Source organism: Nothoprocta perdicaria, unplaced genomic scaffold (assembly GCF_003342845.1).
Source record: "Nothoprocta perdicaria isolate Ctin4 unplaced genomic scaffold, notPer1 scaffold_116, whole genome shotgun sequence".
NCBI classification, from domain to species: Eukaryota; Metazoa; Chordata; class Aves; order Tinamiformes; family Tinamidae; genus Nothoprocta; species Nothoprocta perdicaria.
Genome location: NW_020454272.1, coordinates 1,645,184 through 1,789,362, shown reverse-complemented (window position 1 = coordinate 1,789,362; position 144,179 = coordinate 1,645,184). Strand labels below are relative to the sequence as shown.

General features: G+C 39.4%; 3 protein-coding genes and 1 long non-coding RNA gene across 6 annotated transcripts in view; all 4 read right to left on the bottom strand.

Moving 5' to 3' along the window:
• Positions 1 to 46,527, bottom strand: part of ANO4 (anoctamin 4) — a 160,850-nt gene extending 114,323 nt beyond the window's left edge. The window contains exon 1 of the mRNA XM_026053523.1: positions 46,511 to 46,527. The gene's annotated coding sequence lies outside the window, so the exon portion shown is untranslated. The remainder of the gene's footprint in view (positions 1 to 46,510) is intronic.
• A 7,324-nt stretch (positions 46,528 to 53,851) lies between these two features.
• LOC112959502 lies at positions 53,852 to 77,978 on the bottom strand. 2 transcript variants are annotated; one of them, XR_003251625.1, is made up of 3 exons: positions 77,928 to 77,978; positions 67,300 to 67,536; positions 53,852 to 54,046 (listed from the first exon to the last, which is right to left on the bottom strand). It is a non-coding gene; the product is annotated as an uncharacterized LOC112959502 (long non-coding RNA). The 2 variants fall into 2 exon arrangements; XR_003251626.1 differs by lacking the exon at positions 77,928 to 77,978 and adding an exon at positions 77,705 to 77,866.
• A 6,840-nt stretch (positions 77,979 to 84,818) lies between these two features.
• Positions 84,819 to 100,162, bottom strand: GAS2L3 (growth arrest specific 2 like 3). Its single transcript, XM_026053545.1, has 10 exons — positions 100,004 to 100,162; positions 96,423 to 96,465; positions 96,240 to 96,282; positions 95,092 to 95,260; positions 94,390 to 94,508; positions 92,819 to 92,960; positions 89,194 to 89,257; positions 88,293 to 88,428; positions 86,961 to 87,068; positions 84,819 to 86,234 (listed from the first exon to the last, which is right to left on the bottom strand). The coding sequence occupies exons 3-10, from the start codon at positions 96,255 to 96,257 to the stop codon at positions 84,828 to 84,830; spliced, it is 2,163 nt and encodes a 720-aa protein (XP_025909330.1). The 5' UTR covers positions 96,258 to 96,282; positions 96,423 to 96,465; positions 100,004 to 100,162; the 3' UTR covers positions 84,819 to 84,827.
• A 1,904-nt stretch (positions 100,163 to 102,066) lies between these two features.
• Positions 102,067 to 136,238, bottom strand: NR1H4 (nuclear receptor subfamily 1 group H member 4). 2 transcript variants are annotated; one of them, XM_026053473.1, is made up of 10 exons: positions 136,082 to 136,238; positions 130,991 to 131,128; positions 124,645 to 125,010; positions 120,145 to 120,297; positions 115,987 to 116,120; positions 115,391 to 115,489; positions 114,384 to 114,483; positions 112,828 to 112,974; positions 103,697 to 103,810; positions 102,067 to 102,557 (listed from the first exon to the last, which is right to left on the bottom strand). In XM_026053473.1, exons 2-10 carry the CDS (start codon positions 131,073 to 131,075, stop codon positions 102,319 to 102,321), a joined length of 1,437 nt encoding a protein of 478 aa, XP_025909258.1. In that variant the 5' UTR covers positions 131,076 to 131,128; positions 136,082 to 136,238; the 3' UTR covers positions 102,067 to 102,318. The 2 variants fall into 2 exon arrangements, with proteins under 2 accessions (XP_025909258.1, XP_025909259.1); XM_026053474.1 differs by having other exon boundaries at positions 120,157 to 120,297.
• Positions 136,239 to 144,179: the final 7,941 nt, after the last annotated feature.

The following is a 144,179-nucleotide window of genomic DNA, read 5'->3' as shown; positions in this document are numbered from 1 at the left end:
ATAAGGTAACGTGATTTAAAAATTCCCACCGTGCTTACATTGATGCAGAAAAACAACCTGAGGTCATGAAGATGTCTTYGAGAGGAGCCATAATAGCCCTTTAATGATCTTTGTGTCAAGCAGAAGAAATACTTGTCTTCCTCAGGCACAAGTGGAGAGGAAAGCTTAGCTCAGTGACTATAAATGTCTTCTAGTTTGCTGTTTAATTGTTGGTGAATTGAAGGAAGGACCTTCAGAGTGATCGATTGTGGGGCTCCTTGTTAGTGGATGTGAACGTAGACAAGTGCCCACAGTGCCTGGAGCCACCGTGCTGAGTAGCTCCACATCTCTCAACTAAACTGCTTCCAGCAGCTGAACTGCCTCGGGGCTGTGGAGCCAGACACAAAGTTCTGCCTAGGCAAGTTTCAGGTGCCTGGCTGAATAAGGTGCCCAGCTTGATGGATTTGTAAGTCCCGTATTTGTATTTCTGCCTAATGCTTCACTACTTAGTTCCCAACCACCAAAAGAAACCCGCCTGGATGCCACCCCGTGCCACATGCTCTAGGTGTGCCTGCTTGAGCAGGAAGGTTGGACTAGATGATCTGTAGAGGTCCCTTCCAACCTTAAATATTCTGAAATATTCTGAAATATTCTGAAAACACATCATCCGGTGTACATAGACCACTACCTTTAGCAGGTAAGCTGATAAGACAAATGCCAAGCAATTTGTGTGGAAAATATGCTCTGCTACAGTTCTCTCAGGGTGCTGCAATCAGGGTCATTTTTCACCATTCTGAGTGACTGAAATCTTACTGGGGTTGTCCACATTTCTGGTGTTGTCTTTGCTATTCTACTCTGGATCTATTTTGTGGGGTTTTTTTTYAGTAGCTGCTTCAATTTACTTCTGTGTTGCAACAAGATTTTTAATCATATCAAAACTGCATTCATTCTGAATGGTCATTTTTATAAATGAGGGGAAAGAAAAAAGAGAGAGARAAAAAACATTTCCTTTGCTCCCAAATYCAGACTGTCAACAAAATGTTGTTTAGCAAATAAATCTGACCTTATCTAGATTGGAAAATTCTGTTTTTTCATTTTGGAACATCTTGTCACATTTACAAAATTTAATAAATCAAATAGAATACAAATTATCAATTAGAATACCAATTGCCTCTGAGCAAGCCAAGAAACAATTATCATATCAATTACTGAAATGCCATCTGGAATACCAATCATCAATTAATGTTATTGTGATATACAAATGGTAAGGAATAATTTCAAAACATAAAATTAAAACCAGAAAGCAAAGCACATAAGGATAATAAAATGAAATACAGTGAAAGCAAGAAGTACAACCAAAATTAAAATTTCCACTGTTTGGACCAAAAAAACCAAAATATGGTCAAAAGAGATTCAGAGCTTTGGATGTTCTATCTTGTATTATATCCTGTCTACAAACAAGTGGAATAGCCTTGCATTATAATGGATACAGTAGGTTAATGCAAAAACAAGCGGTTTGTATCTCTATTTCTGTCACAATAAATCGCATTTTATGTCAACACTTTTTTCTTTGAGGCATTATCTGCTTTCTTAAAAAAAAAAAAGAAAGATTAGCTATTTATTCTTAAGTGGCACTTAATGATTTGGAAACTATGCTGTAACTCGTCTTACTCATTTTATTACACACATAGAGCATTTACTTGCCCAAAATATTCAAAACAATGAGACCATTTGAAACTTAAGTTTACTTGTGTTGCATTCAAAATTGTCTTCTTTCCTAATGAAAAAAACAGTTATTGCTTGGATTTTCCCAAATCAAGGACATTATTGAGACTACATTCTTCATAGTACAGTTAGTACAGTTAGTATAAACATCAGGGTAAACTGCAATGCCCAATGAAACAAAGTTAAGTCACAGRTGCTTTTTTATCCATGCAAAATATATTTTGAGATATATATTTTTAAAGTATTTATTTTTCTGACAATGCATTGGCTGAATGTCATTTGCTATACTTCAAATATCCTAGTTCTCATTTTATCGTAACTAATAGGCTATTCCCTATAATGCAGAGCTGTGAATCAAGATACTGCAAGTAAATACTTAAAATATCATCTGTGAAATGGCGGGGGGGGAAGGGGAAAAAAAAAGAAATAAAAAGGAGACTTCACAGGTAGGGGAAGGATAGCAAGATAGCTCAGGATACATCTGGGTCTGCCTCTACAAGATGGGCTGTCCCAGGACCGCCTCAGCTCTCATGGGCACCTTATCTACCTGTGGGTGCCCCAGAGTGACTCAGGTGCTGGTCCTGCCTGTGCCATGCTGCACGGGGACTGGTGGGGAGTCCACGGACAGCACATCCACCAGCATTCCTGCCCTTGCTCTGCCCTTGCCCCGGGCTTCAAAATACTCTCTGCCCAAAGCTGAGATTCATCAACTCTAAGTTATCTTTTACTTTCATGATAGTTTTAATTACATCTTAACACAATTTCAGGAGCAAGCTCTAAGACAGCAAAACTTACTTCCTTTATTTTATTTTGTTTTATTGATGGGAAATAACATATCTCAGACTGTAGTAAAGTATATTTATTTGARTAAATTTATTTGAGAAGTGTAGAGGAGAGTCTACACTGGAGCCAGYCCCAAAGGCTCCCAGTCCTCCTGAGGAACAGGCTGCAGGACACAGRGGTGGGAAGACATACTCTGCTGTGCTCTGAACAGCTCCAAAGCCAGGAAAAGCATTGATCCCAGTGAAGTCTCCAATGCCAAGACTTCTAAGTGGTCATAAGTGAGGGCCATCCCCAGAGGAGACGGGGACAACAGCTGCCAGTGAAAACCTGTGTTCATCTGCCACCTAACCTTTCTGGAAACACTCCAGACAATTAACCACAGCATGATGCTACTGGAAAGTGTATGTATACCTGCCATGTTCGTAGAGACGTTCTCATAGGGATCAAACCAATTGCTCTGAACCTACACCTATGGATGGAGCTTCTGCTCATTTCAGTTCAGAAACGGAACAAGTTTCTGGCAGAAGACTAAAAACCTTACAAAGACAATAGCAGTCCTATAATGATTATCTAAATTCATTTGAGATATGGAAAGAAGCCCTCTACTCCTCTACGGATGGTTAATGTTTGAATTACTTTTTTCCTTTATAGCAGAATTGGAAAATACTATTGGAGGCTATAAAACTCCAGTAACTGCATACTAGGCTCTCTAATTAGAAGTCTCTAATATACAGTCCATGCTGTAATTCATCTACTGAATAACTGTTCTAGGCTAGGGCAATGCCATTAATTCAAGTGTGAACAATTCTCTGAGACAGCAGCAATTCAGAAAAACACATCAAGTATCTAAGACAGRCTTTGAGCTGTATGTTATGAACTACACATATTTGATTGGTACTAATTGGGTACTCGTAACAATTAAGAGGAGGCATACGAGAGACACAGATTTTCTGAAGCCCCCTAGAAGAAACTGTTTATAGAAAGAAACAGGGGCCTAAAGCTGATTCTTGTGACTGTCTTCTCAGTAAAAGGATATTTACTACTACTCTTTCAATAAAACTGCCTTTTCTACATTTATACCTCTTACGCTGATTTTCCAGCTACTCCTATTTGTTTTTCAAAATTTCTTATGGAAAGGAAAACACACAAACATATATAGTAAATAACCTATCTATGCAATCATGAAACTTATTAGTATTCAGAGAAGGACTTAACATGTCATTAACCAGTAGTGTCTTCCAGCAGGACATTGGCATCTGAACAGTTAAAGATAGTTGTGTTCTCTGCTGCTTTAATAGTACTGGTCACAAAGGGAAAAGTAGTACACAGAAGCAGCAGAGTATTCAGAAATCAAGAAAACAGTAAAGTCCATAAAGTCCATTAGTCCACTTAAAGGAAAAAATACTGATGAAGGCTCTTAGTTAAAAAATAAAATAAAACAAAAGCCTTCTAAATGGAAAATCTTTTAAAAATCAAAACAAAATCCCACAGCACAGCAGACCTCAGACAGCTGCCCTATATACTCCCTGAAGGAAAGAGCAATGTGTGTCTGCTCTTTCCTGGATAAGTCCCAGAAGATAAAAGGCACCTAAAATCCTGGATCCCACTGGATTCTTCTCTTTCTTGTAATGTATTTGTGAATGTAAACCTAAACCTAGAACAGACTGGATTTAGAAATATTATTCTTATTAAATTGGCATGAGGAGCTGATAACCAACMAGAAATATTTTTCTTCTTTTACATAGGAAAACAAGCTTGCTTAGAGAATGGATCACGACAGTCAATTATAATTCACTAACAGCAATCTAGAAATACATGTCAAAAGAAGATTTTCATGCTTCAGTCAGTAAAGTACATTATATGCCTAAAAGTGTAGACTAAATGCCTATGCCTAAATAATGTAGATGAGTTAGGACTAAAAGGAATGAAGGTCTTTGAGAAAATGAGYGCTGGTAAGGACATAACTGTTATGCTCTCTCTTATTTTCTCATACTACTACTACTATTTTCRAGCTACTGTTTTTTGATTTTACTCCTACCTGTGCAACTCACAAACTCACTCCTCACAAGATGCTTTTTCAGCGACGCGTCTTGGTCTTCAGCTGGCCTTTTTAAAAATAAATCTAAGCCAATCAAGTTGAAAGAAATTCCATCACCTACAGTCCTCAACCTTCTTACGCTTTCCTAATTAGCAATCCTTTTTATAGTTAAATACAACAGAAGCTAAATATTGCACCAAATAAATAACAGTTCATAAGTATTTCAAATTACTACAAATTGTAGAATTCCACAAAGTTCTACAAAAACACTCAAGACACTTGGTAGTCTTTTCTATTCCCTCACTACTTTTTCTTTTTTTCCATTTAATTGTATATGTCAAAATCTTTTACACCTTATAAAAAATAAAAAAGATCAAAGCAGTTACTTTAATCCAATCTCTCTGAATATCCATAATTGAAAAAGCAGCGATTATTCTCTTTAACACTAAATTCAAATGTTTTATATRAAGATCATGAATGTTCTTGAATTATGCAAAGTGATAATTCTCTGATGGCTTTCTGTCTGATTTATGCAAGTGCAGGAGTCTACAAGCRTAAGGAACAACGTTATTTTCTATCTTTTTATTAGATTGTGCACCAGTTCATCTCCTCTACTTAATTTTACGACTACACCTACCATTAATGAAGTGTGAAGGCTAGTTTGCCCTTTCTATAGAAATGAACATGTACTCCCTGCTGTAAACATGTTAAGTATCAACATGTACCTTTGAAGGGTGCAAATCCCAATTCTAACTATATATGTAAAAAGCAAATGGAGTCGGTTTTCCTATATTCTGATGGAAGTCATGAGAAATATTTGGACCTAGCTATAACTTCTTCKATGAGGAGTGCTGGGAAGGAGAGCATATGACAACTCGCATAAGGCTAATCCTTCAGCCCATTTTTCTGAAACTTTATTGCAGTGAATCACAGGCTAGTTCCACTTTTTCCCCTCTTTTTTGAAAGATTCCTGTTCAACCTGCAATCACTTGGTATGACCAGCTATCAGCTTTCTTACAGATACAATACTCTGTGTCCACGATGTAAGCATCAACTCTGTAAAATGTACCACTTGCCGAACTGCTAACTGGCCAAACTGCCTGTCAAGCCTTTAGCCGACTTCCAAATTTACAATGAAGTTCTCAACAGCACACTTCACAAAGCAGAAAAAAACCTAAAAAACCTTTCAGATTACATTGATTCTATTACTTTCATTGCAATTTGCAAAAGGAGAGCTTTTACTTACCCACAACTCTAGCAAGCAAAAATATCACTGCAGAGGTATCTTAAAAGAACATGCACATCAGGTAACAGTTACTAACTTTACAGCTTAAGTTTGTTCCCAAAGTTAAACTTTTCTAGAGATGTTACATAATATGAATAATTCAATTGAGCTTATTTTTAACTACGTTTACTTTTAATTGTACTACTGAAGTATTGAACTTAAGGTTGTCACTTCTAAATGGCTTGTTACATTAATAGAAAAAAAAGTCTTCCACAAACTTTCCTGTAATCGGAGGTGCTTTACAACCTGTTTCTTCTAGATGAGCACAGCACAGATGCTTGCACCATCAGCTGCTCCTAATTGCAGCCAAAACGGCTTGCTTTCCCCAAGCTGAAGACTAGTGAAATACAGATTATTGTRAAATAGAGAGAAACAAAGCGTGAAGCAAAGCTCACGGGTGAAGCCYGCTGTCTTTAGCAGACACCAAGGGTTCGAGGCAACTCCTCATCACATCTTTGGGAAGTTCAGGCAGCCTAGACTGCGTTTACACTCAGAGGCAGCACTAATAAGATAGTATGGAAGATGAAAAGGAAACTTGTCTACTGACCTGCCCTAACGCTCTTTACACTCCCATGCAAGAACATTCTCCCATACTCAARCACTCTTTGAATCATCATGGTCACATTAAGCAGAGCAGATTGGGTTTTTTTTTTTTTTCAGAACTATTTCCATTGTATTTGCAATTTGCAAATTTGATTATATTTGCAATTTGATGGGAACTATCTCCTGCTAGTCCATCACCCTCCTTGCCACCATGTGAAGTCTTCCATTGGAAGCAAAGCTTCTAAAAGAAGTCTTTAAGCTTCTTTTCACAGAATAAGAAGCTGCACACACTTGGACACTACAAACTGCATTCTACAGAGCTATCTATCCAGATGATGATGGTTTCATAATGAAACACTCAAGTTCCCACTGCAAGGAAGATATCAGGATTTCATCTGATGCTGCGGAATTTCCAGTGGAAAAGAAATTCCACATTCCTTCAATCTATTGCATACAGATAAGAGGATATTAAGCAATTCAGTTGAGGACTGAGAAAAATCAGAGGAACACAGAGACAAGTACTGAAGTCATATTTCTCTGAACGGCAATGCATGAAGTTTTTTTTTCCTTTAATAAAAAAGGGACCCATTCTTTTTCTTCCTCTCTTTCTCTTTCTTTCTTTCCCTTTCTCTCTCTCTCTCTCTTTCTCTCTTTCTTCCTGATTAAAAAAAAGAAAACAAGAAAATAAGTCCTGTCATGATTTTGGAAATGCATGAAAAAGCAGCCCAAAACCAAGAAATAGAAAAAATATATTTTAAGTATATTCACATATAATTAACTCAGATGATATCTAGGGATATCTTATCACAAGTATTACCACCAAGCTCTATCTAGTTCTCCRAGTCTATTTTAAGCAAACATTGTGATGAGATTAGTTAGCAGGTAGCATCTTTAAAAATGACATCAGGATAATACAACTTTTTCCTTTCCACATATAAAATCTCTTTTCTAGTTCTTGTAAATCTTAAATTCTCTGGGAACATTTTTAGATGCTGTAAAAACTCACCTTTCTCTTAGAGGAGAGTGCTTCTTAAAGGCAACTTTCTATGTTTGGAAATTCACTGTAGAGGTTGCTATGGTGATTAATTTTAAAAGTGAAATTCTCCCATTTTAAAGTTTTTTCTTTAAAGAAGAAATGCTCCATATTAGGTCCCAGTCCCCAGCAAGGCAAATATAAATGAAAATTTGTCTATGTTATAGGATTGAGTACATAGTGTATCTTCAGTGTAACTCAATCTTCAGGACCTGAGACATTTTGAGGAAAAAATACCTGGAAATGGCTACTTTTGCCTAAAAGTGAAAGTAAAAAAAAAATAGAAGAATTAGGGGACAAAATCAGCATCTTCAGGAGTCAAACTGTAGACAACAGGCCAAGTGATACCAATGAAAGCAGGGAGAAAGGTAAGGAAGAAATGGTGGTGATGATACTTGGAGCACAGTACTAACACAGCAAAGGAGAACCACCTTGGTGTTAGCTGAGATATTGTCATCAAGTGGCAAGACAGAGAAGAGCATTGCATCCCCAAAGAAAGAATCTTGAAGCCAAAGACTTTTCATGAATGGACTTAAAGTGCCTTCAGTTTTCTTTTTGTGCCTCAAGATGCACTTTCAAGTGGACACCTCTTGTACTGGCTTCTCCCCTGCACATTGCTCTTCAGGGCTGCATTAAACCTTGGGTTTCCACAAAAGAGTATGATCTTCAGAAAGCAAACAAATGCATCCCTGTTCCTGCAGCAGGAGACCAGCAAGTGCCATTTGTCCTCCAAAAAACACGCCATAGTGTTCCACATTACGTCACGCAACTTGTCACTGCATAAACTGTCACTGCAGAAATCATCGCAAGTGCGGTGCCTGTTCAATATATGGGCAATTTATGGCTTCCTTATTCACATAAAGATCACAGTATTGTGACACAGATGCATTATTCATTATGTGCTTAATATTTTATCTCTGCAGACAGAAGTATCTGTAGAAGCACAATTAAAATGTCTGATGTAGACAGAGTTGATTTTAACACGATTAGTCAAATTTATTTTGGAATCTCGCTTGACCTTAAAGCTTCAAAAAAGCAATGCTCTGTGGTTTAAATGGAAAGAAGATGTTGAGATTCATGCTGAGATTCATGTGGTACAGTGTCTGAATACCATTCTTGTTACCTTGAACAACTATCTGGGAAAGACTTTTCATTTGACCTCCATACCATATCTGTCACGGTAATGGCAAAATATAGTAAGTTACATCAAAATATTTGAAGGTAACCAGAAAAGGTCAAGAGGAAAATGAAAGAGATTGGAAATTTTAAAATGACAGAGCATGCAAATAGTAGTGCTGCTSTATCTTTGTCAAAGTTTAATGAATTCACATGCTTTGTATTTAGTTATAGGACTTCTGGGACTCTTTTCTTCAAGACATCAGAATGACAGGTATGCATTAAGAGGAAAGCTGGATAGAAATTAGTCCTTATTTATGATCCCAGCCCTCAAAGCAACAATACTTCTCCTAAATTACTGATCTAAGAATCCAATGAGTTCCAAAGAGTTCCAGTGTACAAGAAGTCCAGGAGAAATGTATTTGCTGAAAAGGGAGGTAAGTGGGATCCAGTGCACAAACATCTAAGCTAGTGCAAATATGGTTCTAAAGTGAGTTTTACCTCCAGTGTTTCAATGGGTAATTTTGTTCTTTTATTCAGTAATTTTTGTAGCAGAAATCCGTGGATGAAAATGTTAACTATTCTGCACATTCACTCTTGAATAAAGGTCTTTTTAAGAACTGTACACAAATTACACTCCAGAATATCCAGCCTGAGACTTCCCTTAGAGATTGATAGCTTCCAGTGTGACAGTTTTCTGTTTAAAGAAATAAGCCCAGAAGTGTTCAAGGTTGTTTAAGACAGATAAGAAAAACAAAGGAATGAAGATGGCAAGGTTAAAAAAAAAAAAAAAAATAAGAACCAGACCAACTTTATCCCCAGTGCTATATTCCTACTTGGATTTTAATCACAGAAATTCAATTCCTAGCACTGAAACAATGTACCAGCTTTCAGATCAGTGGAAAAAAAATATACATGAGCATGTTGTCAAAAGGCTACTTCAGGAGTTCATATCTATGCAGCAGAAGTGAAATGGCAGATTTTTTAAGAGGACAGAGGACAAGGTATTTAAATTCTACAGAGCTTCAGGCACAAAGAGGTTAGGATTTATGAAAAATAAGCAGGGATTTAAAAGATCAGTTCCTTCACATTGCAAGAGGCAGATGGTTCTCAGAAGCTATTGTCTGACAATGCACATTGCTCAGGTTGGGTCTATCTTGATGACAATTATATTTGTCTCAGGAAGCTCCAGAAAAGTCTCCCAAAGAGATCATCAGCCACTGAYAGCTCTACCACCATGCAACAGTCACTGCAGCAGTGCATCATATATTTTTAAACTCTAGACCCATCCTTTAACTTTACCATACACAGAACTTACAGAAATGGGGAAGAAACACCAAAGGAGAGATAAAGGGCCACTCTTTTTCATTCAGCTTTACTACTCTAACTTTTATGTTCTTGATTCATTTTCACCTTACAGTTGGGAGGATAAATACTAAACTTGAAAAGCATCACGTGTCACTGGAAGAGATTGCTGCAAGAGTGAGGAGCAAGAGGCATTGCCTATAACCATTTTCAGTGGTCTATAAACCCACTCAACCGTTGCCTCCTGACTGCAAAAACAGAGGAAAGGTTTTTAGGCACCAGGAAGACCATTTCCTTTGAAAAGCAATGGAAATGCTTTTCATTTCCTTTCATCATCCAGAYGGGATGCTCATCACCTCTGCAACAGGCATGAGATGACACAAACTCAATATCATGACTTGTAAACAAAGCACTCTGAAGGTAGAAAATCAGAACAAGGCTGGTGATTCAGTAGTTAAGCAGAAAAAAATGCTGGGACTGAAGGAGAGTGAAGGAAAATCAGATCGAGCCTTACGTTCTGCCTTGGCACTCCTGTCAGACCTACAGCTTAACCACCAAAAACAGTCAKGAGAAGTGGGAGGTTTGTCACTGTTTCTCACACACTGCTGTGAACCTGTTGTACTCCGGAAGGCTGAGCTGTCTGCGCCTTGGCATGCAATGGAGTCAGTACATTAATATAAAACAATTATACAGAATGTCTTAATTCATTTTTAATGAATGTACAAGAGAATCAAGAGATCATGGCACATAAGGGAAGAGGGAATGGTCCCCTGGGGAAGGTGGCATGGGAGTCAGGTGGAGAGAGCCTTGGGCCACCCTGAGCAGACCTATATATATTCAGTCAGTTCAGAATGGTGTTATGATCTCCTTCCTCTCCTTAAAACACATCCGAGTTCCTTCCAAGGGCTTATATATTCAGAGATGAAGGAAAGAAGCAAATAAAAACACACAACTCTGTGTACCATACAAAATATCTGAACACAATTTTTGGCCTTGCACAGAATGAGAATAAAAAGACACACTGGATTTTTCACCCCTCAGAAAAGAAAAAAAAAAATTCAGTGTAAGGAATAGACATTTTTATTATAAACTTGGAAACTCCACAGTACAGATAACCATAGAAACATAAGGAATCATTTAATTAGAGATAACAGCTTTTATGGATAGCAAATTTCTAGTTTACAAGACAGAACAGAGAAACACAGATCTAAAGTTAATTAAGTAGTATTTAAAGAAAAACACAGATCTACTTAAATAAGCAACTGGCCTTCCAAGTAGCAAGGCCGGCTGAGTTATTCTGAGACTGGATCAAAATGGTGAGTGCTAGTAGCACAGCACAAGGAGATCAGGTTAAACTGTGAGGGAAAATTTGGTTTCTTTGCTTCCTCCAAGTGCCTTTCCTGTCAGCACTGGCCAGTCCCTCACAGTAACAGCAACACCATCATTTCCAAATGAGAGAGATGTGCTGTGTAAGTAATGGAGCAAATCCAATGACTCAGTATCCTGCATTACAGAGCAAGCTGCCAGCAATTCAACTGCTAAATTTGAAACCTTGATATTAGATCAATGACCGATTCAGTTCCAGTTGGATGAAGGACCTTCTGCAATGAAATCTCCTGCAACACTGCTAAATGGCACCATTAGCCTGAAAAAAGTGTGGCCAAGTGCCATTAATATGCCATAAAATTAATCTGTGGCTGCTATGCCATCCATGAATGGTGTTCAGAGGCAATAGAGGTGGACACGAAGGACATCCATTCCTCTCATTGCTGRGCAGATGTGCTGAAGTGTCTCCGAACAGTATGAGGAGAGGATGGCAACATGGTGCTCCCAAGGTGCTGGATTCTCAGAGCTCAAGCAAGAAATCCTCTGATTTCCCATTGTGACACCTCAGGATTCTTGGAACACCTTAACTACGTTACCCATAGAGGAGTTACTAACCAAGACACTGGCTGAGTGCAAAAATAACCTGCCTACTGAAACAGTCAGCAGCCTCATGGTAGGGAGGAAACCCTCTTGCAAACAGAGGACCTCCATAGGTCTAAAACCATTGCTCAGACCATTAACTATAAGTATGTATTTAGTACTGCCAGTGAAGTTTGCATGATCCCATTTACCCAAGGGCAAAATGATCCACTTGCTGTGGCATTGAGAAATCCTGATATAATGGAGAAGGTTATCAGTTACTTCAGCGTACTTGACAGACAGATCAAGGGCACTGTTGACTCTGCTCAGCTATACACATCAGCTGGGGTTTCGGTGTGGTGAAGTGTAACCTGAACTAGGCAACACAACCTCAAGCAAAAGACAGTTTTGTTTTAAGAGAAAGGGAGCTGAGATAGAAGAAATCCAGGAACATGATATTAAGTAACATCTAATTCTTAACGTGTATTTGAAACAGAATACCAAAGAAGGCTCTGGAAGACTCTTTCTGCACACATCAAATAACCATGGACATCTGAGATATTCTAGCTGAGTTAGCCTGGAAATACTCAGACCCAGGAGGCAAAAGGATTCAAGCAATGATCAAATACYCCTCCAGATCCTTCAGACATCTTACTGAATCCTCAGCGTGCACAAGGCAGCTAGCGCACAACAGTGCACAGTGGAAAAGGTTGAAGTGGGGGTGGTTGAAGATCTAGGAACAGGCATTTGACTGGAAAAATGAAGAAATGAGGAAAGCAGTAATCCTAACACATTCCTAGAGGATTATTAGTGAAGAACTTGCCCACGAACGAGACAGAGCCTCACTGCTGTGCCTGCAAGGTCACCACAGCAGGCTTGGGGCAGCGCCAGTAGTGCAGATCATTTGACAGTGACCCTGACAATATAGGAGAAGTTATATACAGACTGAAAACAAGTTGGTCGCTACTGTCAGCAGAAATACCAGACAGCATGTACTTACTAGAGCACCCCAGATAATTCTTTGGCACAGAAAATAAAAATTTCATCTCCCAACAGTAAGTTAACAGCCCTGACTGAAGACTTAGGGAATCCAGAAAAAAAATAGTGAGAAGTGTGAGTTACTACAGGCACTCAAGAATTATTCACATTCAAGGACTAGACAAACTGCAAGTGGCAAAATATATCTCACACAGAATCACAGATTCACAGAATGGTTTGGGTTGGAAGGGACCTYTCGAGGTCATTATTCCAACCCCACTCCTCAAGCAGGGACACCCAGAGCATGTGGCASGGGGTGGCATCCAGGTCAATTTTGAACATCTCCAGAGAAAGAGACTCCACCACCTCTCTGGGCAGCCTGTTCCAGTGATCTGTCATCTCCTGCATATCTTGCTATTATATGAGTGATGAGATGCCAATTCATGACTGGATTGCCACCCTGTGCCACATGCTCTAGGTGTGCCTGCTTGAGCAGGAAGGTTGGACTAGATGATCACTACACGTCCCTTCCAACCTTTAAGATTCTGTGATTCTGTGTACTTTTGCGTCAGGGACCTATATATTATTCCAGCAGAACTAAAAATTAATATTCTTCATGAGATAAATAGCACTTCACATGAGAGACACAGAAAAGCAAAGCAGTTTATCTGGTTATCAGTCCTGAGGCATGAACATAAGCCTGTCTCACACAGTGCAAGTTGTGGAATACAGCAGAMGGAGGGATGCATCCGCCAGGGAGAAAAGGGAATAGGTCTCTTCACTTTCAGTGAGAGGAAGAATACAACCTCAGCTGATGACTTCCTCAAATTCTGAGACACGGGTTAAGTAAAGGGCTTGTTATATTTGGGCTGATGTTATCAGATACGAAACTAAGCTAGGTGTTGTAATGACATGAAGAAGTGGGAGATAATCTTGAGCTTATCCAAAGGAGCCTGAAGCCTAGCAGACAGGCAGACAAAGAAAAGACAAAGGTACAGACAAAGAAAAAGAAGCCCCAAAATGCCAAAAACAAAACCAGAAAGCTGTAGCAACCTGCATAGCTCTTGGAGGGAGACACGGAGCTTGGAGATGAAGTTGCTTGGAGACTCCTTAGCTTACATGTATCTCCATGGCTAGTACTGGGCCTAAATTTACAGGACCTCTGCAAATTGCAAGTTCAGACACATGTTACATGCTTTGTGAGGCACATTTTCCTCTTCTTGTTGAAAAAAGATTAAAACATTAATTTTCTACATATTTAATGCAAGGAAATTAAATTTATTAAAGATACCAGCAAGTTCAACTTTCTCAAAACAATTTCCTTCATTTTTACTTGTTGAATTATTCTTCTTTTCCATAGTTTAACTTTTTCTCACTAGTTTACTGAGAAAATACTTCCTTGCTTTTATGTTTACTAATACATTACAAAAGACAATAGAAGCACGTAATCTGCCTTAAACTTTAGTTACATGTCTAGCAGTTGTAAGTTATGGTTATGTTATACTAAATTCAACTACTTACAATGTGTAATGTTGCAGAAAATAAGAATAAATTATTCTCATATTAAATATTCACTTTTATAATACTAAACAAAACCAAGAAACTTTAGAACGGACATAAACTGAAGTTACAACAGATTCTCTTAGCATTCTTTCCTGGAACCACAAGAAAGAGAAAACTTCCTGCAAAACTCCCAGAAAACAACATAGCAGCTACAAGAGGTGAATGTCTGATAATGTTTCACTTGCACATTTTCTACAAAAGTCTCCCACCTTCTTAAGCTGGGAGGATGGGATCCCCTCACCACAAATAGRGGGATGCCTCAATCAGAGGCAAGATCGCGTGCAATTACCTTGTATTCTTGGTGAAGGGTATTTGCTGCCAAGCTCGTTAGTCACGTTTCCCTCCTGACGAGTCATTACTCCTCAGCAGAGCTGCGGCATAAGCCATGTCACATTGCAATAAATCACCGAGCACCGCTGACACACTGTAATTTGCTCTAAATGCACACGTTTAGGGTTTTGTGCTGACCCAGTTCATGTTAATGGCATAATAATGGCCAATTGTGGTTTTGACAAGGAGGGGGGGAAAAAAAAAGAGGAAAAAAGAAACCATGGTCAAACGGTCTTGCTGGCAAGTAGCCAGACTTCCCCAAGTGGGACCAGGTCCTGCTGTCAGTAGTGCCACCCTTTAGTAACCAGCTCAGTCTCACGAAATATTGCAAAAAGAGTGAAGACAACAGCATCATCTGGGGACAAACTATCCGGTGGCGACAAAAACCAGCAGTTGTCACTTATTGCCACTTACAGCAAAGCCTTCACGATGCCTTGGCCTGCAGTAACAGCAGCCCAGCTATGTCATGGGCTTGACTCAGCCAGAGCCAAAGCATTCCCAAAACTGGGAGTGCTGGGCAGCTCAGCAGGTGCCCCAGGGATGGTGGCACGGACCAGGATAACCCATCAGATACRTTTGCTTTGCTAAATTTTACCCTGCGCTCTGTCGCTTCTGGGGTTGCCTRTTCTTTTTTTCAGTAGTCTCTCTCCATCCATCCATTCTAGACTCATTCTAGACTCACCTACAGTTCCCATTTTACTTACTCTTTTTTCTTCTTTTTTATTCTCTTAACACATTTTCTTCCATTGCTTCTATCTTCAATCTTTTAATTAATCTATTTTAACTTGTTCAGCTATAGCGCAATGCCTCCACAGCTCTATTTTCTGTTTCGTACACTGCCTTACTTATTTAATTCTCTAAGGCCTTTTAGAGATGGCTTATTTACAAGACATCACATAATTACAGGAAGACTTTAGATTACAATGAAAATGGAGTTGTCATTGTGAAAGTAGCAGTGAAATATGCTGTGGATTTAATCCTTAGTTTAAGTTTCATGCCCACGTACAAACAGAACTCCCAAGTGCCAAAACCATGAATGTAGGTTTCAAAATAAAATCAATCTACCTCAAAACAAAACAAAAACATCCTCATTTAATTGCACCATTAAAATTATCTATTAATTACATTTTAAAATCAGTATTCAGAAAAAAATTGTTCCAGCAGGTAGTAAGCTGTATGCCATTCACAAATATTCCAATATGCCAAGTGATAGTTAGGTGTAATATTTAATGAAATAAAATGCCTGTTTCTGCTCTAACAGCTGGAAAACAGCACTTCTGGGATTAGTGTAACCAGGGCTAAAGTCTGTTCTCCAGTTTGTATGGTACACACTGACAGCACTGTGCCTACTCTCCTGGCACGTGAGAAAATCTCAATGCAGTGAMTCTGTGTAAAACATCTTTCTGTCTCACACTGCAGGAGAAAGCCAAGAAAATTATTTGCTTTCCAGTGTGTTGCTCTGTTCATTATAGTCAAGTAGATTGTTTCCTAGCACCAGAATGCCTTCTCCAAAGTTACAGTCAAAAGGCATAAGATACAAGGATAACTATAATACATAGGGATTCCACCTGCAGGGTTCCAGGACTCCTGTACCAGCTCTGTCAATCTGGCTGCTGCTGTTTCACATTGGTTGAAAGTCATAAATAAGAACTTGAGTATTTTTGTCATTATTTTTAATTGTAGGATTCTACATTAGTTTATTGCTTTAGGCTTGCAGGTTTCTGAATATTGTGTGCTACCTTTCATTTGGTATTGCCTTGTACATCAATTATTCTAGTAAGCCAGGTACCTGGAATTCACTGAATTCTGCATCTGAGGCATTGCAACATTGAAACACTCGCTTCCACGGGGGATTTTAAGGCCAAGGTTCCTCTGGGATCCACATTGTAAAGTTCAGATTATTATTTGAAAAGCAAGGGAATTAATGCCCAGAAAAAATAACTATGCTTTAAAGTACTTTTAAAACAATAATTATAAGTCACTTAATATGTAGTTGTTTGTGAATAATTCAAGTTGTTTCTCTCAATATACCCCTAAYTTGGGGTTTATCAACTTTGCATTTCACCTGCTGCCATGCTGCCTATTAACTTAGCTTTCCTGGGTCCCATTATAGATTTGTAGAAACTTTCCTGGTTTTGCCTTGCCTAAATAGTTCTTTGTAGTCTGTAAATATTGCTGCATTTGGGATCACCTTAAAGGAAGCCCTTGAATCTTCTCCCCCAGCTGCAGTCCCTGCTGCCTTCCCTACTCTCCCCAGTACCTCTGTCTCAGCTGTTACAACTAATCTTCTCCAGGCTCACATGTTTTGCTCTTCAGCCTCCTCTCTCTCCTAGAAAAGCCGTGTTGGAAGGACCAGGCATGAGACAAAGTGGGAACTGTTGTCCCCTTTTTACTCATGCTTCCATCTCTTCTCTGTTGTGGTTCGTTCCTTGGAAAGCCACAGCAGTCTCTGCCTTTGCAGGCCGAAATAATTTAMGTCTCTTACATCCAACTAACATGTTTCATGTTCACTATTTCAATTAGTGACACTAACRATGTTATAATGTTACCAACACTAGCATCAGGCAATTTCCTGACTGTGGTGCTCCATGGAACTGCAACCACATTGGGTCTGACTCAGCACATCTTTCAAACTAAGGGAGGTGTTTGCAAATCAGGCCTCCAGAGAAAACTGGCCCTAATCACGTTTCTTTGAATGAAAGCAATAAATACTAAGACTGAAGAATAATAATCTACTAAAACTCTCTGTTCTGCCCTTAGGAAATTAATCAAAAAAAAAAAGAAAAAATCAAAGCGAATGTGCAGAACAAGGATTTTTCTATCTCTTATATATACTCATTCCTATTACTGTACAGYAATACAGTAATAGTCATACTACAGTGACTACAGTAATAGTCATACTTGCCATCTCTACAAAATACAGTTGTAACTGTACTCTAAACCTTACACCATTAACATTCTTGAATAAGAGATTTCCCTAGGGAGCAGTACAATAAGAAAAGACCTCAGGGACTACTTTTSTATGTGTGCTAAAATGAACAAACTATATCTAAATACCCAAAGGGCAATTTGCTTCCCTCTTTTTAATAYATATATTTGTTTTTATTTTTACATCAGGAATACAGTAACATTCCTGAACAAAACTACATGGGATACAGGAGCTCATGACTGGCCACAAAGCTGTAAATCTTTGCTGTAAACCAGCTGAAACAGCAATAAATTCAAGGCAGAAAAATATGCAGTGTATAACTCACTTAAACTGATCCAATCTAGAAAGACGAAAAGGGACATGGCAGCAAGTGTAGAGGCTAAAACCTGAGTAAATCAAGGTTCAGCTCTACTGTTGAACCTTGTCTACCCCTCAGCAGGGTTAGGAGATATGTAGGACAGGGGTGAAGTGCACACTGAAGGACAGAAAACAGTGACATTACTGATAATGTACATAAACATTTTCCCAATCTGCAAAATGTGTGAAACTGGAAAGTGCAGCCAGGAGCCCCACTGCAAAGGTTCTTGTCAAGATCCCACCACACCACCACCTCATTCACTATCTACTAGAAAAGTACAACAGCAACTTAATAATGAGTATATTCTGKTTTTTCAAAGCCTAGATGAATCTCTATCTTTCACTCCAAAGTAAATCTTTCTCTCTCAATATAGCTGTTATTTTTATGTCCACTTTTAATTCAGTTTTCTGTTTTGCTATTGGTCAGCTGGTTATGGGGTAAAACAAGTTAAGGACCAGYTATATTCTGTGGCCAAGAAAGACAGCACATTGCTCATTTTGAAAATGCCTGTCCTTTGTGGGGAAGATAGGAAAAACGGATCAGCTATTTTGTATCTTCTGTGTGTAGCAAATTTCCAACAAAATACACTGATTTTTGTCATACTGCATCATGAATTTCTTAGTTTTGTATATAAAACAGGAAAATTTTTATATAAATCAGGAAAAGCTTTCCTCTTTTAATATAAACTGAGGGGAATATATCCACATCTGGATTAGGGACTGGTGAATGAAATAAATGGTATTAAGTGCCAAAAAGTGAACTTAATACTAATTTCAGTAAAAAGCGRCTAAGCCTCAGACAGTCTCATGGACTAACTGTCCTACAGACTGTCCAGTTCTTGTCCTGACCAGACACTAAGCATGATTTGTCCACATTACATTTTATTACAGTTTTCACTCAGCGCTTCATTTTACCACATATCAACTRTGGTATAATATGGGCTGTACAGCACTATACCACATCCTCAATGATATYAGTTGCACATTATCGTCTAGCTGAATGCTCACCTACTATTTTTATAAGAACCTAYTGGCAGTAAACGAAGCCCTCAGAGATGCTACTGTATCACACAGAATGTGCTTCATGATTCCCAATGAAGATAAAAGCTTCCCATTTTTCTTTGCTGTTGGTTTTTAAGTTCCAGATTGATCTGAATGCCAAATTGTCATTGCAAAGATCCTATTTTAATAAATCCACAGTTTCCTAGTACAGACCACTGACATTTGCTCTCGTAATATATTTTAGTCTTTGGGGTTTTAATTTGTCTGTTGTCATTGAAAAAAAMCCTTTTTCCTCTCTCGTTTGCTTTGATACATTTGCAAAAGATGTGGAGTGGCAGGTAAAAACGATAAAATAAAAAGCAACTCATTTGGCACCAAAAGAATCTGGGAAAACAGATTATTTTTAAATGACATCTTTTCTCTACTTAATTATGGCTACTGTAAATAGCACAAAAATGAGTATTCCCAAATCCTTTACARCAAAGTTCAAATTATATTGTGAAAAATACTGTCACCTGGAAGCTATGAAACACAATAAATTAATGGAGCCTTCTTCAATCATCAATTGCCTCAGAGAAGAAGATGTCTTTTAATTTGCTTGGAGTGATTTTTGACTACATAACTACCACTTGGATTGCTTCCAGTGTGATTTTTCTATACAGTTCTTAAAAATGTCAGTGCCGTGCTTATCTAATTGTAAGCGTGTTATAAAACTTTCCTTTGGATTCACAATAGCAAGCCAGAGTTAATCACAGATATTGAGCAAGAATTGAAGGCAGGGAAGAGATGGCAAGTGAGCTCATGTTTTTTTCTCAGTGCATACTTGAATTAAAATGTCATCACAAGTTAATTGCACTAGGTTTTATGTCATTTATCACCTTATGTCTTTAGAATCCTTCCCTACCTCCTTTCTTGTTTAGGAGCCCTAGGAAGCACATAACTTGCTAGTAATTTTCTCATTTATGTTTTTTCCTATTTATAGTTTTCCTTATTTATATTTTTACTGAGGCTGTAGTATGGGTCGGTTTTATTGGACCATAAACCTTTAGAAATTGGTCGATTAAAATATGGTCATTCTAAACAGTACATGACCTTCTGAAACACTAAGCAATATTTGCCCAAAAGATAGTGGACTGCTATACAGTGATTTATCAATAAGGCAGTAGTGCCTAGGAGTGTGGTCAAGGTCTCACTCGGACACTCTGCAGAAATAGTTCAGGAAGACACAATTTCTTGGCTCATGGCTATTCTCAGACGTAATAAGAGGCATTTAAGAGGTGAAACCTAAGAAAGATAAACCTCATTATGTGAAATAAGGTTTCTTAGTAAGTGGGGCTCTTTTAATGTATTACCTGGAGACATCCATCCTAAAGAAGTCTTACACGTGCCCTTGCGAACCTGAGATACTACCAGGAATTAGATTCCTAATCCTACCAGAAGCACAAAGCATCTCAGGGACCATAAAAGCACCTCTGTCATGTGCACTTAGCTCAGAGCCTGACAGCTCATCTGGATTCAAAATGTTAGACCGTAACCTGATTCTGCAGCACTGTAAGAGGTGCTCTGAGAAAGAGGTGCAGAAAACTGTTCTGCAGCACTGTAAGAGGTGCTCTGAGACCTTACTTTCTTACTAGAAGCAGGTAATTTCTCTAACGACATTAAAACAGTGCTTGAAGGCAAGTGCTGTGATGTCCCAGATGCACCAGCCCAGTTAATGCCCAGGGCTGATCCAGGCCATCACAGAGCTCAGCTGGGAAGCACGGATCTGGTGACGTTAGGGCATGTGTCACGGTGACAAAGGAAATAAGGTGGAAAGAGTCCTCAGGGTCACCTGGTACCTTCCCTGTCCCAAGATGGGCTTGGGGAGACCAAAGTTGCTGGGGACAAGGGTGTTTAACCCAGCCWAGAAAGCCTCTGGAGGAGATCACCCAGGCCCACACTTGGGACAGGCTTCCCCAGTGTTTCACTCTTCTCACAGTCAGAAAAGTTTTCCTCAGAGTCCAAATCTCCTTTGCTGTATTTCAAGGTCTTTGCTTTTTGATATACTCACTATGGACAGAGAGAACAGATTATTCTTTTCCCTTTTTTATTTGCCAGCACCATTAACCTGACATGACTGAAGACTATAAACACACACTCCRTCAGGATTTTCTCTTCTGGATGGAGCACTCACAGCTTCTTGCAGATTTTGTTTTTCAGGTTTCCAGGAGCTCTTGCTGCTTTCTCTTAAAATCTGTTTCCTCAGGTTTTCCACCTCCTTCTAGAAGGGCATTGCCCCAGGCTGGGCAAAACACTGCAGCTGAGCTCTTACTTATGCCAGCAACAGAAGGAGGATTTCTCCAGGTATCTTCCAGACACCTATGTTCCTCCTACATCCAATATGTTGCCTATTTTGCAATACTACAGCATTACTGGTTTACGCTCAGTTTTTGACTCACCATAAACCCTTGTCCCCGGATGCTCTTCTAGAGACAGGCTATTTTTGTTCCCCATCTTCCACAGACGCAGCAGATTCTTCTCTGGCTAGATGTGGTCCTCCCTATTGAATACTATACTCTTTTTTCAAACCATTTCTAGTTTGTCAAGATCATTCCGAGTTTGAACCATCTGTCCAGAGTAACAGGTTGAATATCTACCTCTGTAACTCTTATTAGATGAGCACAAGATTGTTGTCAYTGAAAACACACTGTTTTTCCAAAACAATCTGGCAGCCATCTAATAAGAGGCACAGAAGTCTCCAATTTCCCTAGCTTGTGGATGAAAACATCAAGAAAATCTTTGTCAAAAAGTATTATGGAAACCCAGAAATATGTCAACTACTGATTTTCCTATATCAACAAAAATATTACTCTATCATAAGAAAAAAAAAACAGATATTTTTCACACAACTTGTTCTTGACAGTCTGTGGGCTGCTGCTCATTTTCTTGTTACCTTCAGTAGCATAGCAAAAGTCTATTTAATTGATATTTTTTCAGGATATTCTTTCCCCAGGGATTAATGCTAAATGGTCTAATAAATAATCTACTAGCTCTCCTTTGTTCTCCCTTCTAAAAATGCTAAATTTCTTTTTTATCAGTAAAACTCTCTTGTACAGTCTGGATTTGACAACAATTCTCCTTTCACACATTGACATCCAATTAACTCTTCTGCTGGCCATGTGAGGCAGGCAAGTTAGGCCAGCATTACTCTTTCTTTCTCATTCACCTTAACAGGTTTTCTTAAGCCAATCCCTCTCCCTTCCAATATTTTGATGAATTTCCTCCTCCTTCAGTTCCATTCTCTTGCAAAGAAGACTCAGGCTCTGTTTYCTTCTCTTTTCAACTATCTGATCTATTATTTTATTTGAAAGGAGACAGGCTGGACAAGGGAAATACGCTACCCTAGTATGTCTTCTCTTCCTTCTCTATTTCTTCATTTAAGTATTTTCCAATGGGAAGTGATTTACAAAGGACAAATGAAAATGGTTGGTGAGACTTGAACATCTAACTGTTCTTTCTCCTCTCGAAAATGCCCCTATTCCACCCACTTCAAATGCATTGCCTTTCCAGTAGAATTACGGAAGCTGTGCTTGGTTTGAAGCAGGACTAGAAGGGATGAGAGGTGGCTCTAAGGCAGCAGTGCCTTCCTGCTAGCAGGACTAGAAGGGATGAGAGGTGGCTCTAAGGCAGCAGTGCCTTCCTGCTGGCTGGGATATGCAAAACGATGGGGTGAGTTTGGCACAATTACTGCAAGACCTGCCCATACCCACAGCTTTGATTACCAGGGCAAGTCAGGCAAGGTCTGGCAGTGTTAGAGGAGTGAGCAAGACTGCTTCACTCTAAGGGGTTTTACCTCACCCCCAGGTCTTGCACAGAGACTCCACTCCCATGACTCACTGACACTGAGACTAGGGAATGGTACAGGACAGGAGTTGGGAAAAGGAGATTTAAGATTGCTCTCGAAAACCCACGGGTTTACCCACCCACCAATGATAGTTTTTATGGTTGAAGACCGAGGCTTTAGAATGGGTAGTGGGGAGGACATGCTTAAAAAAAATCTTTTGGTCCCAGTTCAGAAGAAACAATCATTTCAGAATGATATGCCAAAAATCTGTTGAAATATGATGAAATATTTTGAAACAAAGGACTTTTATTTCCTCAGATATTTCCCACATGATGATCTGTCGAATTTGACTTAGATTTCAAAATCATTTAAAAACAATTGAAAATTACAAATGCAGTAATTTATTTTTATCATATAAACACTCTGAAATGTTTGTTTTGTCTTTCCTTTCTTTTCTGCTTCAAAGTGCAATTTTATCCTTTTCTTTTTCTCTTTGAATTAATTTTGATGTTTCTTCAGYTTTGTATGTTGGCAAAACACAGGTAATTTTTTTGTCACAACAGCAAAGATATACCCCCCTGCCAAAAGTCTTTGCTGCAAAGCAGGGATTTTCTACTGCTAAGCAGAATGATTATTAATATCTTATTAGCATTGAGGAATACAGTGATGTATAAAAATACTAAAACATTTAAAACATTTTAGTTGAAACTTGGCTGAGGCAAACATCGGCATCTTTTTATTTATTTATTTATTTTACTGTAGCTGCCCTCTTCCTTCACTATCCCTCTGCTGCTGCCCCTCAGATGTCACATAACAAGAACCTAATTACTGAGGCTCTGCACAGATGAGTTTTACTCAGAGACAGCTGTTGAGTGTGGGCTCTCATACTTCCTCATCTGAAGCTTCCTCCCGGAGTAATTCAGGGCACCAGGCTTGCACTGTTCTGCCTAAAAGTCAAGCAGAATGGTGAACGGTTTTAAGAAATGCATCTTTTTTTGCGTAACAGAAAAAAAGATGAGGCTTAAGTAACTACAAGAGAGTGAGAAAGATAAGTAGGGAAACATCAAGGTTATCAGTAGAGCACACAAAGCACTAATCCTGGGTTTGTCCTGAATTTTACCAGTAAATGTTGGATTAGCTCAGATACTTTGCATTAATCTTTTTCATGGACATTTTAATTCTGCAGTCTGAAAGCGCCTGGTTTTGCACAGCTTCTCTACCAAGCAATTCCCACCTTCATTACATCATGTTCATTTAAAAGCAGAGAGAACTGATATTCATGAAAGAAAAACAGAAAATACTCCCAGAACACAAGTGTAAGGTTGCACTTCAGCAGTACTCAGTTCTGTTGTTGAAGATCTTCACTAAAAGACCACAGTACCACTGGTTTATTATCAGTCCTATCTGTCTTGTATAGCACAATAAACTAGAATATCATGGATAACTTCTCAGTGTGCCATGGGGCTGGAGGGAGACTAACAGAAATATGCTGTGATGGACTGGAATATAACATTTTATTCCAAAACAAAGAGATAAAACAATAAAAAAGATGAAATTTTAACACCAGAGAAAAATGAAAGAAGCAGCTGGTATAATATTTAACAGAGATACAAACAGCTCCATTTATCCCTTATCCCTTGAGTATCTGTGGGCTTTTCTTGCAAACACTGCTCTGCAGCAGAGCCCTGCCTCGCCAAATTCCTATAAGCCTCAGGAAACCTCAACAGCAGAAAGGCTGAAGTAGCAATTTTAAGACCTTGCTGCTGGAATAAGCAAGAGCAGAGAAACAATATAACAGTTAAACYCTGCCATTTCAGTGGTGTTTGGCTCATTTTGCATCATTAGCATTTGTTTTACTTTGGAATAGAAACAAGATGGAGCTCCCTTGAATTATGGTGCCTCTGCATTACATCCCAAAACATGAATATAKCCACCTCCTAAATAAATGTTTAAAGAGATCTCAGCTTCCACTTTATTCAAATTACCAGTGGTTTTTCTTCAGTCCTGAACTGAATACATGATCCACTCACAGCATATGCTAGAGTCACTTGGGATTCGTAGGGACTGCACTGAAAAGTACGTAAGCAGTATAAACATCCAAAAATTTATATTGCATTAAGAAAAAATTATTTCTGCCAGCAGCTGCTTCTACGTTACTCATAATAACATCTTTTTAAGCACCACCTTGCTTATTATCTAGACACCTTTCACCACTGAACTTCTCACCCAAGCAYATTTTATATTCAATATTACCAACAGCACAAACACTCTAGGTGCTTATTTGTAGCTTGCCTGCAATTTTTTCTTCATCCTTCTCTCCTTCCTCATTCGATTTTTGCCGTTGTTTACAGATATCATAGCCAGCCAAAAGAAATTGTGATAAGAATAGGAATAGACAGGTTAAAAACGAGTTTTGGAGGGGCAGAACAAAAACAGGCAAATGAATACCCAGGAGAAAGTGGTGATCACCAATGCCTCACACCACTAGACTCACACTCTGACTCCARAGGGCAAGAAATCTACACATGAAGCGTGGAGGCTGCTTGCAGACAACCTGGGCATTGCCCTGCAGTTGCAGGGAAGAAGAGCAGCAACCACTGAGCCCGCCCAAAGGTCTGGTCTGCAGTTCCCACAGCCAGGATTGGCCTCTTGGCAGTTTCATGCCAGTGGAGGCAGAAGTGAATAATCACCTAACTAGCAACCCACCGCTGACAACCTCTACCAGACTTGGATCCTCACAATTATTACCTGCCAATAATTCTGATGCTACTGTACAAGAGGCAAGACTTACAGAAAGCAGCCCTTACAACACTTCCAAGAGAGGAGCTAAAGAAATACCCTTTTCTATGATGGCTTTTCTCCCAGTTCTTGTTGCTTGGAAGTGTGAGCAAGGACAAAGTGCAAGGTGAATATTTAGCACAAAAAAAAAGTAATAGGCATTTTTGAACTTGCCTAGGCCTGCAACATCTCACAGCTTGAACAAAGCAAAACCAAACAAAACAAAACCATAAAAAGTGCCCTTTTTAACCTCTAATCTACATCTTTAGGTAGTAAGCTCGGCACTTTCAAATCATGTTACCATAAGTAGATCGTTCAGACCGCCTTGAATGAACAGGAAAATTACAAATTCACCAGAGAATGTTTTTGAAAGGACATCTGGGAAAGGAGGTGACACTGCATGTGCCCTGCATGCCACAAACCAGCTGCCCACCATGTCCACATCACACATGGAGATAAAATCCATTTCCACTAAGGCCCCTCTGACCATCTAGCCCAACGGATCTTCCATACACACATTCATATGCCAAACTACTTCTTCCTTGGAGGCTGAAGCTCGGCTTTACGCTCAGCTTCGTGCATGCCCTGTATCCACAGTTACCCCTACCAGTTTCCCACAACTCATCAGCTCCCAGTTACGTTCCTTCCTGGAGCTCAGCTCATGGACACCCAGGAGCCAGGGCTGGGAGCCAAACCAGGCTGGCTCCGTCCTCTTTAGCTGCTGGAGGGATCGCCCAGGTTGAGGCAACCAGGCAGAGAGGCAGAGAGGGCCTGTGCCACCAGCAAAGAGGCCGCAGTCCTGCTGACTTCTTATGTGGACATAAAGTAACAGGTTTGAGGTCCCACCATGTTCAGTGCACTACCCTGCAGTCTAGTAAAATCATGAGTAATCATGGCTAATACAAAAACGGAGGAAGTATTCACATGAATAGTGATTTGTGAGCTCAGACCTATTATTTACCAGTGCAYATAGCTATAAAAATAGTCATCTTTACATTGATGAGTAAGGCCCTTTGGCACCAGGCTTGTTGTTACTGATTTTTTTTTCATGCACTCAGTTTATTTCTTTGAATCATTTAGCTTTTAAGAGCAATTAAATAATAAAAACTTTCTGTTTGTACAACAGCAGCATGAAGCCTTCACCCAACGCCAAGGACCAGATGGGAATTTGTTTGGCTGCCAAAGGGTTTACGGTTGCAAATAAATCAGCAGATTTGGCCAGCACCTGCCACATTTAGTAGTTTGCTGTTTTGCTGTCACTTAAAAACCAGGTACCTTTGGGGCAGCGGACTGCAGGACTGGGACTTGACTGCGGGACTTGGGAATCAGACCAGTCACTTAAGCTCCAAAGATACAAAGTAAAACTCTACTTTTAAAAAAGGAAAATTTAACCTGTGGAAAAAAAAAAAAAAAAAGCCTATTCTGTTGTTGTAAAGACAGGTATGAACATTTAACCACTTGTTCTTCAGGCAATGTCAAGCAGTCACAGTTCTACAATACCATTGCACTAGCAGAAAAAAAAAGAAAAAGTAATGGTGCGATGCTGCTACTAGTTTTACTATTTTTAAAACTATAAAGGAAAATGAACAAGTCAGTATTTACCATCTGGCATTTGTTGACCAGAGTGTCATACCCATTCACACTCCTGAGATGGGAATACTTCAAAAACAAGAGGATATATGTGCTATATTTATAAAGGAGACCAAGAAATAAAATATATATATTTTTTCTTCTTCTTTCTTCTTTTTATATATATATCTTTTATATATATATATCTTTTTATATATATATCTTCTTTCTTCTTTATATATATATATATATATAAAAAGAAGACTGAGAAAATCCTTATCCTGATGGTACACATAGCCCAAGTGATAGCCCGGTGGTCACACTAGAAGATACAGACACTCAGGAAACAACTCTTTTAAAGACTTAGCCACCCAGTCTTCATTTTAAAAAGATCTTTTTTTTTTTTTTTAATTTGAAAATTTATCATTTTCAGCCTAAAATCTAACAGAGTAAAAATGGAAATATTCAGGCACGTAAAAAGTTTCAAGGCTGAGGGGCTGATCTATCTGCAAGGTCACACACAGGAAGCTCACCGCTATAATTAAAGCAGTCCTGACTCCCAGCGCGTAGCTGCAGTCGTCACATGACCAAAATGCTGATATACCACTACACTAAACTTCTGTAGAAGCAAGGGAATTAACTAAATATTCTTCCATGCTTCTGTTCTTAAGTAATCCACAGGTACACAAATGCATGTGTGTGTGCATATGTACTTGCAGTGCAGGCGTCAGTACTTCAAAATTTCTACTGTAGTTGTCTTTACCTGAAGCCAGCATATCTCCAAAGCCAGGGTTCTTTCAGATAAAGATTCTCATTTCAGTGAATCACACCCCCTATGCTTACAAAATAAAAGCATAAAATGATTTCTAAGTATTTGCCAGTTTTACCTGAGATGAGTCATAACCAACCATGCATGTTGCAGGAACTATGGTATTCAACACAAAACTATGTGGGATTAATTCAACAAGCATCAATTAGAAAAAAAAATCAGTAAGAATACAGTCTACTCCTAGCAAATACCTGCTGCCGATGGACAGTCCTTGGTGACGAGGGTTGCAAATTACTCCAGATGAGTTAGTATAACTGGTTTTGAACTGAAAGGTCAAAAAATGGAAAGCAGAAGAAATTTATGAATGAACCAAAGAGTTTTATGGATAATACTAGTATAAAATTGTAATGTCTTTAGCATCATAGAATGAAAAAGCACAGACAGATTAAAGTTGCATCATTTTTACGGTATTTCCTATTTCTGAAGGGTCAATTTTGAAAGCTTCATAGTAGACTCTTGGCATCCCTTTCATAGTAGGTAATAAGAAAAAAACCATCTTCCGTGCTTGCAGAAGTTCCTTTTGGAAAAAAAAATGCTGGAGACCAAACCTAACTACCTACACTTTATGGAAGGGTGTTTATGAAACCCTGAAAAGCTGGGTGATTGGCTGGAGATTGCACTGCTCCCATGAGGCACGGCTGGGGGTCAGGACTTAAAAGTTTGCAGAAAAGTTCTTCCTCTCCTRTATTATTTGGGCACCATCCCTTCTGTTTCTTCTGACTGGTCACTGCTGGACACAGCTACAGGTAGCACAACCAGTATGAATGTCCAAACTGCCATGAAGATTTTATTGGGTCTTGCTCTAAGATATTTACCTGTTTTAGTTTTATGATCATTATTTCATCAGTCTGTAGCTAACCTCCACTATAGTCACTGTCTCAGTTTTACAGACACAGACAACTGCACATGAAGTAGTCAAAAACTCACAATRTGTTTCAAATGCAGTTCAGATTCATCAACACCACTTCCTAATCCAGGTTCAATTCACTTTGTCTTTTTTTAGTTCAAATTCTTATTTCATAAGACATCCTCAAGAAAAATAAAATCTCAAATTCTCTTTTCTGGGCTCTAGTTCAGAAAATAGGACCACATAAAGGATCTCTACCTTACCCTTCCTTTTTCTAGGGTGTTCCCCCTTTTCCATGGCACATTRGAAATCAATATCTTGAAAGCAGACAAATAGAAAGGAAAGAGACATCTTGCATTTTTCAGTATTTTCTCTCTGTCACGCAGCCTAGTAGCTTGTCAGGACTAGTGAATTAGCCTGAAGCACTGATTTTTCCCCAGACACCTCTATTACTTAGAATTTGCATCCTTATCCTGTGTATTATGTATGCCTGTGCGTCACTGTGCCTGAATTAGACTACAAGTTCCTTGCAGCAGAATACCTTATTCTGCTCACAGCACTACACTCGATTTTGATGTTCAAATAATAAAGTAACATGGAAAACATAATGGCAAGAGAAATCAAATATATATATATATATATATATATATATATATATATATATGTTTAAGACAAGATTGACTGGTCTGCTTAGGTCTAAGTTACTAGACAAAAACTGATAGGCTACCCAGACCAAACTTCCACAGTGGAAGACGTAAAAAAGTAGCCCCACAGACTTCTGAGGATAATTTCTTCTCATAAATGTGCACCGTGGGAGCTTCTCTACCAAGGGAGAACAGCTCTTCCTAAAATAACTCCCTGCATGGAAATGCTTATTCTGAGATCCACAGCACTGACGCCCATCTTTCCTTTTTGCCAGCTCCCTGCAAGGCTGGTGGGATGGCCAGAGCTGGATTCCACCTCAGAAATCTTAGAAAAGCACAAGAAGAAAGCAAAGCTTCAAGAAAAAGAAATCCTGCAAGTTAGGTAAAAATTGAAGTTCATATGAACCATCTCCTATCATCTGTTCCTTTTTTAATTCCCTTTGATTATCTTGATTCTTATGCTTCTGTCAACACGAGGGACTACTTCTAGAAGCCACTAGGATCAATAAAGGGGATTTGTTTCATTGAGGCCGTGAAGCTGGCAGCAGCAGGAACTGCTGAGAAATGATCATCTACAGTGTCAACTGCTCAAAGGGATTTTTATTTCAAGCGGACTGGGAAACCACATTCTGATTTCAGGGAAATTAAGTGGTCACCTGGAATGGTTAAAAAAAAAAAAAAAAAAACTTGCTTTCTCAAGTACCACCATAGTTTGGTATTAACTAGACCCATCATGAGGAGGTTTCAGTGTTCTCCATGGCAAGAAGATAGGCTTGTTGGCAAAAGTGAGATCCTGCAGTAGCTGAAGAAATGGTCTGATACAGCACTTGGTGCTCTCTTCTGCAATCATACACAGACTTACTTAATTTCCTGTACCAGTCTGATAATCTCAGTTTGCCCATCCATATCTTGGGGGTTCTGGGTACGGAGACATTGTCCAAAGAGAAATTACAATGCTGCATATTAATTTGGCAATTGGAATTACTGGAGATGAAGAGGATTAGAGGAGGAAACAATGTTTTCTCTCTAGTCAGCTGTTTTGTTCTTTTCACACGGGGGATCACTCTGTGTATGGCTAGTTTCATGGTAGTGCTGAAAATGCTTTTTCACTTTCCATTCTCCTGCATTCGCCCCATTTTATCATGTTGGGAATCTTGGCTTCCTAAGCAGTACGCCTSCTGCTGCCCTGGACACAGCTGGAAGCAGCCCCCTCATTTAGCAAAACTATTTTTAGAATTTATGACTATGTAAAATATTCATGCATGCCAATTTAAACACAAGACTTGTTATACAGAAATGATTCCTCAAAGCCCTAGGACTCAYAGAGGAGGCAGGAAGGGAGATGGCAGGAGGGATGCATCCCCATCTCCCACCAACATCTTGGAGAACAGGTTTCCAGCTCTTCCTCAAACGGCTGCTCGGAGCTGTGCAGAGAAGAAGGACAGGGCAAAGTGCTATTTTATCTACCCCAAACTATAGGAGTTGCTTCAATGATATCAATCCTTTAAGAATGTAATCAGCAAATGGCTAGTGACCTGGAAAGACTGGTAATTTACTGCTTGGCCACAAGATGAGCACTTAATTGACGCTTTATCAAGTGCTCGCAGAACTTATCCCCAGAGCAGACAAACAGGCCCAAACACCAAATGAAGAGAAAGGGTTTGTTACTATATTACACTATCCAAACCACTTGTCTTGCATTTCAGAGCAGCCAGGGAATCYAGGTGGAGCTGCTTGAAGCTTTACAGCTGCCTACCTCCTGCCTGCAATTTCCAGTGACTCCCAAGCAGCTGCAGAATGAGCCCTATAGCAGAGGCATCACTGCTCAGGTTCATAAGTGCTTACCTATAAGCAGAGCTATGGCCAGGCACATCTGGAGTTCAGCCCATATGGGTGCTAAATGTGACTGGAGCAGAGTGAAAACCACTGGTTCTTCTCTTACCTACAACTAGGAAGATGACCCCAGCCAAGGCCAGGTGACAGTGCACAGCCAAACAGCAAAAAAACTCAAAAAAAATAGTTGTCACCAGCCCACAAACATCAGTTATTCTGCTAGGTTTATTCACTTTCATAAACTGGTTTAGGGACCAGTTTATGGGGGGGTGTTTTTACAGGTAATGTCTCAAACCACAGTTGCCTCCAAGGCAATACTTGAAAACAGCCAATAAAGTAGTGAGAAGGATAACAAACAAACAAACAAACAAACAAAAACCCCACAGCTTCTTTTTCTTGAAGATTTGGAACAATGTTTTGTCATAAATAAATGTGAATAAAAACATTTAAAGAGTAACTCAGTCACTTTCTCCTTATTTTACTGCCTATAATTTGCTTTTCTTGCCTTTGCATCAACACTTGGTACAGGCTGTCTCATTTGCCAGGTGGCTGCCCGTTCCCAAACCCTGCTAGTGTTCCCTTGCTGATCAGCAAGGTTTCACAAATATGAACACAATAACCACCAGTTCCCATCCAAAACCAAAACATAACCTTGTCACGTGTCATACTCAGCTACAGTCTGGAAATTAGCTCTTTTGTTTTATTCACCTTTTTAATAATAAGAAAAGATGTAAAGTGGCAGCCAATTGAACTTTCTTCCAAGCGACAAAACACTTGCTTTTGGTTCACTGGTAAGGACGATTCTTTTTTTTTTTTTTTTGAATTTTAGGTAGCAGCACTTCCCCATGGAAAAAAAATCTCTATCATCAGTGTCATCAATGAACATAAATTCCAGACTTTGAAGTTCTCRTGAGCAGATGAGATATAAATGGTCAGTGTCAGATGACAGTGTCATCTGAAAAGAACAAACAGGGCATAATTTGGAGCTGAGCAGCAGTGGAGGGGATGCTTGGCAGGCAGGGAGGTCGCAGGCTGATTAGAGGCAGTGGGGCACGGCCGGAGAAGGGAGCAATCCTGCCTGCAGCTCCCCGGTGCCCAAGGACAGGCACCTGCTAAGGCAGGTGTCAGGATGAGGGAGTGCAGGAACTGGCGGCTGCTGCTCCTCCTGTCCTGCCTCTTCTTCAAAGCACGGAACTTGCAAAAATCTGGCAATACTGTAAATGATTCTCCCTACGAAAGCAGGAATCTGCTCAAACTTTAGCACTAGGCTTCAGCTCAAAGGGAAATTTTGATTGCTCATGCATGGATATATTTTATGCAGATGCCGAAGAATGCTAAAGACAGCTTTCAATAACTTTCTCAATAGGTATACACATAGTAATGCAGATCCTGCAAAAAGCACTGGGCTTCCAGTGAATTTGTAGAAACAGCTTTGATATTTGTTAACTAAGTTGAAAGTCAAACTAAAATCTGTTTCTCCTGGAGTTCCTGTAATATGTATCGTTGTAGTAATRGATGAGATATTTCAGCTCTTCAGAAACTTTTGCTGCTGATGCAAAATGCACAGTCTATTTAGTCTGCTGCAGTGAGCTACAGATAAACCTGCTGACCTAAAGCAGTGACCTTCAGGGCTTTTTTTTAATCAGAAGCTCAGTAATGTCTTGGTTGTTAGTCTGAAAGTAAGGCAGACTATTTCTTTAATGCATTTGGAAGTATAGGTAAAAATGTCCTGAAAGAGAAATGATGAACTCCACTTTAAAAAAGGATCATTCTACATTGTACTGCACTGACCCTGCACACTGCGTATCACTTCATCACCAGTGTCTCCCTTCTGCCTCCCCCATGTGTCCCCTCTAACAGGGGCTAAAYTGCAGTCATGAAAGCTTAATATAGGCAACCGTGCCTGTAATTAGATTATTAAATAAAGGAAACTTGTGTTATCTTCCTTCAGTTCAGAACCAAAGTAGAAATTAAACAGAAATTTAAGGTGGGCAATAAATATAGTTCTTGTTTATTTTCAAACTGTGTCTAGCCTGTCTTCCAAACCTCTCACAAAACACACTTTATCTCCATTTCACACCCAAGAGAGATGAGAAGACACAGACATAAGGGCTGTCTATGTTTCTGTTCTCAGTGTGGTATATTGGTGGATAGGCAGCAGCACAAGCAGGAAAAGCTCCGTCTCGCCTGCCTGTTGCCCATTCCTGCTATGGGCCTCATGCAGTTTCAGTTATAGCTGAAACAATCAAATTAGTAAAGTAGATGAGGCCCAAGTGATTTGCCCTACAAGCACTACTGAAACTGACTCAAATCCTAGTAATATCTTGCTAGAATTAGGGATGAAATCCTAGACAAGGACAGATTACCTCCTGTACTGCTCCTGGGTCCTGTGGATGGGCCTCCCTGAATGCTGCATGTGCCACAGGCTCGCAGATATTGCTTTATTTTCTTGCCGTTCTATATATCTAGAAACATCTCACATGGATTTTCACTGAGCAATTCAAATGTATGTTTCTCAATGTGAAAAGTGAATCTCAAGGAAAAATGAGAGCATCATGGCAGCGAATGATACAAGTTATACTATATCCTATCCTCACTTATTTCCTTTTTTCTATTTCTAGACTTATATCTAAAATATTATTTCTACCAAAAAAAAATGCTTCTATCCAAAGCATGAGGGAAAAGAACCCATACTACTACTTCTTCTTCTTTTTTTTTTTCCAAAAGCCTGAAGTATAGTAAAGACAAATTAAAAAAAAACCAACAGTTTCCCGACAGCCCATTACAATTTGGCACAGACTGTTCTAGCAAACACCAGCTACTGTGCTACTTTACCAGCTACTTTAGGGCTAGATGGGAGCCCTCAGTGTTCCTTTCCCCAGAAGCAGCTCCTGGAGTCCGCAGGAGGACAGGTGACCTATGGAGAATGCCACAGTCTTCACCACAGGTAAGTGCTAATTCACCCCTATACTTTGTCCTTTCAAAGTGGGTAAGAGAAATGAAAACACGGCCTGTTTCCCACCTACCTGATTTCTTGAACATCCTCAGTAATACCCAGTTTCAGGCTCAATACATCTGTTGACAAATAGCAAGCTGTTTTGGGCAAACTCCTGACCCTGCTACTTCTCCTCCTTCACATTTCCACTTGTCATTGCCATTCCGGCCTACTGCATTAGCAGCATGATTCCTCTTCACATATTGAGAACTATAACTGGACAAAAATTGCCTTAGAAACTAGTAGATATTTTTTCTTCTCAGCTCCACAGTTAAGGCAACAGACCAATGTCCAAACCAAGCTCAGAGGAACTTGATCTCTGTCCCTGCATGGGGACTGCCTTCTAGGTTATTTGGGGGATTCAGTAAGCACTAGATTTTTTTTTCTATTGAAACTTTGAAAAAAAMCAATAAAAGTTAGATAATTTTAAGAGCTTTGAAATCTGTACAGTGCAGGAAAAACTATTTGTTTTCCAACATCATTCAGGGTCTCAGAATCCCAGGTGTTACATATCATATGCTTTTAGAAAACAAAAATATCTTGTATATATCCTGAATGCTTAAAATMTTCATGTAAACCATAAGGAGAAAAAACAAGCGGGAGTGAAATTACTGATGTGCTTAACATAGTAATTAGGAACTAGAACAAACCTAATTTGCTTGTTATACTCACTTATTTCCTGCCACTGTCAACTGAATGGGCCATTGACTAAAATTTTCCAAATAATTAGATGTACTTTATAAAAACTAATAACAATCTATGAAGACTTGGCTACAATCTAAAATATTCTACCAAGCAGGCTTTGGATTATAAACTTATTTGCAAATTTATTCTAAAATCAACCAGATGATAGGTATTGCTTCAGAATGCAATTCTAACTACAGTGATTCTGTTGGCTGCAGCTGAACAGCAGCTTCTGCCTGAGCTGGGCAGGACCCTGGTGTAAGAGCAAGATAAAAACTGAGACTTTTTACTCGTAACTGGTGTCCTGTCAAACTGCAATAGTAGCTTCTATTTCACTCTTTAACCAAACTCTTTCAATTACATCAATTCCGAATCCATATTCTTATATGAAATTAGGAGATCTGCAATGTCTCTTGCATGTCCCCCTTTACCTCTGAATTATTTTCACACTCTCTGGGAGTCTGAGCATGCTCAGCAAAACTGCAGTACTAAGCCCAGAAGGATTAGCTCTGTACCAAACTGTACAGTCAGCATCTGACAGCTACAGGGATGAAGTATGATCGATGTGTCCGAGTTCTGATAGGGGAATAAGCAGACACTTCTCCACACTTTCACAAAATGTGAAAAACAACACTGAAATGATTCTGCATGGGTTCTGAAGACAGCAACCCTGACTTTTCCTAGCTGAGCTGGCAAGTGCCTGTCTATAGGCACTATAGCCTATAGCCACTGTCTATAGCCACTAACTCTTAGTGGGGAAATAAAGGTTTTTTTGTCTATCTTTCAGTAGAAATCGGTGAGTTCTTATTTCTTCAACCCAAGCTTCGGCACTTGCTGCCTTAAAACTGCCATGTACAGGGACCCTCTTGTTCTATGAACGTCTGTCTGCACAACATGGCTATCTCCATTGGATCAGTTTTTAAGCACACAGTCATCTGTGCTTAAAGTTTTAAGCATGATTACATGTTTTACATGTAATACATTACATAAAGTTTTCAGCATGATTACATTTAAGTTATACATTCAAGCTATGCTTCTAGGCGATAAACAACGACTGGGTTTCAAGTTCTCTTCATCTTTAGCACTTCTTCCTGAGCCCTGAAATTCTCTGTCCTTGATCTGTCTGAGATGATACACCTGCTTTGAAGGAACCTAAAGTTACTGGAAGAGGAGAATTTAAACTGTCAACATTTCTGTGGATGTTTTTCTTCCGCTGAAATCAGAGAAAGGTGGATAACGAACCAGAACAGGCAGAGCCAGACCCCAGTCACAAAGCCATGTGTTACAGAGCACGATGTTATCCCGTGAACGGGACTCCAGCAGCACTTAAAAGGCATTTTTGATTTAAAATTTTCATCCCTTCTGGTCTTGGCTTACAAGTCAGGCCCTCTGGCAAAGCTTCTGAAACTCAACAATGTCTGTGCTATTATAAAGGGTGCAAAACAAAAATATTAGCTGCTTTACTCACAGCTAGCCATTAGAACAGGCTTGAAGATTCCTCAAATTCATTTGACCAACTCCAATTACTTACACTATTTATATTGTCTCTTACTAAAATTGAAGTTAATGAGATGGAATAAAAACATTTTCACAAATTAATTGGATTTACTTATTACAGGAAAATTGCAAAGATAGAATTCAGGCTCACATAAAACAAAAATTCATTTTGATTATCTATTAAAACAATAGCTTTAAAGTACTAATCACAATGAATATGCTAAAAAAATGCTCTAACTATATTAACAACCAAACAATTGGTTTGGCTGTTAATATACCAACAAAACAACCAATTAACAATTAACTATATTAACCCTCAAAACTTCAAATACAATTGCTGACTCAAAGCATCTGATTTGACACGTTTAAATGTAGTTTTGCTTGAAATCCAAAAGGAGAATTTTAAATATTTCAACTATTTTTTTAAATTGTAACTTAAACACAAAATCACCAGTCCSTTCTGTAGATTTAAAGAGGTATGTCACCTGTATGTATCCGTATCTTGGTAGTATAATCAAGAAGGTAACATCACCTGAAGTTATAGATTGCCTGTTTTTTCTCTTGACAATAGTTCTGGCAAAATATAGCCATTTAGGCTGAAATACCCAATTCCAGCTTTCATTGTAGTTTATTTGTGTGGCTAGTTGGTTGGTTTATTTCATTCTAATCTTATCATAAACTCAGTTGCTTACATAACAAAGGCAGGATGAAAATGTGCTTTGGTATGACAAAAACATGATAAACATTGTAATTCTAATATTCTATTCTAATATTATAGTTATAATAYTCTCTGCATTTGGTAGATACTCATAATCCCATCAAGGCAGCCTTTTCTCCTCCATAAGAAATTAGAATAAATCTATCCACATTATAAAACTCCTCAAGACCATTTTAACAAGGACAGGATTTTTTTTCCTGCATTTACCCTGTTGGCTGCATGTGGTTACGCCACACTAGAAGAGCAGAAATGTGTGTGCCCATACCACGTCAAGAAGAAGGGSCATCACAGGGGCAGAAAGGTCCATGGCAGTAGACTCCTTCCTTTGAATCACCTTCAACACATCACCCAGGAACTTCTTAACTGAAGATGCATCTCCCCCTGGTAACTGCTCTACCRAGAGAGCAGCTACTCCAACTAGGACTGGTCGTGCAATATGTTCAAGCGCAGGGAGAAAAAAAATGAAGATTTTAAGTATCTGTCCTATATATATTGACCACATTTCCTCTGTATCAGAGTATGAAAATTCTGTATTTTGTATTTTTAATTTAGTAGCTGACATGCAATAAAACTACATTCAAAGAGCTTTGTTTGTAATAYCAAGCTATGAGCTGTAAAGAAGTATAAGAATTAAGCTGCACATAAGAACGAGCATTTGTGTGCTTATGCACATGAGTATGCTTATGATGTGATATATAAAGYTTATGATTCCTGAGCATGCACTCGGGATACACACATCTGAGATCACCTTCAGCTCCACATTACTTCTCTCTCAGATCCTGCATGGAAGGAGGTGCGTATAGAGGGAAATTCAAAACTACGTGAAGAGAAATATTGGCCTCAGGATTAAAGAATTTGTATTTTACCTCGAGGCATTCAGTTCTGTACCCATCTCTTGCTTCAGCACTGCTAAGCAAGTGACATCCATGAGCATATTTCACTATCTTGGTGCTCAGCTTACAACACCTGATTAGTCACAGTTACAGTATTCGTATCTATGGGCAATGTCAATTCAAGCTTTATTCTAACTACAGGGACAGCCACAATCTGTTAAATGCATGGAGAAAATCATGCTCATGATATTTCAGATTCAGCATCCAAAGCCAATGGGTCCTTCTGGCTTTCATTCTGAAACTTGGCTCCATTTCTGCAAAGCAGTAAAATCAAAGGAAATAGTGTCATCTCAATTCATAGAGTTTCTGTGGAGACAAGTTATTTGCTATCTGAAGATAAACATAAGTTAAGGTGATTGCCAAAAAAAAAAATCTATATGAAGAAATATGTTATTTTTATTCAGAGCACAGTATGAATCATATATTCCAACTCTAACTCAGGGCAAATTACTTAAGGAAGATCTAAAGAAATATCGAAGAAAATTCATGTGAACATATACCTAATGCCTGTAATACACACAGGCAGGCCACCAAAATCTTGGCATCTATTATCTCTTTAGTGCTTGAGTCTGCACCCGCTAAAGCTTTTTTGGTATAATAAAAACCTACCTAGATTGTGCAGTGCTAGAAATGCCCAAGAATTCAATGCAGTACTCAAAACCGTATCGGATAGATAAAATATATTCACAGGCTCACAGATGTTTTTAAAAATGCATGTTCAAACGATGCAAGTGCTAACAGTGTGGCCCCAGAACATGCTTTTCCTCTGGTGCCTATAAAGTGAAGAGGACATATGTTTAACAGCAGCGAAGCAGAGGCACCACTTCAATTGCAAGTCAGGCAGCCCAGAGCGCTCTGCAACAGAACACAAGCGAGAGTTTCAGAGCAAATAAAAATCTAATCAGACATCATGATCCACASTAGAAGTAAACAACTGGGAATTTTCAGACAGACAGTGAAAAGCAGGAACAATAGCAAGCTTACAGAGCAAACATGCCAAACAGCACTCCACATTTTGSAGCAGTATGATAATTTGATTGTTAAAAATCTCACTGAGGACTTCTGTCTGTTTTAGAAACTAGAAGCTTTCTTCTGTTTCCCTTGTCTATCTGAATGTACTTYATCTGTTCTGAATTTCCACTTTTCCCTGTACAATTTCTAAGGAAAAAGAGGCAAGCCTGGGGTGAAAAGAACACTGAAATAGGATTTGAGAGTCCAAGGTTCACCTAAGACACAAACTTGCTAATGATCTTCATCAACTCACTTAAATCTTAGAAAATAAAGAAGATCCTTTACAGCAGCTGGGATGYGATAGCTGAAAGTACAGAGCAAACCCCAGGCGTACAAAGGTTCTTTCATCACAAACTGACCTTTAAGCAAAATGTCAACAAGCGGTGAATTTGTGTCACTCTCATCTTCCCTTTCAGTCAATGAAGCTCACATCCCCAGACGTATTTCCCCTTCTTCTCCATTTCCTTTCCCAACATAATCAGTGAGCTGAGGTGCCTGGTTTCATCAAACAATGTCACACAGGACACACCAGGACAAACAAAGATCTATCATTCATCCCCACGATAATATATATTAAACCCTGATAGCTCGCATCAAGTTCAGAAAATGGGATTATCATAGGAAGTTTTACTAAGAACTTCTGCTCTGTTATGTCTCTGTGTAGCAATCTGACCTTTAATGCTGCCCTTGCATYCTATTTCACAAACAATGGACAATCGTTATTTCCCTCTTGCTGTCGCAATGAATGTTAATCTGCTCAACAGTACTGCTGAAGTGTCTTAATTCAGACTTCTGACCAAGGTCATTTTTTTTTCACAGCTCAGAACTTGAAATGGAAGGGGGAAATAAATGTTTGCATGCATAAGGGCCATCGCAAGACAGAGTGTTGAGGAGTAAGCTGGAAAGGAAAAGGAGAAATGCTAGATGGGGAATGGAGCAGAGCCTGGAAGACAATCAAAAAACAGAAGGCCCAGCAAATAATGGAAGAACAAAATGAAGAGTTGGAAGGAAAAGGATTAGAGGCAAAAGCTGACAAAAAAGATGGAGAAATAAATTAAGAGCAAAAGAGGTACGTGAATACTGGTCGGTCTTGATGAATTTTAGCCCCAAAAGAAAGTAAGGGGATAATTAAGGCCTAAAAGTTTCTTTGTCATAAATTATGCTGTGGCATGCTAGGATATAGAGGTCTCCTTGTTAATCTAAAAATGATCAGGTGAATTCACGCGTTAGTTAAAAAGGAAAATAAATTCATGTTGTTATATTCAAGAATGTTTTGATCCTTTGCATAAATATTTTTTGGTGAGAACAGAGCAACMTTAAGCTGCTGTTAAAACTTTACCCTGGGTACAATAAATATCAATGTAAGCTTCATATTAGTTACTTGTAGAGTCAGAATTTTATCATAATATATTCATCAGAATGGCTGATAATCTCTTATAGCACATTTGTACAAGGTAAGCCAATGAAGCTTCAGGAAGCTGGCTGAGGCATGGGGTTATCCAGCCTTTTGCCAGGCCATTCACTAAATTCTGTATCACCCAAGTTCTACATTATTGAGATAAATAAGGAAATTCATTTTGCTGTTCTTCATCACATGGAGCACAAATGCTTCCTCTTGATTTCTACTAAGACCCTCTATGGCTTAACAATAATTTCAGTATGACCAGTTAAAAACCTGTTAAAATACCAGCTGCTTAATGAAACTTATTTAAGCCAACCTGGTGGTCAACCTAAATACACAGAGAGAGAAAAATAGTGGACAATTATTATTAGCACTCAGCATCATTCAGAATAGACAGAATTGTGTGGATGGAAACTTGACTATCTTTGATTTAATTAAATGTGATCATGAATTTCTCCCCTGCTATTTTGAGAAGATTTGTTACCTAAAAGACATAGGTGAGAAAACTAAAACTGCAAGGGTTTCTGCACGCAAATAAGAATCACAAGAAATTAGAAAAAGTGGTTTCCTCCTCCTGAAGGCAGTACGGCCTTCAGCTTCTTCCTTCTTCTTTCTCATTCAAAATAATGAATAGAGTTTTCTTTTTATAGCAGTAACTCAAAAACATCAAGCATAAATCAATGCAATTGTCATCTGCATTAATCTGCCAGGAGTTTGAAACAACAAACTCCTGACTCTGAACAGTCTCATCTGCTGAATTCTCTTCATCACGGTACTTTGACCTCAGATTCCACAGCTACAGGATACTCTGTTTTYCTAGTGCACTCAGGAAATGTGTTTTACTGCTAACAAGGCCACCATTTTAGCTGGCTCTTCTTTCCAGACATTTTGTCCTGCTAGAACCTGCCTGTAGCTGCCTTCTGTTCTGCAGTTTTCTTCCCAAGCTGCATCAGCTTTTGGGACAGCAGCACAGGTTCATCATTTGAGGTCTTCAAAACCCACCTGGATGCCACCCTGTGCCACATGCTCTAGGTGTGCCTGCTTGAGCAGGAAGGTTGAACTAGATGATCTCTAGAGGTCCCTTCCAAACTTGAATATTCTGTGATTCTGTGATTCTGTGATTTAGAAGTCATGACTTGCTACCAAATCAGAGTAGAGTCTGCCTAGAGAAAACATACTGTAATGGGCCACAAGGATTGAAAAAAATCTGTAATAGGACAATAGTCTAAAAGAAAGGCTGACTCACGCAGGTATGATCTTTATGAAGAACAAGGAACTCCTGTTCCTTGGAGAGCTGGAAGTAAGAAAAAATGGTAAGGCAGGTCAATATGTGGAAAAACAGATATGTGTAATTCAATGAAAATCAATGACAGGGAACAAAACAAGGCAAGATTTCTAATTAGCCTGAGGGATATACAAGCAGTACAGAGAGAGTCTGTGGGTTGGCCAGGATACACAGAGACATATGAAGGAACTTTGCAAAGCCCTCGAATTCTGGCTCAGGTGGCTCTGCAAGAAGTTCCCAAGTTCATTTAGAAAAAAAGTCTGCAGGAGTTTAACATGGCATGTGCAGCATTGCTAGCTTTCATGAAAAGCAGTTTTGTCAAGAGATGATCTGAAAGAGGAGCTTATCTCCTGGGGTTTCAAAGCAGATAATCACCAATGTAGCCTTTCCCTACAGCAAACTGGCTCGGCAGAGAGGAGAGGCAGTCTTACTCACCTCAAATTATTTGGTTAATTAACTCCTCCTCCTCAAAAAAAAAAAAAAGGGGGGGGGATGATGATCATTTCTCTATATTTAAATCTGTAAGCACCATATAAAAGATTGAAATAATGTTAAAACTTTGGGAACTACAAAGTGGAGCAAATGGATGGAATTAAAAAAAAAAAAAAAAAAAAAAAAAMCTGTCCTGATAGTGGTGCCTATTTTAATAATCTCTCAGCAGTGGTGTTATAAACTCCACAGATGGCTTCGACAACACAGCATGAATATATCTAATTTGGAGCCTAGTCTTCCTAACCTCCCTGCATAATGAACAGCAATAGGCACCTCCAGGAGATGTGGACAGCTGAACAGATGCATTTCAAACTGCATTCTAGAAGTACTAACTTCTGTTCTACCTCCATAGAGAGCAAGGGTCTGATCTCAAGTGTTTGGACCCCTGCACCTTCATATTCCCAGCATTTTCCTTAGTTTAGGCTGTACAGGAAAATATTCTCTAATACACAGAATACCTATCACCTTACTATCCAGCATTTCCTACACATAAATTGTATGTCTGTAATTCTGCAGATGATTAACCGAAAGGCAAGTGTTTCTAGGAATAATCCCACAGATCTACACAAATGCTCTACAGTTACTTACAGAACATGCTTCCCCCAAAGATATGAAAAGCATAAAGGGCAAGCACTGACTAGCAGGGCAACACACACAGGCAATGAAGATGTATTAGACAAAGCCCAAAAGCCAAACCTTGCACCCACGTGCAGAAAGAACATACCACACAGACACCATGCCCAAAGCTTCCTGGAAGCGTCACGTTTCTTCTCATGCGATATGCAGCACAGCGCACACGCACACAAATAGTGGACACCTATAAACTGCAAATATATGTCAACTAGGCCGAGAATAGCAGACCTGTCACTCTTCACAGACTTACAGAACCAGCTCTCTAATATAAGATTTGTAAAGTCTTTGAAATTAACTTGGAAAAAATCTGCAGACTTAGATAGACAGACAGACAGACAGATAGATAGATAGATAGATAGATAGATAAGGATAGATAAAGATAGATAAAGAGCGTGTCCAGGAAAACAGCTAACAACTCCATGAATAACAGAGAAAGGTTAGAAGCTGTAGTCAACTTCGGATAATCCATGCACACTCATGTTTGTGTCAGCATGCTTGAATAGGAAGCCAGATAAAACCACAATTAATATAATCTACTTTACATGTGCTTTATAAAATATATTTGCAAACACATGTAAACAGATTTCAGGAGCAGCTTTGAAAACCATGGGCCAAAGCACCTCRAGGTACTGAGCATGTGAGCTGTGCATTACATATATCTGATCTGGTCTGGGGCACAGAAGGAGGAAGGGGCACAGTTCATCCATCACCCAGTGACAGTCACCAAATGCCCACACACGTCATGTCAGTACAGGTATGAGTAGATAGCATAAAGCTACTAAAGTAGGACRAATAAGGAGTGTGCCTTCTGCAAGAAAAAGGAACATATACTGCCTTTTATTTGTGACATAAATATAGAACTTTGTGTATTTATGTACTCTAAACCAGGTATAGAGTTTTAAAGAATTCGTTTCTTTGAAAAAAAAATCCATGAAGAATGCCTGCTGAACATATACAGGAAAAAAAAAATAATGCAGTGACTTCATCAGGCCATTGGGTGATTTTGGCTTGCTAAGGAACAAGGCTTTTTTATTTTTTTTCCCCTCCCTGCAGTTGTTTTCTATGCAGTCTTCAGGCACCCTGCAAAGGCATTACCATGACACCACGCTGCGAAGCAGGGAAGTGCCTTGCGTGCACCCCGTCCCCGGGCTCCCCCAGCGCTCCTGCACACTGACAAACGTGCACTCCTGCATTGCACACTGCTGAGGGGACTGCACTCTCCCGTCTTCCTCTTAAGGCTTCTATGAGGGATTAGATCTTTATGGTTTAGGCCCTGGATCTGCAACAGGATATGCTGACACAGATTGATGTGCAGTTTTCTCAGTTGTAACACATAGTTAGCAGTTTCCAAATGCAAACATCTCCTTGCAAGCTTGCATGTATTAAACTGCAGAAAAATACTTCAGGTTCATTGTTTTGTTTTGTTTTGTTTCCCCTCCTTTCCTTTTTCCTCAAGACTTTTTTAGAGAACACATAGTATTTATAGTATTATGCACTTTAGGCACTAAGGTGCGTGATTAGATGTGATTATGCACTTGGATTAAAAGGTAATTTTAACAGGATAATATGTCTTAGACACAAGTCATTTTTGTGAAGGAAAAGATCCTTTTGATCAAAGGCTAGGTAAGGTAGATTGTTCAGAGGCCCTGAAAAGCCTGATTTATGTAATCCTCATCATTTTAAAAATTAATAGGCTGTTCCATATTTAGCCATGATCTTCAGAATTACTTTAGTTGTGCAAGTACTTTGCAAATTCTCATTTTTAAAGCAATCCTGTGCATGCTTGAGCAGCCCTGTAAGCAGATCCACACTGTTGCACACTACAGTTAATCAGCAGAAGCCCAAACCCCCCCTCCCAAAAAGCAGCGTCACAAGGCGCAGTCACCTCAGCCAATTTCTGTGCATGTGGTAACAAGACCCCTGCTGGTTTCCTTGCACAACAAAAAAGTTTATTTGCTGCTCTAGTTGTGACAGCAGCTCCTGAAGCAGGGAGAGAGTGATTTCAGTCGTCTTTACTGAAAAAAATCAAAGTAATGCACAGGCCCAGTGCAGCATCAAAGCAAGCAGTGTGGCAGGCTGCTGTAGTAATAAACATTTTTTAACAATTTATCGCGCGGCACAAGTGCCAGGAGCAGAGGGCAGGTCTGCAGCAAGCCAGATGCACCAGGGACCTCCCTGCACCACCGAGCCCCCCAGCTGTGCTCAGACCTACAGCCCCCAGCACCCCTGTGCATGCAGCACTGGGCAAGTCCTGCGCTGCCCCCTCAGCGCAGACGTCATCGGTGCTGCAGGGCGCTGCTGCCAGGTACTGCAAAGAAAGAAGGCTTTTTAGGCAACTGCACGGTTGCAAAGTTTCACCCGTGTGGCAGAGAGGAGAAGGCCCCCAAACGCTGAAGCTGTTGAATTCTATGGCTCTCCTGAAGCACACCCCTAAATTACAGGCTGTGTTTCACAATGAAAATGATTTTATTTAATCGTGATGTAAGACACATAAAGCAATGGAAACAATTAGGATATCACTTGCTTAAACCCTGGAAAAGTTAATCAGAGATGCAACCAGACCTTTATTCTCATCCTGCCTTGGTTAAGACCGAGGTATCACGACACATGTGCTCACCTCTGCCTTGAGGGCAGATCTGCCTGTGATGAGTTKGAGCCACAGTATTATATCTGTGCCTTCAGTGGAGCTCTGAAGATTTAGCAAAGTCCTGACTATCCCTGCAGTATGCAATGGCTATGCAGAGTGAATCTACACAATGGATTCGCYAAATGAAACATTTCAGTCAAAATAAATGTTTTTGCACTACAGCTGCCTCATACCTAATGTGCATGTATGTTTTCCATAGACATTACTTTAAAGCTCATGCTACCAACAGGAAAGAAGGAAAAGCATGCCCATAGGATGCAGTCTGTTATGAACCACGTAATGACCTTCCTTATTTAACCAAACCAGTTCCAACAGCTTAGAGCATAGAGGAAGCAAGCACAGATTTTTTTCAAGCATTTAACTTCAATCTCCTTTCTACTACAGATTTGTGAAAGCACTGAAAAGGCAAGGAATGTGCAGGTGTGTAGACCAGAAAGGGGCTGGAGCTATGAGGTGGCTGTTCCTTAACTTCTCTCCCTCAGACAGATAAGATGTTAAGATGCCAGAGATGCCAAAGGTGCAGACACCTGGCGAACACTGCCAACACTGCCAACACTGCCAACACTGCACAAGCGTTCCCTACGCCGCCTTCCCTACGCCAGTGTCACCAGGGCGGCACAAGCCACGCGAGTGCCCCACACGGAGCACTCGGAGTAGTGTGGGTGGCCAGCGTGCCCCTGGGCCCAGCGCCGTCGCCGGCGGGCGAGTCGCCTTTCCCCAACCCCGGAGGGCTGCGTGGCCGGCGGCTTCGCGTGGCGCCGCCGCGCGCGATCGCCAGCGCTGCCCGGGCATCCCGGCTCTCAAGGACAAAGAGGCACTTTCCCGGCCGCATCTGCTGCTTCCGAGCRTGGGATCGGAGCGGGGCAAAGCAAAAACTTGTGTTTTAGTTAGGTGACGTCCGACACGAAGCAGAGGAAAATGACATTTCGTGTAGGATATTGAGGGAAGGTCACTAGGCTTAACTAAGAATAGAGGGAGAGAAAAACAGGGAAGACGGGAAGGAGAGGGAGAGCACTGCAGCAGTGAAGCTCTGCTCAGCCAATACATGCCAGCACTTACCATAAAAACAGAAGGATCCAAAGAGAAGCAGACTAAGGATCCTTTCCTCTGTCTCTTCAGCAGCAAGGTTCCCCCACGGCGCTCCGAAGGCGGCTGCCCGGGGAGCAGCAAGGCACCGTGCCGGGGGGCTGAGCGCGGTGTCGCGCGGCGGTAAATCCCCTCGCAGGCTGGCCGGAGCCGCGAGCGGCTGGTGCCGCAGCCCCGCGCGGCGACAGCTCTGCGCGCGGAGCCCGCCGCAGCGGGGCGGCTGCCGCGCCTCTGCCGTCAGCCGGGCCGCGCCGCTCTCGCCCTCATCTCCGCCAGCCGCGAGGTGGGGGAAGGACCCCGCTCCCGCCGCGCCGAGAGGGCAGCCGGGCGAGCGGCATCCGCGGCTTTAATCACCCCCAGGAGCACCCAGTGGGAGGCGGCGCGCGGCGGCGTGGCACTCGGCGTGACACTCGCCCCGCGCACCGCACCGCGGTCTCCTCGTGGCCGCCGCGGCCGTCCGCCACGCGRCAGCGTCTCCTCGGGGAGCACGGCCTGGCCAGCGGCTCCCAAACCGGCGTTTCTCCGGCACTGCTGTCCCAAAATGCTGGTTTTGGTGGCTGTGCAGTGAGGGAAGGGCAAGAAAAGTTTGGAGGTCTTAATACCAGCATTGCTCAATTTGCAATTGATTAGTCTTTCCTATAGCTTTCCTATKGAAAATATACACTAAATACTGTTTCTTCTGCAAAACACCTTTTTTATTACTATTTTGAGAAGTGTCTCAGCAATTTTAAGGCCCAAATCCATTCCTGGGAACTCACCTTGTCAAAAACGAGCAGTTTGATGTGTCCTCRTAGAACTGGGACAGCGCTAAAGCTATAGAAAATACATAGTCAAGGTGTCCCTTCCGCAAAATGACAACTGAATTAAGTGTTTGCGGCGTTATCTATGACATACTGTGGCRTCATTAAAAAAAAAGAAGAAAAAAAGAAAAAAAGCCTCAAGTAAATTTGCAGCAAAGATATCCAGGATTTGGAAATAACTATTTCTACAGCTTGCAAGGCATCACACCTATTAGTATAGGAGAGCAATGTGGGCAACATTAAAGCTGCTCCATCACTGCTGCTTTCATAGAAGAATAAACTTCCAAAGCACTAGTGGTACTTGTCTGTGGGGCAAGGTGTCCCTGCTCCTACAGCACAGTGTAGGCAACAGCAGCGGGGACCTAAATATCGCTGGCAGATTTGCACTTCTGGTAGACACTCAATTATAATGGTCGCCTTTGAAAAATAAGTTGTAAAAGCAGCCAGGCCTGAACTTCTGCCCCATCACAAAATAAACTTGAATATCGTCATTTGACAGTCACATTTCAGAAGATGAAAAGGATGTGTAACATGAAGGGGAAAATGGTGGAGAATAAGGGGGAAAAAGACCTCCAAGTAATCCCAGTACTAATACCCATGGGATTTGATCAGCAGCGAGTATTTGTGGAAGATACTAGACAGCCAGGGGCAGGTAGAAGGGAAGGGCACAGGAAAAATAAAGGCAGAACTTAAACTCCAAGCTAACAACCTAAAATGCAACTTAATGCAAACAATCAGTTCTGAAATGTTTGAAATATAAATTTAAATGCAGGAGCATAGAAATTCCACTAGCAGGCAGCAGTGATTTCCATAGAGTACCAGGTTAGCAGTTGTTTAAAGCAATTTTTTTCTTCCTCTGTAAGATGATGGGACAGGGAAAGTTACRGTGCTTTTGTACATTTCATTTAGGCTTCCTTCATGCCATGAACAGAATAGTCAAGATACCTTTTTTCTCCCTTTTCACAAACACCATTAGTTCACAAAAAGCACAAGTTTTCACATAGGGCCTAGAAGTAGCTGAACGGCTGTTGTCTTGATTGATGTTGATTGAGCACAGAGAGGCTGCACCCCAAAAGCAGTGTTCTCTGCTGCCAGAGATGCATTTTTCAGAGCAGATAACAAGGCACCAGTCAAAGGCAAAAGAAAAGATGCTGCATTAATAGAATTTAGGAAATAACTCCTGCTATGRTAAAAAAAAAAACTTCATGTGTTCYCATATTACAAGGGGACAAGGAAGTCTAGTATGGATGAGAAAAATAGAAAGAGGCAAGTTAGAGAAAGTTGGAAGAATTGCTGGGGAGAGGTAACTGGAAGAAATATAAAGCACTGGTGAAGGACAGCTCAGATAAAAAGAAAAAAAAATAGGAGGACAAATGATCGTATTCAGAGATGCACATGGGAATACACAGAAAAGAGCAAAATTAAGGCTATATCCAATTTGGCAAGGAGTGCCCCAAAATAAATAAAAATAAATAAATTTAAACTCTGCTTTCAAAATACACTGCAGTGCTAGCAGAAAGATTATTACTTGGCCTGCCACATGCTTGGAAAGGTAGGTAAGTTTCTGTACCAGGAAACTTAGTGTGAGAGACCTCCCAAAAGAGTCTCAAGATACGCATTAAGAAAGGTTGGCTTTCCATGCCCATCCCTAAAAACACTCTTTAATATTCATTCCACAAAGACAAAAAATCAGTTTTCTTTCCCATTGTATAGTCAAAGTCCTGAGCTAGGCATATAAATAGAAGAGAAATCAGAGTCAAAGATGCATTTTTTCCCACAAATACTCATGCAAAAAGAAGCACTGAAGGAATGGCTTTTGGCAGACATGAAAGCAGCAYCATGGGCAGACTGGGCAGGACTATGAACACTTTGCTGTGATTTTCATAGCAAACCAATCTAGACTGAGACCTAGTAAAAGGAAGGGACTGCCAGGCCGGTCCCGTTTTCCTACTGGGAGGTGTGRGGAGACATCAAGCTTGCACTAATGGTAGAGCTGCAGTGGTACCAGGTTTGCTTTCTGGTGACAGCTATAATGAACCAAATATGTGCAGAAAGGCTGATACAGCAATTAATTCAAGATTTCAGCTCAGAGCAGAGGGTTAAGCCCTGGAGTAATTTAGGCTTGCTACCCACTGAGGCAAATTTTCGAGAATTTGGAAGAAGTCCCTCACAGATGTTCAGGGTGGATGTAGTGCAGGGTTGATGCTTCCAGGCAACGGAAGACCCCAATTTTTGTAGTGACTTGATCACAGATCACCTAACCTCATGTTAACCATAAGTAAATCAAGTCCTGTGGCTTCTCCCTTGGTAAAGAACTATAGCTGGCTGCAAGTACACAGCTCTGAAGCCAGATTGGCTGTGGGAACGGTGCTAAATTCCCTGGAAACCCTGATTTCCACCACCACCACCCACTTCTTTTGCAGATGCCCTCTCCACAAGCCTGGAGAACTGTGGTCTGTGTGGCCACAGCTACACCCCAGGGATGCTGGCAACTTGCCTAAGTGCTATCTTACAAGTGAAGGGCTGAGGGATTAAGAGTAATGGTGGGAGGGAAAAAGCACACATATGTCCACAGAAAGATGATTAATTCTCCCTTCCATGTCAGTAAGACAACTGCTGTCTAAAAAAAAAAATTATTTGGAACCAGCTGTTCTTCTACATCTAGATGAAAAGAAGAAAAAGCTCATGTGTTTGTTTTTTCTTTTTCTTTCTTTTTTTTTTTTTTTTTTTTTTTTTTTTTTGTGGTGGTAGTGAATTGGTTTGTTTGTTTGTTTTGTTTTAGCCTCCACCTCTACCAGCTGAGGTTTGTTTTATCTTACCTGACTCCCTGTTTTTCCAAAATAATACCCTCCTTCACGCCCCCCAAAATCCCCAAACCTGGAGGCTAGGCAGTTCACAGGTGTTCTCTTTATTCCTCTCCAACAGGTCAGATCAGTGCTCCTGAGCTGCAGCCGGCTTCAGGATACTCAGAATTTAATAAGACTCTGCTCTCACTGCTGGTGTCTCACATGAGCTTTCCACTGCTTGAGAAATTAAAGATTTAGAAAACAACAAGTGTGATGGATTCTGCCAGCATGCAGGTCTCAGCACAGAGTGAAACTGCCCAAATCCACAGGCAAACATGTGAGCAGAGCTTGGGAGAGACAGAGTAGAATAAGTGAATGAAAACAAAATAGAAATTCCAAGGAGGGGTGCTCACATTTTCAAAGGTTAGTTAAGGTTTAAGGATTTGGGGGTTTGTTTGTTTGTTTTGTTTGTTTTCTCAAAGCTCTCAATATCACGGCTGCATGCAGAAGATAATTTCCATCCTCTGGACTAAGTGAAGCTGACAAAAATGAAATAGCAAAACCAAGACGATAATAAATGTGTAATAGTTTCATTCTGCATTTGGAAAGCGTGGTTGTGAGGCTCTGCAAGGTTCTGCACAGCTCTGGTGCCCTCTTGAGCTCCTGTTGAGAGTAAAGAGAAAAATTTACAGTATCACATTTGGTCTTCACCTCAGCATCTCGGAATAAGACTGTCTATTAAAAAAGTTATACATATTTCTTATAGTATAAACGATGGGCTTTACCAGTACATCTTCAAGAATGCTAACCAAAAAAAGAAAAAAAAATAAAGTTGAAGAGCTAAAGCTTAGAACATAAGGAGACACCAAAAATCAGTGCAAATATGTAAGAGAAGCAAACCCATCTTTTATAGTCATGAACATTATTAGTGCATACTTCACCTCATCTTTCTCAGCAAATCAAAGTTCCCAGAGATTTTTCCATAACTTCAGACAGAAGCCTTAAAAATGTATAGGGGTTTTCTACCACAGATGATCCAAAGTACTATGCATATTTCTGGTGTTCAAAAATACAGCTTCATCTTAGGTGACCCTGCATGTGTAGGGAGGTTGGACTAGATGACCTCTGAGGTCCCTTCCAACCTTAAGCGTTCTCTGATCCTAACTTCAGATTTTATTATCAAAATCAAACTGACATCTTGATTTAAAAGGTGTTCTTTTTAAACTGGGAATTCATACTAAATGTTTAATCATCAACTATGTTTGCATCTTTCTAACTCTACTAGGATGTAATACTACATTAATGATGACATTTTTGAACAATAGAAGTTAATGTGAATCATATAGGAAATATCACAGCACAATTGGGCCTGTTTTCTCCGGGGAAGAGAAGGCTGAGAGGGGATATGATTAACATGTATAAGTTCAGGAAGGGAGAATGCAGGGAGGAAGGGGACAAGCTCTTCTCATTGGTGGCCAGTGATAGGACAAGGGGTAATGGTCATAAGCTGGAGCACAGGAAGTTCCATCTCCAGGTGAGGAGGAACTTCTTTACTGTGAGGGTGACAGAGCCCTGGCACAGGCTGCCCAGGGACGTTGTGGAGTCTCCTTCTCTGGAGGTCTTCCAAACCTGCCTGGATGCCACCCTGTGCCACATGCTCTAGGTGTGCCTGCTTGAGCAGGAAGGTTGGACTAGATGATCTCTAGAGGTCCCTTCCAACCTTGAATATTCTGTGATTCTGTCAATTAAGTGGTTATAATCTCTTAAAAGATTGTTCTTTAATAGTACAGGACATTTGATTCATTTCTTTAACAAAATTAAACTGCTGTCAATAACATAGGTCTTATGAGAGGCCCTAAGAATTACACCTTCCTTCTAAACAAAACATTTATCCTCCTGTATATATTAAGCCTTAACAGATGGTCAGGAGATAATCTGATTGACAAGGAATTATTGAAGCTTTCTCTTTACAATATAGTAAGCTGTATTTGTACTTTTACTGTAAGTGCAAGCAGAAAAGTTTGCACTGCATTTGAGTCAAAGACAAAAGGACAAACTTCTCCAGCATGATTTCCTGGAGAGCAATGATTTAGAATATCCAAAGGACATGATCCCATAATCAAAGCCAAATACATAGATAAGGTTCTAGTCCAGATAATTAAAGTGCTGAGACATACTCCATCTGGTAAGAGATTAAACTGAGGTCCATCTATCGTTTACTACCAGAAGCTGGAACATCTGCTTTTTTTCCCTCCACGGCAAAGAAGAATAAGGGATTACTTTACAACCTGTGTCAATAGCAGAAATTTAGGGTTGAGATGGGTGAGGAGAAACCACCACCTAAAAACCAAAGGTCCAGATACCAACAATCGTCTGGGCCCCAGACACTTCTGAGGGCTTTTCAGTCCCTTGCTGAAGCAGGTGGCTCAGAGCAGGGCCAGCTCATAAACTGAGTTCTCAGTTCCATCCATTCTGCATCATCATGAAACCCACTGAGCTGAAGTTGATGCTGGAGCAGRAGGACTATTCAGTCCATATGCATAATCACCTGCTCTGTACATGCACACATACATTTTTATATATATATGTATATATAAAACATATAAGAATATATATATATATATAAAAAAAACTTCAGAGAGAATGTAGAAAATTTTATCCTGGGTTCCACAAACCAGCAAAACTCACATTAAAAGCCTTGTACTGAGAAATTTCAAAAACTTCAGCATTTCAACAAAATTCTTTTAATGGCACTTTATTTTCCCTTGCAAAAGATCTTTTCAAAAGAGCTCAAAAGAACTGGCTCACCACCAAGAAACAAATGATTTGACATGGTACTTAATACCCAATATAAATGATAAATTATAGTAGAATTAATAGTTATTAATGATGAACTCTGTATTTTATATTTGCAGATGTCCACCCTTGCCTACATAAAATGACAAATATGTGTGAATTGAAACACAGTTTAATGGGTTTTAGATCACTGTGTAGATAGTATCAAAAAGGCAAAATGCTAAAGATGCCAGCAAAACTGTTTTGGTTTTTTTTTTTTTTTTTTTTTCCTCAACTTGGCAGGTGGATTGTAGGGACAAAAGATAGATTTGGTTCAAAGCAGAGTCAGCAATACTTCTAAAGGGTTTTTTTGGCTTAAGAAAATATTCTTTATGAGGCAATGCAAGCTACTTTGTCTCAACTAAAAGAAAGTTTTATTTAGCTCTAGGTTTATTAAGCTCACGTGTTTTTTTTTGTTTGTTTTCTCTTAAGCTGTTTCTTAAATATAGAAAAAAATCATTTCAGACAACAATGTTTGACAAAGTCTTTCCACAGTTTCAAAATATGCTTTTGGAGAAGGCTCTGAAAGACCCATGTGAACTGCTGCACCTATCCTGGGAGCCAGATGGAAAAAGAGGAACCTCAGGGCATTAAGCAGCCAAGTGCACAGTGGTGCAAAAGGTCTTGCATATTATCACAGAGCTGCTGCTTAGATGTGTACTGAAAGTCGAGGAAGTTTGAGAGATCTACTACAAGTCTGAAGTTTAATCTAGAAAAAAAATGTCTCAGGTATAAACAACTTGGGAAATATCAATATTCTCAAAACCAAAACATATCAGTATTAAAACATCAAAATCAAAAACACATTGACCTTTAAACTGTTCTRTTTGACTAAGGTTATTTACTAAATCTCACCTATGAATCTCTGGCATTTTTTTTCCTTTGCTGTAACTGCTGTTCTGTTTGTTTGCTTGTTCATTCATTTTTCTTTAAGACGGTCTCACCAAGTCTACAGTTGCTTCTCACTTGTAGTGAGAAGGAAGCAATTCAATCCTAGATATTTGCTGGCAACACAGAAGACAAGGACACRTTGATGCACCACAGGCCAGGAGACAGCGGAAGGATCAAGTCCCGCAGCAATTGAGCTCCTGAGGGTTAGGAAGAAAAAAGAAAATGCAGACTAATGGCCCCACTACTGGCACTGACTACAAAGAAATGACACTGATGCCCACAAGTCCTGCTGCTTTCAAACCTCAGCAAATTTCCTGGTAGACAAGACTTTAACATGCAAGGAAAGACAACTCTAGAGGCATGAGTATTCCTGGTGAGAAAAAAAAAAAAAAGTGTTATTTCCAGATTAACTGCTGCTAATATAAAACAAAGACTGGGCTGAAAGGCTGCGGGTGTGTGTGCTGATTGCTTTGCAAGGACAGAGGTAAAGCAGCATCCAAGCAGCAGCGCCCAGCTGGCACCAACGACCTGCCTCAGTGTTCCTTCCCTACATCCGTGCCCGTACACTGCAGGGGACRCCTTGTGCAAAGTACCTCTGCTACCTGGGCAATACAAATCATATTTTAATGCTTTATGCCTATCTTGATCCACCTCCAGCCTGCCTGATGCCATCTACTTGCTACCGACCACTGCGGACTTGAAATTATTATATGTCATTTGCACTTATGTTTTTTCCTGCCTAACTACTACTACCATCTGATATCCAACAGCACTCAAAAGGTGAGCTGTGAAAGCCAAAAGATTTTCTTCTCAGATGTGCTCTCTGCTGTAGCCTAAGAAAGGCTCCTTAAAACCGAAAAAATCCACAAATTGATGCTTTGATGCCCTATGCACTTACCAAGCCACAGATTCGGATCAAAATTTTTCTGTCATTCCTATTTATCTCATTTTTATATTTAGCAATTGTGTATCTGAAGTGCTAATGTGGCACTGGAATAAGTAATTCTCCTGTTATTCAAATTAATAGCCATTTTCACATTAAACCAAGATCCTCATCAAATCTATGACTTAGGAACAAAATGAAAAAACGATCGACATAAATAGTTGTAAAAATAAAATAATGGCAAACTGTAGGGGAAAAAATGTAACTCTTTATCTAAAAATTCAGTAAACCAAGTATAACTCTGAATTGTAGTCTAAAATCTAAAACATACAGAAAATAAATTGAACAAGTGATTGTTACAACTGTTATAAAGATATGTTTCTCTTTCAGTTTTCTCCCTCACATTGTTTTTCTTTTAGTGCCCAAGGCTAGGGAAGAATTTGTTAGATTTCTATAAAGCAATAGAGCAGTTAGTTTCATACCTTTAAACTCAGAAAAATATGTTGCTAAATTTAAAGATAGGGAGACGTGGTGTATAATTACAGTCAGAAAAGCAAYTTATATTGATACCTACATAGGCAGTTGTTCAAGATGATGTGAGGTTATGTATACCTTTTTGATTGCTRCTTCTACAGAGCAAACTATAGGAGAAGTGATGAGCTTTATTCTCCCAGCATCATTAAGAGACTTAGCTCTGAACTGAAAAGCGGTGATGTTAATTCGCTGCTAATTCCTCATTGGGGGAAAAATAAAATTTCCATTTGCATGTCTGAGGATGCTTTTTGACCACCACCAGATAAATAATTAAATACACTGTTCAGTGGATTGTGCCTTGAGTCGGTTCAGTGRGGAAAAGCGACTGGAAGACCTCTGCCTTGAATCCTGCATTTCCACCACGTGGACGCTGAATAGCCAGCGTGGGGCAAGAGTCTCTATTTCCTTCCTTGTTTACTTCCTTCAGCATCTCATGCTCAGCTCTATGGAGGAATTACAAAAATCACTTCAAGAATCTAAAAGTTAATGTTATTATGTGCGACTTTTCCTACGCTCACGAGTAGCACACRTAGCAATCAGTAAATTGAAACATTTCTGAGCCCAAGTTCCATTTCAATCAACTTGCATAACAGACAAGCTTATTCCCATGGTGGAAAAGAATTAGTTTGCTTTCCTCTTGCACAGCTTCCTTATTTCCTTATTCCTAATAGTTACCTTCTTAGGGGTCCATCATTTGCCACGGGCATTATAGCTAGACTCTTCTGAAGCATGCAAAATTTTCTGTGTATAATGTGACAGATACTTGTCATAAGCTATAATAGATGTACCATATCATAATTCATTAAAGTAGCTATGATGCATTATAGGACATAATTCCTCCAAAATTCCTTCAAATTTAGTCCCAAAGCATAAAATGAGTACTGTGAATTGCAAAAGTGTTTAAAGGATTTCATAAGATTATCAGCTAATGAGTCAGACAAGAAGAGTATAGGAGAGCTTCATTGTGAGGGCTACAAACTCCCCTCCCTCATCGCTGCCTGTTGAGAGGAGACTTTATAGACAATCATCTGCATGTTCAGCTTTCACTAYGTGAACATATGTCATTGAATTCCTTCCTTATTGACAGCACAAATATTACATAGCTTTTTTTTTTTTTTTTTTTGGACACTGTCAGGCATCAGAAGTCATCTAAGATTTTATTTCAGATGTTTATATTTCAATTTGATGCGCACCGTATGCACATGTATTTGTTAGCAACACGACAGTTTGCAGCTCCTGTCCTCCCTTCAGCAAAAAAGTTTGTGTCCTGTAAATGTCCGACATTAAATGTCCGACACTACATTTTTTTGATTCTGGAAAGTCACAGCTGAGAATTATTTTAGATAATTCAGAAACAGAGAAGAAATTTAAAATATTTCATAATTTTGAAGGCACTCTGAGCTGTGTATTCGATAACCATAATGCAGACATTAAACATAGAAGAATATGCAAAGCTGGGCATCCATAGACCTTTACACACTGTCATTCCCCATGAGACAGAGCCAAGCTTTACCAAACGCCCACGCTCTTTCCTTTTGCAGAACACAGCTATTCTGCCCCTTTGATGCACTTGCATGCAACAGGGTATTTTGGGAAGTTCATCTAGGCAGATGTGCAAGTGAGCTGGAGTATGTTGCCATGGATCTATCTGCAGTTTCAATGTCACAGCCAGAACACATTTCTCATCACAAAGCAGTATTCCTCTTCCCATGCAAAATGTTCTTGGATGTGCTCTGATACAAATGTCTTTGTTGAGTCAGCAGGCGTTTTTGGGGAGCAAAAAAAGGCAAAAGTTTTCTAATCCACAAACCCTACTGGAAATGTCACAAGGCCAGTGATTCAATGCTAACATGCATTGCAAAAGGGCCCTCCAAAGTGCTGCATCTGTGGTCTCAGCAGCCAGTACATCAATGGTCCCTGGGATCCAAGTCACAGCCAGCAGAAATTTAAAGACACCCCCATTTACTCTGGGTCTGGAATCCAGTCATATCTGATACAGCACACTTTAGGTTAGCAGGCTTTTTGCTGCCCGATGCTAGCAGATGTAATGGCACTGTACCATTAAACAAAGGAAGACTAAGGGAGGCCGAGAGAGCACAAATGTCCCAGAGCAAAAACCACAACTTCTCAACTGTGCCGTACAGAAACGATACTCTCAGGTTCCACAGCACCTTTTCTCCAACAAACAGTGAGGCGTCCTGGGAAGGATCAAAATGTTTCCTCGGCCCTTGTCCTTATGATAACACACAAACCTGTGCCAGGTTAAATTTCTCCCTATAACTTGGCCTCTCCAGATAGCAGTCCTTAAACTGCCCTTGTAACTTGGCAGAAGGCATCCATCCCCTCCTCTTACGCTCCCAGATGGCTGGATGTTCATATTCTTTGTAATTGGAGGAGTAGTGTAGATTAAGTTTGCCAGCTTCATTGGGATTCATTTTAATAACAAGATTGAAAAGGTGAAAGCTGTACAAATTTGTTCTGTCAGAGCCAAAGGTGTGTTCTTGAAGACAAAGTTGCAGAAGAGAACAAAAGAACCCATTTTGTATGATGACAGATCCTTCCTGGAGACGTCACTCAAAGTYCCTGAAGAACTTTTATGTAGAAGCAAAGGCAAAAGCATGGGAGCATTTACATCCCAGCCTGGGACCACAGAACATCCTGTTGGCTCAAGCAAAGTGCTCTCATATCTGTTTTTATTTCAAAAATCCATGAATTTCACTTGATGCTGTTTTTATTTGCTTTCTTAATATGCAGGAAAGCCACTCTGAGATGTRCATTCCTTCTCAGCCATCAGGACTATAGAGGTCTTGTCCCAAACTCTAGGATGTGAAAGTGCAGAAGGGAGGCTTCTCCTCTCCCTGCAGCCTATTTTATCACCATCCACCAGGAATATTTGCCATACACCTCTTTTATAAAGCTTTCCACTTAACGTTTGCTTTCTCCTCCATGGTAACCACAGAGCATGATAAAACTCTAGAGAACTGGCCAAACATCAGTGAAAGATTTTGTATTTCAAAGCAGATCAAATTAATTATTTACTTAAGATGCTAAAGCCATGGCTGAAGCCTCCCRAAAGTCTGCTAATAAAGATGTGTCCTGCAGATGGCAAAGGTGCCATCAGAGGTCATGTGCACAGGCAACAGATGCCCTCACCACAGATACATGAACCAAGAAACCAACCATCTGAACATTTATCAAGCAAAACAGTGCAGTGTTTAACCTATAATACAGGAAAGAGCCACTAAAGTCCAAAGAGGACTTACCTACTAAACTCCATACATTAGCTAAAATGCCTTTCTAGATCAGCCCTGGATCAAGGCAGCATGCAAGATGGATTRACTTCTTTATCTGAGCAACTTAAAGGGTCTCTTCAGATGGCTGAGCATAAGTCCTAGATCTAAGTACTATTCTAAGTAACTATTATAAGTTATTATAGGACCAAGATAAGTACTTAATAATACTTAACATAAGTACTATTATAACACAGATTGTTACACTCAGATTTTTTATAAAAAATGTCATTTGCACCGAGGAGTCAAATAATGTAATCACCTCAAATAATGTAATCACCACATAAATGTTGAAACTAGAATAAAAAAGTTTTTAATTCAGAACTGAATTTAATATCACTTTAGTTTTTACAGCTGCTAAGTTACTCTAAATACGAGCTACCTGTGGTCACCGTCCATGAGCAACCTCATTGAGATCATGAAGACAGGCATTTTAGAACTGCGTTCTAGAGTATTCATTACAACTGCCTTCGTTCTGTGTCTGCTACCTCCTGCACATCAGGCCATTAAATGAGAATTTCCGGGCCCCATACAAGGAAAGGCAACAACCTTGTCTAAAGTTATTCTACATGAGTCAGTCCCCAGACTTTTAAGTAAAGCTGTATTCAACCAGCTGTCGAGGGTCCTTCCTATTCAATTCTCAGATTATGTGCTGACTGATTTATAAACCCGAGCTCAGAAAAGYCTTGATGGACAGATTTTCATTAATATTTTTATGAAAAATCTCAAACATACAATATTATTCAATAGTGTCAATTCAATTCAATTATGACAAGTTGCATGAAGATTCCGCTTCTAGGCTAAGAACACGCAGCGTGCGTGGCTTTTAATTAATAGTTCTCCTGAGCTCCTGACACTGTGCTGGATGCTGGAGAATGATGATTATAAACAGATGTAGCAGCATTATTTCTACAAAGGACCAATTACAGCAGCAGTGGTATTAGCAGGATTCTCCAAGCACGCTTTGCAGCAGCTGGCCTTCAGCCTTGACACATGCTCAAGGAGTGCTTAGGCACTGAATTGCTTTGATAAGGACACTCTTTGCATGTTCTTGACCCACATTAAACCTGATCTCAGCAAAATGGGCGACTATTGTTCTTTAAAAGCAGTTCTCCATTTTGCTAAGTCTCCACTTCCCTAGCGTCTGAAGGGCAGACAGGAAACAGAAGAGGAGATGGAGCGCAGAATGRATGTGCTCATCATAATCCAAACTTCATACAAAATGTTACCAAAGGCACAACTGCTTCAGCAAAAGCCTGGTTTCCACAGTGACCAACATCCTCTACTGCTTTTTGAAGACCTTGTTCTTGAGTGTCGCTCATCCTCATAAATAGGATAGGAAAAAAAAAAAAAGAAAGAAAAACTTAAACATGCTTTTTTTTTTTACTTCCAGCATATAAGTGGGTAATTTTGGGGGTACCCATCCAGAAACACAACAAATGCATCATGCTTTTTATCTAAAGCAATGTGATTTGAGGAAGACTCACCTAGGTCCAAAGTTGTGGCTAGTTGCACTACTATTATTAGAGAAAATGTTCACCTATTAATTCTTTAAAGGTCTCTTAATTAGAGTGAACCACTGCCCAAGCTCCTCATTCATTTTAAATCATGTAATAATCTCTATAATAATATAGTCTACTGTTTTACAGGGAGGGACAGGCTAGAAGTCTACTTACTGTAGTATTATGTCCCCAGTAATAGCCAAAGATAATAATTTCCCATCTTTATCACTAAAATAACTTTTTCTTGAAATGCACAAACTATATCATTACATCCTCACAACCTTAAGACTTAAATCCATTTCAACCAGCTATAGTTTAAAAGCAAGCTGGGCTCACTCTTCCCTATATTTACAAAAATAGCTCCTTTTACTTTCACTATTTCACCTTATAACAATCATTGTCTTACTTGCTGCTCAGGGAATTCAACATAAGGAAAGATGGGCAAGTGCTGCATCCTCACTCCTTGCATGGGAGGAAGCACCCATCAATGGTCCAACCAAATATTCTTATTGCTGAAGTATGAGCTGAAAGAATACACAATTCCCAGAATATTTCTATTTTCAGACAGTATTAACAGTAACTAAATCACCAATAATCACTATGAGCTTACATAAAATTCAAAGTTTATACCATGTAGACACGGCCTCTCAGTAGATTGTATCCACTATTCAGCTGCCCAGTTCTCTCAAAATCTAGTTCAGTTCCAGACTCTATTTTTAACAGTGACTCATTCCATTTCATCCTTCCTCTCTTTGTGTCTCAGTTCAATATTGCTGCATAACAGCAGCTGCATAACAACCTGGCAGAACATAATCATTGGAAATTTTATTATTACARCTTAATTACTTGCTCATATTTTATGACAAAGATGCCTTTCTTTTCAGCTTAATAGAGGATGCTTTCTAATACATGTTATTAATGAATAATAATGGAGGAGTCAATAATTTGTTTAATCTACTATCTTGAAAGGTCCAATTTCTGCTTTATAAATTGCATCGATTCCTATCCATGACCTTGCCTGGGTGATGCTAGTTAGCATTTCTAAATACATACATGTTACCRTCCATATTTACCAACTCATTGTGTTTAGGCAAATTCTGATTTCTCATTCCTAAACTGGAAGAGTCAATCCAGAATCAGATGGATTGATTTAAATGGAACAACTCTTAAGCATACTTAGTTTTGGACCTAAGTGCTTTGCTGGATCAAAACCAGACAGATCAAAGCTTGTAGGTTTGAGTCCACCTCTGTTAAGGTCAGAAGGAGTCTTCAGTATTTCTCTAAATTTTTCTTGCCCCTGCCCCCCCCATGAAGTTTTTCAATCACCTGTGCGTTTTACCAAGCTAAGAGAAAAGCTGAGTGAACTGTATTACACATCCCTGAACCATAAAGCAACTCCAGTAGTAGCCAGAGTCTCGAACTGGTGAAGTACAAATGTTCTAATATGAACAAAATTGCTAATATGAACAAAATTTCCTCCTAAGATCTTAATGCTGCATTTGGTAAGAACGAAGGATGCTTTTCAACCATCKCAGGCCTAGTTTTAAATATATTTCATCTCATTTTTCCTGGAAAAAATGCACAGATACTAAGTGCACACTACTCTTCATAATGGTTTCTTTGTTTTCTACAGTGTCACGTTTTGGTTTGTTCCTGAAATGCAGAGTCACGATGCCTGTGAGAACAACCAGGTCAGGGCAATAGCCAAGGCAGGCTCAAAAAAATAACCATCCTCTTTTCCATTTCCCTCTCCMTCTTTCATCTCCCTCTGCCCCTCTGAGACACAGGTTCTGTGACTATACTATTTAATATGAATCAGTGCATAACTACACAGAGCAGTCCCAGCTGAGCCACTAGCCTTTGCCTGTCTTCAAGYTACCTAATCACCAGGTCCCACAAACATTGCCTTCAGTTACAACTGAACCGCTGCAAATTGTTCCACTGCTCTGACACTCTTTTGACCACGGTAAAGAGGCAGACTTGGCTGCCTGCACAGCAGAAGGCATCACTTGTGGCATTCACTTTCTTTTTGATATGGGCCTTCCCAGGAGCCAGCCTGCAGGAGGAATTATAACAAGGACGTGTTAGCTTCCAAAACCAGGCATGAACTTCATGAACTTCAGTCACTGTCCATCAAGATTAATGAATGGATCAGATGGCTGTCTACCTATAACAGCCATTTCCCAACCTTGATAAACAGTAAATAAGTGAATAAACAGAAACTGAAACCTACTGGGCAGCCTTTTTCTACACAGCTTCTGCTTGGCTAGAAAAAGCGAGCAAAACACAGCACAGTCCCGTTAGGTTGAGCTTTCTTTTCCCATCTTGTTCCAGTAGTTCTTCTGTGCTTAAGCTCCAGTAGAGCTCTATCCTTCAAAAAATAAATGGTCGGTTTAGATAAACTGCTCTAATCTCTGCCTCTGTGGGAAATGTTTTACCCGAGACATCCCAAGCTTCCATTGCCTCATTTACAGCTGCAGCACTTCCAATTAGCAGACAGATTTATTCCCTTCTGCGATCTCCAGGTCTGCCCAATCTTGAAACCTTTCCTACTGCATTTCATAACATTCCCCTTTAATCTGCCATTCATTCTTCCCATGTGACATGCAGACTGACCTTAGCTTCCTTGGCTGCTTTCATCAAAGTACCTTAACCTCGTTTCCAAGACCAATGGAAAGCCCAGAGGAAAGTCTTTGCCAGAGGAAATCTTCTGATTTTCCTCCCATTCAGTAAGTACTTCCCCTCTCATGAAAAAACGTTATGTCCTCCTCAATTACTCTTTATTCACACTGCAATTCTTTTAAGTCTAAGTCTTTTCAGGGCAAAAATAAATTTGCAGGTAGGCCAGTACCATTCCATTTATTGAAGTTCGCCAAAATTAGATCTACTGCACTTCCTTTGGGTCTATTTTATCAAATAAATTTAATGCAAGTTCTACACCACACTGAGAATTAGTTAATGTCTATGACAAATTATTTCTCTATGTAGCTTTTCACTGATTTGAAAGAAGCCTTAAAAGCTGCTGAAACACAATATAGCTTTGTCAAAAAAAAGGCTGCAAAAAAACCAAAGATTACATTAAAACATATACTTCCATATACAGAATCAAAAAATACGTAACATTAATTTGATTTTTGTCAATATTACACAGCAGATGACAATATTTACTGTGAGAATAGTTCTTGCAGTGTAGAAACAAAGGGAAAAGGTTGGATGTTGTAATCATATGAAAAAAATAACACAGAGATGTGACAAGAATATAAATGAAACAGAAGGCTTCAAGCTTCAACAAAACTCCCAGCAGATACAAAGAACCTGGAACAGTCTCATATTTTCTTATGTTATTGCAAAAAAAATGCTTGTCAGCATTGTAAGAATTCCACTTATTTCAGAAGACATTTTTAATTAACTATAAAACAGATACAGAAGCATCTCTGAAGAGAGTATTTAAGTCATATTTCAGGGTCCAGATAACCCGAGTCAAGTTGTCCTGTGCACATTCACTGTCTTTCTTCAGGAACAAGTTCTGAAATTGCTCTGTTCCACATATTCACCTACCAGGGATTCAGGTACCGACTGATAAAAGCCACGCTGGTGCCCACTTCATGTCTCAGCTGCCCCACGGGGCTTCAGGAACTTTGAAATCTTAAGGAGTATTCCCTTCAGGAGCACAGTCCCRTAACACTGGAGAAGGGCAAATAAAGTGCTCTAGGTAATTACAGACTAGTCAGCAAAACATCAATATTTGGTGACAAATTGTTAAGCAAGCAAGCAAGCAGGCAGTTTGTAAGCACCAAAGAGAAAATAAGATAAGAAAAAGCCAACACAATTGTCAGGAACAATTCATGGCAAATCAATATAATTACTTTCAAAACAGCTGATCTAGCAAAAGGAAGGGGCAGGTCAGTGCACTAAACAAACAACAGGAATACTGTATATATGAAGGTGCACTTATTCTGGGCCAGAAGAGGTTGAAAGGAAAGATTCGAATTGCTCCTGTACTAATACAGGGGAAATAAATGCCTAGGATGTCAGTGCTGAAAAAAATGGATTTGTGGTTGCRCTAGAAAACAAACACAAAAGGAATTAGTAACAATAATCTTAAAAAATGTATATTTTAGCTAGGAAAATACTAATCTATGCCTGCATAAAACACTCAGTAACCATTCTGCCATGGAAGTATAACCACCATTGAGTCCTGCCCTAGGTTCCATGCTTAAAATGAAGATAAAATGGAACAGACTCATAAAAAGACTAAAAGACGATAAATTCTGAAAAACACAGCCTATGAGAAGAGAACAAGGTTTGTTAATTTGGCRAAAGAGGAAACTAAAGCTGTTTATGTGACAGATGGCAGGTCAAGTGTTCTCCAAGTCCACTGAAGGAGAGGAGGAAAGACAAGAGAAACCTGAATTAAGCTTGCGGCAAAAAAAGATTGAAGATTAGTAAACATCCTCTACACAAAAATTCTGGGCATCTGAGTATAATAAAAAGATTATAGAATGTCCCTCGCTGAAATATTTAACAAAAGTACTAGAAAAAGATGTTTAAGAACCAATATAGTTAATAGTCTAGTATTAGACTATTACAAGTATATTATACAGGTATTATAAATACTTGATGGTGCCATAGTAACCGTTGACTTAAGAGTCTTCAGGATATTTATATCCAATAAAATCAGTGTATGCCATGCATTTATCATATGATGGTGATGTTATTTTTAAGGCATCTGTTTTGTAACTAAATAATTTATCATCGATCATGAAATCTATTTTCTAGCATTCCTCTTCGCCTTCATAGAAGTCTAGCAATTTTTACTTTTAAAAAATATTTTTTAAATTTTTTAATTTTTAATTATAGCATAGTTGGCTTCCTTTCCTATCCCCATTCCTACAAAAAAGCAAGTAGATGACATTTAGCTCTTTTTTTTTTTTGAAATGTAATTTTTATTTGCACAAATTAATTCACAGAAAAACACGACACAGCTCCAAACTCATTTCTGAGTGCAGATCTATTCCTCAGAATGCAGTTGGTGCAGTTGATGTTGTTTAGGAAAGTCTTTTGGGCATTCTGAAATATATAGACTGATGTAATTGAGTGTTGAATTGTGATCATAARAAGAGAGACAAATTTAATTAAAATAAACACTTCAAGAACCAAATCAAAAGCTGATATATGCTTACCAAGTAGTCATCAAAACAAGCCAAGTTCTTCATTGGTTATTCTTTCACAAGATTTGAGTTAATAAATCTGTACAGAAAAAATGCTCATTTTTTGTCCTGTTTTATTGTCTCACATCTGAGCAGAAACTTTCWTTTTTCTTTTTAACCAGTGCAATTCTCCCCCAAAATTGCAAAACAACATTTGTATTAATATTAACAGTTTAAGAATTCCCTTCCAAAGTACGTGAAATTGAGTGATTGATATAAAGTATGCTCCCATATTCAATGCCAGAAATTGGCAAGACTGCAAATTATCTAGCATTACAAAATGTTGTAAAACAGCAAAAACACTCTATCAAGACTGTTTGAAATAAGATGCAAAGCACCCATGTGTGCAAAGCTCCCCAAATGTTATTAGCTACAGTTTGTATCTCTCATACTGCATCTCTTATTACAAGCAGTTTTACTGTTTCACCGCCTCATTTCCAGCATCACTATCTCATTGCACTGAAGACAGAAATTCAGCTCATATATTGCCAAGTGCAGCTTGGAAGAAACAGCCAAAGTTTTCCTGGTATTAGTGATGAAAAACATGATACTTCTGCAACTACAATGTACCTATGCATTAATACTGATTAGCATACATTTCTGGTTTTTTTTTCTAAGTTATGTTATTAAAATGTTTTAAGAGTTTGAGGTAAATTCACAAAAGAAGCAGCAAAGCAAACCTATGGAATGATTTTGCACATCAAAATGCAGCTAAAAGAACTGCTAAAATAGCCTTGGACATGAACAATGTTGCATATAATATAACTCAAATGTATACATACCCTACCTCAACTATCACTGTTAGTTACTCTCTGGGCAAAAATTCTCTCATTTCAGCTAGTGCAGTCCTCTTGCCTGAACTTCCACACAGCAGTTCTGCGTCTGTTACTTTTACTGCAAAATAACATCTAAATCATGGCAAGACACTCGCTGAAAGCTGGTAATTAGCAACAACAAGGAAGTGTGATGCTCACTTGCCACCTCATGGTCAAAAAACAACTGTGTGATTCAAATTCAAGTCTTTGGACCTCAAAAGCTTTCAGAACACGGCCACAGCACTCACGGGGCAACACTGAGTTGCAAGCAGGATGCACGGGTTTACACTGCTCTGATCTGGAAATAGCAAAATAAGTAAATGAAAGCCACAACACTAGGTCCAGCAACTACCCTGCCACTCCTGCTTTGCAAATGTCCCTCTTTGACAGGCAACAGGAGCAGTTACCAGTGGTTACCAGGATSGTAACAGGAGTGCTGGGCTTTTCACTTGGCAGGTGTACAGTGGTGTGAAGGTCCAGAGCCAGCCCCAGARGGTGTATCCTTTGAACAGAAGGTTCTGGGAGTCAAGAAAACAGTTTCGCTTTCATCTCAGCACCACCATCACCACCATGCTGTTGCATGAAATTATATTTACCTCCTACACTACTTAAGATGGAAAAAAAAMCAGTAATGCAAACAGCAGAATGCTATAGAAGCAATGATATGCTATGTGTATTTAAGTGTASTTATTACTTCAGGCTAGATCAGCCTCTGTTTTCAGCAACCCAGTACAATATTGTCCCCAGCTGCTGATAAGCGTAAGGCCAGGAACAGTCTGGGAGCACATGTGGCTTTCTAGGGATGCAAGCAGATGCTGCTTGYACATCCTTATTTTTGTGTACATCCTATCTTGAGATTAGGCACATGTTTATTGTATTTTGGCTACATGATGGATGTATTGCAGTATCCATATGCATATGCTTTCGTATGGATCCACCCTGGCCAAACTGTCATCTAATGAGTTTAAAGGCAARTGTTTAGTAATTACATTATTGTGGTTGAGAATGTGATGCTCTTTTTTTCTGATACCATTAAAACATGATTCAAAATTGCTGTAACAAAGATTACTTGGTCGGAACATGAATTCCTTAATAGAGTTTTTATGGCCTAAGCCTCCCTTAGAAGCAATCAAGGGCAGTCTGGCAGTAAAAACAACTCTTAAGCCCAAGAGCTGCTGAATAAACTAAGCTCTGAAGGGTAAAAATAATCACTTACCTGTAGAATCTTGACTCAAAGTTTCTTGGCTGCTACTGAAGGAAGAAGCCACTGGAGTAATAGAGAGTGAAGCTGGGCAGGATAAAGGACACGCCAAGTCATTTTGCATAGGAAAACAGTGACATACAGGAACAACAGTATCTTCAGTAAAGGTGACATGGAGGTGATGGTYCCCATACACACAAGGGTTTTTCCAGCGAAGCAGCCCTGTTGCAGGAGCTCCAACAGCATCAGAACCTGACAACAAATAGCTGGAATTAAAACCTATGCCCTGTTATTGAGTACCTTATAATTTTGAAAAAGGAAGATACAGTAAGAGAATATCTACTCCTATTTTGGTCTTTATGTTAGCCTGCCCCTTTAGAAGAAATGGTACATTTTAACCTAGTTCACTATCAACAATGCTGTTAAATGCTCATCCAGCTCTAAAAATAATGAAAGAAGCCATTGCAGTCCCAGTGTGTATTTGCTCTTTGCTATTGTCCTGCTCATGCTTAGATAACCRCAGGACCTCATTTACACATTACAAACTGGAGGCTTTTCAGGAAGACCAGAAAGCAGATGTCACCAGTCATTTTATGAACATCTGGCTGGGATCTGCTGTCTTCTGTATCATCTCCAGGTAGGTTCAGATTCAGGGGACACCAGACACAGGAAGACATGGCTGCTTCACTGTCTCCTCACGTCCTGTCCTGTGTCCAGACTGCCTAGATGCAAACCTTGGCACTCATAGAATCATAGAACCATTAAGGTTGGAAGGGACTTTTAGAGAACACCTGGTCCAGCCCCCCTGCACACACAGGGTCACCTAGAGCATGTCGCACAGGGTGGTGTCCAAGCGGGTTTTAAAGATCTCCAGAAGAAGATTCCACAACCTCTCTGGGCAGCCTGTTCCAGGGCTCTGTCACCTGGTGAAGGTGACAAGAAATTTTTCCTTAAATTCCCGTGGAAGGTTTGGTGCTTCAGGTTTGTGGCCATCTCCTCTAGTCCTGTTGCTGGTCACCACTGAAAAGAGGCGGCCCCATTCTCCTCACTCCCTCTTTTAAGGTATTTATAGACACTGATCAGGTCCCCCCTCAGCCTTCTCTTCTCCAGGCTGAACAGGCCCAGCTCTCTTAGCCCTTCCTGATAGGGCAGATGTTCCAGGCCCTTGATCATCCTCATAGCCCTGTGCTGGACTCTCTCCAACAGCTTCACATCCCTCTGGAAAGCCCAGAACTGGACACATGCTGCAGTGCTCAGTAATTCTTCTCATATCAAGTACTTGCTTGGGCTTTTCTCCATCTATCTTAGCTGTTCTTTAAATTTGTTTTTATTTTACATTGAAAAAAAAAAATCTTTTTCTGTCTTTTTTTTTTGGGGGGGGGGGGGGGGGGGGGAAGGCAAGGAGGAGGGAAAAATATGTTCCATCTTACTATGATAATGGTCTATGACACTGTGATGAAAAAAAAAACACATCATGCCACAAAGAGAAAATCAACTCTCCAAAAAAACTTTGAAGTGTTTTTTTCTTTAAACTTACCTGTACACTGCAAAATAAGTGGACTTACTGCAAGAATTTTTGCTTTTGACCAATTCTTTGTTCAATCAATGTTCCTGTTACTGAATTTTCTTCTTAAATCTCAAGTCCATGACATTTGCAACATTGGTAGTATTTTGATTGAAAATGTTCACAAAAAAAAAATGGACTACTGAGTGGAGGCAAATGCTTCAAGTCTGATGTGAGCACACACACACACACGCACACACACACACACACACACACACACACGCAGTTATGGCAGTGTTCACATGAGACTACAAAAGCTGCTTTGTGAAGCATTGAAATATAATGCAAGAACGGGGCACAAATTTTCAGGCATGGTCATTTGATGAATCCGTCTGTGGAAAAATAAAGCATTTGAACCATTTATCATATCAGACTGCACCTGGCAAGTCAGACTATGGGCTAATATCTTCTACTATGGCAGTATGAGAATATCTGAAGTGATACTACTGTTCAGTAACTCTAAATCTCATTTAGCATGTGTAATACATACCTAAAAAAAAAAGGCAAAATCAAAACACACACACCCCCTTTTCCCTCAAAAGAGCCAGCAAAGGCCACCCAGTTTGGCTGCTCCATGAAGAAAACTGCATGTTACAGCTGAAAGTTCAATCAACTATTGCATGATATTGCTAGATAGTAATGCAATAGTTTAACAAAAAAGTTTCAGCCTCCCTAATTTCACTGCTTTCTTTTACTCAGCTTTGCCTCATGCTTTTATAGAAASCTAGAATTGATAAATTTTCTAGGAATTTAACTTATGATGAATTTAACTTATTAGATTTCTTTAGCAACCATAACCATACAATTTATTTGGACGTACCATTCACTGGAGTTAGCAACAGATGGCTTTGTCTAGATGCATCTAGAGGGAGTTTTTTTCTCCCTCCAGCTCTTCTAGGTGTCATTAGTATTTTTGTATATTATTTTTCCACTAAATAAATACAACACTTATTCCGTGACTGGGATATGTGAGCAGTCATAGAGCATATGACTTCTATGATGAATACTGAGAAAAAATTAAAACGTTAATACACATATGTGTATATAGGACATGGACTTTATAATCTGTAGATAAAATTCTAAAAATCCATACCAATTCCAGCATTTGACTGCATGTTCACATATTTCAAATAAGCTTGCAGCCACTCCTTTCTTGAGTATAATTTCCAGTATCCATGGATTTTCGCTTTTATCAATAGTASTTAATTTCTTAAATTTGTCGGAAAGTACATGAAATTAATTATTTATGAGAAAAAAGCCACAAATACAATATAAGGAAGAGATGTTAGTTATCTTGTTTATTCCTTCACTATTTTATAGCTGTTTTTTTCCTACACCACAAACCACCAGCTTCACTTTGAGTTTTATCTGCAAGAGTGCATATGCTGCAGCTCTGAGTGTGCAACATACACACTATCCAAGACTGAAAAAAATCTAAGCTACTCTATAAAAAGTATATAAATAAAACTAAAATTTCTCATAATGCCTCTCGAGTCCTTCAAGCTTTTAATTGACGTGACTAATGAGATTAAACAAGTAAACAACCACTTTCACCTTGACCACTTCTAGTGAAGGTTTTTTAGCCACATAAAAATAATTGCCCAATAGAAGTAATGCCTGCGGAAATGCATATATACAGTTATTATATAAGTGCTCTCTCTATAAAATATATTTACACCACCCATGAAAGCACCTATACACATGTGTGTGTCCATACAACTCAATTTCTTGCATGTGTTTTCCAGGCAACTCAGTTGTAGAGCAACGCAGCTGGGATACTCAGGCAGCCGAAGTAATATTTTAAGTTGCTAAACTGCAAAGCTGTATCCAAAGACTCCTGTGTGCTCAGTGAAGTTATAGAAAGTTCTCAAGAAAAATGGTCCCAAAGACCACTTAAGGAAATGGAGACCACTTTAAAAAGTTGTCAGTTCAAAACTGTTCAAAAACATGTATTTTGATGTGAACCCTATGCCAGGGATGGCTGCTGGAGGCAAGGCTAGCCTTCGAGCAGGGACAGGCAAGTGGACTTGGCTGCAGGCTGCATTTCTACCTGCTTTGCTTAACCAGCTGACAGCAAACTGGCAGCCGAAACAGAAGAACGTGTCTGATGTAGTAACTTCCACAATAATTACATATTTAAAAAAAAAAAAAGTCTAATTTTTAGCAATTCTAATAAAAGACAGCAATATCTAGTTCTTAACATAGCTTCTCGGTCACAAGGCAGGAGGTGCTGAAAAGCCTTTAACGGGACAGCTAAAGAGAATAAGAGAATTTACAGAGGGACACACTGAGGTAGTTACAAATCTACAGACTTCGGGTGCAGCTCTGATTTGCAAAATAAAAATAAGTAAATAAGAAAAATCCCATACACCCTTTATTACAATAAGTTGYACGTACCAGAAATGTTTCTCCTAGTATACATAAATTTCAGACACTTCATACTGCCTTAGAGTTTTTCCATAAGCCGTGCCCCCAAGGAGTAAACTCTAAAATTTGAATACCAACCTCCTCACCCCAGTTCCTCAAGTTTTTCCAGGGCACAACCCCTGGACGGGGTTCCCCACAGACGGGAACTGTGCTCAGCATTTCCCTCTGTCTCCTCAGCTTTCTGCACAGTGGCTTGATTGGCGCCTGGGAGGTTTCCCTCCCTGCTGTGCCAGGGGAGCTGGTCCCAAGCTTGGTCCCTCACATATATTCTCTTTGCAGAGCTGAAATCGCCTGTGTGCTCCGGAGCAGCRATGCTCAAAAATAACCCCTAGGGCTCCTCTTCCCACCAGAACATAAATACTGTAGCTCAGTAAAACACCCTTTTTTCTCCTTTAATGTAATGACCAGAAAATAAGAGACAGGAAGAACGAATGCACCCTTGCTGGTCCATGGGACCCCCCTACCTGGCGCGGCGGCCGAGGCTCCGGGGGGCTCGCAGGGCTCGCTCCGTGCTGCCCGCCGCTCCCTCCCGCTCGCCGGCTTCTGGGCGGCCCCCATGGCRCAGCTCCGTCCTCTCCGCGCGGCCGCCTGCCCCGAGCGCCTGCTCGGCGCCCGCCAGCTCCGTGCTGCCCACGTGCTGGCAGCCCAGCCCTGCCGTTTTGGAGCTGGGTTATTTATTTTTTTTTCCCCTCCTCTTTTCTCCTCCTCTGACCAAGGCGGAATGGGAACGGCTTTCTCTCCACAAGCAGCTAGGCAGGTTACAGTTTTTGAGGGCAAAACTTGCTCTCTCTCAGGGTTAGAAGCAGCAGGGGTGGCCGTGAGGAAAGTTCAAGATGAACCAAAGRCATCCTCACAGAAAAATAGTTAGTACCTCAAGAGGCAGCAGCAGCAGCGAGCTAGTCACTGCATAGCCCCTCTACAACAAAATAAGGGCAAATTCAAGAGAGTGGACAAGAGAATTTCAGCCCTGCACCTGCTCCTCAGCTTGATCTCTTGTCACACATGTCCCCATGCAGTGGACAATGCAGAAGCTCCAACAGACCTRTGGGGCCCAACGTGAGCCCCATAGACCCAACCTGCCACTGGGGAAGCTGGGACAGGCTGCCAGCCAGGCCCATGACAGACCAACTCCCGCTGGAGGTGCACAGCCCGCTCCCCTCTGGAGGTGCAAGGTYGGCAGAGGGTCCAGCCTCGCTGTGTGCAGAGATGCAGGCAAGCTGGCTGAAGCACCTGAACCACCATGGCCATGGAGACTCATGGATGCCCACCAAGGTGCCACCTGGCCAAGACGGCCAAGGGCAGATGAGGTGAAGAGAGAAGCACCGTGGGCTGGCAAGGAAGGGAGAGAGGACTCATTCCCCCCAATCCCAGAGTGCAAGGGCACCCTCTTATCCCTGAGATCCCTGAGATAAGGCTCGTGGAGCCCAATACTTTTTCTTGATTTGCCCCAGACACTAATAAAGGCACAGCAGCCTGGGGGCAGACACTGACATGTTCATGAGGAGCTTGCCTCACTGCCTGCTCATGTCGGGCTCAAAAGGTGACTGAAATACCTCCCAGGCACGTCTGCTCCAGAAAATACCCTCTGCAGTTTTCAGCTGACCTTTATAAGCAGTTCAAGGGACTTGGACACCTAATTTCCAAGTGTCTTCAGCAGATTTAGAAGACTCAGTGCCTCTTGTCCTGTACAGAGGCTCTGATTCTATTTTCCAAGTGACCTATTTAACAAGGATTCAGAATTCTGAAGATGCAGGAAACACTTGCTATTCCCCATTTTKACTCAGACATTTATGCACACGCTGCTAAATGAACTTTAATACAGCAGTTAAAAAATGAAAGATCTTATAGCAAAAGTAGTAGGCAGCATATAAAAAAAACATATAAAAAAAATCTGAAAAAGGGGGGGGCAAAAATAAAACAAAGAAAACAAGGGGGAAAAAAAACAGAGTCACACACCAAGAGAAAAATAGAAGTGGCAGCATGAAGAGCATTTGAATAGGAAAGGGTCTAGGGAGAGRAGATTCAGTCCCAATATCCCCAGGCAATAAAGGAAGGGATTTGCAAGAACCTTTAGTTCAACTAACACCCATATTGTCAGAGTTTATAAACTTAAAGGAAAGATTTAGTGGTAGATCTCCCATTTAGGGACCAAACACTACTTGTAGTGAACACTTCCAAGTTCCCTATGTACTCTCTTGCTGCACCATTCCCACTGAATTCCARTATTCCCATACTGCATGCAGTCATGAGATTTCACCCACAAAAAAGTTATAAAAACTATTCTATAGAAAATATTAAGAAAGAACATATAAATRCATACACAGGTACAGTGATTAAAGAAGTCCAAACACTATRCCAGTGCAATAAATGAATTGTCAATATACCTATCTAATATCTTTTTCTTTACATATTGAAGTACATGAGTATTAAAGCATATGAATATGTACTGGGAAACATAATTTCTGAAGGGAGGGATARTAACAATATAGTTCAAAAACATTTTTACAAAATATTTTAAGATCTGCTAATGGTCTGGTAAATGATACTAATGCATATGGRGCAAATTCTAACCAGCCTGCACAAAAGGAGATTGCTGATTTTGTCARAAGTACTTTTTTCAGGTGAATTCAGTTTCAGGTGAATTCAATTTCACACAGTCCTTTGTTCTGAAGGAATCTTTGCCATTCCATTTACTGAACTAATACATTTTGGAAATAAATGACTTATAAATAACAGAACAAAGACAAGCAAGCAAACAAAAACCAGATCATCAGTAAGTACCATTCTCCATTACATAAAAGAAGCACAAGCTTCCAGCAGCAATTTTTTTTTTTAGGTCTCAGACATTTCTAGTGCACATACGTGTATATTGGTATATTTAGGCAAACGGATGATGATAATTAGTTTCCAAAAAATTATATTCCAGCTAAGCAGATTTGACATTCACACACAGCACAAAACTGAAAATGCATACGTGGGACTTTTCTCAAAGTTTGAGTTAAGCAGAAAACCAGCCTTTAGCAGTRTACTATCTACACGTGCCCTAGTTCACGCTTGTATAACATCTCTCTGCCCAGCTTTCCAACGCTGGCATTAGCTGCTGGAGTGCCTGACACCTGACCAGAAGCAAAAAGCAACTTGACCATGCGATGGTAAGAGAAGCTGAAACAATTAATTAATTTTCCATCTTAGCAATCACTATATTTAGAGAATTATCCTTTAGCTGTTTTTCGTTTGGATATATGCTCTCAAAAGAGACCTAGATTTCCTATAGTTGTTACTAGTCGCTTCGTGTGTAACTTGGACAAGAATGGAGATTTGTGCAAAATCTCAAGTGTAGCATATACATGATGCTCTTACACTAATAAATATATACATACATATACATATATATGAAAAAAATATATACATATATCCTGGCCACATTCCATTGGACGTGCATGTAACTTCCCTTGAGTTACTTCAAGACTACACACACATCCAAGGACAGAGTTTTAGGTTTAACCACAGACCCTCACAATACACAGACCCTCACAATCATGTTCTGTAGTCTACACAGGCAGAAGCCTTAACACGTTTTGACATCCAGCAAAACCAAAAGCCGCAAGCCTCACAGCTTTCTTCCCCATCAGTTGCTGTGACACTATAGCTGAAAACAAGTTAAATAAAACCTAGATACTTTAYCTTTTWATTTTTTTAATGGAAACGGAGGAACACCAGAGTCCACAGCATCAAGGAATTCACTCAGCTCTATCAATTCAACACCTAGGGAAAGGACAGCTCTGTTCAGAAAAAGGTAGCAGAACTTGTTGTTGCAACTGCTTACATAATATAGAGTTTGCTATAAATCCTCACAAAAATAAGTAAGAACCTCAATAATAATCTGAGAACCTCAATAGTAATCTGAGACGTCTCACTGAGGATTTGATGCAAATTGTCAATGCAGTTTTCTAATTCAAGCATTTTGGAATGAAAAATTAGATATAGAGTGAGAGCTGTCTGTGATATATAAACTAACATCACCACAGGCTATGCAACTATTAGTGTAAAAATATTCAATTAACTTTTTCTTTAATAAAGAGAGGGAAAAAAAAAAGAGAAAAGAATCTTACTTGGCACAAATTCTTACATTTTTGAGCAAATATGCTCCTCAGCTTTTTTCCTCCCTCCTACTCAGGTTAAAATAGCAGCCTATTTTGTTCCTCATAACATCCAGATAAGAGATCATAAAATATTCACATATGTCATTTACTTGCTGAAAGCTTAGYGTAGGTGGTCCATGATACCATCCCTTTCCTTAAGGCATCTCATACAGGCTTCCCATCTCTCTGCAGCATCTTCCTCTTCCCTATTTTTTTCCCCAATATCTTTGCCTGCTATAGGTGAAAGGATAAATGTACCTGGAGTTTGAATGTTGGCCAATCTTTCTTGTTCCTCTGCAAGAGGGCATCATCTGAGCAGAGCAGGCCCGGTGCGGTCACACATGGGTTTGCCATGCTAAAATGAAGAATCTGATTGGTAGCAAGCAGAGTAACTTGCTTTTCTTCATCTTTGGATACATATAGTGGTACTGGAAGTTTCATCCAAAGCTGAAGGACTCAGTTTCTCTGAACCTTTTCCTGGTCAGAAACATGCAGTGTTTTTTACTTCTTTCCAAAAACACCTTTCATTTCCATTATACCATCTTTTGGCCCTAAGTGACTGAGTCTTAGACATAGTTTTATCATCTGTTATTACTGTTTTGTACCTCATGAATTTAATAGCAAGAGTAGTTTTTCACTGTATTCAGAGTCAACACTCCTAGGAAAATATGAAAGAGTGGGGGGCTGGTTTTCTGGCTTACTTGGCAGATTGCTAATTAAAACCCATTTTTGCCTCTTGAGCATGGTCTTAACCTTATGCACAAGAAGAATTCCATTGGCCCTGGTGCAGTTGTAGAATTTCTCTTGTTTAAAAATAAAGAACTCRAATCAATGAAGAATTTGAACCAAATTTTCAAAGAGATTATCAAGCCACCACTACATATCCATCTTCAATTAAAACACCAGGTTAATCTTAGCATCAGAAAACATCATTGCACTTTAGCATTGTTTTATAGATTATTAGCAGAAGTAGTGAGAAATCAGGCAGTTTACAGCATGTACCCTTGAATTTCTGTTATTCTGTGCAGAATTAGATCTTACCAAGGGCATTATTTGCTCAGGTAAGACTATACACTTTATTGCTACAATTTATTCATTTATTTTTACAAACACTGTATTATTTTCCAAAACACAGATTCTTAGTATGTTTTTTAAAATTCCTTTTTTTTTTTTTTGCTTATTTGTGCGTCAAGTGAAAGGCAAACTGAGCCATTTGCAACATCAGTTCATTATCCACTGCAATATTTGCCATAGAGCATTTCCAGAGGAAAGTGTTCCCACGGAAGTAAGAAGCTAAACTAATAGGAGCCGAGAGCCTGAGGCACACACCGTTGCTTGGCAGAAACCTGATTCAGGAATCCTGCACTACCAATTTTGTTCATGGGCAAAGTTTCTTAGTTTGCTATTTTAGCTTCTGATTGTTGCTGTAGGACATACATTTTTTTTTTGAATTTTCTAAGTGTGCAGATTCCCTTGTCATAGGGATCATGGTGTGTTTTGAGACTGAGGTATTTTTAGTTTGCAAATTATTGTCCTGGGAGTGAAGAAGGAGAAGGTTTGAATAACGTGCTTACAGAAATTTAACATGGCATTTCTAGACCATAGTTAACAACTGGAGACTCATGAATATAATACCCTTGGGGGCAGGAGGCAGAGTTTTAAAGTATTACAGTCTGTCAGCGTAAAAGACCTAGAATAAAGTTACATGCCCCCTTCCCATCCTTTTTTTTTTTTTTTTTTTTTCTCCTGTAAATTCATAAATCACTCTCAAACTTTCTTCAATCACTTTCTTGGAAAATTAATCATGCAATGTCTTTTTGGACAGGCACAGTGAGAGCAGTAGTTCCTCACTACCTACATTCTTCCCATGTACTTGGTTCTGTTAAAGTGCTGACAAGTTTGCTGACTAAGCTAGCAATCACTGTCTAAAATGATTAATAATCTAAAGAAGGCAGATACTTCAGTTTCGGTGATATAGTCTATACATTTACTTATTCTTGTTTCCTTTCTATCCCCCTTTGGCAGTGCAACCAGGCCATCCCTCCACTCCTTTTGAATGTAGCTTAATAATAAACCCAAACACCTTCCTCTGCTTRATTTCAACAGGAACACATAAGACATTAAGTAGCGTATTCACACTTCAGTCCAGACCCTATATAACACCATGTATAGCCTATTTTTTTAAAAAAGAACAACATACAAAACCATGTAAAAATTCAAATACTGTTTCAATTACTGTCAAATATTATTGAGGACTCAAATATTARAAGGTTGAAAAATAGCATACCCAGCTTAGTCAGAATACCTTGTGCCTCCTAATCTCACTCCTTCTACGCACATTCAAGATGAGGTGAGCTGTAATTTCCTGAAGACTATTATTCCCAAAGAACACTAGTTTTGCTTTCACAGGACTGATAGACAGGTAAGGATTGTTTTAGAAATTACAACAGATACAACATAGAATTTTTTTTCTCTTGCTTTAAGCAACTAACTCGTTGCCTTTAACTTACATTTTCTCTAGGTTTCTCTGAAGTCCTGCCACAAACCAGGCAAATCAGTTAAACCCTTCCACAAGCAGCTGCTCTGCTTTTCTCATTACTGAGGTACCCAGATTAAGCCCATGAGTCCAATTGGCAGTCCTGTTAAAGACACCTCATTGCAAATCAAGCCACCCAAAGATATTTGCAAGTTACTCAATCCTCTGTCCCACAAACTGCTTTGAATGATGGAGTGCAAGGCAACTGCAGTCTGTTATCTCAGCTGGGCGGGTGCACAGAAAGTCTCAGTGACTTTCTGCCTTGATTTCCTTTCTATGTAAGGAGATAAGCCTGCTTTGCCTCCTAGCTCCAGACATACTCTGATGCCAGTGATGAGCTTCCCGTGAACATGATTCATTGCCTTCAGTGCTGGCTCCAAACAGCAGGGCAGGAATTTGGCATCCTAGCTCTAGGTAAGGATATATTAAAAGCCTGACCATACATCTGTGTATTCACACAGTCCTGCTACATTTAATATGGGTATTATACAGGAGCTTTGTACTAGTACTATAGACCTCAAGTGTATGAATTTAATTTTTTTAATATTATAATAAACTCACTCTGCTGCTCTTTTCTTTGGAAGCAGCAATAAATAACTCCAAGGTTCAGCAAGGGTCACTGCTGCAGTATGTACACAATAAAAGTAATTTATTATGGTCCTGTTTCACAGGTGTTTACAAAATTGAATACTCAGCAAGAAAAAAAGCTGTGAGGAGGCAGACCGCTCATCAGAATGACGCACCACGGTAATTAAGTATGATCTGCTGGGAATAGAGGTTCTAGCACAAGGTACTTTCTGTTACAGCAGCTACGCTCCAGAAAAGTTTTTTAAAAAATAGCAATGTTAAATAAAAGATCAGCACATTACAAAAATCTATGCCTGGACTTCAACAATTATTTAATTTCAAAAGTGGGAAGCAGAGCATAYGCTTTTACACAGTAAATATGCATGTGTATAAGCTGATATAATTATTGGTCTTGATTGAAAACATTAACAAATACTAATTCATGATACTTTTCCAGTATATGAATATACAAACATAGTCTTTTGTGGAGTAAATATTTAAGTATGGCCTCACTTTGTAGGACCTTGCTTTTGTACGGTGCTTTCTGGCTTAACACGACACACTAGTTTGATAGCTAAGCACAAGACTGTCATCCTGCTCCTAAAAAAAATACTTACTGCAAGTAATCTGTCAGCATTTCCTACCTCGCTACRTTCTTCAGAGAATTGGCCATTTGTCTGCTGCCCCTTAAGGATTTTCTGCCATCCAAACCACGGTGATTTGCACAAAGGTGCCCTAGCACTTCTAGTTGCACCTCATTGATTCCCCTCCCTGACTGAAATCTATTTGCTGCCGCTACCTACTTTGGCAGTGCAAAAACACCCAGTAGTTCACAAATAAAATGCTTTCTTTATTTTAAAACTTTTATTTTTAAGATGCCCAAAACACTTAAAATTTTCCTAGTTGTTTACATTTCACACAACTCAGTTTTCAAGATCTCCATTAATGAAGTGGTCTTCATTAGAGGGAGATTTTCAAAATGCGTTTGCACGAAATGAAAGGTCCTTACAAAATTCACCATCTCTCACTCTTTTTGTATACAACATCTAGATTTTGTTAGCTAACAGGTATAATTTGAATCCAGTAGAAAAGTTKTGTGTCTGAATTTTAAGAGAATCTCTAAGTTCTAAATTGCCTTTCCGAGAAGCCTCTATTCAATTCATGGACACCAGAGGGCTCCAGAACACTTGCTGATCTAAGACATTTCAGCTTTAAAAATACTTTCCCGGTAGGAAAACAGAGAAGAGGTAAATGGCATGCTCTTTACAGCTACCACTATTTGAAGTCTTGGAAAGAGAGGGGGAAAAAAAACAAACAAACAACAACAACTAACTTGAGTTTTAAAAGATTAAAAACCATAGCACTGTGCAGCTGTACCTGTACTAGTATACCTGTACTAGTAGCCCTATGCTACTATATGTTCATGCTCCAGCCTCAGGTTTCTGTATGGCAGTAGGTATATGATGTTTATGCTTTTTGGTGTTTCCGTGAGTCAGGTAGTGGCATAAAGAGGAGAACAAAGTTGTAGCTCAGGTGGAGCATTTGAGGGATGGTTGCTGCACACATCTCACTGCAAGATCAGAGCTCTATGTTTTTAGAGCAGTCTTTGCCAAAAGCAGGGCCAGACCTGGAGATGCTGTAAATTAGAAGCTGTGTCACCCAAATGTGACCAGYAACACAGCTACAAATTTTGGTGATTTTGAAGTTACTTTTTTGATTTTTTTTCCTGTCAGTCTTAAGCAAGGTCCATTTTAGCCATTTGCTTACAAATTCTAACACCYATTTGGATGCTCTTTGCCTTCCACTCATTTCCTTCTGACCAGTACCTGCCTTCAGGAATGTCCACTTGGCTTTGTCGTAAGTAAAATACCATTAGTTGGACAGCCAGATTTATCAGTATGAAATACATAAGGTTTTGGAAAAATACGAGAGGATTAGTCTGTAGATTTGGATGAACTCAATTGCTCTCTTCAATATGACTCTGGAGTATGTCCTTAGGGTACCTGATTTAGACAATACTTTTATTAAAGGAGATCAGGTTGCCAAGGCACCAAAGGATTTCAAAGGCCATGGCACAAAGAAAAGTTCTGCTTTTTCAAATAAGGGACCTACAAGAGCCAAAAAGACTAGACTCAACTGACTGCATGGGAACTTTTAGTGTGGACATGCTCAGACTGCTCCAAATTTTATAATATAGTCCAAAGCACAGCTACAGGTACACTTTGATGAGCATGAAAAACAGGACCTATCCAGCCTGTCATCCCAGAAGCTGTCAACAGGCCACTGCAGGGATTTCTCTGTGTTTCAAAGAGAATCTGCTTTAATTAAAGTATGACATACATTTTATTTGCCTAATTCACATTATCATGAATTGATGACAAGCAGGATGGCTCTGTACTCAGCAATTCTCCAGCCTGTATTTTTCTCCAGCAGATGCCACTTTGAATGTTCTTCTGCCCTTCCCTTCAGAACAACAGCTCCAAAAAGGGACTCGAGAGATGCAGTTAGATCTACAACACCTATTTTGTACTTGTTTTGCCCACAGCAGTCACCAGGATCGTGAGGACAAGTGCAAGAAAAAAGATGTTCTCTTGACCGAATAGCTGGACATCTGTTAAGAGTACATGGAGCAAATTGTCACAATACTATCAACTATTTTTAAGTCACATTTCCTGTTTTTTAACAGGAAATGAAGCATTCTGGTGATTGCTGCAGCAAATCCATTCAGCATGAGACAACACAACAGTGAAATGATTAAAAGTAATCATAACTATCATGCTCTTCATAAAGCTGAACTAGCAAAGAAAAAGAAAACGGAATGTTACTGGAGTGGGGTTTATTTGTTTGTTTGCTTCTTTGGCTTTTTAGAAATTATTAACTATAGTGAAGAAAGGAACAACTYCCCCAAATTACAGACTCTGCCCTGGACATCCGGCATCCACCATAGAAGAAATTCTGATTTTAATGCGTTTACAGGCTTGGCAAAGGACCATCATTTCCCGTTGTCTTCTTACAAGCAGAGCCAGAACTGAAATTACTTTCTTTTCTGGAATCAAGTGCTTAGAACTTCAGGAATGTACTCCCTCCTGAAATAAAATAATAGTTCTGGTCTGTGGATCCTAGAATAAACCTTTCCAAAAAGCAAATACTATTTCCTTACATATATTTGTAAAAAAAAATGACTGATGCAACCCAGCTTTTTTTTTCTTTTTCTTTTTTTAAAAGATCTAATGGCTAGAAACTAACCCAAGATGCAGGAGCTTTATCCTCATTCAGATTAAAACATCTATTTCCCCTGAATGTGTAATACCTATATGCAGTGAAAGCAGTTCTGAAGTAGGAATTAAAAATATACCCTTTGTCTCCTTCAGAAGTTTTGCTGGTAGCAAGTAAATGACTTAAGACTCCCTGGGATAGAGTCCTCTCAAGGATGGCATAGTCATTTTTTAAATTGAAAAGACAAGAAAAGTAAATTCAGGTGACTCCCTTGCAAACACCCAATTCTCCTCCTAGTGAAACCAATGAAGCTTTTGTTACTGGTGACAACAGAAACAGGCGTGGGTCCAAAGCTTACTGACCAGATGTAAGCMTGGAAAGCTTTGGCACAGAGGTGCTTTATATTTCAAGTAAAGATGCAAAGAATAAAGCTATTGGAGATATGTCTGAGGTTGTTCAGTCCCTTCACCATGTTATAAAAAAAAAATAAAAATTGGAGAGCTCCTTCTACTTAACCAGTCTCTCACCAAAGCCAAATTCTGAGTAAAGAAGTTTGAACTTCAAACAAAGGAAGAGCTATTTATGTCTTTATTAGAGCCTGAAATGGAAGACATCAGCAAGAATATAAGGCTTCTAAAGATGATGAACACATTCTTCCATTCTCCACTCCCACCCCCTGCAATAAAAAGAGGACAGTAGAAAAAAATTGTCCATGTAAAAAAGGTGCTGTATAGTTTATTTAAAATAAGTACTCACACAGAAAGACATCAATAACATGGAGAATTCAGGTTCTTTCTCCAAGTTACTTTTCCCTCACAAAAAGTAATGTAAGCTGAAGATTAGACTTGCTATTTGGCAATGTAAACTTTGAAAAAAAGATTAAATATTGTTATTAAACAGTATTTTGTTATGTTTTGATTACTGGCTTAGCTCATTGCCACATGAAAACCTTAGCATACAGCTATAAAGCTGAACTCAGACCATGTTTCAACATACTTTCTGCATTAAAAAAAAACCAAATCAAGTCCACCCTTATAAAACAGCTGAACTGTCCTTAGGTATGTTAAGGTTTCAATTATAAAAAAAATGATTTTTTTTTGCCTTCTTCTGTGCCAGCTTTTTATTTCATTTTAAAATGCCAAATTCAGTCTATTACATGAAATAGACTGAAATAGTCACAAAGATGAAGCCATCCATGTCATTTTCTCTGAAATCATATTTTCCGAGAAAAATTCCTCTAATTTCAGAAACTGGATGCCAAGATAACAATTGCACTCAAATCTAAGGCCTCAGTTTTTAAAATACTACCAAAAGTCTTGTAAACAGTTCAGAAAGAAACCCCAACATCTGCATGAGATAGTTACCTATTTAAAAGCCTGAAATCAAAAGTCAACTACTATAAAATGTGTATTCAGTGTATCGGGCAACATGCCAAGTTTACCAAACATGAAATCACTTCACTACAGTCAATACTATTCTTAACATTTACAGTAGTGACTTTGACTAGTGTATATATAAAACAAATAAGTGATAAGATCTCAMCCAAACATACCGTTTTGTATGTGAACTTCTGGGACCTGTGTCCATATCATTAAAATAGGTCTGTTTTCCGTTCCTATATTTTAGATATAGATATTTACAGTTCATTCCCAGCAGGTTGTAACTGGCATCATACAGTAGATGTGCATAAATAGAACCATAAATAAAAAGCTAACAAGGTGCTCAGAAAGGCAGTTTGCCACTGCATATGAGGACTCATGTTTAGCTTATGATAATGCTTTACTCTAGTTCTGGGAAAAACAAGTCCACAGTGTCTCTTCAGAGGACTGGAGAGTTYCTCAGTGCTTGTGGGACAAACCCGTCATTAAACCTGAAATTTCTCAMGCAACGCTACCTTCCAGAGACCCTGAATATTTTTTAGTCACCATGAAACCCACTTTCATGGTGGGTTGAATCCACTTTGGTGCAGAGCATTAGTTAAGGGTTGAGCACCACAAATGTTTAACTCACTGAAAGCCTTCAGGAGTTGGGAGTGTAAACGGCACAGGGTTTTCTGGCACTTTTATGTGTTTTAGGGCAATTGCAGTCYCTGCTATTCAGCCTCTTGGGAAACTAACTACTCCTCACGTCCAAAAAGGTAGAAATGAGGTCTCCATAAGCAGAAATAATATAATAAAGGCCACTGCTCGCAAAGTTGGCTTCTAGCACCAAGAAGTCTTGGGATTCAGTTTTACGTACAACTCCTGCAGAGCAGTAGGGTCCTGCCTATGCAGGTTGGTACCCACCAGAGTCGCTCGGGAACTCCATCCCCAGAGAAAACGTGTGTCCTGCACCTCAGTTTTGAGGAGCAGAACTGCTCACTGAAGAGATCTGCCAGGGATTTGCGAGGCTAAGGCACAAAAAGAGTGATCAAGGCCATGATACCCCACCATGATGCAGACCCAAGAGGCTTCATTTCTCAATAGGTTGAGGCCAGTTTAAGTCATATTACAGGCAACAGAGTGAAAACTAAGAAATGATGCTGTAAAAACCGAAGATGACAAGAGTCCTGTTTTTTAATTTTTTAAAACAGGTAAGCAACCCAAATTTGGGCCTGGAACACTGTTAGACAAAAATAAATAGGTTTTTTTTTTTTTTTTTTTTGAGGCACTAGGGCTTGTAGAGCATGTGCCCAGCTTTGTCACTTGACATAAGCCTCAAAGAAAAATGTGCCAGAACAGTCAGAATCGTTCAGGCTCCACCCTGGGTAAAAAAATCTTGAATAGACCCATTTCCCCTTAAAACAAGCAACAGCAGCAAAAGCAGCAGCCCTGTGTCCCTTCTCCTCTCTCCTGCCCTTTCCCACACCTGGGCAGGCTGGCAGCAAACAGGTACACTCTGTATCACACAGTGCTGAACAGCAGTCAAGCTCACTTTCTAAATACATCAAGATAAAAGCTCTTACTGTAAGTTATGCAAGACACACGTTATACCTAACATGTCTTATATTAAATGTAGTGTTATCTAATTTTACTTTTCCCCTCCTCTGTGCAGCCAATACATGAGGCCCATTTGCAAGAAATAAAAACTTGCACAGCATATAACATGTATTTTACTTTCTGGGCTTTTTACTCCCTGTCATAACAAAATAGTGGTCGTCTTGCCTGCTCTTTGCAAGAGGGCCTTTGGAYGCACCGGGCATCCCTTTGTTTGCTGCGGCCAATTTGCCTTTGGAGAGAAGAGCCTTCTTGGTCGCTGGGACAGCAGTTTCGTTTGCTTGCAAGTTTTTGTTTGCGGGCTGATTTTTCACAGGAGGCTGTGCTGCCTTTTTAGTCGTTGCCGCTTTGGCTGAAGTCTGAGGAAGCCGCACAACCGACAAGGGAGTGCGTTCAGGTTTTGACGAGGCAGGTCCAACCTGAAGGGTTTTATTGACATTTGGGGCCTGTAAATGCTCTGATGCCTTCTGCTCAACAGCTGAGGATACATTTTTGTGTGCAGGCACCAGTTTAGGTGGCGATTTTGATGCTTTAGTAACTGMAAGGGAAGGTGCGGAAGCTGAGTGCTTGAGGACTGAAGCAGTTTTAAGGTTCCTTCCCTGGTGAGAAGCTGTTTGTGGAGCTTTAGGAGGATGCCGAGAGGCAGTCCCTGGAGTCAGAAACATATTTTCAGAAGGAGTTTTCAAAAGATGCTGCTGAGAATGTGCAAATTTGGCAACAGTATGAAGATTTGTAATGGGTGGCYGTGCAGGTTTTGGAGCAACAGAATCAGCTTTGGTTGCAGTGCTAGACGTAGATTTGCATTTAGAAGGGACGCACTTCTGTTTGGAAGCAATTGTCTCTTTCGTTCTAGGCAGCTGTTTCGTGGAGGCYGAGAAGGTAGATCCTGTCCCTGGTGACTTCTGGGCCGGGGCAAATTTCACCTTAGGATTGTCAGGGGACCGAATGCGTTTGCGCAGYGTTTCAGAGTGAACGAGGGCTGCTCTGGCTCCTGCAGCTCCCCTGTTTACATGTGGCACAGGATGAGGAGGAGCAGAACCAGGCGCACTGCAAGCAGGAGGCTCCTGCTTCTTTGAGGTGCCCGGTGCTGGTTTGGAAGGAGACTGTGTGCCTGTCACCAAAGTGCCCTGTAATCTGGACCTGGCTGACGGTGGTTTGGCTGTAGAGGATGGGTGTGATGGTACTTTTGGTGATGCCAGGGCAGGGGTCTGAGGACATTTAGATAAAGCTTTCTTACCACTGGCCGCATGGGCAGCCTTTAAAGCTGCAACAGGAGTAGCAGGTTTCGATGGCTGCTTTTGAAACATCGTAATTGCTGACATGGGATTCATGGGAGGAGGTTGCTGACTTCTAGCTGAGGAGCTGGGGACGCTGTCATTGGTGACCCCTTTCTGAAACGCCAGGATTTTTTGTTCCAGAGTGGCAAACTGAAGAACTCGGCATGGATCATATTTTAGCAGAAAACCTTGCAGAGTGTCCCAGCCTCCACCAACACGTACCATCACGTGCTTGCCATGTAGCATCTGAGAATGAAAGTAGGGGGACAGAAACATGACAAATATTCTACTTTTTGGCAGCAGTGTCTCATCATCTTTCATATATTACAAATAGGACATCTTCTCTTATAGGAATTCATTCACAAAAGAAAAAATATATGATACTCCTTAGTTAATGCTCACAGAGTCTCTTCTGCATAGGTAATTACTACATAAAGGGAAATAATGAAAACAGATATATACAGGAGGCAAAGTACAGGAAATCAGACCAAATACACAATAAACATTTTTATCCTTTCTGTCAGCATCTTTATTTAGTACAAGGAATTTTGGAGAAAAGCTTTGTTCAATGTCCTCATAACTTTTTAACCTCACAAATTCTTAAGCCTGCTTACGAGGGTGCTCAACTATTCTGCTAGTGATAAAACGGATAAAACAGATTTTGTCCAGACAACATTCTCAGACTAACTCTCTTTTCCATGATCTTTATATTTCATGTTCTTAATGAAAAGATAGGAACAACATACAAAATCTATCCGCTTATACTTTAGCATAACTGTAATTGTAAAAATCAATGGTTATAAAATTGAATTAGCTAGACCTGCTTGAATAGAGGATTGAAACAGGTGATTTCCATGCATCCCTCTCAACCTTAAAGATTTTATGAATCTAAAACACAATCATAAAAGTATTGCAACTGAAAATATTTCTCTCCCTTTTGAATTTAAGTTGGAATATTCAGAAATTACTTACTCGTATGAACAGTATTTTATCTCCCAGCCTATAACGTCCTTCAGATAAATATTCGATTGAAAATCGATGGGAACAGCTGCAGGGAGGATCTTCCGCTATATGCTTAACCTAGTTATTAAAATTGAAACTATGTGTTAGAATTTTGACAGAAGAATGTGTTTAATAGTTTGTCTTGTATATAATACCAATAGATGCTTATATCTTTATCACGCAACCAAAAGAAACATTAGAAGTCTGTTTCCTCACAAAAAGAAATCTCAGCTACACAGAGCTTCAAGACATAGAATAAAAGACAGGGAGGCAGATACCTATAGAGAAGACAACCTATTTTGAGTTGCTTAGATCTAATTTTCATTATTGCCTTGATTTTTAAAATATTTCTACTTTCCAATTGAAAATTTGTCCATTATACTGCACATAGCAGCATCAGATCTCATCCTCAAATCTCACATCCGAAAGACATGATTATGGTTGGAATAAACTGAAACAAGTGCCTGGGCCTCTTCTATGTCTGAATCAGCGTTCAGGAGAACTGATCCCCTTGTTACACCTGACCCAGGGGCAATTCAACATTCTCCTAAATTTTTTATAATTCTGTGCGACACCCAAGAAAGAAACCACTAAAACCAGAGGAATGTGGTCCTCAAGTAAGCCCCAAGTTAGACAAGATGTACCTGCTACAGGCATATATAGAACTAAAGAACTGRACTATGGCCAAGCAGTCAGCTTTCAGAAGGAGAATCCGGTGAGTGACATTCCAAATTAAGCAAAAGTTATATATACATATGTACAATATATACATCACCCGGGGACTTCTAACATAAACAGTTTTAAAGTCTCAATACTTTTTAGGCAAAAAAAGAGAGTTGTTTATCACTCCTCTTGGTCCTCCTCACAAGATGAGGTTTTATTTAAAGTCTCTCATTCAAAAGTGTTGTTTTTTTTTGTTTTGTTTTGTTTTAGCAAAGCTCACTTTTCACATTTGATGAACTTTGATGAAAACTGAAGAGCAGTATAGGTTACAATCACAGAATATTAGAATATTGATAAATAACAAAAATGAGTGATGAAAGGTTATTTCTTAAACTCAAGGAAACAATGATAAAGACCTTCTATGCACTGAAGCATTAACTTTAAAACATGCATGACAAAACTTTGCTCACCTTTAACACAAAATCTTCTTAAGAGGTGCATATTTTCTTTTTAAGGGGGCTTGAAAATACTAGCTTAAAAATTGTCTACACTYACTGAGTTAGATTGCACAAGTACTAAACTTAGAGTGTGGTTTAAAGCCCACCTCCCAAGAAGTGAGGTAGTGCAAATGGTACTTACTGCCTCATGTAGCTCCCCATGGTGACATGACTTGGCTGTGCTAAGAGGCGGTGTTGGTCCAGAGGTCATTAGCAGGGTTTCTTCAAGCTCAATTTCTTCCTCTAGTTTTACCAGCACAGGAGGTTCAACTCCATACCTCAACACAAATACATAAGTAGAGTTTAATTGCTAATCTACTGAAGAAAACAAAGAAACTAATGAAAACAGACATGTAAAATGCTGAATAGCTAGACTGACAGACAGCAGCACTACATTAGTCAGAGGTCATCTATCTTGGTGATCCAAAGAGGAGTATCTCCAAATTTCTGGAAGTTTTTCCAAAGATGGTCTTAGAGATACCACAGAAGGCAGTAACAGTAAACCTGTGTAATTTAGGTGCCAAATCTGTATAATTTAGGTGACAACCAACATAGATAACCCGTCTTAAAGCTGCTCTTCCTGTACTGTAAATAAATTAGAAGTCTAAATGTGCAGAATGATAAAGAGAATATTCATATTCAAAGTTTTCATGCCTATCCAAAGATTAAAAAAAAAAATCAGGGGAAAAAAAGTCATGTTTAATGTTCACTGAGATCTTTAACTCATAAAATATCATATGCTTCTAAGCTAACATTGTGTGTTTTCAAGATCTAAACATATCTATAAGCTGAATGTAGCATTTAAACTATATTCAAGCTATAAAAATCAGCATGCATCAGCACCTATCCATGAGATGAATCTGGTAAATATTTGAAATAATATTCACTATGTAAAAGCTAGAAGAGCTACTCATTACTCTCTGCACAAAATCAGCACTATACTTAACAACTGTAGTTCATCTTAACTTTGTTCCAGCTCTTACTTAAAGGAATATATCCATTACTCTCTAGTTAGAAGCATGCATAGATCACATATCACATACCTGGATACAATGCGACCAATTTCCAAGAGACAGAGATACACTTGTCTTGGATCCTTGTGCAGAACTAAAAAGGATGGGAAAAAAAAGGAGGGGAAAATAGGTTATATTTCATATTTGCTGTAAGAAAGACTGTGTAATTAGATACAGAGAACAGAAGATACGGAACAGATGACTGCAACCAAGTCATCTCCTATACAGAGGCAAACTACATTAGTTCACTAAACTAGCTGGAAGTGTACTATGGGTCAAGTACTACATGGTTTTTAACTCTCATTCTCTCTGAAAAAAATTCTAAATCCAYGCTGTCATTCCTGAAACCAAATTCCTCTCTATCTCTTAAGAGAAATACACTTTGGCTGTCTTTATGCTGTTCTTTCTAGAGTCAAACTGGAAAGCAAGAGAGCTGAATTTCCCTTCTCTATTGCCAAATATGTTCATCAGGAACAGGGATTCAGAGCATAGGAAAGTATACTTGACTGGTTCATCTATGTGCATGTGCAGACATGAGTACAGGCTATACATTATCAGCAAGAGAAGAACAGAACTTAGTGCAAGGACCTTGCTGACAAGTAGGTAGCTACACACAGCTGGTCAGCCTAAACACCTTATCTGGAAAGCATCTCTGGAAAAGGATGATCAAGATGATTGCTACTCTTCCAGCAAGTGAGAGCTATTTTCTTTATTATCTTTAAGTTGTCAGCAGGTCCACCCACGTGGCTGAGGTGACAGACAGAAGCTCCTGTCTCTGCAGCTATTCTGGAAGACTTGATGCTGCTGCCAACTGTAGCATCATCACCCTGRTGAGATGTCCACACTCGACCCTGCTTTCCTTCCTTTCCCCCGCCTGATGGCATCTAACTCTGCCTCATCCACACAAAGCTTCTTCAGAATGTGGTGTTTCTGAGGCTTCACTCTGACAAGAAAGCCTCAAAGTTACAGAAGGGGTGGGAGTGACATTGTTTTAAGAGGCAATTCAGACTCATATATCAGACACTGGCCTCAAGTCCCAAGCAAATGAGGTGAAAAAACAAGAGATGGAAGGGTAGAGTGGAAGACAAATAGTGTGTCAATGACCACAGGAATTCTTTTTTATGGTTGTCAAGAAAGCCAAGTTTTGGTTTATGTGTTTGCGTGTATGTGTTTGGGTTTTTTTTTATTCAACATCTACATTTAGGGGTGCAAGCAGAACAAGAGCCAGAGAAACGGAAATGATTCAACATCTCATGCACAACTGCTCTATCCTTGGAACTGGAATGTACTCAGCATTTTTTAAGTCCATTAATAGTACTGTGAGTGCACGTGCAYACACATACACACACAAAGCACAACTAAAACAAACAAGCCCTATGATTTCTTAGACAATTGGAAATATTGTCTAATAATTCAGAGATTAAAAGCAAGCACAAAGACCATTCAGCCTCTTCCCCCAACTCCCCATCAAATATGGAAAAAACATATCTACAATTTTTATATGGCCCACCTATTATCTATTTATCTACACAAAAAAAAMTGACTTTCTCCACACTGCACAATAACAATATACAGTAGAAACTAAGAACACTGAAGAGAAACCCAACAAGCCAGCTCTATATTTACAGATGACATCTAACATGATGCTGATGTTCAATTTGACATTTGAAATTGCTTTGCCTTAAGTAAGACCAAGGTATTTCTTAACATATAAGCTGAGTACAAAGTCAGATTTTTCTATTTTCATCATTGACTTCAACACGTAAAAGCAGTTTTTAAAGTCTACTTTTATAAAGATCTGAGTACAAAGGGTAGACCTAGAATATGAAGTTGACACAAGCATAATCTAAAAGATACTGAGGGTTATTTATTCTTTTGTTTTTAAGTTATTCTGCCATCTGTAATGGAAATAGAGTAAATTGCCTTAATACAGAAAAGAAAATAAGAAAACCTAAATATACTCCCTAACTGAAGTTAAGACATTGGGCTTGATATCCAAGTTGTCCAAGGACATCTCATGACAACTACTCTCCCTTTCTGCTATCTCAAAAGCCATTTCATTTCTTTCCTCCATGACTTTCTTCACTTTTCAGGATGTGTTGCTATATGCATCTAATTGAAAAGGGCAACTGCCAAATTTTAGAAACAGACTTTCCCCAGTTCATTCATAGAGAATAACTTTAAAGTTCAATGGCAAACATCAGTGGAAAGAATGCATCAGCACGGAGGCTGCAAGTCTGCTGATCTGACTGCCAAAAAGGCTCAAAGATGATATTTATGCCACAAAGCAAGATTGTGTTGAGAGTTATGATCAGACTTCAAAACACTTCTTGGCTACGAGCAAAAGCCACAGCATTAGGAAATCCCATCTGCTTATCTCAGGGAGGCTGAACAGGTTTTAGTTACCCATCCAGTTAAGGGACCCGAGGTATTTAAACAATAGAATTCACACAAGGTGATGTGAAAAATACTGAACTAATTTTCTTATACCTCAGTTTTCCTACTCGTCTGTGTTTCATGGATTTAAAGGCAGACTCCCTACTTAAATCAGACTGAGACAGATGCAAATAAGGATGTTTAGTATACTATTTAAAAGAAGGCTGATGCAGCAAAGAAGACAATGGCAGTCCAACTAGATCGGAGGACAGCTTAAAAGACAGACAGTTAGTTAAAGCAATGCTTCCCATTTAAATACTAAATGGCACAAAGACTTCAAAAAAAAAATCTAGCAAATATTGCCAAATATTCATTTTGATTATTGGGGACACAAAGGTGTTTTGCATTGCTCTTTTTTTGGTGTTGCAGCTTGACAGGGAAATATTTTGCAATTTAGAATGCTTTTTTCTTCTTTTTTTCCCCACAGAAAGATTTGTATCAGTTAATTTTTACTGACACAGTAGCTGGTAGAGAGTATTTCATTAATTGCCCTATCCTGGAAATGTAGTTTCTCTTAATTAGCAGTCAGAAATGATATTCCATCTGGAAATACCAGTCTAGTGGCAGCTTGTTACAAGGTACAGACTGTGCACTGGACAAGCATTTGTATATGCTCAGTTGGAAATATTTATTTTCTTAATTATCTTATGAGAAAATACAAATGGTTTACAGTTAAGCGAAGTAAGTCCTGGAGTAAATGTTAATTACCAGCAGCCTGTTGTCACTTCRGGCACAACACCCTGATGTAGTTACTGAATTTAACAATCCTGAATGTATTATTTTGAGTGTTTTCTGCCATAAGAATGAGGTCAAATATCAAATAAAGAATGTTATTGTGAGTTGACTCCACGGCCTCTTGGTCTTCCAGCATGGGGAAAACAGGGGGAAGAGGGAAAGGACACAACTCTTTTCTTCTCTGTTAATCAGTGGCCTTTTTACTGATAGAAAACATGCAGTGGTTTTGCTGCACAGTTCCCCCTTCCCCATCCTCCCACATGCAGCTCTCAAAGTTGGAAAAGCATCATCCAGATTAGAGCAGTCACTGAACTGTTCTTTCAAGGTTTTCGTAGGAGCACTCCCTTAAAAATAATAAAATCATTAACTGCTTGCACAAGAGGGGTACAGTCATGACAAGGGCTTCACAAGACTATATGCAAGAGTGAGTTAGGTAGCTAGACACATACAGATCAACATAAGTCGCATGAAAAAGCAAATTTACCTAAACCTTCTGATTCAAAGAGATAAGTCTCATCCACTCCAATGGCCCTACACCAGTTCAGAAAGTTGGCAGTATTATCTCTAGCAAAAAAAGATCCTGATGGAGCATCCTTCTTGCACGGAACTTTTCTCATGGGGAAATTCTGCCAAGAGAAGAAAACAAACATTCATTCTGCATATCAATACAGAAAACAGATTTCAAAGAATTTATTTTCCTCTTAGAATATGCTAAAGTCATAGTAGAGAAACAGTGATTGGTAACTACTTTGTATTAAATAATAATAAAAAAAATCACATATACTCCTACAAAGGCAAGGGTGATATGGAGCACCTTCCCTCTTATCTACATGAACAGTCATGCTGAGCAATCTGCAGCTTTGCAAACTTATTCATGTAGTAGCATCCCAAAACTATTCATGTAGTAGCATCCTCATCTCCCTATATGCTGGGTAAAGAAGTCTTGGCACGGGGCTCACAGGTCCAGACAATCATTCACTCCCCCCATACTCTGTTCATGGCAATAGACTCCTAAAAATTGATGAAACTGTACTCAGCTKTCACATTTCCACATTTTAGAGATCATTCTAGAAAGGAAAGGGAATCAAAATGGAATAAAGGGAAAGTTTACTCTTAACACAAATCAGTATTTATTTATTTTTAAATGGTATCTTCAAAGTTAACCAAACAAATTTGGAAAAACTGTTCTCAAGTTGGGTATTTTATACAACTTAAAAAAATACAGTATTCATGTAGCTCTCATATAAATACCATTGTGCCATTGTATTTATATGAGAGCTGCATGAATGTATCCTAAGACTGCTACCATGTTCCCACATCAGTAGCAATACTTCAAATATTAGTCTTTCTACTACTTACTGTCAAATATTCATCACTTAACCCTGCAGCACTTAACCCAAGCACTGACATCACTGACATTACCATATAGATAAAACAGTAAAAACTAAACATGTTTTTTAATCAATAAACTAAAAAAAAAAAAATCTGGATATGGAAAAACAAGATATTGTCCTATCAGTTGCTGCATGCTGGTTATTTGACAAATTCTATGGTTGTCCTAACTWGTGTATTTCCTAATAGGAAAGCTGGACTCTAGTAGGAAAGTGGAGCCTGTTTACATGAACAAATCGATTTGGCTGTTTTCCTGACTAGCTCATCTACWTTAGATGAAGACCTTAGTCTCCAGTTTCTGTCATAATACAGACAGCTAATGTCAATGGATACGTGGCTACCAACCCACCCTACTATGATATAAGGAACACTCAGAGTCCAGTCTTGCACTGGACCTTCCTCTGGCAAGACTTCTCAAGTCAGGTTAACTGGGAACTTGGTAAGGACCTTAAGATTTGGCTCATAAACAGAGTAGGTGTTCTTTGTTGCACAAACCCAGGTTATCCATCTATAAAACCATGCTGTTGATAATCAATACCTGGATATAGAGCAGAAAAATTCAACTTTGGGAAGCCTCATCTGCTTCAATTTTAGTACAACTTACAGCTAATGGCTTATATATGTATAGGGGGAAAAAAAAAAAAAAAAAGAAGTATGACTCACCCTTAAGTTATTTGAGCTACAACATTTTTTAATTCTGTTTTGAAGAACACCAACCAATTGGCAAAGCAGTACTCCATTATCAAGTTCTTCTAGCAGTTGCTCTGCTGTGACTTCTATTCCTAAAAAAAAAAAAAAAAAAAAAAAAAAAAAGTGAGTTACCCCACAAAAGGTAAAAAAAAAAAAAAAACCATGTGAGCTGGCAACTCAGACACAGCATTTCATAGTTTAGGACTTAAGCTACAGTCCACAAAGGAGGAGAAGTCCAACAATGAATATTAAGTGCCATTGTTACATTGTTCAGCTAACACAGGCCCATCTCATGAGCTAGACCGCAAAGATAATGCCAATTAGAATTCTATGAAAGGTTCTTTCTAAACAAATATTTGCTCCTCATGTCCATCTAAATAGCATAAATATCTATCCCTCCTGTCCCCCACACCAAAAAAATGCTTGACAAACTGATAATTAGTAGAAATTAGACAACAAGATTCATAAATATAAATTAGAAGGATTAATCACCCTTACTCTAAGAGGTAGAAGCCAATAAAATCTGAAACCAGAGCATGCACTGCAATTCTGCTAACCATTGAGGCTCCAACATACCAAATCTTAATACCATTATGAAGACTAATTGTCATCCTTGACTGCAATATTGGAACGGGTTTTCATGTTTACTAGACAGTGGTTCATTTTTAAGCTCACCTAACAGGCCAGACAGCCAGATTGACAGATCTTCTTGCATAGGCACCAGAGTGGCCTCGTGCCGAACAGATATCCATTGGTCATAGAGGCAGACGTCTGCCAAACCTGGGCCATGCCTGGGCGTCAGGGGACTTCGTGGGCTTAGAGGAAGGTCATCTCCAAACCACACCTGCAGAGAATTTCAGGAAACTGAAGCCAGTCAGCTCCAATTCATGATTAGATGATAGAATCTTGCAGTTCTGATTTACACTAAAGATCCCTTATTCAAAGACTAAGCTTCACATACACAAAACAAACATAACAGTATCAAGCATGGTACAACTCTCTTTAGTGACCACTAAATCAGAAGCACTACTCTATTTGCTGTCTTGACTTCATGGTTATCCTYCTGCAGCTACAAAATTGATTTTATGGCTTTCAAATAACTTTTTCTGCTTTTTAAATAAAGATGACGTGTATTAAACCAATACTGGGCTCTTCCCAGGACATTTTAAATTACAAAATTTGTAGCTTATCGTTTACTACAGAATTTATTCGATTTATTTGATTRAGCATTTTGGAGGTATTTTATGTTTAAATTATTAAAATGATGTAGTTGAAAGGAGCATATTCCTATTCAAGAACACATATCCTTAGCTTTCTTTCAGAAAAGGATCACATTGAAATTTGAAGTACAGAATTTTCAAAGAGGAAGAGTCCTCTCWATATTATTAGCTACGTTCCTTCAGTTCAGTAAGATGTATATATGGATACATTTGCATGAATTCATATTTTAAGTGATTAATTCAAAAATTAAAAACAAAATAGCCACTTTTAATCATTATACAAATTCTGAAATACTCTCACACTTCAGTTTAGAAACTTTCTTACATGTCAGCACCTACAGAAAGAAAGCATCACCTATTTGATAAAACATGGTAAGGATTCCAGCGCTCCTGCATTCTATCTGTTTTGCCACATGGCTCCATTTGCGAAAAATCTATACCTTTGTTTAAGCCAAAGAAAACTCCACAGATTCTATCACTTCATCTGCTTCATCTGTTTCAGACTAGACCTTTACATAGATAGATAGATAGATAGATAGATAAAGAGATAGATAGATAGATAGACAGACAGACACAAAATTCAAGATTTACAAAATTATTTACCTGAACTGCATTCTGCATGGTCGTCTGCTTTTTACATCAGTTTCTGCCCCACGGGAAAGACAATAAAAATTTTAATACAGTCACTCCTGCTTTCTTGAAAATCCAAACAAAAACTCACTAGTGCCGTTTTGCCAAATTAAGGATCAGTATAAGCAGGGATGGGGGTGGAAAAGAGAGAAGTACCTTAAGGTTTTGATCCAGTGTTCAGTCAGCTTTGGTTCTCTGCCTTTAAATAAAATAGCAGTTACTACAGCACAAAGTAGAAACTTACTTCAGATGCATAAATAATACTGAAAAGATTGCCTGATTTCAAGAAGCTGTAAGGCATTTCCTTTGCCAAAGAGAAGCATAATTCAAATCATTCTGGAATTTAAGAATGTTGGCATYTACCCTTTCCTTCTAAGCTATCAAAGCATACCTAGTGTGCATGCACACTCATATCTGCATCAGGAGTTTGCATTAAGTATCTGGAAGACTATGCAAAACTTTAAAGAAGGAAAATCCTAGTTTTTATTAACTTCTACAAGGATTTTGATTTAGTTTTTCAGAAACGTAGCAATAGAATGATGCAAACTGCAGCAATACAGTTATCATAATAATATCATTTGAAAAAGAAAAAAAAAAGAAAACTTAAAGGGAAACATTTCAGAGGCAACATAGTCTACCCTTTCTCTCCTTAAGTCAATGCAGTATTTTGCAGCAATACCTTCATTTACAGGAAAAGCCAGCATAAACTGTACACTGGGCTGGGAATCAATAACCCTCTCCATAGGGGCTACAGGTTTTTAGAGATGCATGTTACCAGGTTAGCAGCTTGTGACCGTACTGAGGGGAATTTCCTCAGCACTATCTTCCACAAAGGTAATGGAGAGCATTGCAACCTGTCTGTGGCTTGAAGACAGTTAAAAAGCAAGTTTCTTGCTCCTTTACTTAAAAGCTGCAGAAGAACTTCATCTTATTGATTAGGCTGTAAATCAGGCAGCAGATACAGTCACASAGAGCTGAAAGCCATTCATTTCCTCACTAAAAATAGCTAGTTCTTGTCCCCTATCCACAAAAATTTAAATTTCATATGCAGACATCAACTTTCTCCTCCACCTACTTCACAGCCTAGCTTTCCAAGGCCAAAAAGCCAAAGAGCCCATCACAGAAGACATAACACTCGAAAAAGACCTCTCTCCTTCCTCTAAAGTGGACAGCAGAATTGCACTATTTCTTCCCCATTTCTCTCTCCTCACCACCTTTAATATCACACACCTCAGAAAGTCCAACCAACTTACCTCCACACAAGGTGACTGAACAACCCCGTGGCTTTCAGGCTGAAATAAATTCTTCAGATCAGGACTGCCAGCGCTACTCAAACACTACAGACACTCCAAGAGGAGACTCTTGCCTTTTCCTTTTTATTTCTAAGCAAAACAAAAGAGGCACATCCTCTCCTTGATGTCACTTGTCCATGTCTGAATGAACAAGGGAAGGGCAGGGTATGTACCAAGCATTACTAATGAGCATGTTATGCTTCCCACAGCTTTGTCCCAGGGAATACATTTTCCTATAGCATAAGGAAACCATTGTCCCCAGAGAGACAGACTAAGGGGCTTCATTGATTTAAAAAAATAAATAAAACAACCGTTAAACAGCCAGCAGAGAAGCTGCTCTCATTAAAAGAAGGAGCTGCAGAGCAGCTAACAAGAGCTCTCGCCTCCTAACTGCCAGCAGGAGAACAAAAGGCAGCCTCATTCACGGGCAGCACTTGAAACACGAACAAAGCAAAATATTCACACAGCAGCTATGGCAAAAATGCCCAGCATCTGCACTTTTGTGCAATGCCCAGCAAAAAAAAGTAGTCTTGGGAAAAAAATAAATAAAGGACATTGAGGAAAGTTGTAGCTCTCTAGCCTCAAGGGCCTGTTCTTTCAAAACAAGTTATTTTRTAAGCCCATATGCCTCAGGGCTCTCTAGAAAGTCAAATGCCTTCACTTACACTTATCACTCAACTGAATAACATTTATCGGGAAAAAAAAAAAAAAAAAAAAGAAGGAAATAAATGAGATGAGTAAGACCCACAAATCTACCATTTCCATGTAGTCAATATGCACATAAGGTGCTGTGGGGAGTAAAATACTTAAGTAATAGACTCAAATCTAACTTCATCTCAAGGCAGTTGTGAATAATGAATGAAGAAAGTATTTGATATTGAATTCAGGCTGCTCATTTTTTTCAACACTATTTAATAGGCATGAGCCTTTGGGGCTCACCACTGCCAAAGWAAAGCACTTCTAATGAGAATCCACTGCACAACGCCCAGAGCACAGCCTCTGGCCATACCTTTCCTATTCCCAGGCCAGCTGATATCCCTAAGGCTGTTCTCCAGGAGGGCYGTCTACCTTGTTCATGTAGTAACATGCAACTGCTTCCCAGCAAGGGGGGCAACAAGCTCCACTCGAAGCTCGGCACATGGAAGGTTTTCTAACCACCATATCCAGAAGAATACTCTTTCTTCCTTGGCCCTTCTGCTACTGCTGTCAGCATACTCCATGGAATGACAGGAGAGCAGAAACACTGCCTAGYATCCACCTTATTGGTGGCACAAATACAGATACTTTGATTGATTGATGAGGCAGTCAACCCCAAATGATGTGTCGAGGAAGGATGGAGCTGCTGTCAGCTTCCCGACTGCCAAACCACAAATAAAAGGCTCCACCCTATGGATCTACACAAGCCAAGAGACGTGCAGAAAGGTACCTATTCCCTGCCACAGCATGCAGGAGCAGGCATCCCTCAGCGAAGGACAAGACTTGCCTCTAGAAGACCATTCGGAATCTCTCTGTTCCCAGAGCGCTGCCCACCCGTTCTCCTCCAGCACCAAAGCCAGCGAGTGCTGAAGCTCTTTACACCAACACTTCAGGGCACCAAACCCCTTCTCCTAGATGCTACATGAGACAGTCCGTCCTGTATCAGCTGTATCAAGTGGTACTCGTAGTTCACAGGGGACCAACTGCAAGACGTGGTGCACTCATTACAAACCATTCTGTCACACTGGAGGAAGCAAATCCAAGTCACATTTTACTATATTGCACAGAGTGAGCCAGGAAGAGTTTACACACAAAAAAAATGACCGACTCCACAGATACCTGAAACAGATGCAGCAGCCACTGATTTAGCTACTTATCCCTAAAGGGATTCAGAGACTCATAAAACCCTCACATAGAAACACTTTTACATCCTCACCTTTTATTTAAGATGTATCACATCATCTTCTTTCCCGTCAACACCAAAGGCAGTCACAACTAACTAGCTTAGGACAGCTGGAAGCTGTATATTAGTTCTGACAGTACCTTCCAAAACTTACATTCTCAAACACTCTAAAACGAAAGACGCTGTCAAAGCAATATCTGTGGAACCCTACTACAGAACATTCAATTTATTTTTTTTTTATACGTGCATATCCTAACATCCAAAAGAAAATAGGTAAGCACAAGAGACATTCATGAAGTGTTTCACTACTGCAATTATAGAGCCTTTTTTTGTTGCATTACTGAGTCATCAGGAGCTCTGCTTCCTTGGGGAGGCCTTGGGGCTGTAAAACAAAAAGAACCAGACTAGTTGGTCTGTGGCAGAGCACTTTAAGGTGGCCACCACCTCGTGCCACCACGGCCAGCCAACAGCTCTCCTGAGGGGTGATGCCTTTTCCATGCTCGGCATGGGCGCACGCAGCAAAATCTCTCCTCACTGCAAGGGCTGAAAGACCCCAAAATTCGTACCTGTCAGGGCAGCAGCTTGGAATCCAGGAGCACTTCACCTCTGCAGCTGGTATCTCCGCACGAGAGGGGCAGGGGGTTCCTTTAGCACACAAGCATCCCGTGCAGAGAGTCCTTGGCTGCAGCAAGGCACTGCCTGGCAGTCCGTCCGCTGGCGTTAAGCCACCTCTGCTGAGCAAGCAAACAAAGGCAAAGTCTCCTCTTCCCTTCCCTTTCCCCCTCCCTCCCCACTTCTTCCAGCCAAACACCACTGAGGAGCTTGTCACTTGCTGTCCCAGACTGAGGGCTGGCCACAGGCAGGAATTCATTACTGCTTCATTAGAAAATCCAGCTTTATTATGAAAGATCCACCCAGTACACATATAATTACAAGTGTACAGGCCAGCTATGCCCTGAAGTCCCTCGAGGTGCAGATGCGCCTTTTCCCATGTCTTCATCTGATAACATGCTGCGGGTGACACAACAGCATCCTTGGCATCCCTGGAGCAGGGCCAACATTTGGGGAAAAAAAAAAAAAAAAAAAGAAAGGAGCCAGTTTCTTTTTCATTTTTTTTTTTCTTTTTGGCAGGTTGCTAAAGCAGGATGAACGCCTGGCATAGCAGCCAGGAGCACCGGGGCAAACTTCCAAGGGCAGCAAGAGGAGGCTGGCTTGAAAGACGCAATGCAAAAGATAAAAATAAATAATAGATAATGAAAAAAAAACGTTTTCAGGACGTCTCACGCCGCCTCGTCCCGGCCCAGCACAGGGACTCGCCGCTACGGAGCCGAGCGCAGCCCCCGCACGCCCAGCACTGACACTTGGTGCAACGCACGGAAACGCGCCCGGCTGCCCCAAACGAGGGACCAGCACCGAGCGGACCCCTCGCCCGCACCCGGCTGCCCGATACTGCAGCGGCTGCGGGGGACCGGGGTCATACCCGTCCCCCCAGCCCCGGGCCGGAGCCCAGCGCCGGGACCCGCGGCACTCACCGGCAGCCGCCTCCGTCCCGCGCCGCGCACCACGGCGCCCCCACCCGCGCCGCGCCGCGCCGGCSGCTCCGTTCGAAAGGGCCAATCAGCGCCCTCCGGGGCGGGGCCTCCGCGGGGCGGGGCGGAGCCAGCGAGGTGAAGCGAGCGGGAGGCGCTATCTGAGGGAGAGTGACGCAGCCGCGGGGGATTTGTTGGGTGAAAAGAGCCGGAAAACGGGCTGGGGAGCTCTGGGGGCGATCTGATGGTGTTCCCATTGCGTGGGCCTGTAGCTGAGTGTCTGCTCTGCGCTCTGCTGTGCAGGCAACGGGCCACGGTGAGAGGGCTGAGCTGTTTTCATGCAGTTTGCCTCCCGTCATTGAAATGGTTGTACTGAAAACACCAAAATACCATTGAAAACACTGGAAGTCACAGAGCACAGAAAACAAAGACAAGAAGAGAAAAATAATTTATATAGCTGTTAGTTTTTGCAATGCCTTCTTGGGCATTGCCAAKGCTATGAGATATAGTGAACTAGTAATTAATTTCTTAGAGAAATAAGGATTTCTCCTTAAACTCAGCAGCAGCTCTTTAAMGTCATCCTTAAACTAAGTGGAAGCTCTTACACTTCAGTCAGGGCCAGGGTGTTACTGGGTGTTTTTCGGGTCTGTTGACCACAAACACCCAAATATTGTTGCAGAGCCCGTGTGGCACAGCCTCATGTGAAGTAAAATATCCTGTGATGTGCAAAGTATAGATATTGTGTAGTTTTTATGTTGAAATATTAATGCAAATTAAATTTCATGTTTGTTTCATGAAAGGGGAGATTTTTCATCTCATGAAGAAATAGCTTCTCGTACATGTTACACAAACACATTTCACAATTAAACAGCAAGTGACTCTTGCTTTGATCATTTCAACTGCTTTATTACAGTATATAATATTTGGCATTTATTYGTTAATGAAGGCCAAGCACAAGAACATTCCAATGAAAAAAAATATTAATAGAAACCTGCATTGCCCTCCCCCCTGCATTTTTTTTTAGAGGAACAAGTGCATTTTGCAAATGCTGTCAGTTTAATTGCAGAAGGAGTTAGTAAGGTTTCTCTGAGGAAATGCTGGGAAGACTAGGATTCTTCCTGATCAAAGAATATAAATACAGAGGAAGTTATATTCACATATGAAAATCTGATAACTGTACAATATGCTGTTGTAATGAGCAAAATGACTCATGCATTCATGGCATGTTTCTATAAAAATGCAGTAAAGAAAACTTAAGTGTGGAATATTTTTTTTCCTATTAAAGTAAATGCTTTGTGGTCCTTTAAAAAGTTAGTTATCCTAAAGTAAAACTTAAAAAAAAGACCTATCCATCACTGCACATCCCAGATCTCACAGAGGAGAGGTGTGAATTTGTGATCGYTCACTCTCCACGACATCAGCATCTCTGCGTGGTGGTGGTTGAATGTCCGTAATTCCGTAAGGCGRCCCAGTAGACACGCAAAGTGTTGAGGGTTATCCGGGTGGTGAAGTTTGCAGAACTTCTGGAGGACATCCAGGAGGGGTTCCTGAAGCTTTTCCACAGATTCTCTGTCCTTTATGTATTGTCGGTCTAGTTATAGTTTTAAAAGAGAARTAATTAGGCAATATATGCATATATATGCTCTGATTCAGTGTAAATGTTTTCATTTCAGGCTATGGTATGTGCTTATTCTCACCTCTGTAGGCAGTGATATTCATATCTACCAAAAATACTTTTCCTTTTTTTTTTTTTYYTTTTTTTTAACAAGCTATAGGGAACAAAAATGGGAACAAAAGGGAACTTTAAGGGGGAACAAAAGGGAACATTCTAATTTTGGCTCAAGGTTGGGTTTATGCAAGCTTCTCACTTCTAGCTAGGAAGAGCTTTCAGCCTCAAAAACTGAAGCAGAAATGTCTCTGTGCATTGTCCTGTCATCTGCCAGTGTGGCTGTGCACCTGGGTATGTCCTACAGTGCATTGCAACAGCTTAGCAGCACAGCATAAATTCAGAAGTAGAGGGAAAATTGAGCAGATTGTGCATATAGGTCACCAGCAAGAAATCAAACATCTTGATCCTCATGGGAAATCCCATTTTTTGTTAGAAAAATGCTTACTATTTTATTTTACTCTTATCTAAGTATGTGCCTGGGTATTTGGGAGGAGAAGATGAGGATGAGATTCTTACTCATTAGAAATTTTAGAAATTTTAGAAACTTTTAGTGTACATTTTTTTTTCCTGAGCAGCACTGGCTCCAAGGGGCATGGAATTGCTTAACTTTTCCCATCTTCCATAAAACCTTATATGAAAACCTTAGTAGCTGTCTTATGTCCTGAACCATCAAGGCTTCTCTTCTCTTGTAACTGCTTGAGGCACTACAATATCTCCATATTTCCCAAATTCCCGTAGAAAATGAAAATTTTACAATAAAGTGTAGTTGTAAAATTGTGGCTTTCTGGAATTTTCTGAAACAGGGAGCCCTTTGTGCTGAGCAGCACTAAGGTACTAGCAGTTCTTTAAGCTGGTGCTTTGACACTTTCATCTTTGGATACAAAACCAGGTGGAGTTTGGATTCATTTGCTTATTTTAACTTCTAAAGATACTGATTTTCTGGTTTAACTACTGAATATACTGAGTAAGCATGTATGCTCACATATTGTACGTAGAACACTTCTCAAGTCACACACCTAATATTTTCTTTCCAAAACCACTGGCACTGAATTAGAAATTACCTGGAGACAGGATAACTATTGCTGTGAGCAGAGCATATTCTTCCTGTGTCATCTTCAGCTCTCCAATGCTTTTATAAAAATTAAACATGGGAGTTATGAATTCATCTGAGATACCTGTGGGAAAAAAGTGATAGTTTTTTTTTTTTTTTTGATTAAGCAAATAATGTGGTTGATTGCCACTGCAACTGTTTAATATTTGGAGCTTTGTCCATTTGTGTTCCTGGGAGAAATTTACTGGTCTGATGTAACAGAAGTAGTTACAGAAGTAGAAGCACATCCCTGTTTTCCAGAATACAGGAGAAAGAGGCAATCACGGGCAATTTCTCTTTGCACAATTTCCAAGTCTTTCAGGTCCTTCTGTACTCTTCAGGATAAGTCCCATATGTGTTTTAGTCCTGTCTGCTGCTATTCCAAGTCATCTTCCATTTCCAGTGTGCCCAGTTTGCCAGCAATCCCTATGTTCCTTATGGTCACACCAAGTATGTAGAAACTTCTTGGGGTGTACGGCTTAATTCCATCTCAGCTTCGTTGTACAGCTAAGTGCCTTGGGCAGTTGCTTCAGTTGTCTCCATAAAGAAACTTAATTGCTCCTTTCATTTTGCTTGAAACTTCAGCCAGATCTAGGATTACCTGTAGTCCAAGCTCAACTTGCTTGCAACTACTTATACCTTCCAGCATAAACTTGTGTATTATGAAGTAGAGGGCCATAAATAATGAGAATGCAGCCCCGTTGAAGTTGGGATCATGTGGTTCTTTTACCACGGGCAAAATCCTTTGGGTTACTGAACTGGGGAACACCAATGGAGCTTCCTCCTACTGACTTTGTCATCAGGTCACGATGTTCTTACTTAGCCTTAAATTAAGGATGTATTCCACTGTAATCTTTCGTGTAAAAGAGAAGCAGAACCTGTGACAACTGTTTTTATATATATATATAAAAAATATATATATATATATTTTTTTTCTTTCAATTCAGTGGTGGCAGAATCAGAGTGGCTTGGAGCAACCATGAGACTGTCCAAAGCAGTCATCTGCATCTCTTGGGCACCCCTACAAGGTTTAGAGGTTCAAATCAAGTTTTCTGCAATGAAAAGTCTTTCAGCCTTTCTTAGGATTAAAGGAACAACTTCCTCTGTTGCCCCAAATGAGCGACATATGWTTTCTTATCATTTTACTCTCTGAAATTTTAATCCATTCTGGAATTAAACCTTGCATTGCTGTAGCTGAAGCCAGGAGTGGTAGTTAAATGTTGCTGTGAGATTTGGAGTGCCACCAATAGGGGAAATTCAAAATGAAAYTCAGCGGATGCAGATCAACGAAAAGGAGACACGAGGGGGTCACTTGACTTAACCAAAAACACATCACTTTTTGCCTTGATTCTGACTCAGAATTCACTGACTCAATGAATCAGTAGAAATCAGTGCTGAAGTTCCTTATAACTAAATATGATGAACTAAGGTCTTAAAGAATGTGGAAATTTGAAGGAGAGAAAGAAAGCTCAGCAGAACTCGACAGCTTAGCAGAAGAATTCCCGTTTTGAAAATGAAGAGCACAACAGTGACTTGTGWAAAGGCCAAGACAAACTGTGGATATTTTTAGATCTCCTGCTCCAAGGTRCCTCACTGCTGAGCACCATCATCTTGACAGCTGGCACGAAATGGAAGGAAGTGGGCTGTGACTAAGGCTCACTGTCTGTGTTTCTCCTGCTCATCATTTGATTTTTTGTTCTTTTTTTATTTTTTATTTTTTATTTTATTTTTTATTTTTGTTGGTGGGAGAGGGTCAGGTCAGTTTTCAGCTCCACAAGCCCTACTAGCAATATAACAGAAGTGGAATGAAAAAGATCACAGCATCACAGAATGGTTAAGGTTGGAAGKGAGCTCTAGAGATCATCTAGTCCAACCTCCCTGCTYCAGCAGGGACACTCAGAGCACGGGTTTKGAAGACMTCCAGAGAAGGAGACTCCACAACCTCCCTGGGCAGCCTGTTCCAGGGCTCTGTCACCCTTCACAGTGAAGTTCTTCCTCACARGCAGATGCAACTGCCTGTGTTGCAACTTGCACCCWTTACCCCTTGTCCTGTCAGCGGCCACCACTGAGAAGAGCTTGGCCCCTTCCTCCCTACATTCACCCTTCATGTACTTATACATATTAATCAGATCCCCTCTCAGCCTTCTCCTCAGATAGATAGATTCAAGATAATGGTGAATAGATTCAGATAGATTCAAGATGGGTGAATGGGATTCAAGATAATGAGGAATGGGATGGGGAAGACTTAATACTGGTCCTCACTGTGTCAGGCACTGTATAAATGTGTAGTAAACAGTKCTTGCCTTGAAAAGCTTACAGGAAACAAAATCATGGGCAAATGGGGCAAAAAAAAATGAGTATGTGAGAGGAAATGAAAATATAGAGTGCTTCTCTGAACTACTGTAATCCAAACAGAAAGAGAACAGAAGAGGTGCAAGAGCAAAAACATGATGCTATAGCAATACAACAGATRCTTGCCGTTGTTGCTAAAATGAATAGAGTTTTGAAACTTTTAGATAGGTAAGAGTCACAAGACTGTTGTGAACAAAACCTTTCAAAATGAGTGGTTTTAGAACTGGCATAATGGCATGTCTTCTTGGTTGGAACTTGGTAGTTCTGCCTCTTCCCCTCTCTGCTGGTTTTCCCCTGATATTTCATCATTCTACATTAACAGATGATACGAACTGGTTTCATCACAAGAGGGGGCTGTTCTCTAATGTAATTGTGATTAGTTTGGCTTTAATAAGCTCCATCAGGATGAAAAAAAAAAAAAAGAAAACAGACACTTATGGTTCTTCCATTTTACCTTATCTACTGTATGAGATGTTGTCACTTCAATTCAGATTTTGACCTAAGGCTGATTCGTTATTTGCACTGGAAAGGCTAGATGAGAAATGAATTATGTCACTGTTCAAATGTCACTGTTATGAACCAGACTCCAAAAGTGAAAAATGAATTCGAATACAGCTGCAAAGTGTTTCTGGCCTCAAAGGGAACAGACAAGTCGGCTATATTTGTTTGACTTCCTTTACTTAGCTTTGCCAGGCACACTGTCCTGTAGTGTGTTAAATAGCACAACTTCCTGCTTGGCTTCTCTGATGGATCCTTTTCACCTTTTTTTTTTTTTTTTTTCACAAAAGCTCCCAACATTTTGCTTCTGGGGTGACAGCAGGGAGAACACATCCCTGCTTTGTGTCTCATTGTGGGTTATTCCAAAAGAGGCAGATTTCTGCCCCCCACCACTGTCACCTCCTGCAGACACTGCAGACCATTTAATTGACTTCAGCAGGTTAATGGGTGCTTGGCTGCAAACCCCAGGCTGGAAATACTGGGAATACTGGCTTTGCTCACTATGGCTTTGCAGCYTTACACTGGAGCAGGTGTGGGACTGTGTGCATTATTCATCCAGTGTTCATTACTTCTTACAGAACTTCATTCATATCTGTAGCTTAAGACACATCACTCTTTTAGACTTTGACTTTTTCCTATGATTTCTCACTAAAAGCAACAGGGTCTTTGTTTTCATAAGTTTTGCAGGTTCAGGCCTTAAGTAAATACCTGATTAAGCCAGAATAGACATTTTTTACTGTGATATCGATATTTGTCACTTTTTTTGACACGTCTCATATTTTTTTTCCAGTAAAGCAGAACTGACTCATCTATTGCAAKAGGAAATCTTGTGAATAAGTGCTAATTAACAGTAACTAGCATTGTATGGTGAATATGAGATCTTTTGTCTTGATAAACACGGAGGTGCCTGTGGATATTAAACCAAGGGCATATTAGCAGCTGTTTTATGAAAACAAAGTATATTAATTACTCACAAAATTAGAGCTTATCTTTCACAGTGTTTCATCTGCCGGAGCTGTTTTCAATGTTGCAAGGTTTTTGTTACGAGCACTGTTTTCTAGTCTATTTAAATGCACCAATGGCCCTTCAAACATGGGCCAAATCTGCCCTGTTTGTGTAAGGCAACCAAAAGGGGCAAATCTGTCCAGTGAAGAGACTGCACCAGAACACCTGCCCTTATCTCCTTTAGCTTCTTCCAAGCCAATCAATGTAAATAAGAGGTTAGCGCATGCCAAGGAGAACTCACARGCAGGATAGCTAAAAAGCATCTACTCGGTCTCACTTAGTAAGACCTCCATGGAGACATCACTGCAAAGAGGAAGTCCTACAAGGAGGGCAAAGATAATATTGCCCTATCCTGCCCTTCGGCAGTGGCGTGGTGTGTGTAGGCAGGAGAGAGATGCAGTTTGACACACAGCAGAGCTATCCAYGCTGCCTTGGGCTAATGATCTTCAGAGGTCAGGCGAGAAGAAACACGCTTAAGCAGAAATAAAAGAGATTCTGTCCTTTGACGTCTGCTCTCATTTTCATGTGTATAACTTAACTCTGGAGATACGTATACAGGTCTGTATAAAAATACCTCTTTGCTGTGCTCTGTGATTTGAAGAGGTCCAGCTTTCTAAAGGCTTTGGACTGGATGCTAGGATTTGGCCCAGAGTCACACTAAGGTAAACGTCTCCTTCCCACGTGTGAATGCATGTGGCCATTTGGAGGGTCACATCTGTGGCATGCAGGGATGTTTAGAAACAAGCAGCTAGATGYTGGGTTTCTCCCCCTTAGATGATTTGGACTCAAGAATGGAGAACGTTTCATTTGGATCCTCCCTGTGAGCAAACCCAGCACAATGAGATTTCCAACACAACAGTGACTCCAGACTGATAATTAAATAGTAAAAGGCAGAAGTAGCCAAAGAGTTTCAATGTCCATTGCTCCTGTGCCAAATTTTGCCCTTGGTTGCACAAGTCTCTTGCTGTATCCTGCTACCAACTGAAAATCTAAAACCAATTTCTTCCATCTGTGTTCCCATTACATGGTAACTTATTCCCCAATACTGCAATCAGCTAAAGAAAAAGAATCAGAGAATGTGGCTCTCAACCCTGCAGGAAAGCAGGTGTATTTAGACTACAAGGTATAAAAGATATAAAAGCTCACTGAAAAGATATTTGGCACTTCAGCAGTGTTTTAAAAAACATTATAGTACTGCTAAAAATTAGGAGATTTTGCTCTAAAAGTGACAGAAAGAAACTAGCATAGGATTACTAGGATGTCAATCTCTCGCAGAATGAATCCATCAGTGACAACGTGGTATATGCGTAGTGAAGCCTCAAATAAGATGAGTAAGTAAGTGGCACAAGCTCTCATTAATATGAAATAAAACGTCTGTGTTTCCTAGTAAATCTCATTATTAGAGTGTGTAGGAGAGGATTTCAATCTTGGGAGCCACTAATAAAAGATTTTTCATAACACCTTATGTAGAATGCCCGTAAGGGCACAAACAAAGGCAAGTCATTGAGATGTACAAGGACTTATGCAAAATGCTCAGACTAATAAATAAAAATGGACCACATCAGCATGAGAATAAAAATGAATGCTGGTAATACTCAAAGGTCATCACCACCACATCTCTGGCTYCTTTGTCAGGCAAAAATTTCAGTTCCATACAGTCAGAATGGGGAAAGGCATAAATATTAATAGAAGAGAGCAGCTTCCAAGTGGACATGGTGACAGGTGACAAAATGTTGGACAGCTTGAGCCTTTCAGGCAGGTTCCCCACCTCCCCTCTGATTTTATGGATATATACGTCAATAGGAGCTACGTGACACTCAGACATTTGCCTCCACATGAAATATGTGGACAAAAGTTCTGACTATAGAACACTTTTATGGCTGCTGGTCTGACAGTGTTCAGGACTTCATTAGGAGCCATGGATATTCTTGATTTTTTTTTTCTTAATTTTTTTTTCTTGATTTTTTTTTCTTTATTCATTATCTTTAAGTTTGACTTCTAAACTCCTGTCCAACTACTCCTGCATTTCCTCTACTCCTGGGTGTTACATTTGCAGGGTTTTTCATTTTGCTCAACTTGGTCTTGCTTATCTGTTATTTATTGCATAGTTTGCCAGGAGTGGGGTCTACGGAAAAGTAATAGAAAACTATTGCCACATCTATGCCTAGTTGTCTTGGATTGTTCTTCATTTCTAACTTTGGTTTAATCTTATTTGTCCAAATTACCTCTTGCCCAAGTCCATAACATGAAAATGGTCAGCTGCATTTTTTAGCAGAATCTGTCCTTGCAATTTAGGACTTGAGGAGGTTGCTAAAGCTTCTATTCTAATATCAAATTTGGAACAGGCTGCTGTATTTCAACTCTAAGCGCTTGTGGTGTGTCCAATAAYTTGCAGAGATGTGAACAGAGATGCATATAGAAGCAACAACCACAGAGGAATTTGGCTGCCTTTCTTTTAATTTGTTTAAGCTCAAGACAACTGAAAATAGCCACAATTTCTATCACAGAAAATAAGGTGTTTCAGTGATAGGTATTTTTTTCTGATTTGAAATGTTTCAAATGTCCTTAATGAATAGTTCTAAAAGGTATTGTACACTAAGGTAAAGCATGCAGAGAAATTGCACCAATACAGTCCCATAAAGTCAAAACGAAAACATGCAGTGGTCACTACTGGGTAACCTCAGTCCAGAAGAAGAGGCTGCTCATCCCGAGGGACTTCTGGGCTCTGTGGCAGCACAAACAGTTTAAGAACCTTAGTAGCAGCAGTTGAGTTAACACTGCTAAAAGTGCAAGGGTTTATTAGCTTCTTTTGTTATTTTCTATCACAGACCCCTAAAGTGCAGTGAAGGAAAATGTTTTTGACTGGGCTTGAGTTTTGCACAGAAATAAAATTCATGGGAAAGAGAATTGTTTCCTATTATAGATAGTAATGGAGGGAATAAAAATGCAGCCCCCAGAAAGTAAGCTGGCTAATACAATATTATCCTTCTGTGATACAAGGAAGGAGAGATTCTAACAGCAGTGTTTCTTCTTATGTCCCYAACTTCAACATGGTTTGAGGGAAGATATTTTCAGAGAGCCTTTTTCCATGAGCACTATGGTACATATGTGTATATATACACACACTAAAAAAAGGTCATCGAAGTGCTCCATTTCCTGAGAACTGTGCAACCCGGTTTTGTTTTGTTTTCTGATCCAGAACTCATTTTTAATTTACCTTGATTTTTTTTTCCTCTCCAAAAAGAAGAATTACAGGAAATCTTGCTGTAGAAGAAAAATGTTTGAAAACTAAACTTGTTTTAAAGCTTTCTTCTTCACAAGATTCTAGTATTTTTTATTTATTTCATGACACATCGGTAGTATTACTCCAGGATATAATGTCATATTCCACCTAGTCATGTCATAGTATGAAATGTTATCTAAAAGTCCAGTAATAACTTTAAAAAAATGGTATTGACTCAACAGTCAAGAGGAAAGAATTAATGATTATTTTAAAAATGTAAGTAAAAATAAATTTAATTGATATAACGTAATGGTTTGTGTAATGTTCTGGATCAAAGTATTTTTTTATTAACAGTTGATACCTTGACTTCACTGAATAGATTAGAGGAGCAGAGGCTTTCAGTAATGATGCATTCATGTGGATTCATTTGTCCGGGACAAAATTTTATCAAAAATTTAGGCTATATTCCAGTAGGAAATCTCTTAATGAAAACATTCTTATCCATTACAGTTTAAGCCAATGTTCTAGGAAGGATCTCTGGCCTCCTTGATACACATTTCTCATGCAGAACCTAACACAGAAGTCATCAGACTCACTTCACGCCCTTTGAGGACATAGCCTGCAATGTCTGCAATTGCTTTTCCTGCTTCTGCACCTTCTTTGGTGTCAAATATTTCATACTGAAACTCTCCTGGTGTTCATTTGCCACCCCACCATTGAGACCTTCCTTTCAGCTGGTTCATCCCACCTTTACACACATCCTGAGACATCCTGTTGGTTTGGGCTCTCTCATCTTCTACCCWATAGCTCTGGTGCATCCTCACTAAATGCAGGTAGATTCTCACTCCTTTTTCTGTATTCTCTCAAAGTCACCATTTCTAGAGCCTCAAATAATGGCATCTCATAATAAATCAAAACAAAAGAAATATAAAATATTTCTAACCTCCCCCCAACACACACACACAAATTCTAACTATAAATGAGCATGCTAAGTCAAAAGAAATCGATAACCTTAGGAAATAACTTATTCCAATATTTCCTGTCCACTTTTCAGGGTAATTTTTGGCACAGTTATGTATCCATGAGACTCCACACTATTGATTTTAGGAGCTTCAGAAATGAGTGGTTGGTTCAAGCTCATTTCCATGGCCTATGGCTTAACCTACCTTCTTACCTTCTGACTGTTTGCAAGGAAGGCCAGAAGCTGGAATCAAAGCAGAGCCTGACTATGACGGATGGACTCTTTTATAAGTTTTATGTAGTTTAATATTTTATTACATCTGAATTTCTGTTGTTATGTGGCTAAGGGGTGGATAAGACTGCTGGTCAATTCAGAAGAAGGCAAAACATTCAGTATTGTATCAGTGGAGGACAGAGAACACCTAACAGTACGAGACATTGCTCTTCCTGCTCTAAGCAATTAACAGTATSCAGCCTCATTCAACTTTTATAACTAAGACTTACGTGCAAAAGCAGTAAAATCTACCACCGCAAATGAACTTTTAAGGGATCTTAAGAACCAGAAGACCTACTGGAAACGTACTCTAGTTGCAATTGTCCCGTTACAATTATAGTTGGTCTATGCACCTTATGCACTCTGATTCATTTTGTAACACTGATCAGATATTTCCCCTCCATCACCCACAGTAATGTTGAATGGCTCTTATTTTTAATTTTTTTTTCTTACAGTATTTATGCAAGCATAAATATTGACATTTTATTTGAATAATTTGAAATGGTGACTTTTCATCTTCATCGTTCTTTTATGCTTGTCATTAGAGACATACACTAGTTTTATATAGTGTTATTCATAGTACTTGCAGTGGYTTATGAAGAAACCTTTACCTTATGACCTTTAGACTGAAAGCTGCATTAGGTTTGTCYTGGTTAGCACAAAAAGAACAGCATTCAGATAAACTGATTTCATTGCTAATAAACAATTTTACTAGCTTTTCAAGGCCAAAATGCTGGCACGCCACTGCAATGCTGTGTTTGTTTTTTCCCTTGTTAAACAAGGTACTTACCACTATTGCGAATTCTTTCTTCTAAAAGGTCAGTATGTCCCGTAGGAAGCTTCCTATTGAAGATCTCTGCTGAGCGGAGGAACATCGCTTCCACTGCGGAGCCCTTCAGCAAAGCAATCTGATCTTCATGGTCAAGGGTCTGGAAGCCTGGGGAGACATTAGGAGTAAGGACTGAGGCAGCAAATAAATCTTCACTATGTTCTGTCCTGAAGTTGGGCATGTAAGGTACCAGGTACATGGGTCAAAAAGTGTTCTGGAAACTTTCTCAATGTGGACAAAAYGGCAGCACTTTGATCTTTTTCTTTATTCCCATCCCAAGGATGCAGAGCTTATCCTAGTATGAGAAGGACACCTGTGCTCCCAGGTCACACAGTGCTGTCCCACACAGGGACATCTATTTAAAAAACTCCCTGAGCAACAGAAGAAACTTTGGGGGGAAAAGAACCAGGCCAGTAGTCTCACTTAAAGGCAGTATCAGTGAGCCTTGACTGCTGGGAGTGAGAGTGCACAGAGCCAAGTAAGACCTAGTATTTCACACAGAATTACAGAACRGTTGAGGTTCTTAATTTCAGGTGCCCTATGGTGAGAAGTGTATTGCCTGATCTCTGTACATCGCAGGCACCCTTTCCTATCGCTGCCGCCATTTCAAATCATGTGATGCTTTTGTACAATCAAAAAATACAGTACAACTTTCTGTTAAAAAAAAAGGGCATGAAGAGACTCTCTGAGGGCGGCTCGGTCTATGTCCTCTGCCCATGCTTGGCTGTGTGGCTCAGTGCAGAGAAAAAGGGCTTGGGGTCACAAGTCCCAGCTCTGAGCTCTGCTTCACTGGAGACCGGCTTTTATGTGGCTAGAGGTGGACCACAAAGGGACCAATGGACCACAAAGGGACTGTTGAAGGAGACCATTGAAAGAAACCATTAAAGGCCTTTAAAGGGCTTGAACGTTCTCTCCAGACTCCTTGTTTCTCCCAAGCAGTACAAAAGCATCGATCAGCAGKGCTTGCAGTCAGAAGATGTGGTAGGACTTGTCTTACAAGGAATCTGCACCATACCCAATGTTTGTTCTTGAAGTAAGATCCCCTTGGGAAATAATAATGATATTAGTAATATCCTCTGTGTGTTTCCATTCAGTGTGTTTCCATTAAACACCATGCAAGGAGAATAGAGGCTGGGCACTCTGATTTGACCGAGTTCTTGATAACAACTCACAATTCAGTGGATGTCATGACTGAAAGGCTTGTCCAGAAAGGCCTGGCAAGTGTTAGTGCTAATTCTGAGGCAGACTATTTTGCACTGCAGTGATATAGGAAAATAAAATCTCTCCAGTGACCTAACTCCTTCCCTGAGCATTTTGTATCTCACCAAGTCTCAGAGTAGTAGAATTTAACTCCTTTCCTTTAGACAGGGTCTGAAGAATGCAGATGTGTCAAAGGGGAAAGCATTTTTCTGTGTTGCTCACAACAATCAAAGGGCAACTGAAGGCAGCAAACTTTTGCCATAAGAAAATGTGCTCCAGTAGAAGTGGAGCACATTGTACATGATGCACATATGTACCTGGTAGTTTTTTAGTGAATTCCACAAGAACCTGAACGTGACTGGTAGCCATTTCTGTTAAGATCAGAAAATTTCCTTCAGCACTGAATTCCTCATGTAACTGTTGGGAAAAAAAAAAAAAAAAAAAAGTTAGTATTCTTTGCCTATTCACATTTGAGAGTACAAAAGACAAGAACTACCAAGAACTACTGACTAACTCCTGAGGTAGAAGTATGTATACACACCATAATATTTAACCAATAGGCTTGTTCTCTGGGAATTTGTCTGCTTCCTTTTTAAGTATAGTTATATTTTTGGCCTTCTCAACATCTTGTGGAAAAAAAACTAAAGTTAATTATGAGTTATGTCACTCTTCCCCCAACAAACTCCTTCCTTATATATTTTGAAGGTAACAACTTGGGAAATAACTTGGGGGAAAAAAAAAAGATTGAATATGATAGGTTTGGGAAAGAAAATCAGTATTCATTTTAAACACTTCTTGGCTCTTTTTCCCACTTCCCAAACTTTTTCCTTTTTACCATGAATTTCCATGAAAAATTTAAAGGGAAAAGGAAATTTCTAAAAGGTAGAAGGAATAAAAAGAAAGGAGAACTAAGCAAAAAGTCAAGCCTATGAAATGTTGGTATTTTCATTTTAAAAAGTTAAAACATTTTCAAGGTTCCAGTTTGGCATTTTTGTAGAAAGGTTAACTCAAATCATTGCATATGCTAACAGTGCAGAAAGCCAAGTCTACTTATCATGAAAAAATAATCTGGTCATGAAAGTGTCTATTTTGACAGATAAAAGCTTTTCGGTAGCATTTAAGTTTGATAAACAAAGTTCTAATTATGAATGAATGAGAGAGATTCTACTTCCTTTTCAGCATGTTTAAACTGTGAGTTCTTTACCCATGGTCTGCTCTACTACTTCCTACAACTTTTGCTGAGTAAAAATATCTTCTGCTGTGTAATTCTCAGCTTTTTCTTCATCTACACCTCAAAAAGGAATTAATTAATGAATGTACTTACTAATTTTTTTGACACTTCTTGTGGTATTCGTTGCTTACTGTAGGAATCCATGATGTAATCAAGAAGGTTTTGCTGTTCTGGGGTAAATTCTATTTTCTCCTATACTGGCAAAAAGAAAAAGTCCATCATGAAATTCGGTTATGCAGAAATGATCTAGCATCTTTTGTTTTAGGCAAAACATTTACTTTTCTTTTTCCTCAAACCAAGCAGACAAAAGGCTTGCTTACAATGAGAGACTTCTATAGAAATTTCTACAGAGAAGATATATTAAATATTTCTAGCTGCATGAGTTGATGTGGTTCGTATATAGAAATAAGGAAATTATTGGCAAATAACTGGGCTTATTCAAACTTTATCACACCTCACCATCCCGTATGTATGTGACATATATCATGGAGAAATTATTTTCTGGATGCTCTACTCAGTTTTAACTAAAAACCTTGGAGCTACTTCTATATCCAAGGTATTTCGTTAATGTGGGAGATGAAGTCTTTATTCAGACAACTCCAGGGAGAATACAATTACACCTGGATTGTACCAGCCAAATTTAGCTCGAACAATTTGTGCTGCACAAACTATTACAAGAATTTTATTACCCTATATATTTTAGTTGTAGATGTCACTTGTTTCATGTCGTGGCCTTCGTTGTCATCATTGACTGTCTGATCTGGAGGTTGTTTCACATTTTTCCGTAGCCTTTTTGATTTGCATTGTATTTCTGTTAATAAACCTAGAAAACACAGGCAGTAATTTGATTTAGTGTGCTACTGAATAAGTACGCAAGCATGCCTATGTATGCCCTTTACACTAGCAAATTCCCTTACCAGTGCATCATTTCTTGAATGTGTCATTATATTTAAGAAGAAACGGGAAAAAAAACATTCAGCTGCTCCAAAACCCAAACCGGAGCAGTCTAAGTGGGGACTGTGGAAAGCTGTCATCAAAAATGATTAAAGCACTAATAAAGGTACCACCGTTATTAAGCAAAATGCAATATTTTTAAGCAATATGGATGGCTGCTAGTGCAACTTCTGTGCATAGTAAGTCCCCTTAGAAGAAGCTTCCAGAGCTTTAGTCATTGCAGTGTCACTATATGCGTAGACTCACTGCTGCTCRTTGAGGCTCAGAAGTAACTCTGGCTGGCGAAAGTACCTGGAAAATGTATTAATTTAGAACATTGCCTGGTCAGGCTTAATATTTTGCATTTCAGCCCATCAGAGGACTGAGTTAAGCCCCAGTTTAGTTGAATTTACCTTGCTCTAACGGAAAGTGGTTGTTGTTGTTATTGTTTTTGTTGTTTGTTTGTTCTAGGCTACATTTCAGTACCTTGAGCCAGGGAGCGTCCTTATGTAGATGTCATACAAGAAAGAAAGCAAATTGCTTTTACTAACAAAAGCAAGGGACAATAGGTACCCAAAACTGCCCGCAGAAGATAGCCAGAAAGCACAAATGGAAAAGTAAACAGCTAAGTATTCATCTAACAATAAACCCATCAGCATAGGACTTCTTTTTTTTTTTTTTTTTGTTTGTTCAGAGTTTTTTTTCCCCCAAGTGTCCTACCCATTCTTCGCTTTTGAAAATGCAAAGCAGGAAAAGAGGCTTATTCAGTGAGTATGTGATGGTGAAGGAAGATACCATGAAAACAGTGAATTTCGTTGTGAATGTTTTTAATTTCCTGTTTAAGCACTATATAAAATAACCTACCTGAACCACTGAAAGAAGAGGAAATTTACATGATTAAAATAAGACCTGCAAATAATACCTTGAAAGAGAGAAAGAGGAATGATGGAGATAATAATTGGAATCGAGACATGCAATTTGTGCTCCTGCACAGCATATGTTTCTTTTTCTAAACAATATTACTCGATGCATTCTCTACTTGTGTTAATGGACTCAGACTGATTTCCACCAGTTTAGGATCCTGCCTACTACTTTCTGAGAGAAAATTTAGTGTACCCATTGCTTTAAGCAGTAAGACTAGGTTTTCTCATGCTTTCTGCTGCAGTTATACCTTGACATCTTATTCTGACTCCATTTAAATTACCTGGAAAACTCAGGTGAGAGATGGGCTTTTATTTTTACTTGAAATGTAGCTAGGTTTCAACAGCTATTAAATGGATATTAAATTCTGTAAGGAGTGGCAAAACTAGGGCCTTCTCTAGTTAAAAACTTCACACCAGAAAGTTGCAGAAAACCACAGCAAACAACTCAAACTGAGGTTTAGYAATTTTGATCTCTCCATGGTCTGTGTATAAAGGGCAGGAATAGGATTATTGAGTAGTCATGCCATAAATGTTTATAAGACCTTACCTCCTTGTTCAGAGAAAAAAAGAATCCACAACGCTTGTACTTACAATCCTACAGAATGAGTAAGTGAAACAAAGTTCAAGGTAACTTTTTATTTCCTAGCCATTTTTCTCAAATAAATACTCTATAGTACTAGAAGCTTCATGTTTTACTGTCCCAGATTGCCTTGAACTAAAAGCAATTACATAGCACACTCCTACTCAAAAGCCATTAAACAGTCGCTTGCAAAACGCCCTCAGTGCTGCTGCACCTTAGAGCATTCTTATGTTTAAGTCATGAGCAACACGAGCCACCCGGAGTTTCCATTGCAGACAGGGACTCAAATGGCAGCACCGCTCGCTGTCTTTTATTTCCTCTATGCCAGTTTGTGAAACCGATCGGCCAGTTTAAAAGTTTCATGTGCCCCCAGTCGGTATTATTTACGCTGACCTATTTTTTTTCAGCGATCGGTTGTTTGGCCCTCGTGGCCAAGAAGGCCAATGGGATCCTGGCCTGCATCAGGAGGAGYGTTGCCAGCAGGTCAAGGGAGGTGATTCTGCCCCTCTACTCAGCTCTGGTGAGGCCGCACCTGGAGTACTGTGTTCAGTTCTGGGCWCCCCAGTATAGGAAGGACGTGGAGCTTCTGGAGAGGGTCCAGAGAAGGGCAACCAGGATGATTAAGGGAATGGAACATCTCTCGTATGAAGAGAGGCTGAGTGAGCTGGGCCTGTTTTCTCTGGAAAGGAGACGGCTCAGAGGGGATATGATTAATATGTATAAGTTCAGGAAGGGAGAATGCAGGGAGGAAGGGGACAAGYTGTTCTCACTGGTGGCCAGYGATAGGACGAGGGGTAATGGCCACAAGCTGAAACACAAGAAGTTCCGTCTCCAGGTGAGGAGCAACTTCTTTACTGTKAGRGTGMCAGAGCAGTGGAACAGGCTGCCCAGGGAGGTTGTGGRGTCTCCTACTCTGGAGGTCTTCAAAACCCGCCTGGATGCCACCMTGTGCCACATGCTSTAGGTGTGCCTGCTTGAGCAGGAAGGTTGGACTAGATGATCTSTAGAGGTCCCTTCCAACCTTAAATATTCTGTGAATCTGTGATTCTGTGAATCTGTTTTCTGCTGTTGTGTGTCAACCAGGCGATTCTGGACCATCAAAATTTTGGAACAGTAGATCTGGAATCAACGCCACAGGTAGCTGTGGGGCGGGTTGGTATTTTCCTCCGACACTTAGTGGCTCTTTGAGCACTGGTGACATTTGTTTATATATTTGCGTATTACACGCGAAGATGTCATATCTCAGGATCTTKGTAGCCTGTCCAATTTGCAGAATGAAAGATTAATTACATTATACTAGCATGCATTCCCAATATTGATGGRGCTTATTGTTTCTCACAAAACCAACAGTTAATATAGTATCTGGTGATCAGACTGAGGGATAGAAGTATATTAAAAATTCCAAGTAGATTAATTTCCTGTATGAACCTAAATTGGTTTGACATTCGTGTATGCTAAAATGATTGGAGCCATCAATAAGAAAATAATTTGTAGCCGTGTTCATGAAAGGCGGAAGAGCAGATGTTTGTAGACTGTTTTCAGGAGAAAGCTTGCAAAAATAATCGATTTACCCAAAATGCAGTTTTGATCCTGTTAAAATTGCTCTCCAATCACAGCTATTCTAAGTGAGCCAACATGAARCTCAATGAAGTAGATAAGCTGTCAGCCTTCATATCGTTTTTGCTTTACTATGAAATATTATTAAAGTTCAATCAGCTTCATTTCGGGAGACAGGTCTACCTATGTGTCTATTGTCAAGGCAGGAAACGGCACAGTGCCATGAGAAAAGCTAATGAGACTATAAAAAGGGGCTAGCCCTACGCAGGCTGGGCATGATTGCTGGGTGAGGTCTGGGAACACATGCCTGGCAAGTCCTCCAGAACTTCCTGCTAAAGGCAGTCTTGCTCTTTCCTGAAAAATAGCGTTGCTTGAATACTAAAATGTGGAGCTGGCTAGCAAGGATTTGACAGGGAGAACCCCCAGAAAGAGCAGGAAATGTTAGCAAAGGGACTTTTCCTTCTCYGGCTTCTGTAATGCTGAAAACTCCTCTTTTATGGGGAACTCCTGACAGCTTCCTCCACCTGCCTGCTTTTCCCTCCTGCTCAAGTGGACTCTCATCTTGGGCAAGACAGTCCTTCCTTCACTATTTGTGCAACTCTTAAACCTTTGTATCCATGCCCGTTGACCAAACCCTTTCGTTAATATATTTGCTTTTTTGCAGTAGTTTTGGCAAACCTCCATAGGTGTGTTTTGTACCATCTTTCATGTGTCTTCAATTTGTCAGGTAGCATCTTGGATGCCTTTATAACCTTTAACACACACACAAAATACCTCCTTATAAACCCAGCCCACTCAGAAAGACAGAGTATTTGATGTGTCCTCTTAACACGTGGATTACATGATGGAAATACCTGCATACATACATTCAGCCAACATGCCCATTTGCTTGCACTTCCGTAGGCGGCACTCCTGGCATTTTCTCCTCATGTACATGTCCATCTCACAGTTGCCTCCATTTTTACACTTGTATACTGCATTTTTTGTGATGCTCCGTCTGAAGAACCCTGCACAACACAGCAATGATGTAGATGAAAGAAAGCGTTCAAAGTAGCAAGACAATCAAATTGAAAATCATCTCCATCTCCTTGGCATTTGTGCATGATAAATTGTGGGACCATTTATGGAGCAAATTCAGAGGAGAATCTGAAYTTTTCCTGTTGTAGGGTTTGATTCCATATTTTAAAATGTGCTGAGCACAGATGCTAATTTGCTGAATCTGGGGAAGAGAACAGGTGACATGGTAATTTTGCTGTTGTCAGATGACAATTTCTCAACTCCGGTATTGAGGCATTTTTTTTAATTGCTTAATCTCTTCCAGGAACCAGTGTGTAACTACAGCAAATGATTCCACTCTTTGGTCGTAACAAATCTGACATTTCCCTGAATCTGCTTCAGTCCCTGCTTGAAACCTCATCCCTGCTGTCTGTTTTAATGGCTTCTTTTCACAGAAATAGACTTGACTGACATCAGTCTCTTTTGAAATGCAGATTACTTAGAACCTTCAGTCAGCCCTAGGCATTATTTTTATTCRTCATTCACCTGGAGTTTAATACACTCCATAGTAGCATTTACTGATCCCAGAAGGGAGAAAAAGGCCTAGATTTAAGCTGTGTGTTCTCAGTGTCAGTTTAGGACAAATGCATCTGCTTCACATCATTTATGAATTTAATTTGTTAAATTTAAATCCTATAATTCATGCCAAATATTAATTAGTGGTAAATGTTAGAAAGMTCTGCACAAATATTTATGACATTCTAAGTCAGATTTCTGACATTATCACTAACCTTGTCCACAACTTGTGTATATACTCTTTTMTGGAGGAAGAAAGGCAAATGAGCTTTAATAAATGAACTTTCAAAAATATACAAGAATGTATAATCAGGATAAAAATAGGGATGTAAAAAGATGGGAATCAACAGGACTCAATTAGTCAAACATTCTATCTTGAAGTAGTTTCTTAAAAAGCGAAATGATGCAAATTTTTTCGAAAGAAATACTGTTTTTAGCACTACTCTCACTTCAGTGTTACCTTGAAGTGTCTCTTGAATTATAGTCTCTTTGAACAGATTGTTCTGTGATTAATTTTAAAGGTTTTTTTTTTTTTTTTTTTGGTATGAATCATTTTTTGAATGTATTTTCCATGCTAATAATTCTACCTGAAATGTTTTATACGTAGCCTTCCACACCAGATGTTTTCACAGAAACTTGGGTGCAAATCAGAGATGGCATTTGTTTGAATAGTGAAGGAGTTGCCTCAAATGCTGAACGTTTTTCTGGCACAATCTAAATTTTAATTGAGCTCACCAAGTTACAAAACGCTCACTCTGGCTAGAAATGCTGAATTTGCATTTTTTCTTAGCTACTCATAACTATGATTAATTAGAGTAAGAGCTGCTCCTGCATCACTGTTGCTGATTTTTCTTACAGAAATCACAAATGCTGAAAGAAAGCAGCTATTAAAAACTCAGATTAAAGCTTTGCAGGTATCTATTTGCTATTCTGGTGTCCAAAGGCATTGGATTTCTCAATWTAAAAATTTTTGAAATCCCCATTTAATAAAATGCCTGTTCCACTCTGTCAGGATATCAAGCAGTGTTACAGAACTGCTTCCCCCCATGCACACAGCTGGGAGTTAGTATGAGAAGAAGATGAAAGTGGACCCTCCTCTTCACAGTTAGTCTTCTCAGTCTGGTGTGAGACACATGAGCTGTTACCAGTTCATGGTATGGTTTGAATACCATGGAAGACCAGGAATGATCTGAAGACTACAAAAACTCAAATGACTCCTTTTGTGCTAGAGGGAGTTCATAACCAGCTTTCCTCTCAGCAGATCTTAGTCTATGGCTTTATTGAATAGGTGTGATACTATATATGAGTTCAAAGAAGTTCTGTGATGTCTCAAAAAGTGTCCCTGCCCAAACTAAGGTTACACGAAAAAGTCCTTGATGTCTATCTGCAAAAGCTGCCTCAAAAATGACTTCTGCTGCAACTGCCTTTAAAGCATAATATATTGCCCAATATTATAACAGTGCCAGTGAACTGCCTCACACATTCTGGACCACTGCTGTGATGCTATTATTGTAGAGCAAGGCAGTATTTTTCAAAGGGAAGTAAAAGAGATGAGGCACACCTCACACAAACTCCTTTTTTTTTTTTTTTTATAATGTACCACAAATGTTCTAGAGAGCAGATATCATCCTTAATATGCTTTTGCTTAATATACAAATTATTGATGAAATATTTCCTAATTGTTTTTTGATTGATGTAGTAAACCAAAATATYGATGGTGTATGTACTGCACAGATCTTGAGATCACTATTCTTGTGAAGGTCAATATTTAAGATCTTAATATTGCTCCCTCTACCCTAAAACAAGAACAAGAGGACTGGAGAGTGTTGCTGAATGCAGTATTCAGATTGACCACAGAGGACTGGATCCCATAAAAGCATATGCCAACTGTCCCCCTTTGCATCAGAAGGTTCACTGTACCAAGAGAGCCAGGCACTGAAGGGCAGGCATCAATTCTGTAGGGAGGGACCTTCATATTGTTTGGACACATTTTGAACATGAATTGACTGCTGAAAAGAAAAGCTGATCTCATACTTGGATGTGAGACACATGAGATAGTCCTTTCACTGCACTACTAATAGCACAGCTGAGGTTCAAAGTTCAATTTGAGGTGCTATATTTYGAGTAAAATATGCAAAATTCCACAAATGCATAAAAATGATTGCAGGTCTAGAAATCTTCTTCACCTTGTCAAATGGAGTTACTGTTCTCAGCATATCTTTTTATTACTGTGTAGAAATAGAATGCATTATTCTTAAATAATTCAAGTTTTACTGCTTGATCAAGGGTCCTTTTCTTTGCAATCGATTCATTAATAAAATAGAGTGAAAACAAAAAATTATTCCACTAAAAGCACTAAAGTAGTGGTTACCTAGAATGATTCAGGCTGAATCAGAAGAGAAGGTGTTTGACTCCAATACTAGCTTTAGTCTGATTGTTCATCTGTAACCTGCCTCCTCCTAAAAACATATTTTAACAATTTGATAGCTTTTAATTTTAAGATCTTTGAAAAATCATTGAAAATAATTCTGTAAGTCATTTAATAATAAAGTTAGCACATGGTAGGAATAGTTTTCTTTAAAATTAAATGTACCCTCAGTTGGACTCTTCACATTAGAATTACTTTATTATAATGACATTAGTATGAGTTAGTACTATTGGATATTTTGGACTTGAAACTATTCACATAGGCATCAAAAAAAGTAATTCCTTTTTTTTTTTTTTTGAAATGTAGAGCTAAACTATAGTTGACTAGTTGACTATATTAGACTAGTTACTACAATATGTTGTGGCCTCAAAAGTGATTGCATGGTAGGTAAAGCATAAGCTAAAACTAACTCCAAGTTCACTGTCAGTGACATTAAGCTCCACACACAGAAGAGGAGCATCTCTATATTTCAGAGCTTCAGTACTGTCCATGTTTTAGATCTTACCCATACAACAGAAATGATAATGAAACATTTATTCACAGAACAGAATGAATTCTTCTATAATACTCCCCTGCTCTGCCACAAAGGAGCCATCTTTAGGTTTAATAATTATGCTATTGATATATCCTTTTTGTCCTCCTTTGCTACAATACCTGGCAATAAAGTTACCAATAATACAATGATTTTCTATACCCCATTTATGCCTACACCAACTTGTAGATATCATTTCTCAAAAATCTTTGTCATAGAGATATGGTTTCTCTCTTGAAAAAGCTCCTTCTCTGAGAATAGAAGTCACCCCTATGAATAGGTCTAATATTAGAAAGGTCATTTTGTTTCTCAGACTCAAAGACAAATACCATATATTCTAGGAGCTGGCAGGAAAGAGATTCTCTGGAAATAATTTGTACAGTTTGGGGATTGGACTGGGTACACAGCTGCTATCCAGGGCACCCAAGGGGGTCCACAGCACTCCCAGGGGCTACTATGGGTTTGATTCTAACAGTGATCCACTGATCTGGATAAGCACCCTCCAAGACAGAACAACCAAGCTGCCAGGCTCCAGACAGAACTCCRCCATGGAACCTGTTCTTCAACTAATCAAGAGTTAATCATAGCTTAAGAGCCATAGGGTGGCCAGATGTGTTCTGTTCACATGAAGATGATGGAAGAAGCTGCTTACTTCTTGTACATGGTAGACAATAAAGAATAGTGCACAGGAGATGCCAATCTCTAAAGTGCTTAAAGATTTGGATAAAACTACTAAGAAAGAACAAACAAAAACAAAACATTTTTTTCAGAAACTGCTATGCTTATTAGCTGAATTATATTCTGCAATCACTGTCCTCCTACCTTTGCATCCTTCRCAAGTGAGAGCATTGTAGTGGTACCCAGAGGCCTTGTCACCGCAGACCACACAGAGCTCTTCTCCCTTCACTCGTCCTGTGGAGTGGCCCAGCCTGGGCTTTTTGGCCACAGGGATATCCATCATCTCTGTCTCCCTCGTGAAAAGGGTCTCTGAGGGTATTCTCCTGAGCTCATACATCCCAGGGGAATACCATTCCTCATGCTGCGGAGGGTAGAAGCCGAGTGGGTTGGAGTAATAAGGTGACGATGAAATCTGAGGTTGAACTTGGGGAAACGGCACACTGTTGTACTGCGTGTAAGGTGACACATCTGCATCTTGCACTGGGGAACTCATTGGCTCTGAAAGGACACCTGAGAGGTAATAACACAAAAACAATTTCTATGACAACTATGAAACCACAGTTAAGAGAACAGTTGCCACTTCCCAAGACATCCATCTCAAACACAGTGAGGCTTAATCAAAAAGACTGCATTATGTGAGCTCAGATTTTCTGTGATCCTAGTTTTACATACAATACATAGCAAAACTTGAAAGGTCCTGTGCAGCTAGTATTATATTTATTAGTAGTATTATATAGCCCAYTCTATTTGCTGTGCTGCAGAAGTGATACAAGTGCCTTGAATCTGCTCAAGTCATAGATTGTCTGCAACGTATGTTTGATAATAGTAAAGGGCTCAAGAATAAGCAGCAAGACATACAGATGAAAGTCAGRGGCAGAAGAACAAATGAGAGTAATGGTGACATTTATTTTTAACAATTTCTTCAGTTATAGCTGCATTTAGCTATTAGCTGCATATAGTGCATTGTTACTGCACAAGAAGTCAGGGCCCCAAGTACTGCAGTAGTGACTAGCAGATGGTCCATTGCAGTACATTTAGAAAGCCCTCATAATTAGCAACCCGATTCTGCCTCTGGAAGAAACCYCCCCAAAAAGTCTTACTGTAAAAAGTTAAATACAAAAACAAACAAACAAGCAAAATCATATCCTTTTCTTTCACCTTGCTTATTTCACCTTCCCATCCTGAGTAGTGGAAAGAGGAAAAAGAGAACAGAAAGAGTGGCGAGAGTGTAAGAGAGCAAGATCTATAATCTGGTCTACAACACATAGTCTGAGCAGCATTCCCCATCCAACTGCATAATTGAAGTGCATTAACTCTTGCTTCCAACAAAAGCTGAAGGCATCCTAAATCAGAAGAGGTATTTTAAGACCGTGCTGATTTTCTGAATAGTGCATTACAAATGTAAGAGTCTATAACAAATAGTTTCTTCTCATAAAAGTAATCTTATCTTGATAATTGGAATGTATATATAATTTTATTCAGATGTTAATAAAGGTCTCAAAATCTGGTCTCATGCTACTGTAAAGTAAGAACCAGCTGACTGAAATAATTAGAGTTGCAGTAGTGTAAACCAATGAAAGAAAAATCAGAAACAAGATCTTTGCAATGCATCAATATTAGTGTATCTTTAGCAGTTTATCTACTTTTTCCTTYTAGAATATTTAAAATAAGACTACTAAAGTGCACACAAATGTGATGGTACTTATAACCACAGAGCTTTTAAGTTATATTTTGCAACATATGTTCTTATAAAAATCTGGAAAGTTTACCAATATTATCAGAGTGAAAATTTTGCATAAATGTAGACATCATTTTACAAATATTTTTCCACAATACCACTTGCAGCTGAAACTCTTTTGCTTTTGTTTCTTCAAATTTTACACAGAATATTTTGCATTGGATTAAAAGAAAATGACATATGCTTAACATAGTTTATAGCATTCAAAGAGAGTTTTCTTCATAAGCRGTGTTCCAAATTTCTAGAAATATACTGAGGTTGTGTGCAGGTTCAAGAATAATATGCTTTATTTAGAATATTACRGAAATTACTATGATAACATGTTTTAAAGTAAAAGGTTTTTTTTCATTTTCAAATGTAAATACAGGGGGAAATTATTAAGAAGCATTAAAATATCAACCCCTGGCTCCCCTAAGAGGATCTTCATGAAGGAATTTAAAGAAATAAGAACATAATTCAGGATTAATTAATTTAGGAGCCATACCATAACCATAAATGAAATCCTGATTTAATTTCAAACAGATTATTTTCAGTTGGATTAAACAAGATCTAACACCCTGCTGTTTCAATGAAGAACTCATGATATGATAACAAACAATTCTAAACAAGAACATGGCAATATCCTACCTTAGGCAGTCTTCAGTCTGACCATTTCTTGGTGAAAAATACTCTCTCTAAGCTATCCGGACCTTATATCCCTCCTTTCTCCCTCAATTTAAATACTACATATAAAAAAAAAAAMCTTCTTAGCTCTGTTTTAATCCATATCCTGTGGATTTCTTTACAGTGAGAACTTTCTTTAAGACTAGCAAAGGAGTGACACAGGCCAGAGGTTATATAGTTTACTRATTAACTTCACTACAGAGAAGCATATCTGTAAATGTCTGAAAGCATAAAAATACCAACTCCCACTGCAAATGTATGTGTATAAAATTTGGTTACCACTCAAATGGGTGCTTCCAAGCAGCCCAGATATTATAATTCTGTAACTATTACAATTTATTTACTATAAAATTTTAATCAATAAAAATTTACTAACTTGAGGCGATCTGGTGCAATAAGTTAACTTTTCATTATTACCAGGAGCAGCTGACTGTTATAACAGATCCTTCATAAGCACAGAAGCATTTGTATTTGTGATAAAGACTGGATTGTTCAGGCCTTTCTTGACCTGTCTATAAGGCTTCATAGAAGAGAGCCAGAGAGTTGTCCTTGCCCCAAGGCCAAGCGGAGAGGATTGATGTGCTTCTGTGTAGGAATAGGTCTATCTCTAGATCCATCCACATCTAGATCATCAAGATGCATCCACATTAACTGGTGCTGGTCTTCCTCTGGGTCTTACATAGCATCCCCATGTATCTTGGACACTGTTGTTTTGTATACATTTATTTCAGCTCCAAGTGTGTGAAGTAATGATGTGAGGGGCTGTGTTGCTCACCACCACAGAGGTCCTGGGATAGCATGAAACAGAGCTGGGGATGTTGAATTCCCTGTTCTGAAGGGAGTTGAGGTGTTTGATGGTACAAAACCCGTCGAGATAATGTTAAAGGACAATATGGGTCAGACTAGAGAGCCAAATCTACTGCAGTGTTGTCTTTGCTGCCTTTTGGGGATTAGTCCCTGGAGTAAAGTCCCACGTCTTGCCCTACATCGTGCAGTCCAAAGGAGAGCTCCAGAGCAAGCCAACTGCTGAGTAGTGCCAAAGAGGACAGCCATGAGCCTACACTGGCTTTTCAGATTGTAACTGAGCAGTGTGGATGACCCCACTAAGACGCACATCAGACTAGAGGTCAGAAGCACAGCTCCTGGAAGAACCACACCTGGAAGGAAATGGCAAAAGAGCCAGAACTTCAGACTTCAAGAATCCCTGTGTTGTTTTACAAAACGCTGTGCTTCCTAAGCCAACATCCCACCCACTCAAATGAAGCATTGCACAAATGCATTTGGGGTTTGCCTTGCTCTGCGATACAGCCTTTGTCCTCATAGTGCCACCATTTCATTGTTTTCCTTTTCTTAAGACTTTTCTCAGTCATCCTCACTTTGCTTATTTTGGCTTTATCTGTAATTATTACGTATACATGCAAATTTCTGCTTTAATTTGTGTTGCTTTGTTTCCTTTTGATTTGGAGGTCTGCTACTGGCCTATTTATCTTCTCTGCAGGAATAAAGCCAGATGCTGCATCATCTGCCAGGTGTTGCTGGAGACAGTTAGTTAACATATCTTTTGATATGTTTAATCAGTTTGGACACTTGATTCTACTTCTAAAACAAACAAACAGACAAACAAAAGGAMAAAGTAACCAGAACAAATACATGCTATCTGGAGGAGTCAGCCTTTTCCAATCACCTTAGACACTATTCTAGTCCTACAAGCATCTGCAGTGTCATTTCATCCTTTTTCCATTGTCTAAGATTTAAGACAAAATTTATTTATTTTTTTCCTGCTTTGGCTACTTTTCTTTTTTGTTTGTCCATTCCAAAGCAGTTCTTCCGTGTGTATTTCAGGGGAGTTTGTCCCATGTCAGTTTGGACACATCTACAGAACAAAATCAGGGCTCCTCTAAATTAAGCTACGAAGTTTCCATAAATTTCTGACCACTTCTATGAAGAGATCTGGAATGTTTTTCTATCTCCTGATTAACAAAATTAGAAAAAGAGATGGACTTTTCCAGGAAAGAAGGGTAAAAGTGAGGACTCCTACTGTGGTTAAAAATATTCCCTTATTTCCATTTTGAACCACTCTTTTCAGGGACTCATAACTAATGAAATGTCCACTTAAAAAGTTGCCAGTTGCAAAGGCATGAAGAGATACTTTACCCTAGATATATGCAATACAACAATACTAAAAGCCAGAAAATCTTTTTTCTGTGAAGTGTTCTGAAACTGGCAGCATCTAGAAATTTTGAGGACAGCAAGCAGAAGTGCTCTGTAATTGCCATGGTGATTAGCCTCACAGAATAAGCAAGTCACAACTGACAGCTCTGCTTTGCAGAGATCTGGACCCAGTGCTAATGTGTTGAAATGCACTTGGATTTATTTTTAAAGGTCCAAGAACACTCTCTGGATAGACTAAGTGAAATGTGAAGAAAAGTGATTATATATTATTTTTGAATAATAATTTTGAATTTTTGACTTGGTTTTGAAGAAACCAATATCAAAAAAAAAAAAGTGAAAAGCTCACAAAAATAAAATTTCAAGGCAAAAACAATTCATATAAGAAACTCAAAGAGATGGAGTCACATCTTAATTGTAAGATATTCTATCAACTCAATTTCATATTATTTGTAAGGAATTTGCTTTAAATTGAGTGACATCTCAACCAAGTGACCACATAAAGCAATCAGAAGTCAGCTGAACTGAAACACAGCAGGAATGCAAAGTTTCCTTCCCAAAAGAACACCTAATTCAAGCCTTTGATACATTTTTCCTCAGTTTGAATTGCATCTCCACTGTGCAAAGATCTGAGCATCTGTAACAGGAGACACAATCCTTCTTCTGAACACATGAATATTTCTGAGTGAGATTTTAGTATAGAGGAAAAACATTTTAAATGAGCATATATCTTTGATTTTTCAAATTTGCTGATCATGACTTCAAATAAAAAACACCAAAAAAAAAAAAATATTGCCCAAATAGATATCAGGGAGGAAAATAGAGGGAAAATCATCAAACTAGCAGTCTTAAGAAACTCATTTAAGACTTTCAAAGGGAGACTGAATATAAAGTTCAGCACCATAACGCTGAATACCACCCCCTTCTATGCGTGTTATACCCTGGAAGGTAGTAAGGAGGTGTTTTAAACGTAGTGATTTGCTTATAGTTTAACAATTGCACAACATTTTATTTGCTAAAAAAAGCACCACAAAACCACATATACGTGCTAGAGAATAAACAGCAATACAGTAGCATATAAGCTTTTGCATATCATTAGTGGTATGTTTCACCACTGCCACTTTATGGACCACTGCTATACCACTGGACTTGGCTGGAGCTTGGGGCATCAAAGCAACCCAAAACTGTGTCAGTAAGCTCACAGAAAGTCCTGGAAGCAGATGAGAAGTTTCTGTATGTCATAGYCCCTGTTATGTTCTTGGTTGATACAGAGGAAATGTTTTCCAATTTTTCTCCCTTCAAAAAGGCAGAATTCCGATCTTACTTGCAAGAGAAACTTCTGAAATGCTGCAGCTTCCCACGTGGGTCTGTGGTATATGCAATGCCCTGAAGGTGTCATGTTACTTGACAGGACCCCCACCACTGCCAAAAGAATGCTAAATGTGTATTATTCTCCTATTTCTGAGCAACAGATACAACAGAAATCAGCTTCATAAATTATTGAGCAAAGATTCTTCATTCATTAACATGACTCTGTTTAGCCCTGGGAAAGTCAGTAGTACAGTAGCGAGGAGAAAGTTTGCAACGTAGATTATAAGTTTTCATGTTTAGTGAAGTTAAGATTAAAAGCTTTTAATGATCTTAATAAGACAAATTTTAATGTCATTGAAATGTTTTTCATGCATCTGTGTAATAAAGCAATATACATAAGTTATGCTGTAGCTTTATTAGAACTTAAAATAATATCTGCTGTGTTTGATGTACAGGACTCACATGAAGCCCATAAAGACCTGTCTTTGCTGAATGATTTCACACTGCCACATGATACTCACGTGCACCTGAACTGGAATTTCAGTGCATATTCTTCTAGGTTTCTGGGTAAATGATGATCTGCCACTCTCACTTAATTTGGTGACTTACCAAACAAATGAGGAGCTTCTGTAAGAGAAAATCCATCAGCAGCAGCTAGCTGGGAATGTCCTATTAAATTCATTTCAGATCCCATTTAGTCCTCAATGCCAGAGTAATGTGATAATTAAGAAAAGTTGAAAGGAGACTCTGAAAGATATAAAGCAAAAAGGATATTTAAGATGAGATAATATCTCATTAAAGTTACCACAGCTAATTCAGTCATTAAATAAAATGCTGCATATACTTTGCTTATTTTTTCCTTGCTGTAATACATTTCATATGTGATCCTTGTGCTGTTCATTTAAAACCATGGTAGTTTTTGCTCAGCCTTATTCAGACACGCACAGAATGAAGCACTGGCGTGACCTGCTGAGGACACGTTGCCCAGCCCCTCCCACCACCTTCCACAGAATACCGGTTGTTTGCATTATTTTTTTTTTTCATCACTCTTTCATCATTTTGTTGTTTGCATTCAGGAAAAAAAAAAAAAAAAGTGCAAATTTGTGGTTAAATCAGAAGACTTCCAAAGCCAGGAAACTTGAGTTTAATCTCCTGAGACTGGCTCTTTATCTTGCCTTCAGTAATTATTGGCCAAGTGAGATAAATRGTAGCAGAAGCAGCAAGCAAAGGGCTTCCTGTAAACAATAGGCTAGTCCACCCCAGCTCCCGTCATGGTCTCAAGTGGACACACGATGCTTACACTTGGCTTTGCATGGGGAGATGCTTGTGCTGCTCACTAGCACACTGCCCTGCTACCCTCGGAGAGAGGTGTTGTCACCTCCTCCGGAGGACTCAGTGAGGGCTCAGCATGTTTCTCTAGCAAAAGTGAAGTTACCCAACAAAAATGTGAATACAGCAGGAGGTCCCAGCACTGGGAAGACTGGAAAGTAGTTTGTGAGAGCAGCAATCACATGGTTTAATTATAGTCAGACTTGTCTATAATGATTCATTAAGTTCTTTCTTAGCATAAACAGAGGCCTTCTAATTAGAGGGGTTCATTTTAGATGTCTACCCACAGATAATTTAAACAGTTTACTCAGAAATGTCAAAAGTTGCTTGTGTCATAGACCAGATGAGATTCTTGTGGCAAATAACATGTAAACAAACAGTCTCAAAGCCAACATGGTTTTGCAACAGCAAAACCTCTATGTACAGGCATACAATCAATCCAGCCACTCCAGCAGGCCCAGGTCTACTTCCAAACATTTTACTATCTAACCTTCATATTTGTGAGGGGAAGGTATCTACTCTCAAATCAAAGTCCTCAAGAGAAGGGCTGCCCACACAGATTGCCCAAGAGAGATGCAAACTGAAAGCCAGTTTTCTCTGGAGCCTCCCAATGACAGTCCYTAGTGAGAGGGTTTCTCTTACCACCCATTTTAAGGGCCTGCAATGGGAGAAGACAGCAGGACAGTGTGAAGGACTTTCATAATGGGAAGTAAGTATTGCCAAAATAAGACATCTTAAGAAGCTTCCTGAAGGATTTTCTGGATTTTATTCTCTCCTTTTTATTAAGAGGAGGGAAGTCATCTCCACCCTCTCTTCATGTGACAGCACTTTAACAGTCTTCCTGTGGCCCTCAAGAGTTCACCCTTGGCAGATTAACTCTTCCTGTAGCTGGACTTGAAGATCACATCCCATCAAAACTATTTCTTGCCTTATTTCTTCATCTCAACAATGCAACACATCAGTCTTGAGATAGTGAATTTATGTATAGAGCACCTAGAACTTGTTTTCTTATGAAATTTTAGATCTCACTACAGTGTACACTAAAGCTCCCCCAAATGTTCCAAATCTTCACTCCAAAATGTTTGATATTCTCTTTGCTTTTAAAGCACGTATCTTTTGTATCTGCCTAGCCTGTGATGTCAATAAGCAGAAAATTGCATTTTCAAACTCCAATATTGTWTTTGTATTTTTGCATTCTCTTTAAACTGTCTATAAACCCTTTTCATGTTCTGAGTCTATTCAATCTTTATTATGTTATTAAATAATACCACTCTTTAACATCTCTCAGTATGCTAGAATATTTTGGTTTTTTTCCAAGTCCACCTCTGCCAAGTTAATGTAGATCTGTGGGAGATGGATTCAGTTCCAGTCAAATATTCATGATTTTACAATTCCCACCTGTTTTTTTTCTTTAAACTCCACTTTCYTTAATATAGTCAACTGATGTTGATCATTTACTGGATTTTATGGGAGAAAATATTCTCAACCACCTTCTCTAATCTTACTTTCTGARGATTTCTGCACAGCATAAGACATTAAACATTAATGTCTTAAAACATTAGAAAAGGCTAGAAATCTATTTTCAACTACACATACCCTTGCTACTATATTTACTGATTGAAGTTTTTGTGCTCACTTGCTGCTGTGAGCCAGCTACCCCATGTTAGATTTAGCGTTTACCACAATGAAGYTGCCACTATGCAGGTACTGACTGATCTCCAGTCTTCAAGCCTATGCGGAGAACTTTTCCATTAACACAATACAGAGCATTTAAGGGCTGATTATTCCACGTTTTGCTCAGTTCTGGGTGTCACAGCAGTTATACAATGGAGGCAACACATCCCATCTTACTGCAGTTCTCATGTAGCATCTTCAGCAGCATTGCCCTGGCARGTGGGATATTCCTGTCCAGAGTCATGTACCTTGATAGTGACTTTGGGCGACAAGTGGTACCATCCACAACACTACCCTGAGCCTCTTGGCTTGTTTTCRTATACCTGTTTTATTACATTAAGTGTATCCCTTAGCTGTTTCTATCAAAATAAATTTAGCCTGTATCTTGTCTTTCCATCAAGTATAGCAGAAAATATACCATGATAGATAAAAAGAAAAAAGAACAAAGTGCACAGGAGATTAATTTTGCTTTACAAAGTAAGCAATCCTGAGGAATTAAGAGGAATACAACAGGCTACAAAGTTCTTTTTTTTAACATAACGTTTTAAAAATATGGTTCCACCGAATTTTGAGATATTTCCATACAGCAAAACTGTACATTAAATAAATTAATAGATATAAAATAAAATCTGTGCTCAGTATTTTATGATTATTTTCATCAATTGCTTATTAAGTACTCCCAATTATGTATAATTTTTACATGTATCCTTCAACATATGTCAAAAGTCAGTCAATTCATTTTATGTATTCTATGCTTAACTGAGAAAAATGAGATTTATATTATTGTATGTGTTTGTTCTATGACTGTTTGCATAAGCATATTCATTTGGCTTTCTCATGGCTTATGTGTGCAAGAGCATATACAAATATTTATGTATACATATATGCATGTTTCAGGTTTCAGTTTTACCCTAGACTATCCATGGACTGCCTCTGACCATACTAGGATCATAGCAAAGCTTCCCTTGGCTTCAGAGYGAGCAAACCCAAGCCTCCAAATGAAGTAAAGCTAAAATTGGCTAGACTCATAAAAAAAATGCATCATAGCCCCATATTTTCAGATAAAGTGACAAAAAACAAGATCATCAGGAAAGCTCCATGAAAGTCATTGCATTTTATCTTTATATGAAGAATGATCGAACATATTTTAATCGATCAGTAAAGAAAGATATATTAAAGCATTGTCAAAGTTTTAAACAAATACTAGCGGAGCACATTTCTGTCGTTCTGGCCCGTAATAGGTCATCTTCTTTGCCCAATTGAGACTGCCAGTTACTCAAAGAGAAATTTCTCCAGCATCAGTTTATGGCCTGATCCAAACAAAATTAACATCAGTGGGAATATTCCTGCCTAGTTCACAGGCTTTTGATCTGGTCTTATGTCCTTTTTGTAGAATATTTAATACAGCATCYCATTTATTTGAGAGGCTTTTGTATTTGTTAGTTTGTTTGGAAGTGTAAGAAAGAGAAAGAAAGGTGTTGTGAAGGTTTCCCCTCCTCATCTTCTCTTGCCAGACTGCATTGGTATGCGTGGCACCATGGGCAGCTACACCACAAATACAAGCAAGAACAYGAGCAAGTTTGAAAACTAGAGTTAGGAATGGTATTCCTGTGCTTCAGATTTAGTGTTTAGGGCTTTTTAAGGTGATAGAGATTATTAGAGGAGTTAAGGCATACATTCTTGCAGTTCATTTTGAGGGGAAAATATATACCTTTAAATTAGTAGTATGTAGAATTCAAAAAATCTACCAAAAGTCTTGGTGCCACTCCTATAGGTAGGCACATAACTTGAAATAGTGGGGTCAGATTTGGACAACTTCCCCACTACTTTTTCTCTGTATCTTCTTTTCTCCCACATCTTTTGCCTGTACCTGATAAAACGTAAAACATCCTTTTCCAAACTGCTTTTGGACTCCTATCTAGCTGAAGATGACCCCCCCCCCCCCCCCCCAATCTTGTTCAGAGTCTCTAGATTCTGCTTTACCAGAGGCAGCAGCAATTAAAAATGACAAACCAAGGTCAGATGCACATTGCCTTTATAGTCTTCTGAAGATAAATGACTAGCAGGAATATTCAGAATACATTGACATTTTCTTCAAAGCTAGATATGGATTCAAACAGTAGATGCTTCCTACTCCCTACTGCTTTTGCTAGTTAGGTGAACTAAGTACTAAAGTCCTAGAATTTCAGAAGATGCACCTAGAATCTGTAAACAGATCAAAAAAAGTTTCTTTTCAACAAATAAAATGACACACGTTAACTACTCTCTCTCAGACTGTCCTGTGTTCTCCCCTTGATCACATTGAAAACATTTTCAGTTCCTAAGAAAAAAAAATGTGAACAAACGAGTACAGTTACAAATTTGATCCATATAATTAACCAGTTTGTGTTCAGCTTGCTTTTCCACTAACACACAGATGCTTAAGTCAGCTTCTCAGTGAGAAATTCTAACACTGTAATCATTTTTTTCATGACCTCAACATTTTTCCCCAAGGGGAATTCCTTCTACTACACCACTTTGACAGCTGAAATTACTTCCCCGTACAGCCTATCCTCCACTGACTTCACTATTCTTCCATAAAATAGTAGTTCTTTTCTGATCAAGAACCTGTTAACATCCGCAACATCACAAGGATGAAAAATTGTACTTTTATAGCACACAATTTAATAGACTCAGATTTGAGGAATCGTTACTTACTGTCCTTTTCTGGAATATTGCAGATGGCAGGATGTAGTCAGTTGTGCACTCTGTTCAGTATCCTAACGATTCTCAAACAGGAACATTTTTGTTTTGCTTTTTTTAGGTTTAGCAGAATCCTGTAGTGATAACACGATGAATCAAAGCTTGGGCTCACTGGCTCGGTGCCATAGTGGACAAGGATTACTCATTAACGTTCCTCTCTTTGCGAAACTCTCTAAACATTGGTTGTAAGTATGAAAACTTTGCAAACGCCAGCTTGCCCATCAGCACAGGGGCTAGATATGATTATTAACACACTCTGGCTATGTGTGCAGGGAGGCTGGAATTAACTTGTAAAATATTACCTTTCTCTTGCACATGTACATTTTTCTCACATTCTCAGCCTCTATGTCTTTCCCACTCAAAGAGCCTAGATGGCCTTGCAAGACATGCAATTGAATTTTTTCACAAAAGTCAAAGTTATATTTTATACTTTTTGGAAAAAATAGAGCATTTCAGAGTACTACAGTGAGTGCTTAGGTCAGTGATGGGATCTGGAGAGGTTAAAGTCCAATTCCCAGGTCTGTCACACTTTCTAACAACAAACCACATCATCACTTTGTTTTGTGTCCAGCCCATAAAGCTTTAGGCATTTAACTGAGGCCGCTAGCCTCCGTGCCTAGTGATCTCATACACCGTTTGCATGCAAAAGGAAGAAATTGCTAACAGTAGAGTATAATTCAAATCCCAGCTGGGCTGAAAACGTTCTGGAAACTACCTCTTGTCAGATAGGAAGGAAGCCTTGGGCAATTTCATTTGCCCTTACCTGGTGCAGTACTTAAGTAGGTGAACCCAAGCTGTACTGTACCTCCTGCTCCAGAAAAGAGAGGTGCTGGACAGCAAAAAGAGTCGTTCAGTACTCCCTGGGAGAAAGGTGACAGATATTGGCCATGAAGTTACAAATAATAACATCCCTTTATTTTCCCCATGTTTAACAATTAAAAATAAAATAATAAAAAAGAAGGTTCTGCAGTCAAAGAAATGCTTGCAACTAAAGAACAGGTTTTAATTACCCTATTCACTTATTATCCTATTATTACCCTATTGCATTAGAATATTTTTCCTTTCCCTATAATATTAGATGTGACAAAGTGAGACTTTGTCCACTAATCAATATTTTCAAGACATTATTGGAAAAAGCAAAGAAAGAATCTTGATGATGAAAAGAGGAGAATGTTGCCTATAGCAATGACATGTGGCATTACTAGTTCAAGCCAGGTGTTCATATTTTATTATGGCTGATGTGCAAATGAAAATTGAAGAGAAAGGAATTAGAGCAAATGAAATAAGTGTTCTGTAGTGTTACAAGAGACTGTCTGCACCATAGCAAGGAGAAGAAGAAGGAAAAGGGAATTAAGTCCAGCAAACCTAGAATATTTTTTCCTAAAACAACATTGCATGCTATAACCGCTAAAATTTCACAGAATTTACAAGCTGAAATATCTCTAAACAATATTAGTAATTATTCTGCAACTAACAGACAGTATGAGATCTAAAATACAGTCACATCATTAACAGTGAAAATCCATCTCCAGTTGCAAATAAGAATACATATATTTGATAATATTTGAAGGCTAAAGGCCTGTGAGCATAGAAAATGTGGCTTCTTAAATTCCACACCCCATGAAAGAGATGGAYATTTTATTGTAGCTCATGTCTCCTCCTCCATCTTCCTACCACTCTGCCTTTCCTCCCCATAAATAATTTTAATCCCATACTTGCACTGACAGATGATTCTATGTGGTGTATATCTCAATTCAGCCATTGGAAGGCACGAGACGAATCCTGGCAACAAAGTAATTTTTCTTCAAAAGCCTGGATGGGATAATCTGGCAAAGGAAGAGCAACGTGGAAGGAAAGGAAGAAATGATATGTTAGGTATTCCTTTCCAATGCTTTCTTCTCTTTCCTATGCTCCCCTGCAAGCGTCACCACACACAACACATTGGAAAAAAAAAAAAAAAGACAAAAAAAAAGATAAAAAAGCCCTCACATACCAGTGGTCAGTAACTTCTCCTTTCTGCCCCAAAAATCTTTATCAACAGTTGTGCAACAGCTGTTTAAGTAGCTACTTACAGACAGTTGTTTGGAGCTCCACCAACAGAAAAACAATCAGTCATGACTGGTGAGAGACTTCGGATCCATGTTTGATTTATGGGCCAAAAGACATCTTCCAATGTACCCAAGATCTGCCTGCACTCAAGGCAGGAACGACACTGAAGATAGGCCCAGAAGGGTGTAAGAGCCCACCCATGTTCACCTGTGTGCCAGCACAGACCAAGACATCAGTTACTACTTGGAAAGCATTGGCCGACCCACTGGAGATCACAACTTGGCCACCAAACAGCAGACCAGTCTTTATCTTTCCATCCAACTCTGCAGGACCCTGTACTGATTGCTGCACAGAGGACACATCATTCACATAACTTTACATTCTACCTCTTTGGGCTGGCTGTTCTTTATTCTCAAGCACTCTTGACATACCACCACTGCCACCAGTCTACTGAGGAAAGGAAGCATTTCTTGAAGGATGGCCAAAATTATCACCAGCTTACGATAAATTTTATCATGCTAAGATAATTAGGCAATCTTAAAAGATAAGTCTGCTTGTGTATAGTGCTAAAAAAAAAAAAAAAAAAAAAAAAAAAGGGGGAAAGTAAGGACAGGAAGGGGTGCAAAGTTCCAAAGTTTCAACAAATTAATGTTGGTGGCCTTCATCTGTTTTTCTGGGGAGGGTGGGGAGGTAAGTGGGGGGAGGCAGGATTTGTTTTCCTCTGTGTTTTAGGACTAACCCTAATTTCTTTTTAGATTAGTTTGGCTTGTGGAATAAGTCTTTCATTAATCAGAGCTACCTCACTGTAAGATGATTTCTGCCAATTTGGTTTATGAACAGGGCAAAATTTGCTCAAAAAACCTATGCCCTGGCCTGATATAATCTARTGTTCTGTCTCTGGAGTGGCACTGCCCTATATGACACGCACTGAACAATCTGTCCTAGGAGAGAATTTCCTTTCTAACAGCAGGCCATTAACAGTGGGCCAGTGGTCTGTACGAAGAGCAAATAAGTTATTAACAAGATATGATACTACAGCTGGCTTGGTGCAAGGGGCACATACATGGAATCAACTACAGTATCTGATACTTCTGTCTGTGGGACCTGTTCTGTGTCCTTGCAGTGAAGTTCAACTGACTTTTCAGAATGTGTTTATTTATAAGTAATTTTGGGTATTCTACATTAGATTGTCTCTCAATTAGTTCACATGTAATGCTTTGTCTATGCATCTCTAAGAGTTACAAGTTTAAAAACTACTAGAGAAATCACAGCTTTACTTTAAGTATGTTAGTATAGTATTAGCTGATAAGAAGTTCTGCTAGAGGYCTTAAAGTAAATATATACTTTATTCTTTCACTTCTTTCCCCTGACATTTTTATGTTATACAGTATGATAGTGATTGAGTTCAGTAAGGGTTAGCTTCCTTTATGTAAATATTTTATAAATGTTATGAAATGTTGATCTATTCCAGTAAATGAGCATGTTGTCCTTTCATTAATAAGTAGTTCTTTCAAAGCAAAAGTCAAAAATGATGACTAAAGTACTCTATTAAATAYCTATATTTTTTTAGATGAGCTTTTGAGTCTGTCTAAAATATATTAAGTAAATTCATTTTTCAAACATTTAAACCAATGCTTGGTTTAGATAATGTGTCAAGGGAAAAGAAAGTTGTTTTTTAAAAGGACTAACTCAGTGCTTTGCAAAGAATTATTCCTTTCAGAGTGGGAACAAAAATATAGTTGGCAGTCATGTGAATGGACTATGTAAGCCATAAAGCAATGGAACTGTAGGAGGAACCTCAGCTACTATTTAAGTTACAGTCGCCTGTAAACTTTCTAAGTCATTGGGCTACATATGTTTTATACCTCTCAAGAAGCAATATCTTGCTGTGAAGTATTACCCAGACCACTACTCCCGTTGCTCCTTCAGAGATCTGCCTGGCAGGCATAGCATCTAGGCTGAGTAGCTAAAACAGCCTGCCAGACCCAGAGAAGTCGTCACAGCCTGTCCCRTGAGGAACACATCTGCCCAGGTCACAAGGGGCCATGACTCAGCAATTGAGAGAGCAGTAAGACTGCTCACTACATGTGTTGACACATTCATGTGAAGAGAAAACATCAGGTTTAACTAAAAGGAGTCTTGCAATATTAAGTTGGAGAGAAGCTGTGATTTTTGTTCTGCAAGGATGACGTTTGGGTCCAGGAGGCAGGGCTGCTCCACAAGGAAGGATGAACCAGGATTCAAAGATGATCCCGTAAGCAGAACCCAGGCAGGTGTTGTAAACTCCTAAACTACAGGGTCCACTGATAGTTCCRGAGGAGGTTAGGTAGTAAATCAGATCCAGGGTCTATCCAGGGAGTCAATTAGGAGCAGTTGCTTATAGAGTCAAATACAGGACGGGGGGAAATCCTACCTGAAATATCAACCTGAAGCCCATCCAGGAGGCAGAGCAGAGGCAAGTCTGGAGACAAACTGCCTACAGCTTATACTTGGAAACCGTCTGGAAAAACTACCCAGGAGAGTCAGAGATATCACAGACTCTCCTGTAATATAGCTTAAACCAGGCTCTGAGCTGAACATAATGAAGGGCCTGTGCCATGGGCAGGTGGAGGCCCAAGGCAAGGCTGATAATGACCGTTAGTGCACTAAGGGTCCTGACACTGAGGTGCTTTCAAAGAATTGTTGTCTCTTTCTTTCTTGCTTCCTTTGAGAGACYGGACACACAGTGAGTACAATTTAATGTCCTTGCAGTAGTTAAGAAGAGGAGCTGTAGCACAACTGGACCTCTCAGGTCAAACTTGCACTGGATAGACTGCTATATTAAAAGTTAATGTCCCAAGGTCATCTGAAGAGTGCTCATCATCCCAGCTAAGCAAAAATGAAAGTAGCTGGAAGTAAGATGAGTTTTTGATTCTGGGCACCACTGAGATTTTGCCAAGCTCAGAAAACAGAGAAAGTGTATTTATTTTCTTTTTAATTACTTCCATCCTACTTCCAAAAGCTAAAAATGTACATAATGAGTACTAGCTCCTCYACAAACAAACCCACAGCCACCTGTTTGCCCTAGGTATAGTCCTAGCCAGGATGTATCRCAGGGAACGTACAGTCACATGCAATTCGCTTCCCTCCACTGTCACCTTCCAGCCCTACTCACCATAGAGGCAGCTGGGACTGTGGTCCACAGAGAGCTCTGAAATGGCCACAGCTCTCCCAGCACAGGAGTTTCCTTGGCCRTGGAGCACCAGCTCTTTGATAGACCCAGAGAGGTGCAAGCTAAGCATGATATACAGCAGTATATGCCACACACGTGAGGAGCTCATCAAGTCTGAGCAGCATCAGCTGCATGTGGTCACAGGGGACACAGGGTTGGAGCTGCCCAGCTGCTACAGCCAGGAGCACATGTCCTTTTCTAACTGCCATAATTATCAGCTCTCTAACAGGCAATGCCTGTGTACGGGGGCCTGAGGAACACAGGGACCACATGAGAGAAGGTAAAGGAGAAACAATCTTCTTTCATGCACTAAAGCCCGTATCAGTCAGACAGGGTTGTTGTTAATATATAGATAACCAAATCATTTACATGGTTCCTCCTAGAAAACATCTGGAAGTGAGGAGAAAAGGGGCTCTGAAGCCAAAGAAATAAGTGGTTGAATTGAATGGTGATATTAAACAACAGATCTTGGAAGAACTACAAAATTTGGTTTCTTTTCTTATCATCAGTTTCTATCTTTCCATTTGGAAAACAAATTACTTCMCTTTTTGCAAAGAAGAAATTAAATGCAATAGTAAGTTTATTAAATTTAARCAAAACAAATCAGGAAATGCAGAGGTTACTTATCTCATAGCAGTATTAACCTGGGCTCACTGTGAAAAAGAGCTTCATTAATCAAACCCTTATCTGAACTCCATCTTTGTGCAAAAATGGGTCATATCACAAAATGTGAACCATTTGCATTGGCAAATCCCTCATTTATCTCAAATCTCACTTAGCAGATATATTTTATGTTCCCATCTCGTCCTACGATAGGAAAGGTGTAACAAAAGCAGGTTATCTAGAAAACACTGATAGTGTAATTAGATATGGATAGATTATGAACATGGGAAATTTGTCTAGTTCTTTAAGTGTGACCCTTCCTTCCAAACCAGCACAAAGGAACATGCCTTACAAATTCATAATTTTTATGATTTGGCTGTTACTGTAAATACATGTGTAGGAATGAAATAAGTAAGGAGTGAAATAAGGCAAAAAATAATGTTCAAAGCATGGCAGTTCACCTACCCAGCAGCATACATCATTGCTACTCTCTCTGCACTGGCTCCTCATCAAGACAGGCCCACATCAGAGATCTCTAGCCTTTCCCTGAGGTTGCCACAGAATTGCCTCAGGGACCACGATGTAACTCTTTACATCGGCAAATCTTTCCTCATAAATGATATTCCTCCCTTGAGCAAAGGAGCTGCGCACCCAGAAGGTGAGTTACAGGGACAGCTTGTTCTCAGCTGGAGAAACCCATGGATCAGTCCCTTCGTTCCACCAGCAGTTTTCATTCATAGAAACTGCAGTTCTTAGACATAGAAACTCACTGTGCCAGTGGCAAATGGAAAAGGAAGACATTAAAGTTACAAAAGCTGCAGCAAGCACGCACATGAAATGTCTTTGACTGCAACGTGCATGTACATGTGTGGGCACAGGTGCTGCTATTTCTACTCAAAGGAAACAAAATGTGTACATGTGAATAGCAAAGAAAACGCTACTGAAAACACATGGATAAAACTGTGCCCTGTTCCTTTTCCAGTAGTTTTTCCACTATAATATCTGCTGACGAGAGGCACAAATATAGAAGCTGATGAAGTCATCAAAGGTGGCAAATGCAGCTAAAAGGGTACAATTATTAGATAAAACTGAAGATGTTCTCACAGGCTACGCTGTTAAACTGATGACTCCCTCTATGTAATGTGTGCTGACTAGATGAAGTCGGCTGTATGGGATTTTGTTCTATGTGTCTGCATGGAAATTACTCAGCCCAGACACTTTCAGGTGACTCAGTATTTCAGATTGTCTGTCTCATTAATGTGCAGCCAATAAGGACACATCTTCCTGAAGAAAAGGTTATTTCGAGAAAAAAATGCATTTCAGCACCTTTTTGAAAACAGAAATCTATAGGTGCTTATGTGAATATGTGATATCAGCTTGGAAGTACACACAGATCCAGGAACTGTATTCTGTTTYCTGCACAGCTTATTGCACAGAAAGCCAAGGAAAACTATCCCTCCCACTTACTCCTTTCAATTTAATCTAAAAAATAATTCGAATTTAGAATATTCCAATGAGCTCAAATTTAGAAAATACCAGTGAGGGAATTGCTACTRAATTTAATAATGAACTGTAACACTGAACTACATGAAACATTAGTGTCACTGCTATAGCATGATACCTTCTATATTCGAAAAAAAAAAAAAAAGAAGTTTTATTGAATAAGGAGTATTTAAAAAAAAATATTTTAGGAAAATATGGCAAAATATAAGCCCAATTGTAAGGAGTTGTAAAGTTGATCCAAAAATGAGATTTTCCCAGCATACACCTCTTCTCTGACATTAAAGATTATACAAAAATAAATTGACAAACATAATCATTAACAAATATCAGAATCTTTAAGTGAGCAGTATAACAGAAAAAAGTCATTACAGATGCAAATCTAGTTTCAACTTGCAGCTCACAGAACTACATTTTTTATACTTTATACTTTCTAAAGCTCTTTAAAGACTAGTCATTGATGCTCATTTTATCAGCTTAATCATTGACTCGTTGCTTAACCTGTCTTGTTACTTAGGTCTTTAAAAGTCAACAGATAATAATATGAAATAAATAAAACCTTTGTAACTCATTCCTACATCAAGTTTTACGTAACTCTCCTAAATATAAGTTGCAACAGAAACCTTTGAACAGCATGCCAGTAAAATGGACTGTATTGCAAAGAAGCTGATAAAGTTCTGTTTGGAATAT